Raw genomic sequence first — 121,896 nt, forward strand, 5'->3', positions numbered from 1 at the left:
TTCTGTGAATTAAATACTACATTTCTGTCAGAAATTTATGTGAAGGAGTAACTCATAGATATTTTCCTTACATTATGAAATGAAGAACTGTTAAATTAACCAATGTTGCATGTAATTAGACTACTAGAAGTTTCATATTGTATCTTGAAAGAATAAATATATTATCTGAGTTTTTATAGTGGTGCTATGTTAAAAAGTGCATGAACACCTAAAGGATATGAATTAACATATCTTCAAAAAACAATCCATGCAACTCTTATGAAGCTCAACTGCTCAACTCAGATAGAACATTTGGCAAAGATTTCAGAGGGACAATAAAGATGATTGAAGTTACAGATCAGATTTAAAAGAAAGAGCAACCAAATAAATTAGTTGTTCTCCATCTCCAAAGGAGGTGCCTGAAGTGGATACTGCAGTTTTCTATGAAGCTATGAGTAATGCTAAGTTCAGAATTACACTGGGTGGTGACAGCACCCTCTTCCCTAGTATAAAAAGAAAGGCATCAAATGAACTTAGTAGGATGCTGATTCAAAATAAACAAAATGAATTTTTTCTTCCCATGTTGCATATAGTTATACTGCCACATTCATTGACTTATGATGCTGTGGATGCTAAAAGCTTACAAGTGCTGGAAACATAAACCTGTTAAGGGCTGCTAAATACAACAATTCTGATTAAGGTTTAGCAGTGTCTCAATCACCAACTGCTGGAGACCAGATAACACACAAGGAAATATTTGCTATGTGCTTGCTCTGTCCTGACAGTCTTTTGTAAACATGTTGTCACTGTCAGAGACAGGATTTGAAGATCAGAGCTCAAACTCTGATCAGCACAGCAATTCTCAGGTTTTATGTTTGTTAGAGTCAGGGTTTTTACTAGCCCTATATGTATATGACTAACATCTGACACTGTAGGCCTTAGCTTTTGCCACTGAGGTGCTTCTGGTCTTTGATCCAGGCAAACACAGCTGAAAAATGCAACGACGGAGTACAACATTGTATCTCACAAAGCAATCCAGCAACTCAAAATAAACTAGGGATCTCTATAGGTCTTGAGTGATGCTCAGTGTGAGCTTGACAGAGGACACACAACTGACACTGAGGTTTCAAGTATCAGCACTTTATTATTCCCCAGTACAACCTTTTATAGTCTGTTTCTCACATAGTACCTGTGTGCCCTTTTATTCTTTTGTGATTGGCCAGTACACCTCAGCATTCTGTGCTTCTTTTCCTTCTATGCTGTTCACCTGCCTTACACAACTGCAGCTTATCAGGGGTGAGATTGCCTGCAGCACTGTCGCTATTCTTTTACAATCCATTCTCCCACATGAGCTCTTTCAGTGAGGTGTGATGAAGTGGCACCGTGAAGGGAGGGAGTTTGAATCTGCAAGGAGAAAGAATCTTCCTTGTAACTGACTGCATAGCTTAGAGGATCAAACATCTTCTGAGATGCATCATGTAATGGAGGCTGCAGCAGCCTATATATTGGAAAATCACTATTTCTAGCCTAGATTTTTGGTTACTAGGGAACTGCACCATTTTGTTCTCTTGGTCTCTTCAATGAGACCAAGCTCTTCAGCAGCTGTAATTCCTTGACTCTTTCTTAAATTCAGAAGTCAGTTTCCTGTTGTCCCTTTCACATGCCCGTAGAGACATAATGTATATTTCATGTCTTAATACACAAAGTTAAACAAGTCATCAGTATAGAGCCCTATCCTTGTTCTGTAGTTTACTGTCCTCCCAAATCTTCAGAGAGCTCTTTACAAAACACACTATATGTAAAACAGTTGTTTTTTTTAAAATTGACTACTCAGAAGGTTTTGTTTTTCCCTGTCTGTATGTTCAGAGGTACTTTAGAGAAGAAGTGTTAATATTGTCAGTTTAGTCAGGAGATCACTGGCTGCTTCCACAAGTTCCCAGTATGCTCAAGGCTTGCATTCCTCCTGTTCTGAAAAATCTGTTAGAGCCCTCAAATCGCCCCTGGCAAATGCCTGCATGTGAGCATTCAGCTCTAAGTGTTTCACTGCAAGACATCCCATTAAAGCTGCTCTGACCAAGAACCTCAGGACTCTGTATTCACATCTGAAGCCTCCCTGCTTAAGCATAGCCAAAGAAAGTAGCTGGTGTGAATCTGTGAGGCAGTGCCCTGCTCCCAGTGCAGAGTGACAGCCCCCAAGGGAAAAGCATGCATGGGACCTTAACATCGTTTTCAACACAGCAGGCTACGATTTTCTGTGCAGTATTTCCAAGGTTTTCCAGGATGTTTCATTAGAGAGAGCAATGCCTGAAAAGCACGTGCCATGTGCTGTGCTGTTCTTGTTTGACGTGTCTGACAAAGGCTGTGATAATTGCTGTAAGGAGATGGCTCTGACCTGCAGGAAGGCACACAGACATGTTCTAGGGAGTGACAGGTGGGAAGTGGTTCTCACTGCAGTCTTTTGTGGACAATGAGTAATACCTTACTAGCCTGAATTGCTCACTCTTCTGTTAAAACCTTGATTTCCAAAGGTAATTAAATTTTGCAGCTGCATAGTTTGTCGGCCCAGCCATCCTCCTCTATCCTGTTCCCTCTCCAGTACCTCTGCTGTTGAATTGCTCCACAGGAGAAAAGATTAGAAGAGTGGGCGTCTCAAGGACACGTGCTTCTAGAAAACCCACAGCCAGTAAAAGGAAAATCAGGTTTGTATCCCCCTTGCCAGCACACAGCCTGATCCCATCACAGGATCCGGCTGGGATGTCAGCATCCCCCTATGACTCAGTGGCATGACATGGTCCCTCCAGTCCAAGCACTATTTCCTCAGCCTTGGTGTGGCATGCCATGGGGAATAGGGGACTGGTGAGGGAGTACCAGGGGGGTGTCATTACTGGAACAGGAGCAAAAGCAGGGGAGCTCTGCTGCTCATCCAGAAAAATGGGAGTTTTCCCTGATGGAGCTTTTGCTCTGGCTGGCCACCACTGAGTACTGCTGCAACTGCTGTAGGCATCTCAGTGCCACCTAAGTGCTGGTTTAAATTCAGCCCTATTGAAATTTAAGATCTGAGCCCAAAGTGCTGCTTAGGAGAGAATAGAGCTGCCTCAGGAAAGATCACAGTGCAGAAGCCTATGGATCTGTATGGATGACAGCAGAACAGGGGGACCTGAGCCTCACAGCTGACACCTTCACAAAGCTACCAGTGACCAGGCACAATTCCAGCAGTGCTGTCCATTCAGACAGGGCTCAACAGGGTGCAGGCCGCATCATGGAGGGCTGGTGTGTTCATGGTGATGGCCAACAAAAAGGCTGAGAGAGGATGGGGTGTGGGTTCACAAAAACATTGAGGTGATGAACGGGGTGGCTGCTAGAACTGCTATTCACCAAACCCTACAATCCTGGAAGAGGATTTGTAAGTAATGGGAACTGAGTTTCTGGAATGTGCTATGCTGGGGGGAGTCAGGCTCCAAAAGGATTTGGACAAATTTGGACGTCTCCATAGACAGGCAGCAAATGAAGTAGGCAAGGATGTAGCTTCCATCATCCCTAATCCAAGGGTGGGTGCTGGGAGTAGAAGAGAATAAATACCCTGCAGAAGATGGGCTCTCCCAGGCTCATGTGCAGTGAAGCAGAAGGCAGGGCTAGAGGGGACCCTGGTCTGACTCTGACACCTTTCCTCTTCTTCTGCCCTACTGCAGAAGCTACACTCAGAAACACTCCGCAATTCTGCATAAATTCCTAGGTGGTGTTTCCCACATAACAAATTCAAGATTTCAGTGATTATGATACTTCTCAAGGCTTTCTTTGAGAGCAGTTTTCCCTCTCATCATGTCTTTTTAATTGTTATTTTTCCTATGGCTTTAACAATCCAGAAATTCCATTTCCTCTTGGAGGACACTCTATAATCCCCTCAGCCAAAAAGAAAAGAAGGGAGAAATGATTAATAGTTATTCCTTTGCCTCAACCTTGGGCAGAATCGTAATAAATGAGGAATAGCAAAGATCATATACATATCCTCAGTATTTGCAGAAGGCCAAATGTTAGCAAGCACTTTGCAACAAGAAAAAAAAGAAAAGTTTTGGTTCAATCTCATTTTCTGTGCTCCATCTTATTACAAATGTCATTTAATAAAGAATGATTTTCACTATGAATTTTATTTCCTTTGAAAAGAAAATTAAGAATCATTAGCAAGGAAAAAATGATTCAGTCTTTTGAGAGATCTAGTTATGTTGCAGAGCTCAGCTGCCAAATTACGATAAAAATCCCTGGGAGGTTCTTTCTGTGCTGTGTGGAGAAATAACCTGTAACAGTCAAGATGCTCAAATAGAATTTAAAACAAAGCCTTGGAAATATCTAACTAAAGATACAGCAAGTTCCTACTTGTATTACTGGATGCAGACTAGAAAATTTTAACAAGAAAAGTGAATAGTTACAGGAATGTTTGTCCTCTTCAGAAGCTTCCTAATCAAATTTGCTACTCATAATTCTTATGTAAATATTTTTAATGAAGTACCCAGTAGCTTTCAAGAGAGGTTGGTGGGATTCTTGGACTTGTCATGTACAGGAGCAGGAGCTGGACTTGATGATATTTGTGGGTCTCTTCAAATTCATGATATTCTGTGAGGGGCTTAAATGAGGATCTGGAGATTTGGTGTAGGAAATATCTTCCAGAACTGCCTTAGAGTTTTTTTCCTCAGTTCAGTGAACATTATTCTGAAGGCAGGGAAATCATGCAAGGCAAGCCCAGCTACAGTTCCTCTGACAGAGATAACAATATTTCATACTCATGTAGTCCACAGAGCAAGATGTTTGTGCATGAATCCATTCTAGAGTTTTATGATAAAAACTACCTTTGACTTAGCTATTTATTTATTACTTCCATTTCTATTTGCCAAATAAAACATCTTAATGATTTTGGCTTTTGTTTGTTTGTTTGTTTGTTTGTTTGTTTTTGGTTGAAGTGCTTCCTAAGTAAGTTGCTTTTCTATCAATTTTGGTTTTGGTCATAATTTCAATTTCCTGTCAGTGCACTAAATTAACACCATTTTTGTTATCTTTCCCCTTATTAACATCTTCCTCTGCTCCATGGACCTTGACAGTCAAGTTCTCTAGAACAATCTCATTAAGGAGGAGAATTGAGTTAAACTCATGGTTTCAACTGTGATTGCTGTTTGAAGTTTCTGTTTCTGACCCTGCTGATGGTAACTTGTCCACTTTTCTAGCTGTACTGTTAAGATTTCTCTGCTCCTACGCCTCTTGGGGTTTTCCTGGTGCAGATTTTTTTCTTGCAGATGGTTATCCCACTGGAGAGCCATCATCCAGTCTGAGCTTCTGCCTGACACCAGCATCAGAGCTTTGCACTGTCCTTAACATACTAACCCCATGTAGAAAGCTTGAGTTATGGCAGCATGGTAAGAAGAAATTTAGGGTGCAATTAATTTTTTACATTTTATTTCTTTGCAGTCAGTGGGGGGAAATGAGCACTTTTCTCTTACAACTCATATGACTGCTTCCACTGTCCCCTTTGGACTGACACAGACTGGCTCCCCAGCATGTCTCCCTCTCCACATTGCCTGCCCAGAGAAAAGAAGGTGACAGGCTCCATTTATCCATTGGCACTGTCAGGATTTGATCAGATAGGTCCCATCCTCATGGTCAAGCACTAGAAATCCATCATGATTCCAAGAAAACTGTTCCAGTGCTTTAGCACCTACTCTGTCTTGAAAAATTCTGACTTATTTCAGCTTTGGGCTTTCAGAACAGTCTTTTCCACTTGATCGATAAAATCTACTGTCAGGCACATTTTGCCTCATCTCCCTTGAAAGCATAGCCGGTGTTTAAAATCATAACCAAGTGTAACGTCCACTGTTTATGAGAAGTGACTGCAGCAATGCTTCATATGACATTTGTAACAAGAACTAGCTGGCTAAGCAGCAGCAGAGTCAGGACTCCTAGGTGTGGTCACAGTAGAGCAACCTGGATTTGAGTGCAGCCCCCACATGCAGATTTTCTTCTCCAAACTCATGCACCAAGTGCTTTTGATACAAAGCTCTGCTGCTGTCTCCATCCTGATTTGTAAATGAGGCAAGTGATAGTCATGGCAGAGAGGATTCAGGGAATTTTCAAACATCTGAAAAGACAGCGAGAGAGCAATTGTTTGTTTTGCGTGTCACAGAGTAGACAGGGTAGAGACATCCTTGTAATACCTGAGTTGTCTCTTGAAGGCCATTTCCTCCAGGAGCTGCTGCTTCACCTTACAGGGACAAGCTTCCCAACTTCCCAACTGCAGAGAGCCCTGGCTCCATTTGGAGCTACATCTTCATAAAAAAACCAGTCTGTCCTATTGTTGCAACAATTTTCCATCCCTCTTCCACCACCTCTAGCTCAGGGAAAATGATCACACTTAAATTTAGACAACTAAGGAAAGGCATTGTTCCTTTACTTTTTGATAAAAGCATCTAAAAACATTTTTGGTGTTATATAAAAGTGATAATCTGACACACTAAATCACAGGTAAAATGCAGCCAAACAAAAGGACATTTAATCCAATTAAATTCATAATGGAAACCATTATTTGGCAGCTAAACACTAACACTTTGCCAGCACTTTTCACTGCAGAGCTGCCAGTTACATCTGTGTCATTACATGGTTTGAAGGTGCAAAACTGTGGTACTTCTAAATGTTACAAAATGTGTTACTTTTGCTCATTTTGCTGGTAAAAAAATGAGCTTTACTTTCAAAATAAAACACTTCTTAAAACAGTTAAATAAATTAAGGTGAGAAAAATCTCATTCAGAATTAATATCAGGGTAATCATTGTCTACAAGTTTTTACAAATATCTTTTGTTATGTGTTTTCCCGGCCTCATAAATGATACCTGGCCTAATAAATGATAATTAGGTGGCAAATCTTTGCAACAAGTGAGCAACCTACAGGTACTTAGTGGGTAATTCCCCCAGGACAGACACATCTGGGGCTTCCCTCCTCTCTCCATATGTCTGAAGGGAAGCCACGTGTGACAGCTAAATCAAAGAGAGATGATTTCTCTTCTGACTGAGAACACCCAAAAGCACACAGGAAGCCCAAACAGGAGCAAACAGGTGCTGGTCCAGTGCTTTTGTACACACATGACATGGCTGTCATACAAAAAGGAAAATCTCAGTCTGTTGAGAGAGCAGCTTGTCAAACCCCCCAGGTGAGACAGTTATCTGGTATGTAATCAAGAGTGATTGCTAGGGATGAACCAAAGGCTTTGAAGGGGAGAACAAAGCAATGTGTATCTTGTCTGTGCCTGTCACTTCCCTTGACAGCCATGGCCTGTCTCCTCTGTATTGTTAGAAATTATGTCAAACCATTTATTTTTAACCTTATCTTTAAGCATCTGAGACAATATGAAAGGAGGAAAATAATAAATCCAGATGTGATTAATGTAAATATAATTTGATGAGTACCTTGTTATGTGAAAGACAGAATTCAGCCCATAAAAAGATTAATCAGGAAGATGATGTACAATAGGACAAACAAAAGACAAAAAGTGCTAATAAGAAAAATAAGAAAAAAAAATCCAACCCAAAACCCACTAAAATATTCCAATTAAGCTCCTAAGCTTCCACTTGTAGAATGTTCCCTTTTAGTTGAAACTAAATTTAATTTTGTTTACTGCTGTGGGATGACAAGTCTTTCTTCAGAGCTATGAATTCTTATTATCTAGATGTGAATCACTTCATTTCATTAACAAACAGAAGCAGATTGCTGCCATCTTTATTGTAGCCAAAATATTATTTTCAGTTACTGCAAATAACAGAGTCTGTTGACTTGCAGAGAAATGTGACATGCTCAGGATTTCTAAATTATAAATAGAAGAAAGAAAATATGGAGTGACATAACTAAATTCAGTGTTACTTTTCTAAACAAGACTCAGAGTTGTATTATTGTAAATAGGTAATGAGAGTTTCTGTTGAAAATTGAACCCACTAGCTTTTCAAATAAGCATAAATTAGTGCATTAATCACTGATTAACTTCATCTGAACAAGCTGTACAACCACCCAGAAGCACCAAAAATCCTCAGGGAGGTTTCTCCATGTTCCCCCATCACTCTTGGAATACCTGCCAGCGATTTATCCAGGTTGTGAAGGGCTCAGGCAACAACACTTCACTGCCTCACAGTAAAAACCTGTCCTGTTTTCACCTCCTCATCTAACTCCCCTTTCTCTTTGACCTTCACGTGGAAAGCTGCAGATCTGGGGGAAATCAAGCATTTCTCTTGGGTCTGAGATCCAGAGGACCACACCTGCTGGGTGCAGGAATCAGAGCAAACCCAGTAGGAAGACCAGCAGCACAGGGCTAAAATCCTTTTTAGTCACGAAATAGAAGCTGTCAGGATGTTATAAATGCAAAGGCAGATTTGGGTTAAATAAAAACAATTTATTATAAAACAATTTCTATAAAAAAATAAACAATGAGGGAAAACCACAATAAAACAAACAGCGCAGCGCTGGGTGGACAGGGGTCTATACCCAAAGGTATAGGTGTTCCCAAATCCACGCAGGAGGGTAAACTGTCCGGGGTTTTTATAGGGATTTTTAGCCTTGAGGCCAAATTCCAGGCAGGCACCATTCATCAACAGTCCTTGATTGTCGTATGAATTGATTTCCTGGCATTGGAGAATAGAGTCGAATGGACGTCCGGACCGAGTCTCCTCATATGTAAAGAAATTCTGAGTGGCTCTTGTGGTTCAGGCCATCCGGATGGGATGGCTGGATCCGGGTTGGAGCCGATGGATATTTCGGCTGGATTTTTCCTTTTGTTTACTTGATGGCTTCCCCCAACGGTAGCCCGCAAGGCGAGGTGTTCGGGTCCGGTGATGAATATCTCGTCGGTGCCTCTCCGTTTGTTTTGGCTTGATGTTTCGTGTCCTGCCTATTCTTCCCCGTTGATGGTCACCGAGCCTGTCCTTGTCAGTTTGAGGAGTTTTTTTTCCTGTCAGCTTGATGGGCCGCGTCCTGTCTATTCTTTTGTTGATGGGCGCCGGCTAGGATCGTTATCCTTTGAGTGGGAATTCGTGGCTAGATCTGGGAAGGGCTTGTGTGTCATACTGTACTTTATATTTTATATCATTATTGTTATATACATTTATTTAGATTTTTACGAATTTTTACAAGTTCGTTTCTCACAAGGAGAAAACAAAGACAGAGTTATCTGCACATTGGTCAGCAGGCCAGGACTTGGCAGGTCACTTCATGATAGTATAAGACAGTATCTGAAGGAACATCTACTGATTTCAGGATCAGCATCACCCACAAAGCCTCCATCACTTTGAATTTTGGGACTGCTTCAGGGAGAAATGAAATCATTGAATGTACTGGGAATGCATAATGCAAACAGCAGCTGCACACAGGCCATGGAGACTTTATTAAACACTAATGGAAATGGACAAACCAGGGAAAATACATCACAGTTTTTGGAAACAGAAAAAGTACTTAGATGCCTGACCGCTAGCAAAACACAAGACTTCTGCTGTTAATTTAAGTTTTTAGAGGAGCTCTTGGAACAGAGCAAACAGAACCTCCAGGTATTATTTTAACAATATAGTCAGTCTTAAAACCTTCTGAACAACAATCTTACACTAACCATAATATTGAATTGTGATGGGAAAAGGCAAAGGCAAAGTACAGCAAGACAAAATACAAGGCAAGGAAAGGACAGGGATTTGATGCATTGTGGTAAAAGTGCAATTATTCATCTCAGCCTGTGTGGAATTAGAAAGGAAAGAGAATAGTAAGATCTATATGCAGACAGCTGATACTCTGGGGGATGCATGCCTTTTGTGCCTTCTCAATGTGATTGTCCAACAGACATAACTAAAATTATCCCTGTGTCCTTTCTCTTAGCATAAATACATTTTTGTATCAAGTCACAGCTCCCTGACTCTGACTCAGTCCTGCTGAAATCAATCAGGTTACTCAGGGAGAAAACTTTCAATTTTTAGCAAATTCTCTCTACTTGAAAATGCATTGTATTTGGTTCAAGGGATGGGATGTAGTCTGGGCCAACTTTTATCTTCTGGAGATGAGTTTATTCATCCTAATGAAAAAAGATGAGTCACTTCTTCCCTCCCTGAGATGATAAGACACAGACTGTGATGAAAGTCACTTAGAATTTAGTTTCATAGCCACTAACAGTAGCATAATTAAATCTGGTTTTAGTAGGAGGGAGTAGACGAATGCACAGTAGATAAATTAGGGGCAGACAAGAAAAAAAATTTAAATAGAATATAAATTCATTTTTACTCTTTAAGGTATGTGTTATCATAAAAGCAAGTTGTTTTTCATTTAGTGTTTTGTCTTCCAAAGCAGAAAATAGCAGAGTTTGTTTCTGTACACCAATTTGTGTGCCCTGGCACATGATCAGGTAGGTATGTACAAAGTGAACAGTGCTCCAAATCTGCCCACTCTGCCCATGAGTCTGATAGCACACAGGATTTAAAGCAGAGCTTCACTTCCACTGAAGTCCTGCTATGGGAATTTTATTATTGTAGTTAACCTGTAAATACATTTTGTAACAAGCAGGCCTGTTATCTTCTTGGCTGAGAGTTTTTGGCAAGAGAAGCTGAATAACAACTTTATTTGCAGCAGAAAATGAATTCTGTTTTCCTACCCTATTCCACTGGACTTGTCACTGACAAGGTGCTGTGACTACATAAATTCTGCAGAAAATGTGCAGAAATTGCTTAATGACCTTTTTTTAACATTAAGTTCTCCCTCCCTTGGGGAAACTTGTTTTTTTTCCAGAAGGTTTATCTGGAAATAGTTCTACAAGGGTATCCTCCTATCACAGCACTACAGTATTCATAAACCAGTATCAGGAAGCTCTACTCCTTTTTGGTAACTTGGCCTGTTTTATTTTCTCTGTCCTTCAGAAGAGCTCAAGGAACTAGGAATGAATCTTGTGTATTTCTTACATCACCTGCTTTAGTGTGGGCCCATCCTTCTCGCTGAGAGCTGGAGAAACCTCTTGGATGGGAAGAAGGTGTTTTTGCAGGCAGTGCTTGGAGAGCATCTTACCAACACAGGAGAGCTCTTCAAGCCCTGTTGACACAGCCCCACCAGAAACACAACACAGCTTTGCATCCATTGCTTAGGTTTTTAACACCACTATGCTTTCAAATTAGAAAAGCTTTGATTTATTCCTGTCCCCAAATAGCCATCAACAGCTCAAGTGAGATGAACATGTGGCAGCCCACAATGGCTAAATCTTATTTGCTTTTTTTGCCACAGATAATTTCTGCTCATTCATCCAGAGATGAACATTTCATCAGCACCAGGAATTAAATTTTCACTTAGTTATTGCTCATACTCTACTTGAATTGGAAAAAAAAAACAAAACCCAAATTTCTTTCAAACAGAATTTTGGTGGACCTTTAAGGCAATGAAAGAAAGCAAGACTGAAGAAATGGTCCTTGCTTTGAGATACATGATATTGCCAAAAGGTTGAGAACCTTTGTTTCAGGAGCCCAGGTCCAGACCTGGCCTGTTTGGATATATGGGGTCCCCAGAAAAAGGTGCTGGGCCTGGCAGATAGAGCAGGGATCTGCTCTAATTCTGCTTGGCCTTCAGCAAAGCTGGCTAAACTGAGGTGACCTTTTGGTCATTTACAGCCATCTCTAAACTGACTGGCCCAAATTATCACCTATTTTGCACTTAATGGTTCTATCACCAATTGTCCCCCTTGATTTACACTTCTCTAAAATTCAATTCCACTTATCAACCATATCATCTACAGAAAAATAGTGTATTTTATGTGAAGAGTTCAAATTCAGTAGGCAGCTTCAGGACCATGTGGTAACCCATAAATGTGGCCTGGGAAGAGCCTTGGATTATTCATGGGAAGTAAAGATTTAGGAAATAACTTTTTTGGGATGGATGGATGGATGGATGGATGGATGGATGGATGGATGGATGGATGGATGAATGGACTGAAAGACAGATTTGGATGCAGGAAATGGTACAGAAATCTATGAGTTACTAGCTAGAAGTCCTGAGAGAAGCTCTATGGGAAAGTCCTGATTTTTATTCATTTATGCAGACAAGAGAAACTACTAGTTTTGTGAGGGAGAATTCCACTGTTAACTCCAGCCTCTGCAACAAAAGTGTTCATTGCACTCTTGGGAAGGGGAGGAAATTGAATTTAGCCTAACTGTAGTCTATAAATGCAGTGCATAGTCTTATTTAACAGCAGATCTTAACAGGCTAATGTATTGAATAACTCTAGGTGTAAAGGACACTGACCTATGGTTAAATCATATCTCACAGTCATGAAATTCATGAGGAAAGAGAAGGAAAAGGACTATAAAAAAATCAGTGAAGCAGCTGTGACACAAAGAGCAGAGTGAAAGGACATTGCTGCAGAGAGTGTTCATGAGGCACCAAGGCAGGCAACAATTCCTGCAAGTGCAGCTGAGAAACACCAGTGGGACTTGCATTGCCTGAACCAATCCAAGCACAGGCAGCTGTGGCCATGAGCACCCTGCCTGGGGGAGGAACTGGTAAAACAGAGCGAGGTCCACACATTACTGCTTCTTCTAGGACTGGGACACAGGACTGTTCATATGTTGGGTATCTGTACAGCACTTCCCTTGGGAGTGAAATGCATGGGTCTCAATTGCCAATCAGATTTTCTTAGGTTTTGCATTGCAATAGGCAGTCAAGTAGGGTAAAAAAAAACCTCAACCAACCAAAAATAACCCCAAAACCACCCAAAAAAAAAAACCAAACCCAAACAGAAAAGCAACATCATAGCTTAAAATTAAAAGCCAGAGCTAGTAAATTTAATTCAGACAAACTCTTCACTTGATCCAGACACTGCTTGGCTCTTCATCTCAGCTGTCACCTTTATTCTCCTTTCCTCTATTTCCACCAGCCTCTAGGCTCTTTTTCTTCTCCTATCTCTGCAAGGCATAAGGTATTTTTTCTATTTACCCCTTCTCTGTAACTGGTTTTACTGATTTAAAATTCATTAGTGTTTATAAGCAACCTGAATACCAGTTATCACTTATCTTTGAATCCTCTCTGTCTGAAGAGGAAATTCAAGTGACTTTTGTGCTTCTTGTTTGCAAACTCTAACTGACAGGCAACTGCACAAAATGAGTCAGACTTTTCTAGGTAGGCACTTCACTTCAGGAAGTGTCTGTGAGCAAGACCTAGGGCACTTGCAACTGCTTGGGTAAGGCGGCAGTAGGAGGAAAAGACTGAGCCTCACACCACGCTTAGCACATTCTATGGTAGCTCTTTGTCAAGGACATGAGATCCTTACATGCTCACCAGGGACTGCTGACAAGTACTTGACATTTTAAGTCAGTTGTAGGATCCTGCTGGACTCAAGAATTTAGCTTCTGGGTTTAGAGGTATACAGAATATGCACATGTCACCTGTGCAGATAAGAAGTATCACAGAGAAGAGAAAGAAAAAGGCAGAAAAATGAAGTGGGGACAGGAAAAGCAGAGGTAGAAACCTTTGGTAGATCCAGTGTGGGTGGAATAATGAGTAGTATTGGTTGAAAGAACAAATTAAAGTGAAAATACAAAGGTAAAAGAAGATATTTTCTCTAATGATAGTGATACGGGATTTTGGACTTTGAAAGTAATTTTTTTTCTGAAAAGGGATGGTCTTCAAATGAAACTGGCTGAATGGCCAGGCTCTCTTATAAGGGACTGGATGAACCACAGATTTATAGAAGAACATGCAAAGAGAAAGCTTCTCATATGAAATCTTGTCCAATATAATCAAATCATGGGGAGTGAAAAACATATGCTCTCTGTAGCTGTGCAATCATCCATTCTATTGTCTGAGGCCAAGAAGTTCTGTTATCTATAGGCCATTGGCAAGCACCTATGTAATTAACTACAACCATCATCCAACTGGGAATCCACTCTTTTAATTAACTCAGTGTGGTATTTCGCCCACATCTGTTTATGTCCAAAAGAGATTTTCATTTGTTGTTACTTGCTACAAAAATATTACTCTGTTGTAGGAAAATTATTGCACTTGAATGATTGTGCTCACTTCTAAGTGAGAAATACAAATTAGAGATAAAAATAAAGGCATCTGAGGATGTATAACAGTAAACATGATATTTTTCCTGATTAAAACAAACTGAGATTTGCCTCTTACTGTCTAACTCTAAACTCACAGGACCACTCATGCCTTAGAAGTATTCCTGAGAGTAGTAATTTTCACAAGCTCTTGCCAGATTTCTCTCAGTTGACAGCATGTTGAAAAGAGCTTTGTTAAGGAGATCAGTAAGTAAAGCCCAAGGCATTTATAGTGTGATGCATTTAAGCAGGTGAAAAATTCTGGTTATCTCCACCTGGGTTTGTTCAGCATATTGTTGTTTTCAGCTGTACACATATGGAAATGTGCAGAAGGGACTGGTTCTGTTCTTGTTTGGCCTTTCTGTTATTGCAGAATTAAGAAGCTGGAAGACAAATCTTGAATGTGACGAGGTGTGGATGGCTCGGGGCTGCGGGGCCAAGGAGGATTGAAATGCTAGAAATGCTGGAAAGTGACAGAAGCTGCTGGTGGGGAAGGTAAGTAAGTCCAAGGCTCAAGTCTTGCTCCTCCTGAGGTCAGGAAGACTGGATGGTACCTGTGACCTGTGGCAGGATCACCTCTGACTAATCACACTGACGTGCTCACAAACACCTACAGCCTTAGAAAAGCAGAAGTCAAAAAAAGAAGCGAGTATTTTATTACCAAATCCTAATTGTATTTTCTTCCACCAAAGCTTCAGCCGGCTTTCTTTTCCACCTTTTTATATTTAGCACTGTCTGGCAGAGCAGAGTATTTCTGCTGTCTCCAGAAACTTCACCTTAGGGACAGTTCCAAGGAATAACCTTATTTTATCTGTATTACATATTGGTTTAAGAGCATTTCTTAATTTTATTGATTAAAACATTAGGGTATCCAATTATTATTGGCAACACAAATCACTCTGTTATGTCAAACATACATCAGTATTTATTATCGTTACCAACACTTCTACACTTATTGTTACAATTTAACCTTGTATTCTTATTAATCAAAAAGAATTGCAGCAAACACCACAAGCAATTTAGCTCCACATTTCTTTGTTTTCCTTTCTCATTCATTTAAAAAAAAAAAATTATTCATCTTTTGGGTAACAAAACTGCATTTATATATATCCATTACATCTGAAGTCCTTTCTCCTATTTAAAGCAAACTTCTCAGAACTCTGTATTCCTGCAAGGAATTATTCAAATTAAGCTCTTCAAAATTAATTGTTGAAACAGAATTTCCAAAGTTGGAAAGCATCTTTGGGATTATACTGACAAGCACTGTCAATGCAAATTTCTTTTAATGTATGCCAATATCATGTTTGGTTGAAATTTTCTCATTCAGCTCATTCCCCTTCTTGTGTGTAAAGTCTAGTAATAAAATATATCCCTAAATCGGAATGATTTCTTAAGAAAGAAAGGAAAGGGGAAAGAGAGAAAGATAAAGAGGAGAAGGAGAAAGAGAGAGAAAAGGAGAGAAAGAGAATGGAGGGAGTACAGGAGAGATTTCTTGTAGTCAGGGGCCCAGAAGTGGACACTTTTTGATTTTGAGGGTTTGAGGTGTGGCCTGACCATTGCCGAGTGTGGGGGACAATCCCTGCCCTGTCCTGCTGGCCACACTATTGCTGATCCAGGCCAGGATGCCATTGGCCTCCTTGGCCACCTGGACACAGCTGGCTCGTGTTCAGCCACTCTCAACCAACACCCCCAGGTCCCTTTCCACAGGGCAGCTTTCCAGACACTATTCCAGAGGCCTGGAGCACTGCCTGCAGTGCAAGATCCAGCACCTGGCCTTGTTGAATCTCATGCAATTGGCCTCAGCCATCAATCCAGCCTGCCCAGATCCCTCTGTGGATCCTTCCTGCAGATCTTTCTGTCCAGCAGATCAACACTCCTTTCTGCCCTGCTTGGTCTCAGCTGCAAACTGCCTGAGGGTCACTCAACCCCCTGGCCCAGATCATTGATAAAGGTGTGAAACAGGACTGGCCCCAACACAGTGCCTTGGGAAACACCTCCTACACCGGGCCACCAGCTGCATGTAATTCCAGTCACCAGCACTCCTGGACCCGGCCATCAGCCAGCTTTTACCCAGGGAACAGTGCATCCAGCTAAGCCATGAGCAGACAGCTTCTACACGAAGCTGGAAAACCCCCAAACATTTAGAAGTTCCCTCTTGTACTGTTGGGCACTTCAGGGTTTTGAAAAGTTGCTTCATAGATCAAATTTCATCTTGTGATTATCTGAGACACAAAGAGTTTCATTACACAATTACTATCTGCTGTAATAGGTTTCAGCTTAGAGGATCCCATACTGTGCATTTAGCTTCCTGACTAAATTTCAGTAGGATGGTAATCCCAGTATCCTGTGCTGCATAGATAAGAGAGACTATCAAAGGATGGATATAATTAATTTCCAGGATCATATATTTTGCTTTCTTGTTTAATTATTACATAATTACTCTTTATTTTATGAATTTCAAATAGCAAATAATAGTATTGTGCCAGTACAAAGATAACAATGGCTTAGCAATTATTAATGTACACTATGTGGCTTACAAGAGAGAAAATTTATGAGTATTTAAATTTTTCCTATGTCTGTGTATAAAGATACTAGATCCTGGATAGCTCTGGATACTCTGAATCACACTCCAGCTGAAATACAAGAACTGATTACCATTCCCCTTACTTGGTATAACTGCTAAAAGTTAGGCCTTGTCTCTGCTTTTTCTTCTGCATTATCTCCTTGTTGCTTCCCAGCTATTCTTTTTAAATTTATATTTCTAAACTTTAATAAAATGCTCTGAAGTGGTTCTTACATAACTTCACATCTTAAAAAAAAAAAAAAAGGCAAAAAAGGCCATGAGTCATTGTGCCTGCAATTTAAATGCACCTTTTGAGTTTGAATGATAGTATTTCATATTGACATTTTAACAGAAGTGGAAACGAGTAAGGTAGTGAAGCATAAAACAGCAACATATCTAAACAAATTGATTTTTCCCCCTCCTAACAGAGCATCAGTCACACATGAAATGCATCCATGTGGAGCAGGAAGAGAGCAGAAGGAAATGCCAGTCATGCAGCATCCATTTCCAGATCTCTGTGAGGAAGGGGAGCCGTCCCAAGCTGCTGTGCTGCTGCTTTGCTCTCCTGAGACGATGCTGGGGCTGGGGAGAGGCAGGGCAGCAGCCACGAGAGGATGCAGCAACAAGAGGGCACCACAAGCCCAGCAGAACAAGCTGATAGCTTGGAAGAGCTTGTGCCCAATGTGATGTACTAGTTTTGCTTATCCAGATTGGAGCTTGCCTGGTCAGCTGGATCCTGGTGGGTAGGAAGGGCCTTGAGAGGACCCTTGCATCTGTGAGGCACAACAGGAAGCTCTGGCTGAGACAGTCAGGTAGAAATTTGTTCTTACAAAGCCTCCGTGTGGAAAACCACAAATTACCTTGTGAGCAGGTAGGAGCACAGGCTGTTTTATATCAATAAGGGAGGTATGTATTCTCTAAATTCTATCTATTCTCCTAAACACTGTTTTGCTCTAAGGAAGCTCTTCAGTCACCAATTACAACTTTTCTTGTAGCCAGAGAGAACAAAATTACCAAATGGGAACCTAAATCAGATTCACCAAGATAACCATGTTTTACCCCAGGGAACAGCACACTCCATCCAGCTCTCAGAGAGGCAGAATCAAGTAATGCTGTTCTCAGAAAAAAATGCAGTAGCTGAGGGGCCAAGAGCAGCGGGATACGCCAGAGAAGAGGAAGCATCAGAAACAATCACCTGGTGATTACAACAATTGGGTTTGAGGATATGAAGAAAACCTGCATTTGGGTTGTTTCCCGTGTAATTACAATTGCATTTTGGTGGCAGAAGATGGGTGAACCACAGTGTCCAGCATTGCCCTGCTGCACAGAGCCCCAGGGGCCACAGCTGTGACTACCAGTTCGCAGAGGAGATTAAAAGGGCTGCTTCCCAAGGGAAAGGAGACCCATCAGTTTTGCTCCTCCTGGCCAAACAGCCATAGCAGCATAAGGTTATTGGCTCAGATGGATGCCAAGGCTCAAATGGATGCCTGTGTAGGCCCCTCCTTTTTAGGGTATTGCTGGAGCCTCTGAGACTGACCAGCCAAAGTAATTGGGAAGAATGTATAACTCCTTTCATGCAAGGCAGGAGCAGGGCAGGTGTTGTGTTGGGAATCTCTGCAGCATGCTACTCTCTGTCACTTCTTACTGGATCTCCCTATTCCTAGTCCCAGTTTAAGTCTGAACACTGAACCATACATTTAAAATGCCTTTCCTCTTCCCCCCTCCCTCTTCAGCCAGCCTGTGAAAGAGCCACAGATGCAGTTTAAGTGCCTGTAATGTCATATTGCCAAGCCTCCAAACACTGCCAGATTTCTCAGCAGGAAGCCAAGATGTGACGTGGCATTTGGGATGATTAAGTTGCCTTTATGCACCACAAAGGGCACCAATGCCATTACGAACATGAGTGATGTGATGCATTTACAAGCCATTTTTTAAAGCAATATTCACGGAACAGAGTGCTAACAGAGCTACTTCAAAATCTGTGAAAATGAGTCCAAGTGAAAGTGTTGTGGGTGGATACAGTGTATGTCATCACTCAGAAGCTAAGCCCCTCTTAGGCCCATAAACAGCAGACAGGCTTAAGCAAAACAGTCATTTATCTTAGTTTTTACAGCCTTGGCACTTCATCTTAGCTGCTGATGTCCGATGTGTCTGCAGCCCTTTCTGGGAGAGATTAATACTCCTCGTTACATGCAAAGCATTACACTTTTCTTTCAGGATCTAATTATTTTGTTTAATTGTAAGTTATTTATGGAAGTTACTCTTAAAATAATAGATAAATATCATATAAAGTTCAGAGCGTAAGAATTACAGCTGGGGAAAGGAAAGCATGAAAGCAAGATTGTCATTCTGCAGATATGAAGAGCTCTTTTTTGGTGACATTGAACTGCAGGAAATGGATGGTTTTGAAGCTTTAAATGTGCTTCTAAACCACATTCAAGAGACACTGGTTTGCTCAGCAGTGCACCAAAGATACTCCCCAGCCTGCAGATGTGTTGATCTTGAACATCCCATTAATAAAGCCCTTTATGAATAAATCACAGAGAAAAAAATCGCAAGCTAGAAGCAGAATAAGCAAACTAATCTAGCTCATTCCAAACCCAAATTTATAGAAGACCTAAATAATGTAGTCTTCCTACACACTGATAATCAATTTAAATTTCCCTTGTAGTTTTCTTTTCTCTCTGGGATCATGGCATGTCATTTGTATGCAAGATAAAGGTTTCCCTCCCGAAGTGAAAAAGGCTATTTTCAGAGCTTTTTGTTTTAAATGAGAAAACACAAACTAAAAACTAAAAGTTTGCTAAAAGTCATCAACCATTAAGAATTTGTTAAAGAACCCACTTGGTAGTAATGTGACCATATCCAGTAAGAGGTTAATTAAGTAATTTTTGCTCTATGAACACCACTTGCTGCAGTGAAAGTAGAAAGGGTTAAAGCAATCTAGGAAGACAATCAATATTTCATTTCTTTGGAGCTAAGTAGCAGCAAAGATAAACACTTCTGATGAAGATGTTTGTTGGACCAGTGCTTTTCAGTTTTACAAGGACATCCTGATATATCTTCCCCAAATCCTATGGGAATGGTTAAATTTATTCTCGTCATTTTATAGGAAGCAGCATTGAAACACAGGCAGAAAGGCTGATATCTCAAATGTGCCTGCCTTAAATTAGGATTTAATCGATCTTTTGATATGTAAACAAAGGTCTGGATAGTGGTTTGCTGAAGCCATTTAAGTTTTCAGTGAGTAGTTAACTGGGTCAAAAATAATTTCAGATTGGTCATATGGCAAATGGGACATGAAAAATTCATAAACCTTTTATGAAAACAGGCAGAGGCTTTGTAGAAATTCTGGTGTTAGAATTCAGATGTTTCTTGTTTATATTTCCTATTTTGTATTTCTGGTATAGACAACACAATCAAATAATACTTCTACACATTCACTTTTATTCTAAATGCTACAGGAATTTGCAGCAAGCCCCAAACTGGTTTTGGAAGAGGATCAATAATGTTAATTGCGAATTATATTATATTTAATTAGAAATATTTATTTCTTCATTTTTTTTGCTATTCAACCAGTTCTAAATGATCCACGTTAAGGGAATTTCTGCAGAGAAAACTAGCAAATTATTTTTCAAGACACATTTGCAGAAAAGAGTGCTGTGTTATTTAAACCCTTGAATTCTGACTACAGGGTTCTGCTGCCTCATCTGGTAAATCTGATCCTATTTCTACCAAACAGTGGAATTTAATTACAAAGGCTTGTGAGTACATCATACGTAATGATATACTCACAGATGTTGAGTCCATAAACAGCTTTCTCTGAAAATTAGCAACACATAGCAATGCACTCAGGGAAAAATAGCAGCCTCACCCGTTTACTGATGTGTATATGGGTTTTTCTAAGGCAACAAAAGGCTTTTGATAGATTTTAAATAATTATAAAAAATTATTCAGGTATGTGTAAATAATAATAGGCTATAATTTCCGATTTTACACATCCAGTAGATCATATTTTCAAAGGGTTGTTGAGTACTTAGATGTATAACCTTCAGAAAAAATACTGAAAAGCTTGTAATTAAAATGCAGTATAATGAACTTTATGCATTTTTATACTATTTAACTGTACATAAACTCCCAATCTAGACAATCCTTTCTGAGATAGATAGATAGATAGATAGATAGATAGATAGATAGATAGATAGATAGACAGATAGATAGACTGATTTGAAGAAACAGTGCTCTAGTATAAAGGCAAATGATAAAACAGGGAAGTTCTCGTTCCTTAGCATTGTCATATACACATTGGAGTTTGGATAGACTCTTGGAATAGTTTAATTCTGTTGTTACAAGATACTTTAGGATCTGTATTTTGGAATAGTACCATTGTCTCAAGATAAAAATCCTTCCTCACATAAGGACAGAGGTAAAACTCTTCAATTTTAGTATCTCAAAGAAGCCTTTGCAAATAAGACCCCATAAAGTATGTTGTAAATGAAAATGTGCCCTTAAAGCCCAGGAAAGTGAGAGTTCATCTGAGACATTATGAACTCCACAAAATCACAATGGAATAGAGGAGATGAACAGAAAAATGATGTAATTTATGAACTAGCAAGAATTCTAAAACAAACAGAAACACTTTCCCCAAATCATGTAACATTAAACTGGAAAACCTAATGTTAGAGGTAACTGTGCAGGCAAAAAAATTCAGTGAATTAAAATTTATTCAGATGAAGAAAGAAAAAAATCTGTCATCAGTATTTCAGCATGAAGGTGCAGCTGGAACCTGTGCTTCAGGAGGATCATGAACTGCTGTGAAGCTGGGAGAGTATGTCAAGGATATGTTGTTCCATTCTTAAAATGTAGTGCATTTCTTCTGTTGTAGACCATTACACAAATAAGGCCAGCAGGACCACTGGTTTAACTCAACAGGGTGGCTCATTATTACTGTTCAGCAAGGTGCACCACTGCTCAACACAGTGACTCCAGCCCACAGACCAGTTATTTTGAGAAGTTCATTCCTGTTCTGTTTTCTTACTAGCAGTTTTGGAAGATTTACCTTCTCTGCTTTAAATTGCACTTGCAAAGGTATTTTTTTAGACAGCAGGGGTAAACAAATGGACATACAACAAATCATTGCAAGGAACAAGTCCGTCAGGGGCAGAAGGTCACATTATGATGTTGAGTATCCAGAGTGGCCACAGAAAGAGAATCCCTGGTGCAGCTCTAAAATCATCAGAAAGACCTCCAGAGCCCTCAGGATGGGCAAAGACAAGCCTTCATACACGGACCAGAGGGCTCCAAGGGCGCCCAGGCTGCAAGCTGAGGTGAATGACGCCCTGAGGGGATGGGGCAGGCTGGATACAAACACTCAGTTGTGTTTTGCGTCTGAGGTCAGTGGTTCTGCCACCACTCACTTGAGGGAGAAGACTGTGGAACCACTTATGCTGTTTCATATCAGGGGATAGATGTGGGTGCAGTACAATAACAATAGTAACAACAGCAGAAGACTGAAGCATTGCTTGTGGTTTGGTACAGCTCTCTGCCTCTCTTCCTGGCTGACAGCTGTGGCATGACACCTCCCACAGGAAAAGGTTGTGGTAAACCAGGAGCAAACAGCTGGAGAGTGGAGCTCAGTTGCATAGGACAGTGTAAGAGCCTGGTTCATACACTGTAATGCCTGAAGCAATACAGCTCTGCCTCAAACAGCTGAGATCTTTCTTGATAAACATCTACTTCTGTGTAATCTTCACCATGTTGAACCAAAGATACCTGCAGGGCATGCAAAGGAAAGTTTCCAAAGTAATAGCCAGATGTTCCAGATAACACTTGTCTAAAAATGGGCATTGTGAAGGACACAAAAGAAAAAGGGACAGCTGCCTCATTTATGAAATCAACTGAAGTCTGACTGCAAGAGCGGCTCATGCTCCAAAAACTGTCTGGGAAGAAAATATTTCAAGCAGATTCACTGCTGACTTAGGTCCGGGAAGAGCAATGGAAAGAAAGAAATTACTGTACATAGGTAGAAGGTACCTCAGAGATTATTTGGCAGATATTTCCTGTTTTTTCAGAGATTATTTGGCAGATATTTCCTGTTTTTTCAGAGATTATTTGGCAGATATTTCCTGTTTTTTCATGTCCAAAGTGTACCATGGTACAATGGGAATGGCTCTGGTGACTGACTGAAAAGACCTTGTGAAAGTTTCAGGTCCAACAACAGTAATCTCCCTTGGAAGTAAGTGATGGCAATTATCTTAACATTGCGAAATGCACAATACAAAGAAGCACTGACAAGAAAAATTGCAGTATTTGAAGTGTAAATTAGGCACTATACCAGCAGATGTGTAATAAGCCAGCCAAGAAATATCACAAGTAGATTTTCATGCTCATTGTTTCTGTCCATCTGCAGTGGCTTAAACACTTCCTGTATGTCAAAGAATGGAGGGGTGTCACTTGTTAATCTTCTTCTCCTGTTGCAAATCTCTATGGGTACCTACCTGTATCTACCAAAAAAATACTCACCTCTAGTAATGGGACCAGTCTTGGACTAGGAGGTCACCTTTTCCTTTTCATTTTCCTTTTCCATGACTTGCATAGATGGAGTTTGTAGCCTGTTCCTAGAGCTGAGGTAAATCTTTCCAAAAGGCTGTGGACCAGGTTCTGAACAGATAAACAAACTCACCAAAGACTGCACTGGTTTAATTTAGTTTTGCTGTCAGCCATTTCTAGGCAAAATTATTTGTTTCAAGGGAGGCGGTCTGTTTTTAGAGCTCTGAAAGAACCGAAATATGTTGCTCAGAAGCTACAAGGAGCAATCACTGCACAAAAACTAGGCTTGCAAAGTAGGGCAAGTTCTCAAGACACTTGAAAGGTATACTGCTGTTAAGGTTGATGTAAGTAATATTTACTAAATACACTTAAACCCAAATCAATATTTTTTCTTATGTCTCTTCTGTTCTCTCACACGTGTGAGATCATCTAATAAGCACAACTGTTTATTTGCTTGCACATGTACTTCTTTATATCTCTCTTGCTGTTTAAAAGTTAAAATTCTGTTAAAAGTTAAATTCTGAATTCCCTAGGTGCACTAATTCCCAAATAAGAGCAGGTACTAGGTACTTTGGGTGTCTGATCCAGATTGCTTTGTAAATGTAAATTGACTATGGGAAGATATTGCAGAGGTCTCTTTTTTTTCCTAATAATACATCTTAAATATCATGAACTCATGCCTGTATCTCACAGGTTAAAAGCCAGAACCTTTGAAATATCATCTCAGTTAGTAGCACTCAGTACCAGGCAAATCCCTATACAGTTTTTGACTTTAATACGGTATGGGAATTTATAATACCAGGGTGGCAGAATACGGTGCTCATAAACACCACAACAGAATTCTACTTAAACAGAATGACAGGAAAATTATAATGAAAATTTGCAACAAATAAATTCAAATATGGAATCATTGTTCTCATCTTATGAGCTCTAATTGCATGTTTACATGAGAAAATATGGACAAACAATATTGAAATACATTAGTGGACGTGGTTAAAACAACCTTTAGCTGAAGCTCTGGCCTAAAAAGCACTTTTTGATGCTGACTAGTCTGTGGCTATAAACAAGGAAGAAAGGCTGCCTTTTTATTAACCCAAATATATTTTTAAAACTGCATTTGAAATTATTAACAGCATTGAATTGCTGAGAAATGCATTAAAAATATTACTCTGGAGACAAATTTGTTGATTTTATATGAAAAAAATAATAATTTACTACATATTTTTAATAGGTCTGTGGGTATTTAAAATCTGATTTAAGTGTATCTTAATCTATTTCTTACTTCATTCTTGCAAAATTTTAATTAGAAATCTGAGAAATACACAGTTCCCTGAAAGTGCATTAAACTGAATTCAGACAAAAGAGCCCAGAAGGCAAACTGCCAGTTTCCAAGACTTCATCCAAAGCCAACCTAACATTTCACTTGATCTGTTCTCATTACGTTACCTTGCCTGGGCAAATACCATAGTTTATTCTCTCTTGGAGAAGATGTTCCAGGAACACAGGAAACAGTTCCTCAAGCAGGTCTGAGATCAGCATCTGCTGGCACCTTTCTGATGCTACTGATTGCACTGTGGTCAGGCAGTGACCATCCAGCTGCCTTCACATCAAGTATGAGGCTGGAAAGACCCAACATGTCTGGTTTTCACCCTTCTCTCTCCTTCCTGTCCTTTATGTAATTATCTCCTTATCTGATTCCAAATTATTATTGAATGTAGCAGGCTTGCCATTCCTGCAGAAGTGGTGTTGGCAGAGGGCTGTAGGACACACTTGGCAAACATAGCTAGAAATCTGACTGCTGTCCGTAGCAATATGTGGTTGTTAGACTTGTTTTGATTTATTGCTGACAACATAAAGATGTATTATGACTGTTATGTGCTGCAGAAGAATTTTTGACACAAGTTGTTTTGAAATGAACAGTGAAAATGCATCAATCTTTGCAGACTCAGGGCAAAATCATTATCATCTACTTTCAGTGTTTGAGACAAACTGATAACAGATCCTTGACAACCTTGTCCATTAAGCCTTCAACCTGCAAACAGTGATGTAACACACAAATAATTCAGTGGAAAATTGGGTGACTACTTCCATGTGCACAAGGACTCTCAGGATGGGCACCCAGAGGTGAAGAAAGGAAACAAATAGTATTAATTCACCTCTTCTTGCTCAGCACACCTCTCCAAGGCAGTCCTTCTTGCCTACTTCATGCCAAAAGCTTTTTGTATTTGCAAAACTAACAGGGGTCAGCAAATGCAGATATCCCCTTGCTGTACCTGTAGGTAAGTGCTGCAGTGTCAAGACTGCAGTGGGTAGCACCATTTTGCCGTCTTAACTTGTCCTTCCCTACTAGTCTCCCTTTCAAACTCTGTCCTTTACTCAAGACCACAAGCACTCGTAACCCATCTGTGGTTTCTCAGCTAAGCCACATTGTTGAAAGCAGTGCCAAGAGTTATTTGTGTTGTTGATCCCTAAAGAGGCATCAGTCCCATACCTTTCTCAACATAACTACAAACACCAAAACCCCTCCCTGTCCTAAGACAGCTTACAGTCAATGTAAGGTCGTGTGGGAAAACCTGATTACACTGAACTCTGAGTGTGGTGCTGGGCAGTGGTGGTCCTGTCACACAAACATCCTGATGCAGTGCTGGGCTTTAATTGCATGCATATCTTCTATCAGGCACTTTATGAAAAGTTTACACGGTTGTTTTGGTGTAACTAAGGTACTCAAGAGGTTCTGGTGTATGCATTTTGTTTTCTCAAAATGTTCTCACAGGCAAATAAAACAATCTGTTTGAAAGAAGCCTTCTTCCATTCTTTTATAGATCTTCCAGTTGGTAATATTTTCCTTGACTTATACCACGGAAAAGTAAAAACAGTTCTGAGTTGTTCCTGCAGCCCCTACCACACTATGTTTTTCAGTCTCAGTAATTAGTACCTCTGAGATATTTCATCTTTGTTTTTCAAGCTTAGTATTTTAGATACATTTTATTTCAAGAGTTGTGCTTTTGTTTATCAATAATGCATAATACACACAAAAGCACAAGAAAGCATATTTAAAGTATGTAAGTTGGGGGTAAAAAAATTTGACAGTTACTTTTTTGAAATAATTTGAATTTTGTTCTCCAAATCATCATGCTTTCATTGCTCATGAGTGACATACTGTAAAGACAGAAATATTTCTAAAGGCATCAGATGTAAGAGTGAGTCAAAATTTTGTAATGCTAAGGGTCAGTAAACTCATTATGGATGTACTGCTTAAACTCAGGAGAAAATATATTTTGTAGTGAGTCTTATCACGGGTTTCTAGTCAGTCAAGAAAGAATTGGATATGCTGAGTGGATAAAGACTTTAGAAAAAACTTCCAGTCAATTTTATTTGTAATTGGTGTAAAACTTCCTCTCACTTTAAATAAATCTGGGTAGAGCATTAGAATTTATGGCAAGGGAAATGCACATTTAGCATTGGTATCAGTCTGCTAGTGAAGAAGCTTAATTTTAAATTCCCTTAACCAGCAGAAAGGTGACTATGGTTTCAAAGATACACACCAAGGAAGGACTGAGCACAAGTTTGATAAGAACAACAGAAAAAATATCAGAGAACTTGAAATAAAATGAATGGCAAATTTATGCATAAATACACATAATTTTCCTCTGTGGATGTATTTACTCCATAGGATCTTCAGTTCTTTATATTATAATCCCGAGATTCTTTTTTTCAATGACTAAATTAATCTCTGAAACTATGAAAAGATATTAAGCTTTAGCTGTCAGGCATTAAAGCTTAGTGTGCTGAATACAAATCTTTCTCAATAAAGGAGTGAGGATAAAGAACCCACCTTATTTAATCAGCGACTTCATGTTTTAAAATATCATTAACATTCTGGACTCCACCTCAAGGTAATTAAAATGCGTGAAGACTTAGAGAGGAGGTCATTTGGAAAAACACCCATACAGGGGCATGAAGAAGGAGGCTGGCTGGAAAAGAGAAGCAAGACTTTTTAAGGAGGAAGACAAATGCCTGTTGACTCAGAGGCCCAAAAATACCCTCAGAGAGCCTTGATTGAGGAGACATATGATATCTACACGTTTTTATAAAGCATAATTTATTTGAGTTCTTTGTACATAAGCTCCTTGACACATCACCAGCACTTTGAGGGCAGTTTTCAGTAAAGTGTTTTTTATACAAACACTTCTGTTGAGCTCTCTTGTGCTTTGTTTAAACTTTAGCTGTGCTTAAGAAAGCTGTGCATCCAGTGCAGTCCACAAGCAGTTTGGTGTCAGGACCTTCTGAAAGGGAAGTTGGCTGGTAACCTGGCTGAAAACTGGAACAAGTTTGCTTCTGCATCAGGTAACACACATGCCTTCTTGCTTCCTTCAAATGCTGACCATTTTTCAAAATATTAGTTTTTAATACCTGGATCTCAAATTCAGTTTACTCAGGTCTACAATTTTCATTTTATGTCCCTCTGACTCTCGTCACTTGAAATCAATACTTAGATAAATGAGAAATTATTTTCCTGCAGGACTATTTCCCTGCAATTAGAATAATTAAAATTTCTTTGGCTAAAAAAAATTAAGTACCTTATGAGACAGAGGCAGATTTAGAAGGCACTTTTGACTCAAGGCTATGTGACATTGTGGGGCATCTGAAGGAACATGGACCAACATGGTCAGTACATGAAAAGGACAGTGGTGACAATCCTGCATAATCTTCTGTAGTTTTACTCCAAACTCAGCTTGTTTTTTCCAAAAAAGCATTTAAATTGTTTAAGTCCTCAGTATGAAAACAAAGGACAGCCTTGTGATTAAGACATTTGATTTGCATTTCAGTTTGAGTCCAGCTTCTGTCTTTTTCTGGCATCCTAGTGCCCTCTTTAATTGGCTTGCTACTCATTTTTCTCTTCCATAAAACAAAAACCTTTGTTTTGCCTATTTAGACTGGATGTCCTTGGGTTTGTTTATTTAGACTGGGTGTTTCCAAATAAATATGAAATGGAGGCTCATAGGATTTTTTGTTCTGAAAATTGCCACAGAATCTTAGCTGGTGAAAAGTGAGATTTCCTGTCCATCAGAGCCTCCACAGTTTTGGGTCTAATTTTTTCTTTTTCTTTTTAATCCCACCTATAAATTTTGTTATTCAAAGAGTTGAAGTAAACTAAATAATAGCATTAGGTTTAAGTGTTATGCTCTGAATTTGTTGCATGAGATCAGGGGAGAAAACACTTGAAATAAACTTTATTGGATTAATTCTGGTGTAGGAGAAGTTGCAGATTTGGGTAGTGGGATGCAGATTGCCAGGTAAAATGAAGTGCAGTGACAGAAAATGCTTCAAGTTACTGAAGAAAGTTGTTAGTATTAGAACTGGAAAAGGCAGGATGCTAGTGACTGAAGGACTACCCAAGCAGGGGGATGATTTATAGCTCACAGATTAGCCCCAAAGCATTCCTGAGAGGCAGAAATTTGTCCATGACACTATCACAGAGCTCCTAGGAAGAACACTTCTTCCATCCTCCCACAGGAGAGATGGATTCACAGACTCCTCAGAGCCCAGAGAGCTCATGAGTTACTGTGCATCACAGTGCAGATCTAAACTGTGGTGATGTTAAGGCTTCCTGAGTGCCAAAGAGAAATGTCATCTATTTGTAGCATATGTTAGCTATTTGTAGCTTATGTTCATTTCTGTTATAGGCAATGGCCACCCAAAACCACGTAATGGCAAATTTACACCACTTGGGAGTGTGTGTGATCCAAGGGCAGATCTGGGGATGATGATCACTAAGCTTAGCCCATCTGGGGCAGACGGTTGCTAAGCTGGGGTCTCAGAGGGAGATGCCTGCTTTGGTTAAACCTGCCTTTCAGAGAGCTGGCATCTGTCTACCCATGTTCTTCTGGACTATTTTTTTTTTTCCATTGTCAGCATTTCACAGTAAGGTATTCACTAAGCCTATATTTCCTGGATAAAATACAAAAATAAGATAAAAAGGTAAACTGCACCACCATCCCTGGTCTGCTTTCTCTCTTGGCACATCACAGGGACATATTGGCTTTCTGCTATTTTGTCACTGTCTGTACCTGAACTGTAAAACTGAAGTGGTTATAAAATATTGACTCCAGTACTAGACTAAGTGTGCAGTACAGATTTCATATCAGCACATACAGAAGCAATACATGGCCTTTCCCTTTCCCTTTCCCTTTCCCTTTCCCTTTCCCTTTCCCTTTCCCTTTCCCTTTCCCTTTCCCTTTCCCTTTCCCTTTCCCTTTCCCTTTCCCTTTCCCTTTCCCTTTCCCTTTCCCTTTCCCTTTCCCTTTCCCTTCCCTTCCCTTCTCCTCTGCTGCTGAAGGAGTTCACCTCTCAGAAGACTATCAGCTGTTCTACCCAAATGGGCAAAACTGAGCTGATGCTCCCCACTCTAGGACTTGTAGTCATGTGGACATGATCTTGTCTAATTAATAAATGCCAAATAATAACCCATGCAGCAACATGTCTTAGAGGACATGTGCTCAAAGCCAGTGGCTTCATGGCGTCACTGGTTTCATGCACCATAAAAACTCATACAAGCACTGTGCACAGATCTCCAGTCTCACCACATCCAGGCAGTTCCCCAGGTGTTGCATTGTTCTGTTCAGGGCACCTGCTTGCACACATCTGGAAATTGCTAGGCTGGTTCCTCTGGCTCAGCCCAGCAGTGCAGCACAGCTGTACTGCTTCTGGCACCAGCTAGCTCCCTGTTGAAGCAGTTCAAGTGCTTCTGCTTCGGTTGCCAGTGCTCCACTTTTCAAGTTTACCTCATCTGGTATTTGGAGAAGTATTTGCAGCTACTTTGTTTTCTGTTACTGTGATGTTAACCATGGTATAAAAAACATTTAGAATAGAATCAAAAATCATTGCTTTTTGGACAAGGATAATCTTAAGTATCTAAACCCTGTGAAATGTTTGCAGTGGTTATTTTATGTTCCTTCCTAAAGTCCTTCACAATTCTGTGCAAAAAAAGCCTTTTTGCTAGCACCTTCTGTTGCCAGTTCTACTGCAAGAAGGAACACGACCTTTACAAAAGATAAACAGAAGTGGAGCAAGAGCTGCCAAGCAATCCAACAGTGCTAATACCTCTCTATGAAAAGCAAACTGTAATGCTAATTTACAGAGTTGAAAAGGAGATGAATCCACACTTAGACTGTTCAAGTCTAGCAATTATTTTCAGATCTTAAAATGGAGCTTTCCCTTAAACCAAGCAGTCACCTCTTCTCCCTCACTGTGAGGAAGCCTTGGCTTGTTTTGCAGAAAATGGGTACTTTTAGAAAGTGAAGACTGAGTTTAGATCTCATACCCCTGCTTACTGGGACTAATATTTCATTTTAGCGGTGGCTTCACAACTGATTGAAGGCACTGGAAATGTGCCAGCCACTGTTGTTAATAATAGCATTATTGCATTTGATGAGAGACCAGTTCTGCACATCAGAGTATGCTGTAAAGGTACACAAGTTAATGGAAGCTGTCTTTGTGTCAAACAGTAGGAAACATTACTAGGAGTGTATCAGCTTTGGAATAAATTGTGTGGTTTCCTCTGGGTCCATTGCAGCTAAAAGATCTGCTCTCTAATGCCAGTGTTAAGAGTCTAATGCTTTTCTTTTCTAACATGAAAGTGGACAGTTATTTCAGTGGGGAGCATGATGAATTTCACTGTCTCTCTGGCTAATATAACTGTCTTACACTTCCAACATCCACACCACAGGACAACCAGAGGATTTAAATTGATTAGTGATTGTTTGTAAAGTTCCTTACAATTAAAAAAGCTAAATGCAAGCTATTAGTGCCTTCTTGTTATAATTTTGCTACCATTAATCATTATGCTTTTTAGGGGGAGGACAGCTGACAACCTCTGTAAAACCTGTATAATTTGTATTTCAGAATTTCAGAATTATTATCTAAACCTTTCCTGGAGTGAAATTTCCTGGACATTAAATACTGCCAAAACCAAATTGTTACGTTATTCATATTACTATTCCTTTTTGACCTGGTTGGTTAACAGAGGTTTGGAGTATTATTGGTTATTTCTTGTCAATAAAGCCATGGATGGTGGAGTCACATGCCCCAGAAGCAGTGTGTACACTGTTGCACACAAGGGCAGCCCTTGCACTAAGAGAAGGTGGCTATTTATTTGCTCACAGCTACAAACAGCTTTTACAAACTGCTGAGCCAAAGCTCAGCACAGATGATTCTTGGTGCACTTTTACTGTACAGTGCTGCCCATGCTGTTTCACAGTGGGTCCATTGTTTTTTTGATCTCTTTCCCCACTTTTCTGGTGTTTCTCTTTTTCTTCTCCTTATTGAGACACCAGGCTACAATCAGCCGCTTTTCTCCATCATACTATTGCCTCCTCCACACTGTTCCTGTCTGTTAGTTCAGGCCCATCCCTGGTTTTCACCTGTGCTCCATACTTGGCTTCTATTGCAGTAATGCTAGTTGGACAGGAGCAGAGACTGCTGAGAGGCAGAGAAAGCAGACAGACAGGTCTGTAAGTAGGACAGTAAGAAGACTCTTGGTAAGGACTCAAATGACACTGTCTGACTTTTATTATTGAAAGATACTGGACTAACAACACAAATATGTGACCAGCCCCCCTTTTCAAGAATGGAGCAGAAATTTGTTGATAGGTCTTTCTAATTTCTGGTTTTCTAAGTTCTCCATTTTTGTTTGTTTAAGGGTTTTGTTTTCATAAATTTAGTTTTCCCATTTGGTTTCCTCCCCTCCCCCCAGAGTTCTTTAGGGAAAAGATTCAAGCAGATCCACATCAAAGTTCTGGGTTGTCTCACCACAGGGGAGTATTTATAGTGTGGTCTGGGGACTAATTTTGCAAGAAATTTGTTTTCAGAAAAATTGAGCAGGCACAGCACAAGAGTTGGCCAGGATTTAATAACTTTTCACTGTAATTAACTTAATGTCTATGCTCAGTTGCCCTAGATGACTGACTCTGAAAGGACTTCCATGAAAGAAATTAAACCGCCCTTTCTGGCAAAGCAGGCTATAAACAGAAGCTGATGGAAAGGTAGGAGTGAGCTTTTGGTGTGGGAGAAAAATGGATGTTCTTGCCCTTTTTGCAGACTGCATCTGAAACCTTCCTCCTGTCACCCTGCCAGCTTGTCTGTCATCTGTCACTTTTCCAATTTGCCTGCCAGCAACACAGAAGGAAATTGCTTTGGATGGAAGTTATTGACTGTGTCTTGAGAAATCTGAATTCAATCCACAGCTCTTTTCTAGGATCTCAGAATGATGTCCTGATAATTTTAAAACTGCTTCTGTAAAGGCGTCTCAGGCTGCCCACTGCCAGCCCACTCACTGAAGGGAAAGAAAACATCACTTTTGTTGGTGCTTTAATCTGCTGTCATGTCAGAGAACACAGTTCATACTGTGCTTACACCTCCTAACAAATGCAGCAGAATCTAATATCCATAGGAGACTTCAGATGTTTCTGTATTGCAAATATCTATGTCACAAACCTATGGAAAGTATATATTTTCTCTCCATTTTACGTGTGGTCTGTGGATGGGAAATCTTTAATCTGGCAGTTTTGGCAGCATGGTCTAAGAGTATTGAAAAGGTTGGATGTGTGCCACCCCTCAGCCATGGAGGCAGCCTGTCCCATCTGTGCAGGAGGGTATCTCTTGTCCTGGGCTGTAGTCAACCCCAGAGGTGTAAACTGAGATTTAAAATTAAAAGAAATCAAAACTTATGAAAGCATTAGTAGTGTCTTAAAAAAAGCTACAGTAGGACTCAGAAAACCCTCACTACATTCATAGTCCTGAAACTAAAGCCATGTTTACCTAGGGTTGAGGAGCTCTGTGAGCCAGGGCACTTGTCCATGCAGGGGTGAGTTAAGGTGGTAGCAAGCATGAATTTGAATGATCATTTCAGCTTTTGCAGCAGTCAGGATAAAGCCTGACACCAACACATTTTGACTGGAAAGAGGTAGGTTTCTCTCTCTCTCTTAACTTTGTAAAATTAGAAAGAAGTCCTGTTGTTGAACTAGTAGGACAGATGGATACCAGTGTCAGTCTGCCTTGCAGATATTTTACTTGGTGTTACCCAATGGCATGAGATAGGCTCATGGCAATGCATGTCATTCCTGAACCTCTTGGAGACATGACATCTTTGAGGACTTCAGCTTTCCAGGTCTCTGCTGAAAGTATAACACAGCACAGACAAAACAGTCCAGGAGATTCCTGGACTGTCTGAAGGGTGATTTTCTGACACAGCAGGTGAGGGAACCAACCAGGGGAGGTGCCCTGCAGAGCTGCTGCTTGTGAACAGAGGACTGGTACTGGCAGTGTTGCCTTTTTCCCAACCTGGAAAGGAAACTTGAGATAATTTTAGGAGGGAAGTAAGATAAAAGGAGATTTTTATTTGAAGGCCTCTAGACGCAGTTATGGAAATATGTCCATAAAAGCTCATCCCCCCACTCCCCAGGGGTGAGGACATTTTTATAGGTTTTAAGAAATTATCATAATTTATAAAAAGCACCAATGAGGAGGACAAGTGGTGATGCAATTCCCCTCCAGGTCAAGCCCCTTCTCTGGAGCCCTCCCTTCAGCACTAGTTGTACCTTGTCCATGAAATGTATCTCGAAGGGCTGTTCTCAGCCTTGGTAGCCTGGAAGAACCAAGACAGCACCGAGCCTTGTACCCCCCAGGGCATGGAACTCTGGAATTTGTTTTGTCTTTCTGCTCAGGGAAAGGCCATGGAAATTTACTGGGAAAACTAGTCACTAATACAATAGACTACAAGACTACAAATATATGTGTGAAGAATACACAGAACATAGAAAAGAAAAAAAGGCAAAACCTAAACGGCACCAGTAGCAACCACAAAGCAGTAGAGCTTTAAGTTCTCAGAGAAGTAAGGAGTGGAGTAAGCAGAGCTGCCACATTGTAATTTCACAGTGCAGTTTGGCCTGTTTAGGAGGCTTGCTGACAGAATTCCTTGGGAAGGAGTCCTGAAGGGCAAAGGGGTCCAGGAAGGACGGACCTGCTTTAAGAAGGAAATCTTAAAGGTGTAGGAGCAGGCCATGCCCATGCGCCACCGGCAAGGCTTGGCAGCAGGGATTTATCACCAGGGACCTCTTTATGAGGGGCTTGTCCAAGGAAAACCTTGTGTGAGGCACATTTATGGACCCCCAGTAGCTCAGTTCTGCTCTGCCTCAGCACTGACCTGGCATGATTGGTGTGGGAGCAGCATGGAAAAGAGACCAAGTATATTTATTAATGTGATTGTTGGATAAAAATAACAGCAGCTTTCAAACTGAGTAAGAAGGCACTGAAAGGGCATTATTTGTACCTGTGAGCATGAAGAGAAGCATGAAAGGCTGAGACCCTCCACTTGTTAGAGTGGACCCTACCAACTCCAGCCAGCTCAGAAGGAAACACTAGATCCATACTCATCTTGAAGGTGAAGGTGAAGGAATGCTTAAAATTAGGTTAGAGGAGCATGTGTCCATGTGGGCTGCCCACACTCCTTAAGAGGGGCTGCAGCACTGCAGGCTGCCTGTGCTTGTGCCAGGCACACGTAGGGACGGGGCTGGCACATCACTTTCTACCATGCGTGGCAACACCTTGGCAGCCCTTGTGTGAGCATGAACCTCCCCTAAATGCCCTACATAATCAGCCTTGAAGCAGGCAGTGATTTAGCTCCTACTCAGTCCTTTTAAAGGATTTTCCCACCCTTAGGACATGTTCAGCATTTGAGATAGACTGGAATAGGTAGTTCCTTTGCTAACCTGTCTTAGTCCTAATGGAGAAAAACAGGTTAGCAAAGGGACTACCTATGGCTGGGCTACCTGCCCCTACTGGAGCAGGAGGTACAGACTGGTTCCACTTGGTCTGGGGACATCTGGAGTTGAGATGAGGGAACCTATAGCTTGTGGGACATTTATCAGAGAGAGACTGCCAGGATGAAAGGCAAGGATTCCCTGCACTTTTTATAGCATTTTCCATGTATTTTTTGTCTTTTTATTTGTTTTTTTAAAATTCTGTTTCCTAAAATTAACATCCGCAACAGATATTAAGGAAGGTCTCTCCTCTATCCCTCTGTTACATGACAACGTGCAATTGTTTCTCTGCGGTCAGCCGCCTACCAGCTCGGATACCATTGCAATTAAGCTTTTTCAGAGCTCGTGTGGCAGGAGAGCAGGGCGCGGTGGCACTGCCAGGGCTGGGTGGCCCTCTCCTGGCCACACCTGGCTTGTCACACACCCGGCCGCAGCCCCCACCCAGCCCCGGCCCTGCGCCCCGCCTGGCAGCAGCTCACAGAACACATGCGAAATAAAGCAAGAAGTTCAATCTCTTTGCTTTGGATTAAACAGGACGCCTTCGTGTTTTATGTAAAAGCGTTTTGTCTAGCGGCACGCTAAATACAATCTGCAAGGTGAGGCACTGTTTGTCACAGATCAGTTTATAGAAATATATACTATCACAAGCAGGTGAACATCACAAGCAGGATACAACTCGTGTAACTTTGGTCCTTCGGGAATTTTGACACCTGTTCCATGTTAGCATCCCTTATAGTCATTCAATTGGCCTCCTTCACATTGAGATACTTTCTAAAGGTGACTGCATCTCAGCACCAGAATACAGTCAGGTGACTTTACTCCTTCCTTGTGAAAGCCTGGTTGTCCTCTTTATTTTCCACAAAACAACTATTCTAGAGAACACTGCTTTAGTGTGGAAAATGGGGTAGGTAATAGCAGAAGTGGGCCCCAAATCTATTTAAGGGTAATAGATATTTTTTGCCAGTGTTAGAATTCTTTCCCTTCCCACCTTCCTCTCTCCCCTTTCTCCTCCTCCTGTCCTTCCACCATCTCACTGAGTCAGAACCATTCAGGCCTTGTAAGCTTTCTCTCTTTTCTGGAAGCATGGAAAATTCCTCCTGCTTTGATTTTAAATATTTAAGATGAAAATATTTGAAATACAGTACTCTGTCACCATATCTTTCATAAAGGCTGATGAGTTACATAGCAGAAAAAACAAATCAAAACACTCATCAATGATAAATTGCTGATGGAGTTTTCAGGTGACAGAAAAGATTGTGCAGTGCCAAACAATGGAAAGTGTAGATCACTATTTTGGTATAATCAAAATTAGTGATGAAATTCAGAGGTTTCTGTTTTTATAACACTACATGTAATGTGTGTGTAAGACACAGGAATTGTCACAGCATCAAGAACTGAGAAGCTGTGACTGTTCCCAGTGTATTTTTTTTAACTAGGTGCACTTATTCGGTGCAACCATAGAGTCAAAAGCACCAACGTGGCCCCAGAAGAATCAAATCACCAACTATAAGATGAAACCATTACCCCTTCCTTGGCTTGAGTAGGGGTGTATGTACAACTCCACACCCAGTCTTGCTGCCCCTGGCTCCATAGGGGACTGGAAAAAAAAGGAGCAGTTATTAAAAAGGAAAAAAAAAAAAAGAAAAATCAGAGAAGCAGAAAACGTGCTTTCCTGATGAAAAGCAGGTGTCAGTTCGTGTCTTTTCTACAATAGAGGGTTAAGGTTGTGAACAAAATTTCTAAGAACCTACATGAGAGCAAAACTTTAAGAGCTCTCAGACCTGTAGGATATAATGAGCTGCAAGGATTGGAAGGGGAAGTTAAAAACATTCATATTGAAATAAAAAGATAAATGACGTGCCTGGAAAAAAAGAGGAGCTATAAAGGTTTACAGAAACACCCTACCATGAGATTGTTAAAGGCTGGTTGATACCTAGGAGCAAGAAGCAGCCTTTCTTGAGCGTTTCAGAAATGTGTGATGCCAAGCTCTCACTAATTTGTCACTGACATTTTTACACTTGAAGTTAACTATGAATAGGCAGCATAAATGGATAGCTGATATAAACCTTTGTTAGCATTGCAATTGCTTGGAAAGCCTAGGACAAAAAAAGCTTTGGGAACACTAATGAGCTGAATGCATCACTCTTATTCTCAGCAAGGTGATTACTTCCCACAGAGTAGGCTCATGGTATGAAAAGATTGACAGTATAAACGGACCAGACTTGATCTTGATCAAGAGCCAAGCCCTTAATCCAGGTTTAAAAAACTCATGTATGTGCCCCCTGTGAAAGGCAGTTCCAGCCTGCCTTGGCAGCAGCCAGCACCACTCAGCTGCAGGGCTGCCCCAGGCCGTGCCATCACATCTCCAGCAGCAATGCTGCTGCAGCTCTTGGCTGTAACAGGGCACCCCTGAGAAGAACCACATCAGCTAACAGCATGTTACAATGACTCCACAGCACTCTGCAGCCTTGGAAAAACACTATCAGCCTGGCTGATGGCAGCTAGAGCCTGGCAGAGGAACAGACTTACATTTTCAAGTTAGAACAATATTCTGCTGTAAACATCTAGTAGTACTAAATTCTAATAGCCACTGCAGCAATGAAAAACAAATGATAAAACTTGAATATTTATCACAATGCTTTTCTTGAAAAATGTAGTAGTATCTGTGGAATTCTTTTGAGATTAGTACAGCTATTAGGGGTTCCTTTATACTTCTTCATATTTACCTTCAGGAGAGGGCCATGAAACTCCCGAGATAATGAGACCTTCCCAATACTGCCTCGTGTTCCTTACGTGTTGGTTTGCTCCAGATTGAATGAGTCTCACACAGGCAGAGCTATCCTACTGCTGACTTCAGACTCTTGCTGCTGGAGGAAAAGGCAATTCCTACACATCCTGAATTTTCTACTCAGTCCTGAATTCTCTACTCAGATCTGAAAGATCTCTAGTTGCTTCACAGACTGTCTTGCTTTTCCATGTCTCCCATCACCTATTCAGTAAAACAAAGCTCTGTTTCTCTCTGAGACAAAGACTGAAGAGAGCTGTCAAATGCCAAAACATAAGAAATCTTTGGATTGTGAGGACAAAGAAATAAGCTGCCAAAATATGCATTATAGGCAAAGAACCTGAGGTCCAAGAAGAATGAAAAAAAATAATTTAACTGCCACGGTAATAATTCTAGCCATTTCAAAATTACATTTAGGTGAACTCTAAAACAAAACTCCTCTTTGAAATAAAAAAATAAGTATTTTTTTTAAGGGTTCAAAAATGCTCATAGTGTTTCTACTTTTCATTTTTCCAATACTCTGAATGAGACTGTCAATTTGACTAGAACTTGAAAATAATTTCAGCCAAATATCAAATGTCCTTTTATTTTTTTCTTGGTTTTGGGGTCTTGGGTTATTTGGCAAATGATGTGGCTTTTTTTTTATCTTTAAAGCAGCACCTGAAATGGTTCTACCATGGTGAGACCTCATTACCTGCAAGTGTATGGGCAGGCAGTACTGTGCCTGATCCTTTGGAGAGGGAAGGCTAATACTTCCTTCATCTTCAGAAAGAGAGAAATGAATACTAATAAGCAGCTAGGACATCCTTTCCCTGACTCTCAGTTTTGTAACCCATTGGGATGTACACAAACTTAGCTGCTACAGAGAAAATAACTTTCCTACTTCACCCTAAGCAACTGTATTTGTTACAGGTAAATCTATCATACTCTGTATTTTTAGACATAGAGAGAATTACTTGGCTATTTCTAGCTCCAAAACACTGGATTAGACAGAGGGTTCAACTGGATACAACCCCTCTGCTATAGTCCCTAGTAATAACTTTGGCAAAACATGAATCCCACTGCTAGTGCTAACAAAGAGAACTGCCAATTATTTTTTCCTAACTAACATACATACACCTTTAATATCCCAGAGTCTGACTCCCTGTAGAATTTCACATCACTACCAAAAGAAGATTCAATAAAGTTTTTCAGACACAGCTGCCAGATCTATCGGTACTGTCAGAATACGGGTTTTTGAAATAAAATGCATTATGAAAACATCAGTTTTAGGATGACAGTACAGAAAAGATGAAGTGTAACAGGTACAAGTGGCTCCTGGGGAGATTCCAATTGCACACAAGATGAAAATTTTTCACAACACAAAGAGTCACTGAAATAATCTCCCCAGGAAAGTCATGGATTTCCCAACATTGGAAACTTAGGGTATTCACCTGGACAAGGTACCGGGCCATCTGGACTGGCTTTTGTTGCCAAGAAAGGCTGGACCAGATGATCCTTGAAGTCACTTCCAACCTGGAATTCTATGATTTTTCATGAGATACACTTACAACAGAATTATTTTGCTATCATTTCACATCCTTAAATACCAGCCTTGGGTCCGATTTACCTTATACAAGTTGGAATTAGCCACAGGGGTTGCATGGACCAAAACATTTGCAAGGCTTCCTAGATTAACCAATATGCCTTAAAATATCCTTAAGACAGACAAAATAGAGCATCCCCTTTGGTGGTGGATGAAACATTTGGTCTTAACTACCTTTAAATAATTTTAAGTGCTGAAAAGTTTGGTGATGCTGAGTAGGCCTAAGGCACTTAATTATCTAAACAAGATTCCAAGGGAATTCCAATAGTGTTTTCTGCCTCATTAGGATAGAAATGCAGTTCTTCTCCTATTTCAGCAAATGCCTCCTCAATAACCAATAAAATGTGCAAGCTGGAAGTTAAAGACTGGTTAAAGGTCCCTTGACATGATCCTACTGAAGTAAAAGAGTAAAACCAGCATATGCTGTGTACACAAAAGGGACATTTCAGCTTAGAAGTTATATTTTAAAGAAAACATACTGAAGGCCATGAAGAGTTCTGTATCTCCATGGAGGACAATTACGAAGTTTTGTTCAGCATCCATTTTTGTTTGGGATGTTCTTTCTATCCTTCAAAGGCAAAGGAGATGCTGTAAATCAAATGAATACAAAGCTTTTCTTGAGCAATAGATGAAGCACTTACTTTACTGCATATGCACATACCAGCTGTATGAATTTCTTCACCCAAGCATGCCATGCTTCATGGATTTTCATTCCACCTATTACTATTTACAATCATTTACAAGTCTTTATTGTGCCTGGTTACAAAAACTTACCAAGCACTTTTTACAAAAAGACTGTGGAACAATTAACAGAGTTTGTAAAGGAAAGTCTCTTCTGACTTTTCTTTTTTAATTTATTGAAAGTATCTAAGATTGTTCTCCAGAAACGGTGGACATCAGGGTCTTGAGTTCCCAGCCTCCAGACTGTAGGAGAGCTGGGTACCAGGGACAGTGTCTATTTATTGCCCTCTGCTGGTATCATCCCTAAATTTGATGTTTCAAACTGGACTTCTCTACCATTTGTCTCATTAATGTTTTGTAATTTGTTGTCAGTGCAAACAGTGTTCCAGATCATCATTGGTAGGATGAAATGCAGTGTGCTTAATTGTAAACAAATGAGGATTTTCACAAATGAAGTCCTGAAAACCCAAATCTCTCAGGCTGTTTCTTTAAAATGGTCTTCAAATATGAGAAAGAATATGAAGAGAAAGCAAGGGGGAACCTTATTGTTCTCTACAACTCCCTGAAAGGAGTTTGTAGCACGGTGGAAGTCAACCTCTTCTCCCATATACCAAGTGACGGTACTACAGGAAATGGCCTCAAGTTGCAGCAGAGGAGGTTTAAATTGGCTATTAGGGAAAATTCTTCACTGAAACAAATCATTGTCAAGCATCAGAACAGACTGCTCAGCAGAGTGGTGCAGTCACCATCTCTGAAGGTATTTAAAAGACATGAAGATGTGGCACTTAGGGGCATGGTTTAGTGGTGGAATGGGCAGTGCTGGGTTAATGATAAAACTTGATGGTCTTAACAACATTTTCCAAACTAAACTATTCTGAGTCTATGACAACATCTTCACAGAAATAGACTCCTAAGAAAGGGAATCATAATTTGAAGACACTGAAGAAACTCCTGCTGATTTTCTTTTTATAGAAAGCTTGAAGCAGTAAAATTGAAGTAAAGGTTTACTATTTTTAAGTATTCATTGCTTCACTACATCATGAAAAGAATGTTTTAGATAAGAAAAGAGAAAGACTTAGCAAATGAGCTGAAAATGTAACATTTGATTTATCATTTGTACAGATAATATTTCTGTTATTTTTTTACATCATATAACCAGTGATTAAGACATTTTGGAGAGAAACTATGTATTTTTCTTTTAATAACAAATGTTCTCAGCCACAGTAGTATCGGCCAACAGATGTGTTACTTCTCAATTGTTGGCAATATTAAAAAAAGATAATAATTTGTGGGGTATTTCTGTTTCTAAAACAAGAAGCCAGAAGAATTGGCTTAAATAATGATGGTTTCTGGGAAACTTTAGGGCATGTAGTCTACCTGGGTCCTCTCTGGTTTATGATCTAATAATCCAGTTGCACAGTTGAGATCCAGGTACCTCTTTTATGTATAGTTCCTGTCCTTCATCATTCATCTCCTTCATATATTCCTTTTTCTCCTCTTTCTCAGTTCACATCTTCATCTGTCCCTATCACTTCTCCACTTGGTACAGTCAAAGGCTTCAAGAATAAAAGACACCAGTTCTTTCTTAATGTATAAAACTAGCTTTAGACTGTCACCTGAAAAAATACTGGAAGTCCAAGATACTGTAGTGGTCAAAGCACACTCTTTGGAGACAGCAAGCCTGGATAAGATACCAAAAACAGTAGACTTTAAAGTAAATTTATTGCTTGTTTTAGAAATTTGTTCCACTGTTTTCACTTCCTTTCTCAACATCTCTGTCTACTCTCTTATTTGAATGCAATTTTATCATATGTTGTTATAGTACACCACTGAATCGTTCTCTCAAGAAACAAAGACTTCTTTAGTACCTAGCATTTTTCTCTTGTTAAAATAATCAGAGAAATCACATCACCCACAAACTTGCTTTTAGATAAGATAAACAGGTTGAAAGAGATAATCATTATACCTCTCATTATACTACATTTTTTCCAGACCATCTTTTTGCCCTTCTCTTCTGTCCTTCAACCTCTTTTGCTACATATTCTTGCTCCTAAACTTCTTTTGCTACTGTGTGAATTGAGCACAACTGCCCCTGTGATACCAGGCCAATTTCAGCTCTGAGAAGCAGTAAAACACTTGGGCTGGATAGATTTCAGAGGGTACAGCTGAGAAGTCTTCAGCATTTGCAAATTTATACCAGTTTAAATGTTGCAATTCCACAATTGTAGGTGATTTTTCAATGAAGGAAAAGATACGCCTCCACATCCAGGGTGAGTTCTCTGTTCTTGGAAAAGTCCAAGTTCCTGCTCCAAAGCAGGAAGATGCCTCCTGGCAGTGCTGAAAGCAATCACTTGTAAAACCGTTTTGATTGCTCAATAGAACAATCCATTATTTTCTAATTTCAGTACTGAAAATGGCCAGACCACTTTTCTTGAAACTTTTTCTCCTGGAGTCTCCAGCCTACCACTCCCCCAAAAATGCCAGTCCTGAACACCTGAACAGCCTGCAAACATTTAGCATGTACACTGAAGTAACATGTAAAGAGCAGCGGGGTAACAACATAATATCCATGCCAGTCCTAAAGCTGCATTAGACCCTGCTTTTTGCCCCATCCATTTCCCTTTTTCCAGAACTACCCTTCCACCAGACTTCTGTAGGTCTCCTTAAAAAAAACCAAACAACAACCCATCTTGTATTTTTTTAAATATGAGCCCCAGTTTGCATGATCTATCTGTGCAGGTGTTCTTCTGTCACTTACAAATACACAGTTCCCTTTGCTCCTTGCTTTTCACAAGTATCAGTATCTCTAAAACTGTACAGAGAAATTAAGTTCTGAAATACATCTGTTAGTATTTCAAAGGTATTTCTAAAAAGAAAATCTTGCAAAAAGCATTACGTATATTTACTACAAGAGTATATTTAAATGGTTCTTGCAACATCTTTATCCATCAATGAATATTGCACAGCACTGAATGAACAAGAAATTGCTGAGTGCAGTGGAAATTCTGTATTACTTTCTTTGTTGTTCTAAAGCTCCTCTTTTGCTTTGTAATGGAAGCAAGTTATTAAGGTCTGCAAGCAGCTGGTTCACTTTGTGCCACAGAGGAATATATCAGTCCTGACTGGCAAAGCAGAAGATGGACTGTGCTGGATAAGGAAGGCTGGAATTGAGCTAAGTCATGTTAAATTAATGGGTAAAGCTTTCAGAAATACCATTTTATACATGGAGCTCTGCTACTTTCACAAGTTGCCCAAAGCAAAACTCCTTAGCTGAATTATTCACCGAGGGCAGAGTGAACTTTTTTCTCTCCTGAGAATGGATTTCTAACTTCCATCAAAACTGCATAATCTTCAGCTATGGCACTATGGTGTATGAGGTTGGATTGATGCTCTGCAGCCACTGTGTTCCCTGGTAAATTTTGCCAGGACAATTCTGACAGCAATGAGGCCAACTGTATTTTCCAGCTCCTTGTTGATCTACCTTTTCTAGAAAACACCGGATTTGCACAGCATGTCATCAGTTTCTCACAGGCTGGTGCTGGACACAGCATCATTTCCTGCCCATTAATCCTTGTGAACCAAAAAAATTCAAACAGGATGCAGGTGCCAACCTCTCCCAGAGCATCAGTTAGCACTGAACACAAGTAATGTGGATACCCAGTGACACAGCTTGAGAAAGACTCAAGGCACCCAGCGTGTGCTGGATGTAAGCTCTAACCTGAATGAACAAGATCCATAACCCCACTTAAGTTTACCATAATGACACCTCTAGTATTCAAGAAGCCCCCAGGAACTCTGCTGGTTAGCTTGACTTCTTGGAAGTTCAATGGAGTGAAACTGGTCAAAAAGGCTCCGCTTCTCATGACAGCAGGATATCACCAACACAAGAATCTCTGGTACCTCCCCCAAGTTGGGGTTTGGCTCCTCAAGTGCCTTGCACAGAGCTCTGCAAGGTGCAAAACCAAGGTGCAAGACCTCACATGGGGCCATGATTAATGACAGGATTTGGCTGGGGAAGGTGCATACTTCGTTCTCCCAGAACCAGCAGGATTTGCCATCTGCAGGATTTGGCATTCCTGACTCCTTGCTCTTGTGAAGCTCCTGCCTGGGATCACCACACCCCCCCTTTCTCACAACTCTGCACCTTCAAGAAGCAGCTGCTCAGAAGTAGTTTTGCCAGCAGTAGCAGCACTTAAACAGATCTCCAGTGCTTCAGAGCCTGAGTCCTGTTCTGTGCAGCCACTGAAGCTGAGCTGGAATTGTCCAATCATAAAACATAAACAGAACTTTTAAAACCAGTAAAAGGTGAAGGGAGAAAAGGGACATGCTGGAAAAGCTGGATAGTTCCATTTGAGTTCTGAGTCTGTCATCCCAGTCACTAATTTGTCACCTGTACCCTTCGCAATGTGTTAGCATTGAGCCAGAGGTTGTGGATATAATCAGGTATCAGCATTGTGAAATAGCACTTTTTTTCATAACACAGGCTTTATAAAGTGCTGTAGCAACCCTGAAAATTATATGAGAAGCAGAAAGGCTCTTTAAGCAGGAAAGATCTGCTGGGTAATGGCTACAGCATCAGTGCATGTGCAGAGGAGCTGCCAGGATTGGGACATATCCCATTTAAAGCCTTTGTAGTTTGAGTATCTGAACCAGGGTAGGGGAGAGGAGGACGAGTCCCTCTGCGCAGCAGGGGAGATCTATAAATGATCACAGGCAGGTGGAATAGAAGAGCTCAGTAATGTTAAAATTGTGCTGAAGAATGGAAGAAAAGGTGAGAAGGACATCTTGCAGGCTGACAAGATGGGTAGGGAGAAGACTGCATGTTGAACAAAGAGAGAAAATCCAGTCCAACAAAGGACAGTCCTCGGTGTGGGGGGAGTCGAGTGCCAGGCCTTCAGGTTATCTGAGATGTGGGAGCAGTTCAAATCACTAAACATCACGGAGAACCTGCAGTTCATAGATTTCTATTTAATTTTCATGCTTTTTAATACTAATTTCTGTAATCAAATGTAATTCATAATACTTTTATGGCATACATTTCCTTTTTCTTCTGAAGTTTATCTCTTATCAAGGTGAAATCCCTCCTGACATAGATTAGTTAGTGACCAACCAGTAAGCTATGGCTTCAGGAACGCCACATGGTATAAAGGGAGTTAAAAAACAAAAAAAACCCGAACTTTCATTCTGTTTCTTAGGGGAAGAGCCACACATACAACTGCACGTGTATCTACAAAGGAGCGGAACTCTTAGAAGCTTTGATGACCTCTAGCTAAAGTTGCTGCTGTTTCTAGTAAGACTTCTACACAAATATCAGTTTATCAATAGGCCTTTATCTGCACAAAACCCTTCTAGAAAATCTTTTACTTGTGTCATTTTTCATATCATGCCAATCTTGTTTCCAGCTGTGCTGGCAAGATGCAGGTTTTCCCAGTTTTCAGAAAGTTGATGGGGAAATATTTCAGTCGTGATTTTCACATCAAACAGATTTAATAATCAAAAAATAATTTAAAAGAAAATAAGTAGCTTTAGTCAACTAGGCAAGTTCATCACTTTAACAAACACCTTTTTTTATCTCAGTTCATAATTTTTGAGTGTGGAATTGTCTATTGGGAGATAGGCTAAAATAACTGGATTTTATGCCTTCAAAAATTTCACTGAGTAACTCAAGAAGATGCCATGCAGAGAGTGTCCTTTGAGAAACTGTAATTATTTCCTGAGGTCTCTCTGTTAACCTTTAAAGCTTCATCCAGGGGTTTAGAAGCATACAGAAAAGCTCCAAGAAAAAATAGTTCAGACTCAGCAAGCTTCCCCCAACAGCAGCCTGTGAAAGAGCCTATCTCAGAATTCAATGATGATGAACAAGAGTTCATCAACCACAAATTATATCAATCCAAAGGCTGGCAGAGGTTCCACTTAATGTATTAAAATACTTCTGCCCTCATGAATGGATCATGTGACCAGGTCACAGGAGAATAATGAGGAATATAATTCCTACTCTTACTGAGCAACCTTTGCACAGCTATTGAGCTTCAAGTTGTCGATGGTGTTTGTATTTTTCCTAAATTAACTGACCTGACCTCAAGAACTTCTACTAACTGGACTAAATAAGAGAAGGGAGGCTGATGTGAAAAGGTGTCTTGGAAGTACATTACAGCTTCTTGTCAGGCTGACAGGAAAAAGCTGTTTCTGCAAAGTCCCAGCAACACTAAAGTGATGATTGCCCTTCCCCAGTATTGAGCCGTTCTTTCCTGTGTTCAGAGCAACATGCTACATTCTCAGTCCTGCCAAACAAGCTCAAGACAAAATATAACCCATGTTCTCAGCCTCAACCCAGGCTGTTTCCAGTCACAGCTCAGACCTTGGCTGGCAGAGACAGCAAGGGCTGGGGTGGGCAGGCAGGAGGCTGAGGGGGTGGCACTCTTCCATAAGGTTTTTGTATCAGTAAGTATTGTGGATCAATAGGAGCAGGTGTCTAGAGTGAAACATTTGTGCTGAGGACCTGGTGCCTATACTACACCTCTCCTGTATGGGCCGTGTTTCCAGCTCTAGCTCAGCTTTGTAAACTGAAAGCACATCTATGGCTGTGACACTTACTGCTCTCCTGAAGCAGATTCACTGCACTCCTGAAGCAGCATCAACCCCCCAGTTTTTCCAAGGAAACCCAGACCCTGCAACCCAAAAGTGCTTCGCCATCTCAGAAGTGGTGTCTGGGCTGGGATATTTGCTGTAACATCTCCCCCCCTGAGCTGAACTAATGCAGGTGCACCCTGCAGTGCAGCCATAGCCCTGTCCACTCTCAGCTGCTGCCAGCAGGATGAACATCCTCGCTGACAAGAATCTCTCAACCCAGCTGCAACACTCCTGATGATCCACATTAGTGGCCTCCTGGGTGTGGGTCCAGGGCCACCAGTGGCCAGTGGCCTGTAAGACTCCCTCAGCTGTACCAGCAGTAGAACAAAGTAGACACTGATCAATTTATAATTTTCACTACTGTTTTTCTCTTCCTGATTTTATCACATACCTTACAGAGGGCTCCTCACACCCTGCCCATCTTCCTTGGTCTAAAGTAGTCAGCTCTCCAACCAGATCTCCAAATGAGACACTGCTGCCTGTGGCAGCATCTGGCAGCAATGACAAGGAGTGGGCCAGGAAGGCTCCACAAATGAAGCCGTCCAAGGCAGCTTTTTCTCTTGCCCAAACATCCTACAGTGGGAACTCCACTTCTCCCATCTAGGCATTAGACAGGGTCCATAAACTGTGGGTGGATGAAAGGAGGATAAATCACTAATCTTTGTCCTCCGTCCTAAGTGCTTGAGTGAAAACTCACACTACCACAAACAGCAGGGGAAGAAGTACACCTTTATTTGTCCTGTTACTTTTAGGCAATAACCTATTCACATCATTCACTTCCAAGACTGGAGAAAGAGAAAGGATACAGAAAAAGAGAGGGCATATTCAGGGACTGGATTTCACAACTGCAGGTTCCATAAAAAGCCTGAAGATAGATGTATGGCAAAGTTAATTAGCCTTTTCTTATTTTTTTTTTTCAATTGGACAGATAAATGACAACCAGAGAAACTGAAATGCCTTTTGTTTTTGCGAAAATGCACTGAAGAACAGAGGGATTCTCTTTTCACTGCCATGTGTTGGATGCTGTGCAACTCCTATGATACAGCTATTTGGGAGCTTCTGCAGCATTACCAAGCAAATTTACTGAGATTGTCATTTTTACAATGGATAAGCAAAGAATGCATTTAAATTATGAGTCTGACATGAATATAGTATCTAAGTATATTTAAAATTGGAAAAGTAGTCTGAGACTTTCTTTATCTCAGTTTTAGTTCATGTCTTATTGCAAGAAATAAACTCTGATGTTGAATTATTTAATGTCCTAATGGTGTTACTTGCCATTAATTGATGAATACAGATAATATTTTATTGATAGATAAAAATATCTTATGTTTGTTCAGGAGTGGTAGAAAGTTATAATTAAATAAACACAAAATATCCAAATAAAAGTAAGATAAATTAATATTAACTGAAAGATAAAATTATGTTTATATTAGTAGAAGAATTATCTCCTATTGACTAAGTTCTGCCAATAATATATTAGTACTGTCTTCATATTTTGCACTGCAAAATTAACTTGCCACTTTTGCAGTAATTCTTTACGAATGATGTATTAAGGTATGTCAGAGTTTCTAAGTAATCAAAAATATTTCACAATAGCAATGATTAAGTGCAAGAAGCTAAAGAAATTTCCAGCTACAGGATGACTTTACAAGAGCCGGTTTTGGTCACTGAATCTAGAGTGTTGGAGCCTGTTAAATATTAATAAACAAGTGCTATGAAAGGATTAGCTTGGACTGTGAGCAAGTACAGTGAGAGACAAGCCCTTTATGCTGGGTCTGAGTAGAACTGACAGTGCTTGATATATTTCCAAGGTGAAAGCAGGGAAGTGGAGCCTATTTCATATCTGAAATGGTCAGATATTTTATCAGAACATAAAATAAGTGGGAATAACATTAAATTTTTCAGTTTGTAAGCAGTGTCCCACATTTGGCAGTTTTAACACTGTAGATAAACATTACTGAATAATTCTTTTAAAACACACTTTAAAAAGAAAATTACTTAACAAAAAATCTGAAAACTAGTTTGTGATGGCTTTTTTACCCAAGAAATCTAACTAGTGGGAACAAGAAGTCTGTTCTAGCATGTGGGAGGATGATAATAGCTTCATGAGTTTTCAATTAATTGTTAACTGTTTTGATCTTTCCAAGAGTGTCACTTCAGACAGAGTTACTGAGATTCTACAGTGGTGTCTTGTTAGTATCATCAATTCTGTTCAAGTTGCAAAATAATCCTGAACAGCTTCTACAAACTAAACTGTAAGCAGGGAAGCAGGGCTGGGTCTGGTACAAACTTTGTGACTATACACACAAAGGTTATTTTGCCACAGGAATCTCCCCTGAGAGGTGTGGTGGGTGTCTGGTTACAAGAGGCTGGGGGTTCTCCAGGCTTCTGTGTGCAGAATACTTAATCTGTGGCACCCTGATTAAGTATTTTTCTCCATTTCTGGACTGCTAAAAGCTTCTTAGGTCACTTAATATTGCAATTTTTCATACATAATAGAATCACAGAATGGTTTGGGCTGGAAGGGACCTTTAAATGTCATCTAATCCAACCCTCCTGCCCTTGATAGGGACAACTTTCACTAGATTAGGTTGCTCCGAGCTCCATCCAGCCTGGCCTTGAACACTTCCAGGGGATGGGGCATCCACAGCTCTTCTGGGCAGCTTGTTCTAGTGCCTTACTAACCCTCACAGTTAAGAATTTCTTTCTAATATCAATGTGTAAGTGTGAACTCATAATCAGTGATAGCATATTGGGATTCAAGAGAGAAGAAATGCAAACTTCAGCAGAAACATCTGAAGGGCTTAACCTGTTAAGAGACCACCAGGGACCAAGGCCTGCACTCACAGCTCCCCATGACCAGCCAAGGAAGGACTGAAGATGTCACGGTGTGAGAAGAACTCCAGGCCTGGTCTGAGAACAACCACCCTGCAAGGTAGGTCTGTCTTTGGAGAGACTTTGCACCCATTCCGTTGGAGATCCATCCATGTGTGTCAGCTGAGGTAATAGACTGCTTCTCACGAAAAGCAGTGAGCTGGGAAAGGGCTTGGTGATGGTTCTAACACAGAAAAGTCAACATAAAAAGAAATGTCAGGCCAGGGCTGGAAGTCAGTATTGGTTCAATGCGGTGCCGGATTTTTCCCCAGCCAGCTCCCAGCACTGGGCCGAGCGTGGGCTGCTCCCGGAAAGCAGGGCAGCTTAGGGCTTGTGCTCTACAGCACAGGCTGTCCAGCATTGAGGGCAGGAACAAGGATGAGGGAGAGGTCTTCCATGTGGCTGCCAAAAAGGATTTATTCTCTTGCAGGTTCCAGGGATGAAAGACAAAAGACACAAAGGTACAGCAACTTATATAAAGGGAGGAGGAAGGGGCATGTACGAATAATAAACAAATAGGGAAGACCTAGGGGAGGAACACAAGGTGGGGTTACATAATACATAAACCAATGGAGAACACAAGGGGAAGAGAGTGGGACACATGGACCAATGGGGCTCAGAGGAACAGGGGAATTCCAAAGGGGGCAGTCCAGGCAGGGGGTTGGCACAAGGGAGGATTGACAGCTTAATGGGAGAGGGAACAGGGAACATTCGGAAGCAAGGGGCAGGTATCAGGGTGGGTTGGCAACTGGGGTAGGAGGGCACAAATGGAACCAAAGTATTAACATGGGGGGTGGGGGGTACAGCTTAAAAATAAAGAAGCCAATTGAATCAAATATAATGAACAAAAATGCACTGCAACATTGGTAGCAATTTTAAGACTGCTGCTAGAATAGTGTGTTGCCAAGGAGGATGTTGGAGTGGGGAGATTCAAAGAAAGAACACAAAAAAAGATCCAGAATGTGGAAGGGATTCTTAGAACTGAGTTATTCAGCTTGTTTGAGAAAGGGTAAGAGATCTTACAATCTTTTTAGATAAATACCTACACATGAAAAAGTGCTGGTTTGGGAGTTACTATTACAGGCATGAATTAATGGGAAAAAGGGAGGAGGAAAACTTTAATAGGGTTGCAATCTGCTACCAGTGCCGTCTGGGGCTGCCCATTTCCTTTTTTTAGTGATAAGGAGCAACACCCGCACATTTCCCCTTCTTCCCTGGGAAGAAGGCACAGCTCCTCCAGCCTGGCTCTTCCACTCTGCAGAGAGCAGGTCACCAGGATTCAGTAGCTAGAAGCTGAACTCTGCCAGATAAACTCAGACTTGAAATAGGACAGAATTTCCCTGAAATAAGGTAATTAACAGCTGGAATGATTTGTCAGGGGACAAACAGAAGAACAGGCTTCTAAAATGAAATTAAGTGTCTTTTGAAAGAGACTGTAATCCAGTTGGAGAGAACAGCTTTATGCTGTTATGTTTATGCAGAAGACCAGAGTGAAAAAATACAGGGGTTCATTTCACCTCTATAGTATATGGAAAATACTCCTGATGTTTATAGAAACTTCAGTTCCTGATCATGCTGACTTGGCAGTAATGTGTTCCCAAGCAGACTCAAGGCAGGATGCTGTGCTGCTCTATTTGCTACTTGTCAAATTTGACAGTTTTAGGGAGGAGGGGAATGGATCACTTTGAAAAAACTAAGAATGCATTTTCTTCACTTCCCTTTTTTAATACCAATCAGTGTAGCAGCTAGTTAAAAAAAAAAAAAAAAAAAGCAGAAAAGAAAAAAGCAACATCCAGTACAGAATTTCATGCTTGTTTGGTAAAATTTTCAAAATAAATCTGTGGATGTAGAGAAATTCTACAGAAATTCTACAGAAGAAAGAGGTCAGTCTCAATAACCCAGCTCTGTCAGTTTGCATTTCCTTTGGTTCCAATCCCTTTCCGTGGTGTGTCTGAGCAAAGCCCAGAGTGCCAATGGCTGTGCCTTGGCTGACAGGGATGAGGATGCACCCAGAAAAAATGGAACTGCCATAAGTGTTCTCCACTTTTTTCTCTGATCCTGATGACTGCTGGCGATGAAATGGTGCTGTAGCATGTCTGCTTTACACATACACTGGCCAAGCTTTAATGTGCATTCAGAGCAAGCTGTTTTCCTTGGTCATGCCAGCTGCAATGCAGAGTAAAAGGAAAGGCAAACAGGCACTTAAATGGGCTTTGAAGCCCTCATTGTGATGCAGTGAGAATAAAAGCCTCTTTGCTGCCAAAAAAAAAAAAAAAAAAAAAATTTGCAGCAGTATAGAGGCTTTTTCTTCATTGTATCCTCAGCTTACACTCACACTTTTACTTATGTTCCTCCACAAATTGACACCAGTTGAGATATGGCAGCATATGTTGTCTGGTACTATTACATAGCTGGCCTGGGAGAGCATCCCACTCCTCCACTTTCCTAACTCACCTTGATCACCCACCTTCCTGGGTGGATATGGAGGTGGATATGACATGGAAGTGGCAAGACCTTCCTGCATTCCTCTGCTCAGTTGGGGCATGAGGCCAGATGCTGATTGGGTCAGAGGCACTAGTGGGAGCTGGATGCAGGTTCCATTTTGCACAGGTGGGTTTTGGTCACAGCAGTGCCAAAGGCTGTCCCGGCAGCTGTCTCGGCGAGGCATTTCCATCCCTGAGCCTTTGCCTTTCTCCCCTCATCCTGCAAGCTCCTCAGATGTGGTGGTCTTTTCCTGTGCAATGCACAGAATTACACCAAATAACAAATAAACAGTCTACAACAGTCCATGTTGCTCTATTCCTTCCCTGGCTGCACATACAGCTTCTTTACTACTTGGTGTTTGTCCACCTAGTCAATCCAAGCAGGTTCCTGAGCACAGGACCACAGATGTTTACCCTACCCTGCTCCGGCTCCCGCTGTGGCTGAGCGAGCACGCCCCAGAGCTGCTTCCAGGCACAGTCTGGCAGTGAAGGCAGCAGGGTTGCCCTGGCTAGCAGGCTGTGTGCCTACAGCCACCTCCGTCTGCCAGCCAGGTGGCAAACTGGAACGAACATGGGCTGTCCCACAGCAGACAGTCCTGACTCACAGGGAAGTTTCTGGGCATGCTTCATTTCTGAGTAGAGACGTGTCCAGCCAGGGTCAGCATGCCCCTGAGTCATTTAGCCCCAACTCAGGCAGTGTCTGTCTGCAGACTGTGTGCAGCTGCACCCTGAGAGCAGGTCCAAAAGGTGTAAATTGTGTTTTAGAACCAAGTTGGACTGAACTTGTAGCCCAAAAGGAGTGGGAGGTAAAGCAGCATCATATCCATGTTATTGCTTTCATTCCTCAGCTGTTCCAGAAACTGGAGTTGTTTCTGACATAATTAGGGCTCTACTGCTCTGCTTGCAGAGCTAGTGGTACAGTCCTTGTAAAGAAACCTTGATAGCAATTATCCTCTATTGCTAGAAGATTTCTGCAATCATACCATTGGCTTTTCTTTCATTTACTGAAGAAGATGGAATAAGAAAGTGGATCTTTATATTGCACAAAATATATCAGAACACTGGGAGTAGCAGCTCAAAAGCAATAGATTTTAACTTTATGGGCAACATTTGAATAACTAACTGGACAAAAATCTGTATTTGAGTAAGTATCCCCAAAGTCTATAAAATTTATACTCCAGGCATATTTTGCTTTTTGGTATTCTTATTACTCAGCTTTGCACTTGAGGTTGAGAAGTTAGGTGGAAAATATGAGTTTGTCCCAACTGCTATTTATATCATTCTAAATTATGGAAAACATAAGTTTCCTCTTGAATAATACTTGCACCACCTTTTTTCCAAGCAGTTGCACAAAATCATTACACTTCCCAAAATTAACATGTTTGCTCGACTTTGGAAAAAAAGAATTTGCCCATATCACCAGCATTTTGTTTCAATAACTAAAAAATTATTATCTCCAAATGTCAGATTCTACTTGATGATTAATAGCAGGCAATTTTACCTCGAAACTGTCCAGCTTTTATTGTAAAAGCCTGTAGGTCTTAGTGAAGGACTTGAGTTCATAATGAAATCTAAAAATGCAGGTTTAGTTATTTTGCATTCTCAAGCTGTCAAGACAGTTGAACTAGTTTGTTGGAAAAGCAAGCTTAGGTTTGGGAGGTGAAAATCCAACCACAAGATGGCATCTCGTTCTCACAGAAACACCCAGCAATGGGCAGGAATATTGCTGAAAACAAAATGAAGCAGTCATAGGCTTTTCAGTAAAACAAAATCATTTTAGACAGGACATTTGCTTATAGTGCTGCCCAGAATAGAGAGACTGAAGTAAAATGTGGAGCAACGAGCATATCTTCTCACCCCACCCAAACTGTGGTTGTGAGCTAATGTTTTTAATTGCTGCAATTAAAATAGAAAAGTCTGAATCCACAAAGAACATAATGCAGGCACTTTGGGGCTATTAAAGGGAAAGTGGATTACTAAAAGTGGTTTGAGAACCTTTTGAGTGTGAGTTACTCCAAAAGACAGTCTGAGTCTGATGTTCTTAACAGGAAAATACTTAGTCACTCTCATGGATGAGACAACCCTTTCCTATAATTCTTCATTTCCAGGACATGCATAATATCTGTTGCATATGTCCAGTTGTCTAAGAGTGATAAGACATAAAAAAAGCTATGGGCTCAGCTGAGAATTACTTTAGTAGTGTTACCACAGGGAAAATGTGACTGGGTCTGGAATTGATATAGTATGAAAGCTAAATTTAAAAATACACACATTTTAGCTGACAATGCAGTTTAAAACAGAAGGCTCTAGAACAGAAATGTCTTTTATTTCTTAAGTGTCCTGTTAAGTAGAACCTTTGCAGTCTCCAAGCACTGCATTAATTAAGGACATGAGTGTGGGTCCTTTCTGGCCTCAGACATTTGTTTTTCCCTGAGTAATACTACATGCCTCTGCACCAGAAGCAATACCCCAGGAACCCCAGTGCCTTGGGGAAAGTGTCTCCAAGAGCAGAGGGAAAGAAAAGAAATGGTTCCCTCCAGAACCTCTGCTTCATGGCAGCAGCAGCAGCAGCATATTCAGCACCACCTGGTTTCAGATAAACAGGAGCTGTGGGATGAGGGGAATGCTAGGGAAGAAGTAGTTGCCTGCTTATCCAGAAGCTGCCCAAAATCTCCGTCTTGGCCTAGGTCATGCCTCTGTGTGCTGGTGATGGATGAGGTTGCAGGCAGTCCCAAAAGCAGGGGAGTGGAGCCAAGTGGACAGAAAGCCAGTGAGCTGAAAGGTGGATAGAGTGGCCTGTGATATCACCAAAAACAGCAGCCTATTTGGGCAAGAGAGTGTCTCTTAAATCATGGTCCTTCCAAAGGCTGTTCTTCAAAGGGTGCACATATATGAGATCTTGCTGAGGCATGCTGCCCTACTTGCTGCTGCTGTTCTGCTTGCTCTGAAGTGAAATATCTTGTAAATGTCCTGTAAATCATAATCTAAGACAATACTGCATCTGGCTGAAACTGCAGTGAGAGTTTCAAGTCAGGCTGCTGTCATCTGTATTGGATTGACAGCTTCTCCTCACAAAATTTTACACGGGCCCTCTAATGACCAAGAGAGGTCATGAATCCCCCTCAATGGCTCATCAGGCAGAAAGTTCCCCAGTAAAATACTGAGGCTTCAGCTCATCTGCTCAACCGTGAATATTGACTGCTGAAGCACCTTTGTCCTACTGGAGACTTTCACTAATGCATTGGACAAGTATCCTGCTGCAATTAGCATCTGAAATCTAAGAAACAAAAGCACAGCTCTCTTCAGCTGTGGCTTGGAGTAAGCCTTATCAAAGTTATGCCTTATCCCAAGCTCTGCCCCTTTTGTAGCTGTGTAAGAGATAAAAAAATAAGTGAATAATTGTGTATTATTCCCATGTTTATTAATGGGAGGAAACATTTTCCAAAGCTTTGTCTGTTCTTGAATAGAAAGAAACATGCAATAAAAAAAAATAAAAATAATTATGACAAGAGTTCAGGAAATATCAGGGAAAATATAATTGAAATTGTCCTTTTCCCCCACATTGAATTCTGTGTCATTTTTATCCAGCCTGTTTAAAAATGGATCTGTTCTGTTTGCAGTGGGAAAACAATAGCGTAGACAATTTACTCAGAACAATCACTTATTTGAGATCTGTTATAGTCAGAGAGCTCCAACAAAACCCGTGTCATCACAGAAGCTCATGAATGCTATTACACATCTGCACACACAGAATGTGACATTCCTGACACTCCACTGCCATCTGAATAGATGAAAAAATACTTTAGGACACACTTCAGAGCTGAGAGCATCTTGCAAGAGCTTCCACAATTTAAAACACTGAATCAAAGGGGTTTTATTAATTATGAAAATTGTACTCAGAATTATTAATATTTTTGTTTCTAATACTGTGGCTTAATTTCAGCTTTCTCCCCAACATTGCTTTCACCCAGGAGACCTATGTCTCATTTTGTGCTGCACCAATCCCCTGATACTTGGAGAAAAGCCCACACTGAATGCCACTGTGCTGACAGAGCTTCCCAGAACTGAATCTTGCTCAGGTAGACATGAGTGCTTTGCCTTCATACCATGAGTCTGAGCTTCCCAAGCCAGAGAGGAAGCAAAAATGAGCCAGATTTGAGATCTTTGCACACGGTCTTGTTAGCAGCTCCTCCATTTACCAACACTTGAGAGCTGGGACTTCACAATAAAACTGTTAGCCCTGAAGATTACCTCTGCTTCCACCTCTGTTACAGAATCTGGGAGCACACTCCTGGTGGGCTGTTCTGGTGCCTGAACTAGAGCAAGCACCAATGTCGCCGCTGAAGATGAATAGATCATGCGGACACATGTCGAGGTGTGGTGAAAGGAAGAAGCGAGTTTATTTTTCCTCCCAGGATTTATAGGCTCCTGACCACGGCCAGGGATTGGATGGTCAGGATAACACTTTCCCACTGCACTGGCCATGAGAGATGTCCATCACAAGACGTGTAACAGAAAGAATGTACACATATCTATGTTTACAGTTACTGTCCTCATAAAACTATGTTAGCAAGCTCAGAAGCTGAGTTGTGTCTCTCCTCCACTCTGGTTCCCACAGACGGAATGTTGTGATGAGAGCTGCAATGTATCTGTAGGTAAATACAGGTGCAACTTCAACTTAAATAGCTTACATGGAATGTTTTCCCAGAGGTTCAATAATATGAGCTCATGTTCTAAAAGACATGTCACATACGTAGAATATAATACATTAATACATGCAAGCTTCTCAGATTCCAAAATGAGTGGATCTTTGCTAAGGTTAATAATAATAACTCAAAGAGATAGATTAAATAACAAATGCAACATGTACTTCCCTGACTTAGGAGGTCTTCAAGTTTAAGCTGGATCATCTAGGATATTCACACAAGTCCCATAGCTACCCTTCTGACCATTATGCTTCTTTTGCCACTGAACATCAGCCTTCCTGACATGGAGAGCTCTGTGGTTAACAGATCTTCCCTTTCTATGCAATGCACAGTACAACCTTGGTAATTCTGCCTTTGTAACTCCACATTTCATATTAGTATCACATCAGTACTGTTACAGATTATAATGAAAATCTCAGAAGCCACAGACCAAACCACCTTTTCTGCCCATGGCAGTAGCCTGTCAGTATATACTTATTTAATGGGACTTCAGCTTCTCACCTAAAAAGCCAACCTCCAGATACATTTTCCCTTATAGATGTTTTATCCCGACATTTCTTCCTAGGGAAAGCTTGTATTTTCTCCTCCTTTATGCATCTATCATTTGTGGTACAAGACTTGTGAAGGTTTTAATATTTGTTCTGTTTTAACATGGTCCATAAGCACATTATTGTGACACAGAATGTGTTTCAGTTCCAAATGCGTACAGCCTGGGGACAAATCAGGGGCACAGATGTATCTCAGAAATACCCCAGAGACTGGCAACATTTACTATGTGGTTTGTAAGAAAATTTTCTACTTACAGTAAATCCTTCCTAACTTGGCTGCAAAATTTATTAGAAGAATGGGATTTAGGAGATGGTACAAATGCTATTGTTATGATCAAAGAACATCTTTGAGCCTTAAGGTGCCTGAGGATTGCTCTGGTTCCACAATGGAACCAGTGGATCTAATCAATTAGTAAAATCAGTAACATCTCTTCAAAAGGATGTAAGGAACCCTTATCAAATGACTATTGGTAGCATCAGACTGTACTACAGATCAATTTGCCTATATTCTTCTCTCTTCCCTAAGCAACAGGGAGAGGTTGCACTACACTGCCTGATGCCTTGAGAGGCTACCTGGAACAGAGGCTAGACAGTGTTAAAGGAATAAAGGAGGCATTTATTAAAAAGGCCTTCAAAGGATACACCTTGGGCAGTCCAAGAGCCTGGCTGTGGCTAGACCCAAGATGGACCCAAGATGGACTCAAGCTGGATTCTGAGTCATGAGTTTTCACACTTTTATTAGTTTTTGTTAATTTACATTATTACATTATGAACATTACATCATGTTCATTATTAGGGTTAATTGCCCAATTACAGCTTCAGGTTATGAAGTCCCATCCTCCCAGATTGCTCTCCTCAATTTGCTGCTGTTTGTATTTTTTGGGCCGGAAGCTGCAACAGCGTCCTTGGTTCTCAGACTGGAAAAGGATTGTTTTGTCTAACTACCCTGTGAAGAGAACTTGCTAACACCTGTGAAGTTCAGAGTTATATACTAATGCAGTACAGAATCTGGAAGATATGAAACCTATAACTTAAGACATCAGCCAATAACAGAAATATTAAACCAATGCTGAGACTGCTTTTCCACATCCACAGTATACAGTTAAGGCGATAAAATGATGTCAAAAGACTACTTTAGATGAAAAAGAGAGAGCTTCTCTCTGTTTCACTTCCAGCTGCCACTCCTGTGGCAATTTCAATCCAAGGTGCAGGTGTTGCACCAAAGTGGTGGTGAGAATGTCCTGTATGATTCCCAAGGGATGGAAGCATGGACAGCTAACTCTGTGCAGACTTCTGCACTCACAAAACCAGTCTGGGTCCACTGAACACCACTGGATACAAAAGGAAGAAGGAGACCATGAAGCCCAGTGCTTTCATATCTGAAAGCAAAGTATGAGGACATTGCACTGAAACCCTAATTTAACCTGTAAACATCCAGATTGTATTTGCACAGCGCCTAACACGCTACATTTTGGAAGGTCTAGGGACCAGAAAATAACACTATTTTTTTTTCTAGGAAAGATTTAAATAAGCATTCTAGAACTACTTTAGCAAATTTATTTATTTATTTATTTACTTGGCATTAATGTGCTGGGTAGCTTCCTTGACTAAATAAAAATGACCTAATAAAAACATCCAAATGCTTCAGATGACCCTGTGGGCCTTAAAAGAGGATTATCATCTGACCATATTATTTAAGCATTTTTCAGGCACAATTAAGAAAACAGTAATTGGAAAAGTATTGCATTTGGGACAGATAACATTTATATGGTATTTGGGCTGATGGGAGACTTAAAAGTGCTGTTTGTTACGCTACAGAAAGTTATGAAACAAATGATCTGGCTCTAACATAAACTGTTAAACTGAAAACATGCCAGAGGGAGACAGCTGCCAGTACATTAAAAAGTCATTTTCTCAGAAAACAAAGACTTAAACCAATCATTTTATAAACATATTTCTTTGCCCAACCAGATTTTGGTAATTCTAATGGTTTGCCTACTGCATGGAGAAATAAAATAAGCTTTTGCTTATATGATTTGTCAGGAATTTCCAATTCAGAAGAACAGATGGTGCTAAAAAATTGAACAAGGATAACAGAATTATCAGGCTTTCAACTACAAAATCCATTCTTTCTACACATGTTTAAAATGGAAGCAATGCATATCACAAACCTCTGACCACAGCCAATCCACAGTTTGCATTTACATGACAACAGTTCCCAGTGCTGAGGATCAAAGTTTGGAGTAATTTTCCCCAGATTTGTGACAAAGATTTTGGATTATAAATTAAAGACATGGCTAATCTTGCCATTGATGCAAATTTGGGCATCCCTATTAAATTGCTGAATGTAGGGATTTACACAGCATAAAGACTCAAAGCCATACTTTCCAAACAATCTATGTCATATTTCATACTGACCCAGGTGATTGCCTGGACAAGTCTTAGGGAAGTTGGGCATCCAGACAAAGGTCAAAGCACTGTCTTTTCCTCAAAGTAATTTTTTACTTTCATAGCATCACCCAGACAATTATTCATGGATTCCCCACTCCACTTCTGATATTATGTCTGTGACCCTCAGCCAGCTAGGGAAACCAGAGATCCCAAATTACTCTGTCCTTCTGCATCTGCATATTCAATAGTCAAGAAAGTAAAGGTAGGACTCAAGTGTAAAAAATTGAATTCCCAGCTCTCATTTCAGAAAGTAAAATAAAATAAAATAAAATAAAATAAAATAAAATAAAACACCAAGGTGACCCATTACACAGACTGCTGTGAGTCCCAAGAATCACGAGTACTGAGGGGACAAGAAATCTCAAGTTCAGTAATTCAAGCCATGGAATTAATGAGGAGAGAATGGGGTGGCTCTACAACCCTGTTAATGTCCATAATTTGCTAGGTAACATGTTTTCATTTACTTTGTCTTTCACATTTGTTCAGTGGGTCACATTTTGACAGAACTATTGTCACTTATGTTACCAGTTACTTTTCTAAAAGGTACAGTTCCTACCATTGTTCCATAGAAATTATTTTTTTCTTCTTTTTCTTGCTTGTTATTCTTCCCTTTCTCCCTTCCCTTCTAGTTTTCTTCCCCTTCTTCCATCCTTTTCTTCATTTCTTCTATCCTTCCTCCCCTCTTTTCCCTTTCCTTTCCTTCTTCCTGTAACTAAAATCTTAGCCTACTGTGGAAAGAAAAATGAAAAATTGCCTGTATGGATTATAAAGACCTAGAACTCAAACCATAAGGTAAACCTCTTTTGTATTTATTTCTAAATTCCATAAATTGTGTCCAGGTTTCTGTGGGCTTTGAAAACATGGAACTGATAACAAGGTCACCACTTGGATTTAAATCCAGGGCTCTCTTTACAGCACAGTACTGAGAGTGCCAGGTGGCAGCCATGCACATTAACATTATTATGTTAAAGCAATAATAATGATCACCACTCGGCATTCCTCTCTCTCCAGAAGTGGCAACACTAATGAAAATGTAATCTGATGTATTTTAAATATGTCATTACCAGGTACTTCTAAGACATGTCTAACAGCACTGGCTGCATCCACCAGCAGCAAGGCCCACAGCTTCTGCTTCCCAAGAGATGGCAAGGCACTGGCTCCACTCTGCAGCAAAGGGAGAAAAGGGCAACCACGTAAGTCTGCCTGCATGGTGTCTGGTAAATCTTCCTTTTTCTGATATGGACATGTTTGGCTCTGCCTGGTTTTGGAGGCATCTGCCCTGTGTGGTTGGGAGATCGTCTGTGCTCCCATCCAGGAACCAAGAGTGTCCCAAATCCCAAAATTCACCCTGAACCTCAAAGCCCACCCTGAGCCCCAGCCAGGCACAGCCCCTTAGCACAGCGGCATCCCTGGCATCCCCCCCCCCCGGCCAGCTGCTGCTCATCCCAGCTGAGCAGGATGATTCAGCACTCGGTGGAAGGTAAGTGGAGATGCTGCCAAAGTTTCCAAAGCACTGATGTCTACACTGGAGAGTTATTCAGGGCGCCCAGCCAGTTTTCAGCCTGCACACATCCATCATCTCCTCCTCAGTCTGGCAATTTCAGTCTGGAGCTGCTTTAAGACCTAAAACTAATGCAGTGCCTGTCTGTTTCTAGGACTGGGTAGATCTGCAGTGAGGGTTCAGACAAGCCAGTGTCAGTAGTCCTGCATCCCTGACCCACAGCCCTGTCATTCCCAGGCATGCCACGTCTCCCATGGGTGGCACAATGGCAGGTCCTGGCACACATAAAGCTACTGGCTCAACGCTCCAGTACACACGAATGCGTACAGCAATAACGAGTCAATGGGAGCATCAGTCACGCTGTGACATGGAAATGTTCCCACGTTGGGCTAATGTGCAAGCTTGGAGCTCCTCAGCTCTGAGGGGGGACCTCAGCAAAGTGTACTGTGGACAAGCATCGTATCTAAACATGCACAGCGTGGTCTTATGTGAAACTTGCTGTGGAATGTGGCAAGTAACACAGAAAGAATATTTTAAAGCACATCACTCCTAATTTAAGAGATTTTCTTACGAAAGTTGTTTTGAGCGCACATATAAATGGAAGATAGAAAAGGAAAAAAAACCCTTTTATTCTCAGCATCTTAGTAATTTAAACCTAATCAATTAAATCAGCATAAACTACAACCTTTTAGTTTGTATGATATTGCACATTGTCACTGTAGATAGAATTTCCCCAGGAAGAACAAATGAGTGCAAATGTACAGTCAATAACACTTTCTCAGACACTGATGTGCACTCACACCACACCAAGTCTGAGGCCTGGGTTTCTGAGGCCATCAGACAGTGAAATGATGGTGGTACACTCTACTCTGAGCCACCTGCAGTGACATTCTCCTTAACCAGCAACTACCCTTTTCCTTACAACTTGCTAGCAAAGAAACATGAAAGTATACTTCACAATAAATGTTTACAAATGAAGCATTCCTGTTTCCATTTTTAAATCACTGTTTACTTATAATGTCCACCCTTTTTATGGTGATAAAATTGATGTTTTCTTCTATCTACACTGGCATCACTAGTAGTTTCATCCAGCTGCCTATGAAGAGATAATCTTTATTCTTGAATTTGAACAAATTAAATATCTAAGAGAGAGCAGTCCAGCTCTCCGTTTCATTAGGAGGTATACCAAACTGTATATTCTATATGACAATTCTAAATGCATTATTTTTAGGTGTAAGGCCTTCTTTGGGGGAAATTAAGCTGAGACACTCATTTCTATCTCTTTTCTTCAGACAGTATTTTTTAACCAAAATATGTCACAGACACCCATTTGAGTAGCCACCTTCATCAGTCAGCCATCACCCCATCCAAGCCGCCTCGGCTGTTGTATGAAAAGGAGGGTAATGTGGGGAAAGAGCAGACTACCTTAGTTCATCTACTAAATGTGCTGTCTTAAAAAGAAAGTGGTGAGGTAAATTATACCTAACTAGCACCTAAGGTAGTGTCGGCATATGTAGTCTCTAAAAGCTGTAATAACCCAGGTGCACTGTGTACATAGGAGAGTGAGAAATCTTCTGAAAACTTGTGCACAGAAGTACCTGTCAAAGCAGGCATCTGTGATGGGGAGACCACTGATCTCTAGTTTTGGACAACCATGCTGCTTTCCTGGTTTTGCACTATTTCCTTTTTCAGCTACTTAGCTGTGATGAATTGTAATGGGAGCCATTCTGGGTAATGCAAGTGAGAGTGGGCTGGAGCAGGCGAGCTGCTACATAAATTGGGCTGTTTGTTACAGCTTTTAAGTTGCTTAAACAGCCACACTGATGAAATGTTGGTAACCATCTGCTACAAACATTTGTAAATAAATATAAACCTAAATATTTACTGGCTTGTTGCTCTGTTTCAGGCATGGGTCTCTTGTCTGAGGAACCTTTTTAAATTTACCTGTACTTTATGTACAGGCCTAATTTTTTCAGACTGTTTAGCTACCTTGGGGTAATTTCACTACACTGTTCTTTGATACCACTCCATGCAAATTACTCATGACTGAATGGAGAGGGAAGATGCATAATTCTGAAGACAATTATGATGATGATTGATATTATTTATCAGTGTCAAAGCAAACTGTAAAACTTTGAATTCTTTCTTCATGAAAGGCTGGTTAGAGATATTAATTTTAAGCTTTCTTTAAATCAATATATTCTGTAAATCTGAGCAAGTGGGACAAACTTGATCTCCTTACAGAAGGAAGAGATTTTAAAGCATTTAGGAGCCCTATCCAAAGCTCAGCTGTGTTTGGCTCTATAGAAATAAGAGACAGAATTTTGAAAGTCTGAATCTTTAGTTTTGTATTTACATCAGGGTTGATTGTGTTATACACAACACTCCTCATTTCAATGCATCCTATTCAATGCTTCCTCTCTGGCTTGTGATCAGATAATATCTCTTTTGTTTCCATAACAGATGCTTAATGGGAAAAATATTATTATGAAAACTGTACTAGAAATCAGCTACTGGATACTTCTTCAAGCATGTACCACAATAAATGTTATTTGTCAAGTGCCACTATCATTTAGCACCAGATTGCCCCATGGAAAAAAATGCTGCTCACTCTCAGATCCACTTTCCTTTCTGACACCTTTGTCTCTGCAACAAAAACTGCCTCCAAGCTGAGAGTGCTCTAAGAAAAACCCACAATTTGGGGAGAGTCTTCAAAATATTATGAAGAAATGAAAGGACTTGAAAGCTAGATTTTTCTGTTAGTGTATTACTTTCTGGCAAGGGGTAGTTGAGGTTTACAACACACTTTTACAACTCCTCCAACACACCAAGGACTGTGCCTGTTTTAGACATCCTTTGTCTTTTATTGATGATCTATATTGAGTTATCTCTTATGTGAACAAGACTTCTAAACCGACTGGTGAGATGTAATGTAATATAAATGTCTTTTAATTTTTTTTAAAAAAAAGTTCAATTATTCCTTTTCCACTAGACAACTAGATCAAATATGAGCATAGCTGTATTATTTTGCACAAACCAGTGATCTTTTAATTTCCTTTCTTACTTCCACATGATTGCAATGCTTCTGAAAGCTGCCAGGATGCATTAAAATCATTCATGAATTTGTAATAACGGTCTTGGGTACCACTAGGCAAGTATTTTGCAATAGAAAGGATACATTGCCAAAGGATTCATCCTTGTTAATAGCATACTCTGTACTTGTGAAACACTGGCCTTTCAGACTTAAGCAAATAATTGAATGTCCTTTTGGCTCTGTTCCACTAATAACCCTCTGGAATAGCACAGAATCCTAAAGTCAGAGAGTAAATGGGGTCGCATCTTGCTGGGACAGTCTTCTAAGTGTATTTGATATCCTGCTGTATTAAATAAATCCTCATTAAATAAAAAGTGAGGCTCGGACTTAAACAAAGTGTTCAGGGAGATAGGAGAGGCTACTTGTTTCTTTTACAGTGATGTGAAAAAAATATTAAGATTTGCATTAATGGAGTAAGAGTGGAAGTGTCTCTGTCTGTGTGTGAAAATACCAGAAGAAGCAGTTGGATGTGTTAAAAAGTTATGTGGACAGAGAGGAAGAACAAACATGACCTAAAGATAGGGTACCAAACAAGACAAAGAATGAGTCCAGGGCCAAAAATATACACTTTCATGAAATTAATTGATTTGTGAAGAGTGAAACAAAACAGTGAGGCAAAGTACGGCGAAGTACTCCAAACACTACTCCTTCCTAGAGATATAAAAAGCAAGTTCAAAATCAGTTCACTTGCCAACCAAGAAGCCCAGAGGCACAATGAGGAATAACAGAGAGCATCCTTATTCTCTGTGTGATCACACACATGATCTTGGCCAGACCAATTAAAAACACACATTTTGGTATTTCCCAGTATGTGGGTGTGAAAGCATAAAAAGAAAGAATCAACAGTTTACAGAGATTTTGTTTATAAAATCAGTCCCATTCCATGAGACACTGTGCTGATCTTTATCACACTCTTTCCAGATGCACTCTAGTTCTTCAAAATCTGTCAGAACCTTGAGTTCCCAGGTAAATGATGCACATATCCCCCTGGCGAGATGTTTGCTGTCACTGCTGTTCTGCAGCTTTGTGGAAGGCTGAGGGTTGCACTGCAAGGATTGGCTTCACAAAGCCATGGCAATAGAGGTAGTCTAGGCAGCTTGAATGAGAATTCACATGGCTAAAATTGTCACAAGTGGACACAGCCAGCACAATATCTACACATCATTTAAATTCCCCTTGAGCCTTGACTGTCCCAGTTTCATCATCTTAAAGCACTTCAGCCAAAGAAGAGAATGGCAGTAAATTAAGACCGTACAGATTGTGTGATCCCTTTATGGTAGTGGCAGAACATGCAGTATATTTTCTTTAAAACAACAGAGGAAGTTATACTGAGTCTGCCAGAATGATTTGAAATAAAAGCTTAGTGTAATACTGTAGAATCAGTGTGGAAGTTTGGGAGATTTATGAATTTGATTATAACATGAAAAATTCTGGTTTCAGGTTGCCATCTCAGAGTCAGAGTAGTTTCCAAGTTTTCATGAAAAGTTTATACATGCTTAAAATTAAGACACTTGCTGTGGAAGTCCATATCGCCTGGCTACACAAAGCAATGTGCCAATCCAGGAAAGTCAGAAGTTGGAAATTGGATTATCTTCTTGGTGCAAAAAGCAGTACCTCTTAAGGTATGTTAGATCAGTCTCCACACACAGATAAAGAGGCCTTACAGGATCACCAGTTGGGCCTGTCTCAAAGCAAGTACAGAAGTGGATATAGAGGACTTCAGTGGATTTAGGATGACCAAACTATGTACCAGAAAACCTGTTGCAGTGTCTTCCTCTGAATGTGTCTGACATCCTAGGTGTTCAATCCAAAGTCATGCCCTGGTATATTAAAAATATTTCTTCATCCTGGGAAATATTGAGTAGTTCTGCACAAGCCTGTCCAGATACTGCTTCATATGAGGGGATGGATACAGCAAGCACATTAACCTGCAGCATCAGCCACTTCAGCAACAGCAGTGGCAGCAACTGCTTTCTTAGGACTGCCAAAGAATGAACAAGATATACGTGAGATGCGGTACTGAACAACTCTTTAAAGTATTGATGCAGTCTTAGAAATCCCAGTCTCCTCTCCTTTCCTCTCTCCATTCCTCCCAGCAACTTCCTTATGAGGCTTAAAATTCAGATTTCCTCACACACTTCCTTCAGAAACTGTTCAGGTCCTTGCTCCACTATGGCAGAGTTTGTAGCAGTGGAGCAGGAAGCATTAGCAGTCATAACAACCTCTTCATAAATGTCTGCAGTGCAGTTATTTTCTTCATTTGAGGCCTCTGATTACTACTCCAACAAAAACATGGACAAACAAAGGATAAGAACATGACTCAAGTAAGAGAAAAATCTGCTGCTCACTAGCCCAACACAGCCAATGCTGCCAGATGGTTTGTGAATGTCCTATTCAAATGGCTCCTGTGTCCTGCACCAGGCTGAGGCTAATAAATATGGTAGCTAAGAGGAAGCCCTCATTGACTGGCATTTACCATACTCCTTTGCCTCATTTCTACATATCTAGACAGTTTCAAAAGCATGGTTTTATTTCCCAAAGCAAAGGTCACGTGTAAGGCATGGTTTAGACTGTAATTCTCATAACCAGGCTGCACGCTTCAGCTTCAAACTATTCCTTCAGCTCTGAAAATTCAGCTTCAGGGATAAACCTCCATGATGATCATTTTGGAGCTGTGCTTATCACACATGTAACCTGACATCTGTGTTCCTGAGAACCATATGTGTCTGTTGAAAACCAACTGTGCTTAAAAGAAGGCATGCAAACCTGTAACCCCCATGAAGAAAAGACAGAAGAGTAAGGACACCAGCCATGATCTGATGATTTAACAGCACCTAGCAATCAGGCTACTAGATTGCACTTAATAGTCTATTATTTCATCAAGAGGGATCACTCCATGTAAAAAAAAAAAAAAAAAGAAAAAGAAAAAAAGGAGCACAGCAATGAAAACTGTTGTGGTCTCATTTCTACTTCCATTGGTTCCACTGGGATTAGTGCTCTGCATGAATCGTAATGGGACACTGATAGCTTGGCCAATGCTCAGACAGCACATCAGGGAAGGGAATTGCATATACTAACGTAACATCCTGTTTGAAGGCTTAAGAGGCAAAAATCCAGCACTAATCACTTCCAAGGGTAGTAACTCAGTTCTTATTGCCTTCATAATGACTCCATAGTTATTCAGTCAATGGAAATGTAGCCTGATATTGGGCATCAAGAAGATAAATTAAAAGTAAAATGAGTCTTACGCATCAATGCCCTACTTCAGCAGAGGACTGCAAAAACACAGCATGTACTCTAAAAGTATGTTGCCCTCTTTTGTAGGGTGCTGAGATGGCTGAAAAGGAGGCAGGAGCAAACCCTTCCTTTACTAAATACTGTGTGAAGAAAAGAAAAGCTGTTAAAATTTTGTAAGCAAATTTTCCATTGTAATTAATGAATAGTTCATGTTATAAAGTTCATGTTATAAAGTTCATGTTACCCATCATTTTGGCTGAGAGTGAAAACACAACAGAATCATTTTATGAGCTTCAGATTTGGCAATAACAACATGCATGAAGTGCCAAATGCCAGGAGGTTGGCCTTATTAATTTATGTATAAGACCCACTATTCTAGTCAAAACAACTATAGTCTAATTAACTAAAAGCAAACAAACAAACCCACTGAAATTGACATAAACCATACCAGTCAAATCCAAGCAAATTTGATCTTGTTTGATGTAACCTTCCTTCCTGATTCTCTCTCCAGCTCCAGGCACTTCTCTTCTGTATCTCAAGTCATGCTGGAAATAACTTACAAAGCAAAATCCTGGCTAAGGACCCCAAATGTCTTCTGGTCAATGAACATATCCCCCAAAGACTTGCCTTACATCTAAAATGGAATATAAAGGATTCTACAACTATACAAAGGATTCTACAATTATAGCAGCTAACAAAAAATCCATCCAAAATAAATCAGGGGATTATCATCAAGCTGGATATAAAACAATGAACAAAAGCTAATGAACAGAAGACTCACTGTGTCAAGTCTAAAATTAGACTGCATTGACATCTGCACTGTCACGGGTTTGTGGAATACTCAAAGACATATTATTGTTGTAATCATCATATATATCTTTATCAATTTGATAATTAGCACTAGTTCAGTACATTGCTAGTTCAATGGGTAAGTGACAGGATAATTTCATACAGAAACAAATGATGGATTTGGTATTAAGAGGGACAATTAGTGCAAATTGTAACACTGAAAAAAAGTGAACAGCAAGTCTTCTGAAGCTCCTGAAAGAAGTGGTACAAACAGAAGGGACAGCATTACTTCTGTCATTGTCCCCTGACACAGGTGCTCAGTCCTGAAGCCAACTCCCCCAGTCACCTGTACAGCCAAAACCAGCCTTTGTTGGCAATACAAGATGTGGCAAAATGCCAGCACAGGAAAAGAGGTGGGAACATGGAGGTGGGAATGGAAGGAGAGAGTTCAGATGATCTGAAACTCATGACATGGAATCACACCTTAAACTGCTTAAAATAAGCAGGGTCATTTTGAGAGAAATTAGTTTAGGAATGATCGTATGAGTGGCAATCCCAGCAGAGATGAGGAGGCAGGACAGACTCTGGAAGACAGAAAGCTTCTGCCAAGTTGGACCTGGCTACAGTTTCCACCAGTGCTTCCACCATGTAGCACTGGTCTCACATGCCTTATCAGAGCACCTGGAACTGCATACAGCAGAGTGATTCTGCCCAGGAGACGTAATGAAAAAACTCCCGGTTACAGTCTGAAGAAATCCAGCCAAGTAAAAGAGAGAAGGGAGAAAAGTAGTGGAACAATTGCCCTTGTATCACTGTATGAAATTATAAACTGTAAATGAGCAGTAAAATCTGGCAAAAAACCACAAACCAAAACAAACAAACAAAGAAACCAACCAGGATTGAAAAAGAAAAAAAATAAATCTGAAGCTGAAGCTTTGAGACATTATGCCATCAAAACACAGACATTTCTTGAACCATCTGGGTGGGTAGATTTCAATCAACTATGTATTTGCAAAATGTGTGGTTTGATCCATATGCAGAAATATTGCACTGAGCTGGGAAGTGACAAATCATAACACAGGTCTGGTGTAACTCCTTCAGAAATTCATTCTGGAGCTCCTGTTACCATAACGATGCTAATAAACTGGAAGTTGCACAAATGAAGAGAAATAAAAGTTGGTTGCTGGCTCAAATTATGATTTAGGAGGTCTCAAAGCCCCTGATGTGTACATGCACTCAGAGAATCACCAAATACATGATGCTGAATTCAATGAGAAAAGTGCTGATTAGGAAAGAGATTGTTTATGAAAGTTTTCTGGAAAACAAGGAATTTTAGACCATGGAATAACCTCACAGGAAAGAAGCAGAACTGCAAAGCTTGGCAACTGCTGAGGACAAAGTAACACCCTGGTGTAAGAGCAGACTCTCTGAGGTAACAGATCCAAGCACAACTCTTCCTGTGCTTGATGAAAGGCAGGTTAACATAAGAACGGGACAGCAACGAACATTGAATGTGACAGGAACAAGCCCCTACAACAGCAGCTCTCATTTTCTACATGACCTCTAATACTGCAATTGCCTGATCCATTCAGCTTGGTTGCACAAACGCCTCCTTGTCCCCATGACACTTCATTCTTACAATTACAACCTCTTCTATAAAATCAGGAATATATCTGCAGTTTTCCTCAAGTACAATTTATATAGCATTCCTTGAAATGCCAGAAAATTGGCTTTTCTTTCAGACCATGCACATTTTTTCACAAAAGCATCTCCAGCCCCAGTTTCTGCTGCCATAACCGTTTCGTAGTCAGAAGAATGGGCGCTAATTTAAAGTGTCAATAATAGAAAGTAATAAAAGCGTGACACATCCTGAGGCGCTGTGAGCTGCTCCTGACGGAGAGCCGCTTTGGGAGCACGACCCTCTCCCGGGTTCTGCCGGTCACTGTCTCACCATTATCGGATCAGCCCGGTCAGCTTTGCTGTTCATTTACTGCTGGGGGGTGGTGGTGAGCAGCGACGATGCTGAGAGCTTTAGGTGTTTGAAACACTTTTTTTACAATTAGGTTCTCCGACTACGGCTTGCAGAAACACCGCTCTGCTTCTTTCAACTAACTAATGTGTTTTCAGCCCATCTCCATTAGAATTTTAATACCAAACCAATCCACAACAAAACCAAAACCAGCCAACCAACCAAACCCCCAATCCGATCTGTTTCAGCACGCAGTCTCTGTAGATGCACATGAATGATAATTTTAAAACCAAGCATTAATGTAACACAACGCCGCTAAGTCCGCGTCGGCGGCTGGTCCTGCCAATCTAATTGCAGCTCGTAATCAGGGTGACTTTAAGGGAAAAACTCCCCATTGTAGGGACAATCCCCTCACAGGGGTCGGTCTCTTTAGAAGGACAATCCCTTCACAGACTCAATCCCCTCAGAAGGATAATTCCCTTATAGGCTGGGTCCCCTCAGAAGGACAATTCCCTCACAGGCTGGGTCCCCTCAGAAGGACAATTCCCTCACAGGCTGGGTCCCCTCAGAAGGACAATTCCCTCACAGGCTGGGTCCCCTCAGAAGGACAATTTTCCCACAGGCTGGGTTCCCTCACAGGCAGCCCAGCCGCTCCCGCCCGGCGCGCACCCCCTCAGCGCCCACCCCCTCAGCCTGCGCCCCCTCAGCCTCCGCCCCCCTCCCTCCCCGCCCCCTTGGCGCGCACGTGCTGGAAGCAAACACCGCGCGGCGCATGCGCGGCTCGGCCGCCCCTCCCTTACTCCCTCCCGGCTCGGAGCTGGCGGGGTCGGGGGAGGAGCCTCAGTCTCCGGGCGCCTGATTGACTGATGTCATTTCCCCGGCTCCGTGCCGCCCCAGCCCATTGGCTACTCACGGACCGCTATCTGCACCGCGCCGTCTGGTTGGCTGTTACCGCGCAAGCCATTGCCCTATCGCAATTCGGGCCACGCGGATTAGGGCCTCTAAACCCCGCCTCTTGCTCCAGCCCCTCCTGCCGCCATCACCAGCTCCGCCTTCCCCGCCCTTTCCTGCCTCCCATTGGTCCAGAACCGCTTCGCTCCTCCCTGTCTCCCGCGCGCTGAGCTCTCCGATTGGGTGACGGCCGAGCTGGCTCGTGTCCCCCCTCCGCGGCAGCTGATAAAGTTTTGTTCGGAGGCGCTCAGGCCCCGCCCTCTCCAGCCCGGCCCCGCCCCTTCTCGGTCCCGGCCCCGCCCCTGACCTGCCCGAGGGGGGCGGCCGTTGAGGCGCGCGCGCGCTCGCGGCGGCGGCATCTCCCGTCCCCTCCCGACCCCTCCCTCAGTCCCGCTCGGCGGCAGCGGCGGCAGCACCGTTGGTGCCGGTCTGGGCAGCGGTGCCTTCTTCTCCGCCTCAGCTCCGCTATCTCCCGGGCACGGTGAGCACAGCCGCGCGGAGCCGGGCTCGTCTCTCGAGCCGCCCGCTCCGCGAGGGGGGAGCCGGGGCGGTGCTGGGGCCGGTGGGGAGGCGAGGCGGGATGTTGGGCGGCTGCGGGGCTCTGTCCGCGCCCTGGCACCGCGGAGTCGCTGCGGGCGCGGCCGCCGCTCGTCGCGGCTGGCGCTGGTCACGCTTGTCACCCGGGACCAGGCTGGGCTTTCGCATCGTATTTCATGTCTGTCATATTGCCTGGGAAACTTCCTCAGCCCTATACAACTTCGAGCGAAAAGGCAAAAGAAAAAAGCCCAAGCCGTTTCATTTAATGTTACAGCTGCTGGAAAACACAGCCCGGCAAGTTCCTCTTAAAATATAATTGCAACATCACTCCTTTAGAGGAAGCGAGACCTGGAACATAGGACCGCAGGGAAAGCACTTCATCTCGCCTTTTGTGTAACGTGGGAAAAGACTGGGCTTTTCTGTGCCGTAGGACTCTCCGCTGGGAGGTCTGATGCCTTTTAAAGTATTCCGAGGCTTTTCAGAAAGATTTTAAGTGCAAATTGCTCCTGTAAGGCTCTAATTCGCTGAATTGGAAATGAGGTTGGGTATTGGAAGAGTCTGCTGTGCTGATTTTCTGTCATTTTGGGTAGAAAACGCAAATAAACCATACTGGTGCTGGACGTGGCTGGTCTGAAATTGGGGTATATTCGCTCGCTAGCCGATGGTTCTGACACCGCTTTCTGAAACTTGTGTGCGCTTTCTTCTGCCTTTGGCTTGACTGACCTTGCTCAGCAGAATCCTTTGTATCACTGCTACTTCCAAATCTTGTGTAACATCTGCCAGTGCTATAGAAATACATAATGTAGTATAGGTTTTGGATGTCCGTCTTGCTTCCTATTTGTTTTTTCTCAGAGATCTTTTCGAAACTCGGAGACTGAGATTAATGCTTTTCTTTTTTCCCCTCCTTTCAATTCAACAGATGCAGTTTATGTTGCTTTTTAGTCGCCAGGGGAAACTGAGACTCCAGAAGTGGTATGTCCCATTATCTGACAAAGAAAAGAAGAAAATCACAAGGGAACTTGTTCAAACAGTATTAGCCCGCAAACCGAAAATGTGCAGCTTTCTGGAATGGAGAGACCTGAAGATTGTCTACAAAAGGTGGTTCTGTCTCACTAACCTCGTAATTACCATACATTACAAACCGTGTATTAAGTAGCAAGAAAATAATGAAGGTTGTTTTTGTTTTGTTGTTGTTTTTTTTTTCCCTTCCCTCTGCTGGTTACAGAGAAGACTGACTTTTCCCTTGAATCTAATTTGATAACCAAGCAGGAGTTATTCATGTGTGGAAAATCACTCATGCATTTAGAAATGTACTGAAGAAATGAGCTTTCCTCTTATTTTCATAAGGAGTGGCAGTACTTCTTGGTACTCTGTTTAGGTTCACACAGTACATACATGCTTCATATTGGTACACATTTCAGATTTAGTAAGTGATAAAAATTTTATAAATATTTACCTCAAGCAGTGGCTTCAAAAATCACCTGAAAATGTAACTTGCTTTTAAAGGCTCATAGAAATAAGGAAGTAATTTTTTGAAGTATTTGGTGATTTTTTGTTGTTGTTGTTTTTTGTTTGGTTGTTTTTTGTTTGTTTTGTGTTTTTGATTTTTTTTCCTGTAAGTACCAAAAGGGATTTTTCATAATTGAAAACATCATGACCAGCTTTCTTTCGGTGGAAGTAATGTATAATTTTCTTCACAATAATTTCATTTTCCAGTTGTTTCCTAACCTTTCTAGGAGTATTTGGCAAGCATTTTTTAGCTTTGTGCTGATCTTTAGAATGTATCACAGTGTAGTGGTGTGACCATAATTCTTCTCCAGAAATAACAGTAATCCTCCTCCTGATGTGGTAGGCTGCATCTCTTCCAGCTAAAGGTGGTGATAGAAAAGGCTTGAGTTATCTCTCTTCCCTAGTTAGTTGTAAACCTGAGAAGGTTGATGCATTCCTGTTTTCTCATGGAGATGGTAGATAGTTTGTGCCCCACAGTAAATATTTTTTGTATTCCCTGTAGATAGGACAGAAAGGACTGGACGAGAAATGAGGAGTTTGTAACTCTTTTCCAGGATAACAAATGGGTAGTATTAAATATGTTTAGATGTTTTAAGTGCTGCTCTCATATATACATTGGTTTGTGTAAAGACATGCATGTGAGTATTGCTGGTCTGCCTAATGCATGTAGTTCTTCAGCGTGAGGAGGAAAGAGGAGGCACAATGCATGAGGCTGTGCTGATAGCATACAGAGTTTCTTCTGCCTCTCGATTTCCTAACAAAACTCCTTGAATGTGTATGTGGACAAGTTTGCTCAAACACTTGCTGTGCTTCCTTCTGTATTAATGCCTGCAAGTACCTTTTCAGCTGGGCATTCATGGGACACTAAATCAGAAAAATGAGGCATTAGTAGGCCAGTATGTTTCCTTCCTTACCCAGGCTTGAACGGCAGTAGCTGCTCTGGGGATGATTCCATACAGCTGCTTTCCCTCCCTGTTTGTTGCTGTTAACAACTACTTGCCATGTCCTTTTGTGTCTAGGGAGCTGGTGGAAATTTGGGTGGGATTGTGAATTGCTGAACGTTGTGGTGCTGTTGCATTTCAGTGGTGTGTTGTGGGTCCTGTGGTCAAGGAGAATGAAGAAATTTGCTGGGAGATGTCTACCTTGGGCTAAAAATGGTCTAAATACTGCAGTCTGTCTGCTGGACTGCTGGTGTGCACAGCTGACTGCAGTAGCTTATTTCACTCTCTGCAGACCAGTCTGGCACAGAGAGCCTACGAAACTGCTAAAGATGAGCTTGTATCAAGCTAATGAACATCTCAACTTTTTTTTGTCTGAAGCATCACCAGAAGGACTAGGTATTAGAGGTGATAGTTTAAACGTCTGTATCTGGTAACACTGATAGCTCTTAGGTCTGTAGGACTTGTTCCCATCATTGCACCATAATCAAGGATGATGAGCACCAACTACTATGGTTTCTTTGTAAAGGGTGACTTTTTGTAGCTGAAAGGCTAGTGTCTAAAAGAGAAATACACCAGAAGGAACTCTGTGGCTTGTGAAATTGCAAAAGGTGCTCCCAATTCCTCTTAAGCATCTGTAGAGGATCTCTGCTAAGATTTGTTCTTGTCTGATCTATTGCAGAGAAGGATCTGAACCTGCTGGTGCAAATATTTTTTAATATAAGTTATAAAATATGTGCCTATTGTTGAGTCTTAAATTATTGGAATTTAAGTGCTGTTTTTTGTTTTTGCTGTTTTTGTGTTTGTTGTTCACATGTAGGAGAACTGAACCTCAATATTATGAATATGAAATATTATGAATATGAAAGATATTGCAGCTCAAAGAATGATTGACAGTATCAGAAGTATATTCAGTATATTCAGGGGTCTCATCATACCTTTTTGCAGGAACAGAATGAACTCAAATGCAGAAGTTGGCAAGACAGTACGTTTAGCTCCCTTATGATACTTAACAGTTATTAACAATGTTGGACTATTTTGATTAGCCTCCTTAACTCTGTAGCATTTAATCTTTATAGGATGTTTCCTGAATCTTCAAGGAAATAGATCTTAAAATTAATCTAAATGTAGTTGATGTTGCTTTTATTTTCCTCTGGTTTCATACATGCAGCATTTATAATGGTTGCAACATAGGCTCAGTCATTGCCTTGTAAAGTTTTTTTCTTTCAGCACTACAAAACACAGACGGAAAGGTTCCCAGCTTTTGTCATGGTGCATGAATTGGCTTATATGTATTCTGTAGCTGTTTTGGAAGATAAACTTCTGGTGTCTATCAGCCTGAAAAACTAAAAAGAGAATGTGAGCTTCTAACTTCAAGAAGAATAGAGATTTGAAGTGACTTGCTGGGAAAATAAAAAATTAAATATGGGAAGCCAACAACAATTGTACTTTATGAAAATAGAGGGGGAGTCATCTGCAGACAGCTGATTAGAAACTTAAACACAGCTTATGTGTTTGCTCTTCACATTTTGTCATTTAAAAAGTAACAGTGGTTTTGGAGCATATAGGGTGGAAGTTCATGCAGCTTTCCCCCTGTGGCAGAAAAAATGTGTTAAATGTTAAAATTTATAATTTTGCTAAAGATGGAACTTAGGATGTGATTTTTTTTTTTCTTTGAAGACTTCTTCTCTATTTTGTGTTCTGGCAATATGAGTTATTTTCATTGTGTAGTATATTGCAGTCAAAATCAGAACTTGGAGAAGAACTTACTTTATATAGATTTTATTTTGTTAGCATTTAGCTAACTGCATTCATGGGACTTAGTTATTGTTAGTTACTTATTTGATTAAGGAATTAATTTGTGGCTTTGCTTTTATGTGTCAGTGTGGAACTGTATTTGGAATGTGATATTATGAAACTACCATAGCTTTTGCTGCTCTTGATGTGGCAGTTATCTTTTGCGTTTGCACAACATAAGCATAATCTGAGGTTATGTTAAAGACTTACAACAGAACAAGTTTTAAAACTTTCTACCCTCCCTCCACTGAAAGAAGCAGTGGAAGAGCCCATTGTGCAGGTATTGTGCCTCTTAAAGTATTGTGAACTGAAGGTACAGCCATGTGGCCAGTGGCCCAGCTTGGCATCATCCCTCTTTTTCCTTACGTATAACTTAGCAGCCAGTTGTACCTCTTAAAAAGTATTACTGTGGTGTTGATTAGGTAGCTTTGTAAAACTGGCTGAATACAATGATTACAGTGAATTAGATACTTGGGCTTGATAATTTTAATTAGATCAGATTTTTGTACAGGGTTCTAGCTTGTGTGGCATTAGGAGGACCTCAGTATGAAGAAGCAAGAGCTTTTTCTTTGAGAATTAGCAGTATCAAATTCTTGTTCATTTTGAAACTGCTGGGGGCTATAGGCTTGCTGAAATTAGAAACTGGAAAAGTGCTTCACTTTAGTAGACTCTGTCCTGGAGCCTCAGAAGTTCATCTTTTATTAAAGAAATGTGTAACGTTGTGGGACAAGAAAAAAACCTTTTGCCAGACACAGCTTATTGGTGATTCCAATTTCCGTTGGGTCAGGTATCAGCAAACCACAGATTCTTGGGCTCATTAAGCACTTGTCTGCCTTCTTGTTATTTAGTTCAGTTCTGCTTGCAACAAACTTTGTAAGCTTTAAACTTCCGCAGTTTAGGATCTACATGCACAGTGACTTAGGTGCTGGCAGACTCACGGCTTGTTTGCAGGCCTACCTGCTGACAAACTTCCAGGGATGACTTCAAGCACGTGTTCTCTCATCTAGGAGAGCACCACTGTACTGGTAGGGTTTGCAAGTTGTGCTCTGCCCACAGTGACCTGATCTCTCCAGCAGAATTACTGAACCTGGCTGGAAGAGTAGAAGAGAACTACAGAAACATTGCCTTCCTGTTTTGAGCCTTCCCACTGCTGAGTTACTGCAGCTCTTGAGGAGAAGATGCATGGATTTGTTTCCTATCAAAAAAAAATCCAGAGGCCATCTGTCTGAAGGCAGGAATTTGCATAAGTATTTATACCCGCTGTGTTACCTTTTTGTTCTTTAATCCTATAATACATTTTCAGGTGATTTTGTCCAAACAGTTTTTAGTCTCTCTGGTTTTGGTCCCCTTTCTGATAACTGGAGGATATTTATTATAAAATATTTTTCTAAATGAGGGTAAGCAGTTGAGTCTGAAGATTATTTTAATAATATTTAGTGAGATAAAAAATATCCGGACAGCAACAGGAATAAAAAAGGCAGAATGTTTCTTATAGACTGCACTTTATTTACTTTTGGGTATGTACCTTTCTATCAGGGTTTGCCTTTACATTGGGTGCATCTGAAAGGTTTGTCAGGCTCATTAGGAAGAAGCTGTTTCCACAGAGCAGAAATCTTTTTGAGCCTGAGTAATCTACTTGTCTTTGTGTGGATACTGTTCATGTAAACTTCTACACTTGGCAAAACTTCCAGTGTCTGTTGTGCATTATAAGTGAACACTTCTTTTCTGAAGCCCTTCCTGCAGGGGAAAAAAAATTAAAATAATGCCTTTGAGATTTTGGATCTGAAACATTCTTTGTAGTATGCTTATGCCCTTTGGTATGACTTGTTTATACTCTTCTGCCATTTGCCATTTAGGCTTATTAAATCTTCATTTGTTTTCTTTTGTTGAGTAGTGATCCATTAGTCATGGTTGCTACTTAAAAAATAAATACCCAAATATTCTCTGCATATAATAATAGATACCCAGGCCTCTGTTTGGTACCACTGAGTGGTTTTTGTTTCTTGGTCTTATTTCTCTAGAACTGCAGTTGGCAGAGCTTGAATGTGCAGTCTGCTCACTAGCTGCCAAATATGATCTGTTGAAAGTATGTTATGTTATCTTTTAAATGAGGACACTGAGAGCAGACCATTTTCTCAGAAAGTATTTTATATTGGTCTCCCTCTTTCCCGTCCCCCCTTCCTTTTCCATAAGATAGTTTGTGCATCAAGAGAGACTCTTAAGTACTAGGGGAGCAGAGAGGGACTGTCCCATGTGGGTAGAATTTGAGTCAAATTTGATTTGATAAGGTCTGCTGGTACACGGTTCAACTTGTGTTTAAGCATTGTAAGGAAACAGTATAACTGCACTTCATCATAATCAGTGCTGCTCATCTGAAGGTGATGAAAGGCTTTGTTTAGATGGATTTGGCCTGAGTGCTGGTGATTAGTGTAAATGTCAAATAATGTGTCAATGCTCTTTTTTGCTACAATGAAATATGATAGTGTGGAGCTTGACTTACAAGTTCTCAGTAGGTATGAAAGCGCGTTCTTTTCTTTATAATATTTCTTTCCAATACTTGTAAAAATAGTTTAGGCTCCTAATACCGATTCAATATTGCAAGCTACTACAATGACTGTAAATGTCCTTGAAAAATTAGTGAGGCATAAACAGAGCAATGTAAAATCAAAAGAACTGTGCTCAGATAGGACTTCTGATGAGCTGATGAATCCCCATGGTGAATAGATGAGAGGGAATGAAGGTGTCCTTCAGTAGATGTGTCTTCCTCTCTTCTGCCATCATGTTTTGTGGTAGGATAGGCAGCAATATTTTAGAGTAGTTTAAAGATTTTTGTATAAAAGCTATTCCGATTAATCTTTCATGTTGAAGCAGTAGCAATTTGATTTGGAGTAGAGTGGGAGAAGGGGGGACGTTTTTAGATCATAAATGGTACTGGATAGGTGTCTAGGAGACAAATTTCAACACAGCTGAAAATACAGCAAGGATTTTTCACAACTTCTAGCCAAAAAGTCTGACAAGTCCCAGCTGATAAAATCTGTGTAATGTTTAAAAGATTCATGGATTTCTCTCTATGGGAAACAACTATGTACCTTAGGCATTCACATCTGAATGACTTCTTTTTCAGTAGGGCTGGCTACTCAGGAGTGCTTAATGTGGCCAGTTGTCTCCTCTAAAGAGGCAAACAAAAGCTGTTTCTGGTTCATGTAAATTAGCAGTTACAACAGGTGGTACTTGAAATCTGATTTGTGCCATGTGAGACTGAAAGGCATATGGTTTTGACATGTTTGAAAAGACTAAATGAGGTTTTCAGCTTTCATTCCTGCTTTGTTTTTTTTTTTTTTAATCAGCTCTCTTTAAACATGACTTGAACAAATGTATGATAGAGCACAGTAGAATTGGATGGTCTTTTTGTTAAAGTGGAACTTGATCATATCTGAAGTGACAACTTTCCTGTCTTCCAAGATGGAAGTGGATTGCTATAAACCAACTGTTTGATAGCCTCTCATCAGTCTGATGCCGGGACAGTTAGTAGGGATTGAGTTGTTGACTTAGTGGTAATTGGGGTAGATGATATTGGTGTTGGAGTTCTTTGCATTTTTTTAATTCTCTATAAAGACTAAACTTGAATTCCTAATTCAGTTTATCTTTTTTGAGGCATTTTCTGTGGTTGTTAATATCTATTTATAGCTTACATGATGAAAGTTTAACACTGGATCAGTTGATTAATATACTGGTGTATGGATGTTACAGAGAGAAGAGAAAGTATCTCACCTCAGAACTCTCCCATTATGCCACAAAATAAAATAGATTTAGTTTTCCAACTGCCTCTTTGGCTGTTTCAGTTCTGTCAGCTTGTACATGTGTGTCTCTTCTGGTCTTTCAGCCATTCTTTGGTAGGACTTGGTTGGTTGTGATTTGGATTACCAATATGCTGAACTTGAGTATGAAGGACTGCTGAGAACATGCTACTGCTCAAGTGCGTTCATTTTGCTTATGCTTGTATGCTAACATCAGTATTATTTTGTTATTACAGATATGCAAGCCTCTATTTCTGCTGTGCTATTGAAGATCAGGACAATGAACTAATAACTCTGGAAATAATTCATCGCTATGTAGAACTTCTTGACAAGTATTTTGGCAGTGTGAGTTAGTTTCTCTGTACTTTGTAGTTTTGTTTTATGCCCACAGCACTTTTACAGGAACATAACCAACTAGTAATTGAAAAGGTGCATTTAATATATTTCGTGTGGCTTGCTTGGCCAAACTAAACTGATGGTTGCCTCTATTAAAATACAATATTTAATTCTTGATTTGGAGAAGAATTGTTATCAATCTGGTGTTAATTACCCGTATTTGTTTCATTTCATAGTAATCTTACTTGGGGTCAGATAAAACCTTACTCTTAGCGAGAAGCTTTTCTTCTCCCTGGCACTGCTCTAGTGTGAGCACTTCTTACAGAAGCACTTCTTACTTGCTTCCAGAGGAGGCAATTGGTTGTGAAGTGGCAGGAATGGTAAGGAAAGAGACATCTGCTTACAGCAAACACAAACATCTGTAGTAATGTACATGAGCTCTCCTAGAAAAACTGGTTCTCGTTCTGCCTTTCTTCGTAGTTCTTCTGACTATGAAATACACAGACTGAATGAGAAATTTGAGATTATTTGTTTTCATATCTTTCTGTAAGATTGCATACTGCAGGCAACAAGATAACTTTTATAGGGAATATTCTCTTGCATCTTGAATAGCTGTCTTACAGACTGCTGTGATTTGAAGCCTTTTTAACAGTGAAAGCTTTTTTCAGAGGTTGCTGTAGCTGTTTTTAACTCAAGCAAAAAAATATAATTTTTTTTTTTTTTCCAAGGTGTGATTTTATTGTTGTCCCAGTCCTTACAAGCTTTAGGCTTGATTTGGTAAAGTTTGGTTAAGCTGTGAGCAAGTGAAATTTTGTGAGAAGATATACATCAAGTGAGAGTATCCTCCCACTTTGCAATAATGCTTGATGTTCTTTTTAGGTATGTGAACTTGATATCATCTTCAATTTTGAAAAAGCCTACTTCATTCTGGATGAGTTCCTTTTAGGAGGGGAAGTTCAGGAGACTTCCAAGAAAAATGTTCTTAAAGCCATCGAACAAGCAGATCTTTTGCAGGAGGTAAGCAAATACAACTTCTCTGGCCAAAGTGTCAGCATGGTAGGCTGTGACTCAAAAACCTCCTGTTCCTCTAAGCTTCTAGGAGGTATTTTTTAGCATGCTTAGTATGTAGTTTTAGCTAGTCATCCTAAGTGTGAAATAGGATGGTGTTAGCTGCTGTTTTTGTTTGGTTTGGCATGTATATGTTGTAACCTATTGTGACTTTGTGTTCTGCTAGTAAATGCAAGTGGCTGTTTTGTGTTTATACTTGGATAATTGTAGGTCAAGATAATTTAACTTAGTGTTGTTCATGTCTTTCATTCCTTCTTTTTATTTATTAACCATTAGTTTTTTTGTCATACCTGATGCATGTTCACTTCTTTACTGTTTCATTGCTGAAATCCAGAAGCTAGACTCTCTTCTTTGAGACTCGTTCAGGTATAGTTCTAATTAGTTCTTAGACCTGCTTTTCTGCTATAGGCTGCTTACTGTGGAACATTTCCAAGCTGACAAAGCAGTAATAGTAGTGCCATAGAAACATAGAGAATAAAGTATAAGAACATTTTTTTTTTTTTTTACTTTGAATGCTTTTGTTAATTTGCTGTTATTGTTGAAGAACGGCAGATTGCATGTCTACCATTTTTTTAAAAAACATTTGATGTGAAGGGGTTCAATGGTATAGAAAAACTTCATGTCATTTCTCCATATTTCTCCATCCTATGCTGGTTATTTTGGGTTTATTTGATTTTGTTTGGTTTTTCTTCTTACTGAAATGTACACTGTTAAGGTCCTTGAATATCTAAATGGGAATAAAAAATTCTGGTGTACTGGGGGAATCATCAGTCCTGTGTGTAAGTCAGTGGAACATATGGTTTAACATGGATGGTTCACCTTTTTTTTTTTTTAAAGTGTACTGATGTTTACTGCCTAGATTCTATATAGATCCAAGCTGCTCTCTTTTCCCCCCTGTGTGAATCATCAATTTGTTATTTTCTCCTATGAATTAATTTTTAAATTCTCTTACAAGCCTTCTGTGCTCCACTTGATAGTCTTTTGTTGGATATAATATTAGTAGGATGGGGAAACACGTGGTGTTCTTTACCCTGGTTGCTGTTTTTGTAATCCTTTCAGAGTACAGGCAGATCCACTGCACATTAAAGTTCTTATCATGAACAAGGTCAGCCATTACACACAGATTTGCTACCCTATTTTTCTAGGAAGGAAATACATACACTTATTTACTTCTTGTGTTCTGGTTCAATTCAAGTTGTCCTTTACTCTTTGTAGAAATTACCTTAACCAAAGTCCTGTTGCAGTTTACAAAGACAGGAGAAAAATAATGTTTATTCTCTTAAAATCTTTTGCGCTTTATATGAAAACAGATATAACAGATTAGTTATATATTCCAATTTGTCTCCTGCAAATATAGTCAATTGTGCATAAAGCAGAATAACTGTATTCTTATTGTTACTGTTTTTGAATTTTATTTTCACTATTTTCTAGGGCTGTTCTAAAGAAATAATGTGTTTTATTCCTAGGAATTGATTACTATTTTTCTTTCTAAGCTACGAACATTCTCTTTTTACAGAGAATATAATTTCACATTAATATATCTTCAAGTTAAAAATCTTACACAAAGGGAAATACCACTTTTTCAATGTGAGACTTTTCCCTAGCCCTGATTGTTTTACTCTGATTATTCTTTCCCCGTCTTTAGGAAATTTTCAGTTGTCAGTGTTTATTAAATAATTGTGATTAACTTGAAATGTATCAGTTTATCACTGCACCACTGGAGTCCTATGGCAGGCTTTTATGTTTTTCATTCTTAGTTATATTGACATGAGTGTTGGTTAGGTATAAAGGTACTCCCTAAATAAGCATTTTAGTTTATAAACCCTTGAAAAGTCTGGGTTCATATTTAAATTGAGCTTCTAATAAATTTGGACTCTTTTCTTTGGAAGTTGGGTTTTGTATCAACTTTTACTATGTAAATGCTGGGTTTGAGGAAGAGAGTTGTTAAAATAAGTTTCTGACATATGGATAATTTTTGTTACTTAGAGTTAATATCTGCTTCCCAGAATACTTCAAAACTACCAGACTGAAACATAGTGTGATTCCAAATGCAAAACATATTTCTATCCGGGTTGTGGTGTGTTTGTTTTTGACCATGTCAGATTTTAATTATGGGCAACAAAGTGATTATTTTTATTTGTCCCTGAATATTCAAACTGCCAAACTTGTATATATGTACATATATACACACACACACATACGTAGCTGAATACACAATATTATTAATGGAATACAACGTTATACAGCATTACTAATTAATAATGCTACATGCATTTCTGTATGAACTGCCTTAAAGATGAGGAACTGTACAGAACACTTCTACAAAAGAAAATCATAACAGATACATTGACTGTTTGTGTAATGTTAAGAGGAAATACTCTAAGGCACAAATTGCTGAGTAGTGAATTAGTTCTTAATAGCCTTGCATACTTGTATTTTCTGTGGAAGTTTTCCAGGATGTACTTCTGTGTCTGAGCACCTACTTCAGTTTGTCGTAAAACTCTTGCTGCTATGAGGTCCCTTTACTAACTGCTAGTTTGTGGGATTGAAACACACTAACTTGTTAACCCCTCCCACTTTCACATTCCTGTTAGTTCTTCAGGAATGTACTTAGTTCAAGTATTCATTCCCTATCCCCTCCCCCATATTTATTACCACCTGATAGCTTATCAACAGTCAGTCAGCAATGTAGTGGTACCCACATGAGAGGTAGTAAAAGGTAATTAACTCCAGTGCTTCCATTCTTCCTTGTCACTCTATTGTAGAAATTCTTCTGTTCAAAAGAATGCTGTTACATGTCGCTGATCATTTTATATCTTGTTTGCTAGAGAGATTTTAACACTGAACTAGTGAATACAAAGGCGTGCACTGCTGACAAGGAGGTTCTAAGCAAGAACAACTCAATTACACTGAAAGAAATTGGTCGATGCCATGTGTTGTTGCATGAATTAAATATATACATATGATGTGTGGAACAGCTAAAAGATAAGCTTGTGCATCATTTTGTGACACTTGAGTTTTTTAAGGCATGGAACTACCAATGATAGATGTTCTATACGAAAGAGAGGATTTGATTTATTTCTTTCAAAAGTCTAATTGCCCTGGATTTTTTTTTTATGGCTTGAGTAATTCAGTAAGGTGCTTGGGAGTTTACTATTCTAAAATGCTAAAATCAAGGTGTTAATAATTCTAATACTTAAACTGAGCAGTCACATACATATTTTAAAGCAAATCTGTACAGACTTGCTGATCTTTGTTTGAAGTAGGAAAAATTTCCTAAACATTGGCTATGAGTAAAAATGGTTTTTGTTGATTATCCTATGTAAATTTTAGAAAAGTATTTTGGAAATTAGTCTCATTTTGTCCACCACTATTTTTTTGTAGGGTTTTTATGGATTTTTTTAGTATTTGATTGCAGAACATCTAAATACTTAAAAATATATGTATTTTTAAGAGGTATCTAAATGAAAAGGCCAGTGAGTCTTTCTGCAAATCTCACTTGCTTGTTTGGGTCACTACTTAAGTAATGATCAAAAACCTAAAAACTATGTGAACCTTTTTTTTTCTTAGGTTCTTGCAGTTTGGCCTCAGGCAGTATTTACTAGTCCTTCCACATGAAGAATAAGAGATAAGCTATCAATTAACCTTCTTTTCTTCACTATTTCAAGCCCTTGCCTCATCCTGTATCCAGCGGGGTGCCGACAGTGTTCATGTTGGCTGATTTGCCTTAGATGCTAAGGGCTGCTGCACAGATTTAAGCTTTTGGTTTTAGAACGAGCATCTTTGGAAATTAAACTCTGCTGAATTTCCTCTATATGCCATGAGAATTTTCTTAATGAAGATGAAATGTGCTTATTGGAAACCATAGGTTTGAAGGTATGCATAATAATAGGTATTGGGTTCCTGAGATAGGCCAAAACTCCTTCATTTTGTCATTAGCACTGGCAAAAGAAAATTCTTTTTAAGCCTCAAGTGGGTGGGAGTATAAGGGATTTTGTCTGGTTTAGGAAACAGCCTTTGTAAGCAGCTCTTTATTACCATTTGCCTGAGAAACTTACCACAATGAATGCAATTAATTCAGTCTTCACTTAATATTCTTTCTTAAATATGGACTGTCGAAATAGACTGCCTTCCTAAGCTGGCAGTGGCGTTATTTGCCTTGGCTGTACCTGTGGTCCCCTGAATGTGAAAAAAGAATGAATAATGGAATCTTTATTATGGAGATCCAACTGCCTTGAATGCCATCTGCTCTTCACATATAACTTCTATTTCAGTTTCAGGTGGTCAGCTTTGTTGGTCAGTTGGTCACTGCAATTTTAAGACATGTATCTGCTCGATTTCAGGCACAGATAATGATCATTTTAGAAGATATATGTATGGGGACCTATGAGAGTTACTGTGCATGAGAAATGATAGATTGTTAGTTCATTATCTAGGGATTAGGAAATAGCTATGATTTTTATGGATTTGGAATCCCTCTCAACTCACAGAAGAACAAGCTGTAGTGTTTTAGTAGCTGATGCTTTTGTAAAATCCGTTTCAGAAGTCAGTCTCTGGAGATGTATTTATAGAAGAAAGGGCTTCTAGTGCTATTAGAGTGTTTGCCACTCTCTATGATACTCAAAAAGTCACAACAAATGCAGTCCCAGGTGACTGGGAAAGAGGGAAGCTTTGTACCCATTTTTAAAAAGGGTAGAAAGGAGGACTCTGGAAACCACCAACCTGTCATCCTGACTGCTGTCTATACCTGGAAAGATCATGGAATAGATCCTCCTAGGAGCTGTGCTAGGGCATGTAGGGCACCCCTTCTATGGGTTGGCCTTCTGTAATGGAGCAGCTTCATCAGTTGGCCAGGGGAGGGCTACAGATGTTGTTTATCTGGGCACAGTTCCCCATAACATTGTTCCCTTTAAATTCAGGAGGGGTGGATTTGATGGGTGGACAGTTATAGCCAAAAGATAGTGATCAATGGCTTGGTGTCCTGATGAATTTCAGTGGTGTTCCTTAGGGGTCTGTAATGGGACCAGTGCTGTTTAATGCCTTGGCTAATGACATAGAGGAATTGAGTGTACCCTCAATAAATTTGCAGGAGACACCAAGCTGAATGGTGCAGTTGACACACGTGAAGGATGGGATACCATCCAGAGGTACCTGGACAAACCTGGAGAAATGGGCCCGTAGGAATGTCACAAAGTTCCACAAGATCAAGTACAAGATACTGCACCTGGGTCAAGGCAATCCCTGGTATCTGTATAGGCTGGAGGGTGAACAGGTCAAGAGCAGCTGAGAGGGGGTGCTGGTGGATGAGAGGCTGGACATGACCTGGCAATGTGTGTTTGCAGCCCAGAAAGCCAGTTCTACCCAGGGCTGCATCTGTAAGTGTCCCAGCAGGTCGAGGGAGGGGATTCTGCCCTTCTACCCTGCTCTGGTGAGACCCCACCTGGGGTGCTGCATGCAGCTCTTAGGAACAAACCTCTAAATACTGTGAATTTATTGCAGCAGACAGCTCTGTAAACCTTGATATTTCTGTATTTTTAATAGATACTTTTAAACTGTCCTTCTTGCACTGTGGGTTAGGCTTTCCTGTAAATACTTAGAAAATCATACTCTCATATTTAAAGCAATAGGAAGTATTCCAGAAAATGAATAGTAGAACCTGCATTACTTTTTCCCAGGTAGTAATGGGGGAAGAGGAGGTTAACACTTCCAGATTTAAGTATCTTCTTGAAAAAGTGGGATTGAGTATCCAGGAAGTTAGTATATCATGCTTTGACCTCTTCCCATGCTCAGTTGGGGGTATTTTTGGTTGTTGTTTAAGTGTGTGTGCATCTAAGATGTAACTAATTCTATTACATCAAAAAAATCAAAATTAGAAGATCAACAAGTTGAGGAAGGAGTCTTTCATAAAAGTTTTAAATATACATTCATTAAGCTTTGCAAATTGAAACATCAGAAAGTTTCAATTAAAAATAAGATAAATTAGCATTAGCAGTCCTTGCTGTCTTGTAACTATTCAGTACCCTCTCTGATGTGAATTCCAGTACTGATCAGTTTGCAAACTGTGAACTTGATCATTTATTGATAGAAGCCTTTTATTGATCATTTATTGATATAATACTGTTGAGGGTATACTAACAGTACACTGAACTCTTTGTAGATTATAATTTTAATACAGGTGTATTTATTCTGGGCATTGAACTGATAGAGTCTTTTCCAGAGACACTCTCCTGTCCTCAGCAATAGAAGCAATGTGTCAGGGTGGTGCAATGAAAATTTTAGCACTGCTGCTTGTACCATAGCTGTTTCCAGGAGTTCTGTCATGTGCTGCTGGTCAATTAACATACTAAATGAACAGTTGGGGAAGTCTGCTTTAGAGTAAGGAGTATCTTATTTTCAAAATCAGGTGCTCTTTCTGAGCACTCACATTAATCTACCTTTTAATAGAACAAGTTCATTGAATGCAGCAGAATATTGAAAAGAGCAGTGTTAATGTTTGGAGCTTGAGACTGTGAGGAGAAAATTCCATTTTTACTCTGTTGTCTGAGAAGATATGTCATGTTGCAGTGCTACTACCCTTTCCTAGAATTTTCACTTCCTGTGAGATGGTCTTAGAGTGCCAGAGAATATTAGGTGAAAAGGATTCGAAAGTCCCCAGGAGGCATCCTGTTGTGTTTAGCTTTAGATTCTCATTTCTTTGTGGTCTTTTCTCTGTGTTGTACAGATGTTGAGGCATATTGCTGGTATGTGTTTTATTTTTAAGGGAAAAGGTGTATTTTTTTTTTCCATGCTGTCTAGCAACAGTAGTAGTTCTGATGATGGATATCAAGATACAATAAAAATGTGTATATTAAATTTTAGGATAATAATTTGATATTAAAAGGCAAAAAGAAAAAGTCAGAGAAGACCTGTTGTTCACAACTCTTTGAGAATTCTAAGTATGTTTGATTAATAGATGAATTGATTAAAGTGAAAATGTTGAACTTTTTGCACGACATAAAAGTGACTATTCAGCAAGTAACAATGGTGACTTAAATATGAATTTTATGAGTTAAATTGTTTAAATTACTTCAAGAATGATAGGTTGAATAAAACTTTTCTTCCTGAAACAAGTCTTATTTTAATATTAATGTTAATAATAATACTGTGTGGCAGTTAATTACTGAATGAAATATATGTAAATTTGGTATCATCCTATCCTATTACACTCTGAATCTGTTCCAATAATGTACTGCTTTTAAGTCTCTTTAAAAAAGTAAAACCTTTGAATTAATATTCCTTCATGTACAACTGAAGCTTTCTAAAGAACTCTGTACAACCTCCTTTAAGGTACCAGTATCCTTTACCTGCTTAAGAAATGAAAAATAAACTTCAGAGGTTTTTTAGGGCACCTACATGAAGTCTTTGAACAGATGTTTTCTTCTGATGCATTTCTATTTGCTTTCTTAACAGTGGACTTTTAGGAAAATGTATTAAAATTGTATTAACCTAAACAAGAACAATAGCTGAAACAAATTTAAGTGAAATAACTGAATTTACTTTTGTATATTGTTTAGAATATTTTTAAGTCTTATTTTAAATGTAAATGATCTGTACATAATTGGGTGGATGTTGGGCTTTTATTTGCGCATTTTTTTAAATTTAGTAGTTGATACTACATTTTCACTGCTGCTTGATTTTGTTTGTAGAGCCAGAATGAAGACTGGGGAGGTTTGTCTGAGGATATCTTATGATTAAGAGCAGTCTAAGGCATTAGCCCTTTTGACCCCATCTAAATGATTGGTAACTACCAAGTTTACCATTTTGGTGGCATGGATTAAATGGGTGCTATGCAAAGAGCGCTGCACGTGTAATTAAGTCCTTGCAAGGGTAAACAGAAAATGGGTGATGGGCTTAACTTTCTGCAACACTTGCATGATGGTCTTTGAAGAGTGCTTTGAGTGTTTCCTTTTATTTTCTTTTTATGTACTAACCGCATCAACTTGAAATGTCTGACTTCTACTGGCTTTCTTTGGTGTTGATAATTAAGTGAGATAATGCAAGTAAGAGAAATGGATACCAAAGCTAATAACTAAACAGATGTTTGGCTTTGTTTACTTACAATCAGCCCATATAAACATGTATTTATTGGAAAATGAGCTGTTTACATCTGCTATGCAAAGAAAATGGGCCCTAAAAAGACTGGGCGCTGCTGCAATTGACTGTATATCAAAATGCCGGATGCTGCATGACAGAACAAAGCTTATTTGCATATATAGTGCATTGCAACATATTTTTGTCCAAAGCATAAGTGGAATACGTTGTGGCAGTCCTTCTAATAAAGGTAAGATTTTAATTTGCATAAAGCAAGTTTAAAACATACATGAAAATGATTTGCTGCAGAAAACTTACTTGGTATAATGATAAACAAGTAGTTCAGTAAACAATTTGCTTTTGTAATGTGGAACTGTGATAATAGAACTAATTTGATATGCAGGATATATCAGGATTTATATATATAAATATCAGGATTTAGTTTCCAGATAAAAGAAAACAATGGTAGCAGGCAAAAATACTTATAACATGTTCAAAACTAAATTCACATTTGGTGTATGGGTATTTTTACCACTTAGGAGTTTCCTAGGATATGATACAGCCATTGATCTGTGTTGGGAAGAGGGGAGCAGCCAATAATCTGCTTGCATATTAGACCTGAAGAATTAGGGCAGCCAACAAGTCATTTGTTGAAAACAATTATTTATGAGATTGGACATACTCTAAAACAACTGTAAGAAAAACCTAAGTTCTCATTTCCCCCCCACTTTTATTGCTTTTTCTATGCTCTTCATGATAACAAGTTCACATACAAAGTGTGATTCTCATGGTGAAGTTAGAATTGAAACTGTGCTTGTAAAACGTCTCTTGCAATTAGAACTTGAAAAAGCTACCTGTATTGTTTGGGACCTGTGCTACGAACAGAGCTTAGGAGTCCTAATCTTTTTTTGTTGTTGTTTGTCTCAGATGGCTACAAAGATCAATTCTGGCACGTACAAGCTCAGGCAATTCTGTATGACTCAAATTTATTTGCCTGCAGTGTGTCCCTGGGTGAATTCTGTCTATGGGCATAGTTTAGTTGAAAAAATGTGCTTTGTCCCCATAAAATTAAACACAGTGGCATTATCTAATGCCCATGGAATGCTACTTCTTGCCATGTACTGTTCCCTGGAAGGGGTGAAGGAATAGTTGCTGTGTTCAGGCCCTAATTTACAAGGTTGTCATGGTTCCTCAGAATATGGAGAAATAGAAATGGCATCTGCTGAGTTCAGTGTAGAGAGACAGATAGATGGTTGTACATTGTAAGAGATGGCGAATAGTTTGCCTGCGGTAAGGAGCTGCAGCTTGTAAATAGGAATGAAGATCATCAGGGTTAAAGAAAGATCTCCTGAGGTAAAGGAGGCTGCCTTCGGGCAAGGGGAGGAGTTTGACGCATAGCTTTGGTGTTCGGATTAACCTGATGTTTAATTGGTTATACAACTTCAAATTAATTTAATCCTTGTTACTCTTAAAGGCATAACCAAGCCCAGAATGAGTAGAACTTGTTGTTTTGTTGGCTGTTTTAGAGAGATTTTCTTGTAAACTAGGGTATTGAGGGCTATATGTTCCATGTGGCAGTTATAATAAGCCACATACTCAGAATTAGTTGGTTCCATAGACAATGGGGTGAAATTTGTGGTAAGCCTTGCATAATATTTAAAAACCAGGTGAAATCTTTATATGCATTCAAATTGTGCTGTGTAGAAATTCTCCTTTCTACTGAGAGCATTTTACAGTGGTAAAGTCATGGTCTTGAGTAAGGACGCAGTTTGCTCATCACCCAAACTCATGCTGACAGTGACTCTTGTTGAGGAAGCCAGATCTGTTCCTACTGCCACCTTTGTGTTGTGTCCATCCACTTGCCCTGTGGTTCTGGGGCTCCTAGCTTTTTATCCAAAACTTAAGCTTATGCAAGGCTAGCATGAGGGAAATGCCAGGAGAAAGAAAGCAGAGACATTGAGAAGGGAAGTAAAAAGCAGCTGCTTTTAGCAAGTCAGGACTTTGGCTAAAGCTGATGGTGCTGCTTTTTATTACATCCTATTTTCGTTTTTTTTAAATCACTGTATCTAAGTGCCTTAAAAAGCCAGTGTTTGGCACATCTTGTCCTGATTCACTGTGTGCTGTGAACCCCCAAGTCACCTTGCCTAGGTAGGTTCTAATTTACTTGTCATATGCTGCGCCCCTGCTGTTGGCCTGAGTCATAGGAGTGTAGCAAGGAGCTTCAGCAGCAGCATTGACTTTTGGAGTTTCCAGCTGTCCTTTTTGTCCTTCCTTCCTCTGTGCCAGAAAAACTATTTATACAACCATTCTAGAACTGGATTTTAGATCCATTTTAAATGATCCAATTCAAATTTCTCATTTTAAAAAACATATAGTCAGCAGCTTTTCTTTTCCGTGTTTGCAACTTGTGCCTGCAAACCTTTGTCTAAACAATTGTAAGAACGCAAAGTGCTGCAGGACCAGCAAAGAAGAGGGATGCTTAAATGCCATTACCATGGAAGCTGAATAATATTGGACGTGACATGGTTTGTTGCAGCAGTTTATTTTGGTCATCCCTTCAAAGATAACAGCCCTGCAGTTTAAGAAATGCTTCCTTAAGCAAAGGGGAGTAAGCGATGCAAACCTCTATCTGCAGTGCTGGAAGAAAACCTTAATGAATCCTTATGTGCCTAGTTGGGCAGTTTGCCAAACATACAGACACTGTCGGATTATCTGACGGAGAAGTCAGTGAATTTTAATAATTTCGTCTCTAACATCACCATACAAAGCATTCAGCCGTAATATGTGCTTAAAGCATTTGTGTTTTTGTGGTGGTGAGGTGGAGCCTCTGGTGGATTCTTAGAACCATTCTTACTGCTAAAGGCTGGGCTCTCGATTGTTCCTGGCTCGCTGCGTAGCAACTGATTGGCACATGTGAAGCAGAGCCTCCCAGAGCGATTATCACCTCTGAGCTGGCAGATCAGAGCAGCAGCTAAGAGGCAGGAAGCACCTACCATTATCGGGTTATAGTGCACAAAGCTTCAAGTGATCTTTGTACTGCTTTTGGGAGAGAGGCAGACAGGCCACTGCTGCTGTACTCTTCTGCTCTGGTCTGTTGAAGTGATGTTTTAGACTTGAAGTCTCTGCATATGCTCAGATGTTCTGCTGAATTAACATTTGTAGGACAACTTGCTGTTTCATACTCTAGTTGAGAATTCTGTAGACTGGTTTGCACTGATCTTGAAAATTTTATGTTTGTTTTCTCTATATAGAAACCTGCAGACAAGACCTTGACCAGGAGTTGCCATTGATGAAACATGCTTCTTTTTATTTGATTCCTTGTGTTTTTTGGGGGTTTTGTTCTTTTTTTGTAAGAGCATTATAGCTAATACTTAGAAGATACTTGAGACCTCGAAAGTGTTTCTGTGTTCTCTGAGAAAATACTTGGCTCTTCTTTGAAAGTACAAATAGAATTTTTAATAAAAATGCCCTAGTTGGAAATACTAAGGCCAGGCTAGATGGGCCCTGAGCAACCTGGCCTATTGAAAGGTGTCTCTGCCCATGGCACAAGGGTTGGAACTAAATGATTTAAAATACCCCTTCCAACCCAAACCTGTCTATGTAACCGAAGTTTCTGAACAGTTAGGTAACCAAAGGTTCGGAAACAGTTTCCTGTTTTGAAAGCCTTGAAGAGGCAAGTGAACAGCAGCAATTTCCTAAAGCAGCTGTTCATTAGAAATATTTCCTAATAACGATTCAGAAGTAGAGTGTAAAAGTAATTGCTTTTGAAGCATTGCTAAGGAAGTGCTTGTTAAATGTGAATCTCTACCAACTGCAAAAAATTAATCTTTCTGAACAGAAACCCTCTTCCTCTGCTCTTGATTTCCCCATAGCCTGCTTCTGTAAAATTCTTCCCAAACTTTCTTACACTCCATGGACCCACATCTTCTGTTTTGTTTGAGCTAGTGTTTTGTTAGATGCTGAGTGAGGAAAAAAGCCAGGCCTTTATCAAAAGGTGGCAGTTGCAGTTTTTGTGTGCAGTTTAACATGGCTTGACTTCCCAGGCTTTGTGCTGGTTTTGATGGGAAAGAAGTTAAAATTTGATAACCTAAACAAACCTTCCCTGAAAAAGACGTTGTTCTAAGTATTGGTGAAGTCTGTGTCACTGCCATGGGATGTCACCAGTAAAATGGCAGCCCTGCAACACACTGAACTTGAGACAGTTTGGCATAGACATAAATAATTTCTCTTTGTTGCCTGAGGAAATAACAGAGTTTTCTTGTCCATTACAGACATAGAATACCTTAAATTGCAGCAAGAAAATAATTCAGGGTAGATGTTAGGGAAATTTTCCAGTGCAGATGATAATGTAGCATTTAAGTAAGATTGCCTGGGGCACAATGTAAAGGCATCACTGGATGCCTGTAATAGATGAAATATTTCTCAGGAAAGTTGGAGGTATGCTGTTTGGGGGACTGGATTAAATAAAGTCCCTTCTAATTTTATTTTGGTTATGATTTTTAATTAGTTTGGGTCATGACAGAGTTGGCTGAGAAAATGTCATTTGGGTTGGACTGGCTAAATAGTTCTGTTTACTCAGATCAACTCTACCATTTTTCTAATTTAAAAAATCTCCAATGACTCAGGCTGACAATTTCAGAAAGTATTATTAGCTTTCTAAAATGAGTTGTAAACACAGATGTCGTTTTGTAAAAGATTAATTCTATTAACTTTAAAATATTGCAATTCCACAATATGCAGCTTGTGTTAAAGAGCTATTACTTTTCTGGCAATGCTAGGATCTAAGACCTGTATTAAAGTCAGATAAACAGTTTATATCCAAAGTTTTAAGCAATGATTTTTCAGAGGTGGTATTTCATGTTAGTTTGTCCTTACATTGTGCTGTAAGGATGCCGTTGCCTCTTCCCTAGCTTCTAGATTTACTAATTTATAAACTCATTAGATCTAGATTATTTTAGACAACATCTGAGCCTGTGAAGCATGTCCTTGAGGTCTGCACATTCCCACCAAAGGAAGGCAAGATATTGATACTGATTATGCAGTTTGTCTACAGTTCCTTCCCCATATTGTCTTCTCTGGTATTCAGACCAGCAGGTCAGCTGCTGTGGAGACAGTGTAGTGGGGAACACAAAAAAAAAAGTCAGTCGTAGTTGAAACTTGTGAGTTGCTGTAGTTCTGTGATGGCAAACAGAGAAACAAAAAACAAATGTTTTTTTGTCAGAACTTCATTTTCCTTTCAGTTGTTTGTCAGACTGCCCACAGTGCCAGGCCTTCTGTGTGGCATGGTCCTGGATGTCCTTGGTGGGATACAGAGGCCTCACTGGAACACCACTGTTTTCCTTCTCAATATTGCTGTGTTGTCACTTTGTATCTTCATTACTGTTGTCTTGCATTTAATCCTTTAGTTTCATCTCTACAAGGTCAGTTTATTGCTAGTCTAGTTGCAGGTGATGTTCACATGTTCTGTAAACTAAAATGCTACCAGGAGTGAAATAACCACTTTCTTCCTATTGTTATCTGACAATCTGTCTTGCTTTATCAGTAAACCATAAATTTCTGTGAAGATGGGGCACTAATCCCACAAGAGTAATGTGAGTCAGTCATCTAATTTTGTGTACCATGATTTCAACATCAAAGACAGTGAATTCTTCAAGGTGTAAACCATTGAAAATACAAACAGGGTGGGGAGTACCCCAGGGCTGTGTGGGACTCTGCAAGCTGGGAAAGCAGATGAAATGAGCACTTCCATGGCCTTATTCGTTGATGTCTGCAGTTCTGTAGAAGGGGTCAGTGTTTCCAGGCCAAAGAGAGTGCTTAAGAATTTGTACACACAATCCTTGAATACAACAGTGGGTTGCAATCAGCTTTGTAAGACTGCCAGAAAACTCTTCTTTCTGACCAGAGAGCTAATGTAAAATTAAGGAGAAATCTGTTAGGAGATTTGACAGGCATTTCAGTCAAGACACAAACTTTGATTGCTCCACATTTCCAATGGTGAACACTGGAACACATGAGTTTTTTTCAAGGAAGAGGGGAATCATGTGTATGCATGTATCTCCCAGGTAAAAACTGGGTACTTTAGACTATTACAATATGCCTGTTCTTCAGTTGTCTTCATGAACAGTCAGCAGTGTAAGTAGAGCAGAAGTTTTGCCTAGGGACCTTTCTAGGAATATTTGTCTGTGGAGGCTCCAGGAATTCTAAAATTAGTACTTTCTTCTTTTTAGTCAAAACTCCTACTCCCTAATAACATACACTATTACCATGCAATGCCTTTTCCAGTTAGGAATATGCCTTAGCATTTTGTTTTTAATGTGGACTGCTGCTTTTTACTTATGCCATGCGAGAGCTGTTAAGTGTTGAAATTTGTAATTCTTTATTATATACCAAATTCTTTTGAGTTTCAAAATTATAGCATGCATCATATAACGTATTTGTAACTGTCACAGAGTTATAGGTGCTATTATTTTGTGAACTACTGGATTTATAGTTAGCTTGGTCAGAATAATTTAAACTACTGTGACATGATCTTCAGATTACAAGATTACTGATACTGAAAAACAGTATAAAAACTGTACAGCTTCTAGAATATTCTGTGCTTTTCTTTTGTAATTTGAGAACAAAATTTGAAACCATGCTAGCTTGGACATGCAAATAAACTGAGATGGCACAGAGGAGACAGTTTTAGAAGTCCATGGGAACTCTCTCAGTTCTGTTTTAAAACTCCTGTTATTCTTGGAAGTGAGATACTGAAATAGATTGAAGATTGTAATTGGTACAGGATCAAAGACGGAAACTGACATGCAGAGAGTTGAGTTTTGTGTGTTTTCATCCCAGAAAAAGTTTAATTGGCATATATGGGGCTGATGCTCCTAAATTTGTTACTCCATTGTTAAAATTGAGTGTTGCTTTCTTTCTAGCTTATCTTTCAGCAAATTGAATACTAATGTTCATGCCAGTCATACAAGTGTATTGAGTTCGGCAGCATAATCCAAAAGCAAAAAATCTTTCCCTGCTTTTAGAGGCTTAGGCTCAGAGGCCTCAATTTTTCTAAACAGACCCTCTTTTTTACAAAATATAATTTTTGTCACCAGTAATGCCACCGTTGTACTACCCTGGCATGGTGCATTCACAGCCATGTTCTGGAGGCCTGGTACCTCTAAATGTGTGTTTTATTAGAGCAGATGTGGTGGGTGGTGTCAGATGCCACTTAGCCCAGTGCCTGTCTCTGACAGAAGCCAACAGTCAATGCCTGATGCAGAGACAAAGAACAGATAGGGTGGTCCATCCCTGGAGCTTCAAACTTCTTTTGGCTACAAAGAAGCCCTTAGCTTATGTAATAAAGTGTTTATGGTGTAAAGTTGTTCTGTCTGGTGTTGGACACAACATGCAAGTATGGGTGGGTAAAATGATGATTCTTCCCACTACCCTCACCCCCTGGAAATCTAGTGTAGTCAAAAAAATACAATATTGTATTTCTGTATCAAATGTCCTTTTAATGTCAGAGATACACTAGCAAGATAATATTTTTGTTTTCTTGCATATCTGTCCACCTTTCTATTATGTATAAGAATGTGTACATTTCTTTTGTAGCCACGTCATGAATACTTTAATGTACCAGTGTACTAAATGGCTTCATTCATCATGCATGCAGAATTTCAGAGGAGATAGACCTGTGACTTACTCATGACAGAACATTATCATCAGCTTGCTGAATCCAGTCATCCTGAATCTAATAGAATGCCACAACCATTCTCTGCTGTTGTACTTTCCTCTTCCCCCTCTGTTTTACAGTGTTGTCTCTTCACATGTCTCATTTCAACAAAACTTGTGCTTGTTGTGGCATATGGTTTAACTTTTTTATTGTGTGTAAGCTTGAAGTCTTATGCTTGAAAGTTCTGTAGCATTTTCTGAGCTAAACATCTATATACTGCAACACCTATAGTATAACACTGGCACCCACGTTTATCTTTTAAATAGGTTGTGGTGGTATTTAAACATACACATAAAGTCTGTAGGTGAAGTTAAGACCTACAGAGAAAGTAGTGAAGTATCATGTGAAATGTGTATACACACAAGTACTGAATGATGCTGAATGAAATTCTACCTAGACCATGCATCTTAATTAAAGGTGCAAATAACACTATCCCTTTCTGAAGACCGGCACAATAGTGTGACTGACCTTACAAAAAGGAGGGAGGCAGAATTGATTATGTCAAAAAGAATGATGTGTAAATCTGAAGTTAAAACACTTGTATTTAAATGTGCAGAATGCTCTTATGAGTAATTTCACAGTTACTGCCACTGAAAGAGAGAACAATATCATTGCTTTCCAAATGAATTATGGAATCATAGAATCATTAAGGTTGGAAAAGACCTCTAAGCTTATTGAGTCCAACCATTAATGGCTAGGATTGGAAAGTCCATTAACAGTATACTTGCAATGTGCCTTCTTAAACTGGCATTTCCAGTTTAAAATGCAGGCTGCCTTGTGTATTGGAGCACTGATTCTGAAAATTGTTTCCATGAATTATCAAGGAGGTGGTTCCTGAAAAGAACCACAAACAAGCCAGCTCCATGTACTATATGTGGTAATGCACTACCTTCCAAATGTTAAACTGACATAAAAATGGGAGATTTAGGGTGTTAGACAAAAGATCTGGATTGGATTTGCAGCATTCTGAAATCTTAGAAAACAAGAACATAGGAGTGGTTTTCCATTTCCAAGTTTGCCTTTTTTCTGTAAGCCATTAACAATGTGTTTGGATGTCTGGTTAATGCTGCTTTAGCCTGCATTATTTCATGCCTGTTGGCTTAAAATGCTGTGCATTGAGCTGTAATGAGATGCTGTTTTTCTTGTTATCTGTATACAGCTGCTTGCTTCTAAATGACTAGGTAATGAATTAGCTTTTCTGGCATGTTTGAAATAAAGTATTGCATGCACTTTTGTCTCATGTGAATGAATTTTTTTCCTCATCAGTGTTCTGATATTTCAAATTTGTGTTGTTTGCCTTGGGTGATTCTGAGCTGCAGGTAGTGTGTGACACTGCAGAATTCCATAAGAATTGAATTAAATGTTTGACACTCTAGTAAAACAAATAATGTGAACGAAATATAATTAATTCTATTTGTTTCTTAAAAGTAATAATTATTGAAGTTATTCCTCTAGCAAAATACATTAGCCTCTAAGGTGTTCCTTGAGATCATATTGTTGATGAGCACATAAGAAGGCACATCTGTCTCAAGGTTGCTGCTTCAGTAATTAAAAAATTAAAAAAAAAAATTAAAATATGTCTGAGTTCTATGGGTGATGTATCTGTGGACAAGTAGCTAATGTCCTTGAAACAGGTTGCTTTTAATGTAAATCAGTGACCTTGATTTACTTGAAGAAACTTAGTGTTTAAGTATATGCCTGCTGAAAATAATCTCAGACTTTGAATTGGCAGTGAAAACAGAAATAGTAAACTGCTCTAGAAACAGTGGCAGCACCGCTCTGTATTTCTTCATAGCTATAAAGAACTTTATTTTCAGGTCCTGTTGCACTCTTGAGTAACTCTTAAGTACCTGCTGCTGTCTAATAAATTTAAAATTTAAAAGTGAATTTATTTCAAATGTTTTGAAGAACCTGAAATGCTTGAGAAGTTGTATTATTGTAGAATGCTCTTGAGTTCTGGTGCCATAGTGAGTTAACAGTATAGGATTTCTTGAGTAAAATGCTTTGGTGGATACGGGAGGGGTGTGTCTTCTAAAATGAAGGCAACAAAGTAATCTGGGAATATAGAAAAAAAGTTATATTAAAAATGCTACACAGCCATTTCTTCATTCAGGTGCCTCCTTTTGGGGATTTGTTAAAATACTTGTGTAAATCTTTAATCCTGCCATCCTGTCTGGCTTTGTCAAGGTCACTGCAGTTCTAGGAATATTTAAATACTGCATCAGTGGAGGGAAAAAAAACAAGCCAACACTATGTCTTTAATACACCAAGTATCTTGTTTTCATATTTAACTTACCTTTTTATTGCAATTTTTATTTGCTGCTGGATTTTAGAAGCCATCTGAAAATGCTGAGATGGCCTGTTCCGAGCTCTGAATGACTTTTGAATGAAGTTGCTTAAAGTATCATAGCCTGTTCCTTCGCTGCTGAATCACCTGAATGATGATAGTAAACTTGATCACTTTGTGCCACATAGTCAAGGTTGATAGAATGTTTTGATGTTATTTGCAAGGTTTGAGGTATTTAATTTTGTGTTTTACCGACATTATTTTTCTAATAAATATTTGCAAAGCAGTTGAAAAAGAATTTGTTGGCTGCTTTAACTGTTATCTGCCTTTTTTTTCTGCTGCATGACATGTCTTGTTTTAGGATGCTAAAGTAAGTTTATTCATACTCTTGATATTAAAGCTTTTGTTTCGATATGGACACAGTATCCCTCCCCTTTTATTTAGGAAGGCATTATTAATAGTTATGGAAAGGCTCACCCTAATGTTTCTAATTTAAACCATTTCTTTTCAGATGTTATGGAAGTAATGAATACAAAACTGATGATAATGCTTTGGAATTTGGTATTGAACAACTTTCCCTGAATCTAAGGGAAGCTTTCTAAGATTAGAATTAACCTAAAACGTTATGCCTGTTGTAGAATAATAAAATTCCTGTCCTAAATAATCCTCCCTCTTTGAAAGGAATCAATTTGACACCAGGCATACCAAGGTACCATGACCTGGTTTTATGCATTAAGCATGTTATCACTGTATAAAAAAACAAAACAAACCAGAACTCTTTTATAAGGATTTTAAGGGATACTGTATCTTAGTTGCATCAGTAGTTTCATTCACCCATTTATTTGTTACTCCCAAACAGATTTTTGAGACCCTTGAGACAATTGACCACAAAATTGGCTGACTCCATTGCAAGATCCTTCCCCATCCCTCCCCAGTTCGTACCTCTGTTACTCAGTTCTGATTTGTACCCTGCTGCTACATCTGAATTGTTTTATTTTTATTATGCTTAAAGGCAATAAAATCTACCAGCTATTCCTGTGAACCATGGCAATCCAATTAACAGCTCTGTGATAAGTGCAGCTAATACCATGTTTGCAAACTGCAGTGCTTCCATGTTTTCGTGTCTTTTCAGCTTTCTTTCAATTCAGCATCTTCCATACTAACTCATGTACAGCGCCGCTCAGTAGAAACTGTTCATTTACTACTGTCTCACATTTTCCCTCCATAGGAAGCAGAGACCCCACGTAGTGTACTTGAAGAAATTGGATTGACATAAATCTTCTCTTCAGCTGATGCCATCTCAGTGTTTCATACTGTAAATGTTCACTGCCTTCATTGTAATGTTTAGCTAATGGTGTAAGATGCTGTTTGTCAGTATTACTGTTTTGCTAAGCTGCTTCATTCAGGCCTACAAGAAAAATACTTTTTTTTTGAAAAGGGAACAAGAAACCTAAGTTCAAAATTTATAAATAAAAGGAAATTAGATTTGAATTGACTCAATGCTTCCCTTCACTGCATTTATAGGAAAATTGCATTTGACTTCGATAAGTCTACTTTTTTTTATAAGCAAACTTGACTTCAGGAAATAAATATATTGCTATGACATCAGCATAGCCTACCTAAATGAAAAGAAACTACATGGACAACTCCAAATATGAAATGTTACGGTGTACAAATTGTGTTTATGCAACCAAAGAATTTGTTCATCTACATTTTAGTCACCACTTGTGATAATTCTGCTTATTTCAGTTATTGCATAAAAATTGGAAATATCTGTTTACTACTGAATTTGTCATTATACCAAAGAATCCTGCCAGGATCTGCATATCAATCTGGTAAAAAACTGTTAAGGTGATAACTGCTTTTCTAAGAAAACTGATCAACTCACTAAACATGAAGGTGTATTTTAGTGTAGCTACCTTGAGCAAAACTGTGCAAGTTATTATACTCCAAAGGGAATGCATGGAGGAGAAAAGGAAAACCAGCCCAGACTGAATAAGGAAACTGTTTTTAGGTCAGATATTAGCTTGACCATGAACACAAGAAAGGAGGTCAGCTTTCTAACTGAATAGAGAGATGCATAATGAAAATGGAATACTTTCAAGGATGGGAAAGAAAAAGCTTTATACAAGGGACCTTTTATTGTTGTCTTTCAAAGTCTACCAATTAATGTGTACTTATTGGTGTTTTATAGTTACGCTTTATTGGGTGTGTAGGTACCTTTAGGACACAGTAAGTGTCAAAGTCATTTAACTGCTTTTCTTGATCAACACGTTAAACATTTGACACATCCCTTACAATACTCCTGCATGATGTACAATTGAACCAACTAATTTGCAGTGAGAGCCCTTAAACATTAGATTTGTATAGTATATTCACTACAAATCATGTAAACTGATATCCAGTAATATTTTGACAGTGAGCACTCTCAGTAATTATGAACTGAACCTGTTTCACTTGCAGAAATGTGATCCATGTGTGGTTTTTGAGGAGACAGTGGGAGTTTACACCTGGGAGTAGCCAAGTTCTGTGGCCTGTCCCCATGGAGAGGGTTTGTCCCCTCCCTCTCCACCCAGACACCTTCCCCTAGGAGTTTTGGCTTGTTCACCTGAGTAGTGCCATGTTTTCACAAAGCTTAGCTCCGGCAGTGCTGCTGGCAGCAGCACTTCTGTGGCCAGCTGCAGAGGGGGTTCAGTAGTATCCAGCCAAAAGGAAAGTGCAGCGTTGCCACTTCTGAGGTCCCTGATCCACACCCCAGCATCAGTCCTTGAGGCAACAGAGCGGCCAGCTGGGGCTGGGCTGTGTGTGCCGCTCCTGTGGCAGTAGCTGGGTGGTGCCTGTGAACTCAAGCCATTAGAACTTGTCCACGGAAGCCCATTCTAGGACTTAGACCCAGATTCCAGATGACCAGAGACAGTTTCTGTCCCAGGGCGTTTCTCCAGAGCACAGCAGGCAAGGATAGATGAGGGTAGAGGGGTAGCAAAAGGACCCTGTGTGTGAGATTGAAGTGGTAAAATGGATTTAAGTCAAAGCAAAAGCAATTTTATATGTATTAAACATGTTTTTAAAGTTTACACTGTCACTTGTATGTGCTTGGCTGGATTAAGCTTTGTTGTGATTGTGACAAACTGTTTGACTTCTGTCTGTCACATTGGTTTAGTTGTAATAAATGTCCATTTTTACACCATTGCTGTGTCTATATGTAATTAGTGCCTGTATTCACAGAGGAAAGAAGAGGCTACTCAGTGCTGGCTTAAAAAAAGGGAAATTTTATTACAGTGCTTAACCTGTTCTTGAGCACTTCATTAAAAAATGTTGAGGATACTGTGTCCAAGTTGTTATTTACATCCATTTAAATTGCAGAGAAAGCAATAAATTAGCAAGTTTTTGGAAAGCTTGCCACATAAACATAAAATTTATTTAAGTGGATGTTAAATTGATGGGGTAGTACCCTTCATTTGAAAATTAAACCACATGTTGACATTTCTGGATAATACAGACTGAATATTCAGTTCTTTTCGCAGAATTCTGAGCAAGTCAGTGCAATGTTTACCATCCTGGTCTCAACCAAAAATATGTCAGATGAATCTGTTCTCCACCTTTCTAAAAGAACTGAACTGCTTGATATTATCAGCAAAAGCATGAGGAAAAACGAACATCTTCAGGCATTGAAATTAATTTGAAATTAAATTCTGGTTTTTGAATTTCCCATATTGTGGGGAGGGGTTGGGGGGGGGCTAAAGAATAAGTAGGAATTTCTGGATTGTTCAGGCAAGTTGATTGTTGTCTTGGGTGTCTTCAACTTCGCTGATTTAAAAGTCTTTAACTCGAAGAGGCCTTCCTAAAGATCTGCAGTTCCTCTTGGGGTAAGGCCACAATGATGGTCACCCTGTGGCTGCCTCTGTCAAGTTCCCACATACCATGGGTTAGGTTTGTCCAGTTTGCTTTGCAGTCTGTCCCATGGCTCAACAAAGTGCTACCTGTCCATGTCACACCAGTTTTGGTTTTTAGCCACAGATACTGAGTTCACCTGATACATCAGTGCTGAGCAGGAGTATATGTGGAATAACTGGGGTTTATTTTAATTACATGCTTACAGTGAAAGCAAAATGAGCTGCACTCTTTGGAGGATATAAGAAAGTAAATTAAGCTTTTAGGTTATTAACTGTCATAAACTTTCATCTTTTACTTTTTGTAAGAAGTGCTAATCCAGGACAGGAAGCAATATCATCTTTTAGCAGGCTCTTGCATGTCTTTAGAAAAAAAACCAAGTTATTTAGTGCACAGGAATGTCACTTGTAAACTGGAGGGCAGTTTCCAATACACTGAACGTACTAATGCAAAACTGGATGTAAAACGGCCATGCTGCCATCACAGGGCATAAAAGTGGGAGAAGAGTCACCTGGGGTGCACTTTGGACAATGTGCCCTATACACAAGGGCTGGGGCCAGAGAGGGAAAGCCTTGTTGGGCGTCCATAAGAAATGCCTTGCATTCAACACAAACATGTGCCACCCTTGTCAACCCCTGCTGGGGGTTTGCAGGGAATGAAATCCCACAGAAGTGGCTGCCAGCTACAGCTGCAAGGGGGCAAGCCCAGTTCCCTGATGCCTTAATTCTGCTGGGCAGCAACAGTGCCTATGCCTACAGGGGTTCCCACTGCCTTGCCACTCTTCCCCTTGTGCTGCTGAACAAGACAGTGCTGCTGCCTGCCTGGGCTGTTCCTCCTCCACTGAAGGGCAGAAGCAGCCCCTGCTCCCCATCCTGACTGGAGTGGGGTGACTGGCAGGCCCTGGCTCTGCCACCCTGAACCTCTGTGAAAATGCCGGAATTACTCCAAAGCACCTCCGTGATCCCTGCAGAATTCACAACTGAGTAAATGGATTTTGAAAGCTGCTGCTTTTAAGTAGTCATTAAAACAAAACTTGGTTCATATTAATCCACTTTATAAGGTCCTCTTCTGTGGAATATGCAGAATAACATACAATGGGAATAGGCTGTTCCTTACAAATTTAAATCCTTTCTGTGTTCTTCTGGGGCTTTTTCCCTTTGGGAAAGAAAATAATTAAGCTTAACATTAAAAAACTTCTAGTCTGTTTTTCTCTCCAGAATAAAATAGCGCACTCAGATAATAGTAAGGAAACACAAAACCATGCATATAACACTACTTAAGGTTATGAAGCAGAGAAGCAATACTGAAAAATACGAACTCCAAAGTTAGAAAACTGGTGGAATCCCAGATTTCATGCTAACAAATGCATAACCTAAATGTCAGATCTACAGCACTCAAATTCTGTGTAATAAACCGATGGTGTGTGAAAGTGAAGGGCAATCACATCTACCAGTCCTACACTGCACAGGTACAGCCAGCACGTTTGGGTCCAGACCTCAAGAGAAACTGAAGTTTCAGCCATTGTAGAAGCAGAACTAAAGTATATTTAAATTTTTACATGCATTTTTGAACAAGTTTGGTTTTTTGGTTTGTTTTTTTTTGTTTTTTTTTTTTTTTTAATACAGCCACTCAGCTTCCCAAATCCTGTTGCAAAACTGTGGAGAGACAGGGAGCCTAATTACCCATGGAATTCTCACATGGTTGTTAGTGGGCACTTAGTTTCTAATCTCATGGAGGCCTGGTTTGCTTGTTTCACCTGACTGGTCACAAGTTCCTACCACCCCCTCCACCACTTTTACTTGAGCTGGAAAGCCGATTTTGCTGGGATAATGCTCTATGACATCTGGCCGTGTGACTTGGGGTGCACAGTGTCTGCACAGGCACAAGCCAGCTCTCCCCCTAGAGAGCTGTGGGAAGCAGGGTAGCCCCAGGGAATGGAGGATGGAACCAGCCTGCTGGTGGTGAACTGAACCAGAGTTTGCCACATGCAGTGCAAGTGACCCAGCGAGACAATTGAGCATCTATAAAAAAACAGAAACCTCAGGGAAAATTTGTCTCCAAGGTGTGGTGAGAAAAAGGTGCATTATAAGAAACTGGCAGTAACAAATTTCTCAAATGGAATTAAAAACTTAGTGCTGTCTATCCTTTGAAATATGCCTTTTAAAAAAGTTATTTCAAAAGTTATGCTAATTAATTACGATTCCTACATCTGTTAATAACTAAAACATTTAATCAAATTAACTAAGCTACAGCTCTGCCTACAGTTATGACAATATATAGTGAAAATCGGGTTTGAACTGAACGCCACTTTTGTTGTATTACTCCATATTGGACAAGTCACACATGAAGAAAGAAGGAAAAACATATCATCAGCATGCTAGGTGCACTATGCATTTAGAAAAGCAAAAATATACATAGATACTGTCCAGAAGCAATGTTCACTCGATCTTAACTATCCTGGGGAAAAACATTCTTGCTGTGAGGAATGCTGTTGGTAAAGTTCAGATTCTAAGGGAGTTTATGTTACATTGCTGGGAGTTGTAACAAATTCCTATTTGGGAGCACTTCATGCCTGCTTCAGGCTTCTAACCCATGGGGTCTGATGGGTTCTCGAAAGGCAGGAGCCCAGTTCTTTGGAGAGGCTAAAGACAGGGAGGTATCTCTACAGACAGACCATTAGGGCACCTCACCTTTGGTGCCACAAGCTCTCTCCAAGTGTCTGAGGACACTGAGGTGCCCAAGTTAAAACCCAAAGATAAGCCAAGTAAAATACAGTACATCTAACAGCACAAATCTTTTAAATAAAAGTGAAAAAATACTGGTAAGGATTTATCTAACTGCAGGTACTTCGCTAATGTAGCTGTCATTTCAAGGTTTTTGTCCCAATACTTTCATTTTTATGTACCCTACACTCTTCACCCTGGCCATAGGAAAGCAAGGGAGTAGGGTGCCTTAAGCTATTTGTAAAATAAACTTAAAAAGGCTCTAAGTCAAGTCCTCCTCTCCCAAAACCATGAAGTATTCTTTCATGTATAAACCCTTCAGTTTCTTCATCTACTCTGCAGCCATCTTGATTGAGCCTTCCAATCACATCTTTGGTTCCCAGATGGACACTTTCCACCTCTCCTGCACAAGTCAGGCAGCTTGTTTTCACCTACAAATGGTGTGCAACCAAGAGGTATGCCAAGTATTTCTAACCTCACTCAAGGATTACAGTTTCATGGTCTCCACTGTTTCTTGGGGATTAAGATACTGAATAAACTGATTGTTTCTCTGTGTACTTTCTACTTGGTTTTAGTCTACTGCAATCCCTACAAGCAGTCAGCTCAGCAGCTCAGTCAGGGCAGAGAAAAATCCAACACTCATGACCAAAAAGCTCCTACTGGGCAAGTATTGTACAATCAAACAGTGATGTCTTTGAGATTCCTTTTCTCCAATTCATAAAACAATTATATTTTTTTTGTCTAGAAAGCAGTATCCAATAAACAGATGAAAAATACAAATGGCAGTCATCTACACAGCCCTGGATCTGCAGTGTGCCAGGGTGTGAATTTACTGCAGACTGGCTGTTCTGTACTAACTCCTTACAGGAACAGTAAACACTTAACATACACGTAACAGAAATAAGCACATACCAAAGAGGCTTCACTTCTCTATTTATACTCAGTGTGCATCCAGGTGTTGCAGCAGTTCAGAGAGACAAGTAGCTAGAGTACTTGACATTCACACCTTCTATAGGACTTAAAACTTTAATTTTCTCAAGCTTCGCACACAGTAAACTATGTTCCTTTATTAGGAAGAAACATTTTAATGTGCAAGAACACTTTATTTGAAATTCAAATATATCTGGTGCCCTATTGGGAAGATTTCTTTGTCAGCTCTATTTTTATCAATTAGTGATTTCTGAAAGTAATTCTCACTTTGTTTTGGGAGTTTCACTATTTTTTCCTCTGCTGCTTGATCTCTTTTTACCCCTGCTCCTGGATCGAGAGGAACTCCTGCTCCTGCTCCTGCTGCGTGTCCGACTGTGACTCCTGCTGCGACTGCGGCCTCTCCTCTTCCTGCCCCTGCTGTGCGACCTCCTCCTCTCTCGACTTCTCGACCTCCCCGACCGGCGCCGCCTCTTGTTTTTGCGGCGATTCTTTTTTCTCTCAGATTCTCCATTTCTGCGGTAGGAATGGTCAGGGCTCGGGCTGCCCCTTCTCCTGGACCGGCTGTAATAGTCATCACGATGGCTCGATCTGTTTCTCCTCTCAGAGTTTTTAGACAACTGATGAGTCCGTTCAGGAGAAATCCGTATGTCTCTATTGGCCTCCCAAAACTCATTGTTTGGATTTTTGAATACATGAAGAAAGTTGCAGTGCTTCCCTCTTGGACACTTCTGTCTTTCAAATAAGCCTGCAACAGATTAGGGTTTGCTTTTTTATGAACCAGACCTGTTCAATCTCTTTCTTCATTATGTACCAATTGGAAGAAATGTAATAAACTGAATTTTGCTTCTCCAAACAGAAGAACATGCATCTGACCACCTATCAATTTAACTCACACAATATTAATTTTCATTGTGTACTTTTCTTAGAATTAGCCTTTTAACAGCTATGAAGATTTGGTTTTAGCTTAGAACAAACTTAACTTTTCATTTAATTTCATTAAATTTTATTTACCTTAATGTAAGAAGGTAAATCTAGATAAGTCACAGGTTATATTTACTCCTCAGACCTGTTGATAGTCCAGAAACTGCTGTTGCTTCTCAGTAGATAAATTAGTACTTCCTGGACTTTCACCTTAAGATTATTATTTCCAAAGCTAGAATCCAAACCTTTTTTCTAGGCCGTGGTAAATCCACTAGAACAATTCAGACACTTACGTGACATGGTGTAATACTCCCTTTCTTTCCTGGATCTACACAAGCAAGTTAGCACATTTGTCTTCCAAACAGAAATGAATACAACATTAGGAAGATCTGAAAGCAACAGCCTAATCCCTCTTTTTCACTTCCATGAGTAAATAAGTACTCTTTCACATATTTTCTTTCCCAAGACTCACCACATATGGCAGTTTTCCACCTCGTCACAGGACAGAATTCACAATGAAGCTGTCTGCCTGCATACCATCGTCCACTGAACAGAGCCAGAGCTGCCTGACAGTCCTTCTCCCTTTAAAAAGTAAAAGTAACAGATGGCATTACCATCACATAATTATTTCAGACAATCTTTACCAATTTTGGGCTCCCACTACAGTATGAAAATGAACTGCATGGATGATACAAACACTTCTTATTTATTACTCAGCTCCAGAGTTTGGTTCTAACACTTGGTAAGACTGTGAGTACTTACGACTGGTACTGGACGTACACATTTCCTCGCAGGTGAGGCTCATAGTTGCAACTGACCTGAGGGGATGGAAACATGAAGTTAGGGCAGTGGGAGGTTTATGCTGTACAGCAGCTCACACATTCTGAAATGGGCAATTCTTATTTATGACAGTTCATCCATATCAACCTAGAGATGACGTTTTCCTGAACACTTAGTGTTAACCAAAAAAAAAAAAAAAAAAAGAAAGAAAAAAGGAAAAAAAAGAAAAAATAAAGAAAGCCTTTCTGGCTTATGTTTAACTGTTTCCAGCATTATGCTTTGATTAACTCTGGGACCTTGGCTTCACCTAGTCCACAAAAAAGCTTGTACTCCATTGTCTTGCACTTGTGTGGGCCAGCCCTACTGTGCAACAGCCAAATCCTGCTCTGACAATTAGTAGTATCCTCAAGTGGAAATGTGGGATTCATTACAGTAAGAGACTCTAGAGCAATGCATCTTCACTGCATCCCTGTGAAATGGGACTGAGAAGCTGAAGATGCCATTTTTCACTGTACAGTTCTGAAAAACCTTTTTTTGTAACAATTTAGCATTCAAAGTATATCTAAAGCTCTCAAAAATACACAAATTACCTTTGAAAATTGAAATGCTGCTAGTTACAAATAATTCTGAGACAGGGAGGTCCAAGCAGGTGGAACCCAGTTCTCCAGGGCAAACTGTGGTTCCAGCCTCTGTTGCTTGCAGGCCTCTTCCAAAATCCACAGCAAACGAGGTTTAGCGGCTCCTCTCATCCCTGAACCCTGACTGACCCTCGGGGAACACCTCTTTCTATGCTGGAGCAGCAAAGGGCCACAATAACAAGCACTTGCATAATTAAGTATTTCAGGATAAGGAGTCAAACTAGAGATAAACATTATCAATACAAGAACAAGTGAGAATGATTTTACCATAGACATTTTTGGGTAGGAAAAGAACCATAGTGTTTTAGGGTAGTGTTTTTTATCAGGATCTTCCAGGTTCTGGAGCAGCTTCCCAGAAAAAAAACCAGCCAGAATAAAACCTTGGGCTACACTGGAAGTCAGCTGAAAGAGAGGTGTGTATAATCTGATTCTAAATGGTCAGAGTCTCAGCTCACTCACAGTTAAGATCCCTGCAAGCCAGCATGTCATTCTGAAGAATCTCTAATGTAGAGAAAATGTGCATGAGAATCATCTTGCTGTTGCACAATTGCCTCAGAAGCCAAGGAATGCCACACTAACAGTCACAGGGACCCAAGCAGGTGCAGCTTAGCATACCTGCACAGAAGGACAGTACAAAGCCAAGGACCTGATGCTGCTGATAAGGCTTTTCAATCCATGCTCCATAGGGAATCGGCATCCTGTCTTCTAGTAGAGGACAACCAGCTGTTATTCCATGAGTCAAAATATGGAGGGGATGCTCCACTCCTCCAAACAAGTGAAGGTTTCTTACCTATAAAGCTCATTATACAACTACTGGAAACTCACTCTTTCTACTTTCCTCTTGCTTGAAATGCTAATGCCATCTCAGTCCTGAGGCAGCTGTCAGTAGATGAACACAAAAGAAGGCACTATGTGCCTCCTGGTGACTGCAGGAAACCACTCAGGAATGGCAAGTGGAAAGGGAAACTGCAATAGATTCTGATACAAGGAGATTGCACATCCAAGCTGCGTCTTTTGGGGCAACATGGGACTGTTAATACGCATCAGTCATCTCTGAGGTCTCCATTTACAGATCCCTCTTTATCCCCATAAGAAGTAACAATATAAATGGGAAAAAATCAGTACAAAACACTGAGCAAACCAAATGCACAAAAAAGATGGATGATGAATCTCAAGACCATTTATGTAACTTATATTTCTATAATTCTTCCTACTGAAATACCTGCTGTATTTTCAGTTCATTGTAATCTGATTTTATTTTATTCAGCCAGTCCTGAAATTACATTGTTTAGGTGTACACTCCAAATACATTTCATACCCCCACTATTTCATTCCTCAGGCCCAAATACAGTAGCTCAGATATTTTTATATTGTCTGCCAGTCTTAATAGATCCTCTAAGGCTTAGCACAGGATAAGAAAATAAAGGACTGTGAGATAAGTGGACTGTTGAGGAGTGTGCAATATAGAAGTACAAGCTTTGTAACACTTCAGGGGAATGGGAGGAAAGATTCACCCAGAGTAAGATGGTGCTCTGTAAGAACAGTGACAAGTTTCCAGGTGACATGAGAGATGCACAGTTTGTTGTAAGGACACTGCATAGTTCCCTACTGTACACAGGGTTTACCTGGGGCATGCTGACCAGATTTCTCTTAAGGCTCATAAACTGCACTTAGATGCATACCTTGAATTGGACCACCTTCCCCACATTCTGAAATTCCGGGAGCACATCCTCATAGAACTCCAGGAACTGCTGGTAGGTCTCCTCATCACTGTACTCCAGACTGGCATCTGTGTCATAGTCGTCTCTCCGGCACTGCTCCATGCCAAAAGTGATGAACATCCCTCGCACGAGCAGTGTCTTGCTAGATGTGGGATAGTTATGCTTGCGAGAACATCTGGACAGGTGTAGTGAAGAAACAAAAGTGGAAAGATTGGCACTTTCAGCAGAAGATACACTTGTTGAAGCTTCAAATATCTGTCATTTTCAGTTACATTTATTATAAAAGAAATTCCATTAGAGGAAGATTTCAATTACTAAAGCAAATCTTTCGGAGTGAGTTTGTACATAACCTTAAGACTTCCTTAATGCCATTAACAACACATTCTTGCTTAAGAAAGCAGAACTACAAAAACTATAGATACCAGTGTCACAATGAGGGCTGAATTTCTTTTAGGCTACTAGGGTTAATGTGTTCCCATTTTCTGAAGGGCTTAAAATATTGTCAGGAGTCTTTCTATAACAAGATTTTAAAGCAAGTCCTTGCTCTTCTTTTTGCAAACTACTGAAGTTGTTCTTACCATATGGGGGTAGAAAGCAGGAATAAGGGAAAAATAGCACATTTACACCTGCACCTGTATGCATAGAAGACTGGTATTTTTGCACTTCTAACCAAAAAACCCAACAAACCCAACAAAACCAAACAAAAAAAAGCAAACCAAAAATGAACAAAACCCCCAAAACCCTAAAAAAAAAAAAAGACACCAAAAAAACCCCAAACAAAATAAAGAATTCTTCTAAATCAGTTCAATCTTAATCTGCATCTTCTTGGCAGCCATAAAAGTATTAGACCTCCCTCGCCATCCATCATATTCAGGCTACCTTGCTAATGCTGAAATACAATTCTCCCCTAGACACCTTTAGATTCAGTAAGAACACAGATGTTCTCCATGTTTATTTCACTGTGCTTTATGATTCCCATTCAATATGTCCCCAAGCAACTGGGTCATGCACTCTCCAACACATTCCTCCTTTTCATGACATGATGAGAAAAACATCCAGACTAGTCTAGTCTCTTTATGTCACTGGACAGCACAGATGAACTGCAAGGGAGGTCAGGTCTCAAAATGGACAATTACAACCCAGACTTCAGCTAGGAAGTTTTTCTACACCCAGTCAGTCAGAAATGGACCCTCACCTTCTGGTTGACCCCTTAGACTTCAAAATGCAAACAACAACAACAACAACCAAATAAAAACAAACAAACAAAAAATCCAATCTCCAAACCCAAAACTAAACCAGGAGACCATTAATTTGATGATTATTGGTTTTTTACATTTTAGAAACTGCCTCCTTTTGCTGTTCAATTTCAATAATAGAACACAAAATATTAAACACACCTAATATTATCTGTACACAAAAATTATATATTCACATGATAGAAAAAAAGGAACCCCAAGGAAAATGAATGACCCAAGAATCCCATATTACTGCAAAATGTTAGGGTTTGAATTACTGGTGAAATTGGTAAACTCAGTTAGTTTTAGCTTCTGTAGGACATAATGAGCTTTGACAAGATTCAACAGTTATTTGTTGATAACACTGGCTTTTAATTTTTCACATCTTCCAACCCATACTTCCGGTCCTACCCTAGCTGTACCAGTCCTTCAACTTGCAGACAGCACCAGACATTAAAATGACCAGATTATGAAGGAAGCAGGTATGTGAGGAAAAAAAAGGAAGATGAAAGAGAGGTAGCTGAGATCAACAGGGATGAAAGAGGAAGGGCAGAATATGATGTTTCTCAGTACTTATTTTCTAAGGGTTATTCATAGTTCAGATGCAAAGTTTGAAGCAAAACTGAATTTTATGCAATCCATAAATAATCCATGGAGGTTATCTCTATTAAAGACCACTGAAACAAAAAAAACCTGCAAAGATACAAAGACCAAGACAACTGAAAAAAAGTGCTGTCTGCAGTGACATATGCTGGTGAAATTTTTATTATGAAATTCATCCCGTATTTCAGAATAGAAAAAAAAAGATGTGAACTTGAAGCTTCCATATAGTTGAATTATCTTATAATTATCCACAATATACATCACAGTGGAACAAATTACTCCCGGGATAAAGAAAACTACAATAGCTAAACCACACATGTTTCAGTGATACAAGTTAGAAAATAACCTCTTAAGTTTTTGCTGAGGGTTCATGTAATAAATATAAGAGTCCTTCCCTGCTAAGCTGTTGTTTCTCCTTTGAACAAAAAAAAATAAATTAAAAAAAAAATAAAAAAAAAAAAAATCAGGCACTTTCAAGCCAGAAGCTGTATTTGGGACACCATTGTTCCTGTTCACCAATAAACATGTAGTCCATAAATTCATTTATACTTCTGGCTTCCTCTATGTCCTCTGGGAACAAATTTGCCATTTGTTTCATGTAAGAAAGTATTTTCTTTTCCAAAGCTGGTAAATGTTCTGAGACACCTGACTAAACTGCAAATAATCATTCCCACCCTACTTCTGAGTTTGCTGTTCATCTACCACAGTCTTCTTCCATCCCCCCTCTTTGAAAGCAGTCTGGACTTGTCAGTCACTGTACAGAGGTGTTGCTCATCTCTCATTATCCTGATAAGCTTCTCTGTTCTTGCCTTTTACAACACTTACCTCCTTAGATAAGGGTACCCTGCCAGTGTAGCAGAACCACAACTGAAAGTATCCCACATTTAAATAGTGAGAACTCTGGAAGCTACCTGACAACTTTCCCAAATGTGCAGATTTACCTTAATTTACTTTAGTCCGCTGGGGATTTGAACATGTGCAAATCAGAAAATATAAAAAACTAGCATCTGACATATCAGACCTGTACTATTAACAGACCATATACATTCTGTCAGACTATATCTGTGCATTAGTCTAAGCTAAGGAGAACTCAAGTCTGACCAATGTAACCAGAATGCAACACCAATAACATGCCATAACAATATATAGCTCAATTCCAGCCAGGAAATGCTCTGCTCTCAATCCACATCCAGATACACAGAACTATTTTATGCAGCAATTTTTCCTTAGTTTGCTTATGACCTAATTAAGTTGTCTCCTTTTTATCTCCCCAGCACACTTCTACCCTGGTAAAAATTCAATGGATTACCTGTCTCCAAATCGGCAGGAACCTGTTTTAATATAAAATGGGCAATTCGCTCTATCCTTCTCTGTTCCCAGATTCTCTGGGGGCTCTGGGTTATGCCAACTCACACCATTCTCCAGCTGTGGAAGAAACATTAAAATAGACAAAAGTTAGAAAATAGTAAAGAAACAGAGTGTCAGAAATAAAATTTAACAACTGAATTCACATGCAGTTATAAACATTATGTTTCTACAAGGCAAGCTGAGCCTATTTAAAGCATTCTTTTTCAAAGCTGCCCTGTGCCTTGGATCTCACTTTATACACCTGTGTCATGGTTTAACCCCAGCCAGCAGCCAAGCCCCACAGAGCCATTTGCTCACAGCCCCACCAAGTGGGATCAGGAAGAAAATGGACGGGTAAAAGATATAAAAGTCATGCATTGAAATAAAGACAGTTTAAGGAAAGCAAAGGCCAGGCACACAAGCAAAGCAAACCCAGGAATTAATCCACTGCTTCCCATGGGCAGGCAGGTGTTCAGCCATCTCCAGGAAAGCAAGGCCCCACCACATATAACAGGGACTTGGGAAGACAAACCCCATCTCTCCAAATGTCCTCCCTTTCCTCATTCTTCCCACACTTTATATACTGAGCATGATGTCAGATGGTCTGGAACATCTCTTTGGTCAGCTGGGATCACCTGTCCTGGCTGTGTCCCAACCAACCATGCACCCTCTCCCTCTTCACCAGTGTGGCAGCATGAGAAGCAGAAAAAGCCTTGGCAGGAAAGGCCTTGGGTCTGTGTAGGCTGTGCTCACCAATAACAAAAATGTCTCTACATTTTTAACCCTATTTTAAATGTAAATCCAAAATGAAGCCCCATACTAGCCACCGTGAAAAAAATTAACCCTACCCCAGCCAAAACCACAAAATCTGGCAGAGAGAAAGCTAGGACTATTTACTTATTTTTCTCTGCAACAGCCCAAAGCTCAGTAAGCTCATCATTATCACTGTTACGTGCATCTAAAAAAGGCTAAAATAAAAGTAACCTGCCAAAGGACCAAAGAATTTAAAAAAACATTAAATTCATAGATAGCACTGGAAGTAAAAGTGTCTGTACTAATTATCTTGGGTCATTAAGATTTTTATAATTCAAAACCAGGTTGCAAGCTTTGAATGACTACAACCAAGACACATATTTAAAAATGAATTTTCATTCTAACCAAACAGTCTGTAAAGCTGCCTGGCCTGAGTTCTCATTTTAAATCAACTGAAAATTCTTTTTATTCACAAGCAGCATTTGACCCAGCTACCAATTCTGTTCATGACTTGCAGACATAATTTTCTATCACCAGAACAGCCCTGTTATGTCAGCAGTAACTGAACCCTGAACTGATACTCTAATGCAGTCTCTAACATACCACATTTCTGACTGTTCCTTTGCAGGCACAACTGCTAATGCATCTTGAGCTCTGGGCAGGCAGCAGTTCAGAGCAGTTTCCTACCCATCTTCTGAAACAGATTCCCTACCCAAAGAATTGTTTAAACATTATTTGGAACCAAATTAACTCAAATGTAGCTTATGGCAGTCAATAAACAATGGATAACCAGGTTAAAACTTATTTTTCAGATTCATGCAGTGGTTTAATCAGAGCAAGAATCTTCACAAGTTCAACCATGTGACAGGGATAAAAAGCTAAATTATTCTTTAAGGCAATCTCTTAAGATTCAAATGAAAACTGCAGTTTTCTTTTCTACACACTGCCAGCTTGAGATCCATGCTCTTCCAGGCATCCAAGCAGTCAAGGTTTTCCCCCACTTTTCCTTAAGGATCTGTGCCCTCCTCTACCACTGAATCCTCTTATTTAGAGCCTGACATCCGCTTTAAAAGATAGGTTTATCTTGCCACCCAGGACTGACAGATTTATTTAGAATTACAATTCACAAATAAGCCATCATGTATAGTGTTTTAACAGCACACAGCAGTATTTCCAGGTTCATTTTGACTCAGACCTCCGGAACAGTCATCAGCATGCACAACTGCACTGCCACCAACCAGCCAGAAATATGCTTAATTATGTTCCACCCAGTAAATAATTGTTTACAGCTCATGCAAGCCACTATATATTAAATTTATTCAGGCCATTAGGTTCTCGAGAGCAGATGGACAGCATGCTAGAAGGCAAACACTTGATGGAAATTAAATTACTTTTCAGTTCTTTTTTCAGAAAGTCTCTGAGCATACCTGGCTTTCAGCTTGATCCAGCATCCTCTGCACAGCTGCCTATAAATGGTGCAAACACAGGACTAGTAAAAACCTTGAGGACACGCAAAACATCTGGTTTCTTTAGTTAAGAACCTAATTTATAATGCTCAGTGATTATGCATAATGAAAGTGTGATGGAGTTTGCTTTAAAAACAGGAGATTTACTTTTGGCTCTGTAGCAGTTCAGGTACTACAAAGCTGTTAAAGGATACATCAGACAAGACCTTCACGTAGATGGTTTTCTAAACTAAATGATAGACAACATGAAAGTTTAATTTTCTTTTTTAAAACTATCATTGAACTATCAATGCTTAAATCTATCTCCTGCTCTAGTACACTGCCTGGTTACAGGTAAGTCCATAATTGTTTAACTGCATGAAATATTTTAACTTGCACATTTTATGGAAAAGACAGAAAAATGCAATGATTAGTGAGCCTATGTTAAGGCAAGACATGTAAATGGTAAGAAACTTAAACATCATAAGTTAACCATATCTTGCCTTCCAAATACAGGAAAGCAATGAGGATATTCTTTCCCTTCCTTTTTCCAAGTGGGCTGAGCAAAACAATACCACTCTCCAAAACTGGCTGCACACTACTTCTAATAAATTGTTCTATGAACTTCCTAGAAAAAAAGACATTTAAACATATCAATACTAGAAAATATGCTAGGACTGGTTTAATTTGGAAGAGAAATAATTAAATTTACAAAGAACAAATAAAAATTAAAAAATTCAATTCAAGATGAGGACCCCAGACAGCATCTGGTAGTGATCACCAAGGATATCAGATAGTATCCACCCTAATAAAGAAAAATGAAGCAGAACAAACAAACAAAACTCCCCAAACCACACAAACAAGAAAAAAATTTAAAAAAATAAAAAGACAAAACTACTCCTTCAGTGTCTCCAAAAAAGCTTCAAACCACCTGCACCCATCAAACCAGAAAATCTACTTCTTAATTTTAGGGAGGAAGATTAGTTTTTCACTTGTATCACTGTTAGAATATGAATAAACTGCTGTTTCAAGACACAGGCAAAACAAATGAAACAACCTTCTGTTGCTAAAATGGGTGGCTCTGCTCCTAGCTTGGCAATCAGTTTCCCTTTGGGTGCTTGTCATTGCCCTCTATGAGCCAATTTAACTCACTACCCCCATAAATAATAACCCAGAAAAACGCAAGACAAAGAATCCAATAACCAAACAAAAAAGAAAGCTGCTTCCATCTAGTTCAGGGACACCAGTTATCCCACTGAGGCCTTGGGCAAACCCAGACACAAGGACAGAGGGGAGGAATAAAATCCTGCTGTTATCATGATTAAACTCTCTCCAAACTGTATCTCAACCCTAAATAAAGGACACGAGCAGAGTTTTCTCTGCCGACTCTGCAAAGAGAGAAATGGACACCTGAACACCAGAGGAAGTAATACAAGGAAATACAACAGGAAATACACTAACTGCTGTTCTTCGGCATCCCTCATTCAAGTGTTACATCATCAGTGGCACAACCAGCTGTTAACTACAGAGAATCAGAACTGTCTGCTCATGGCTCTTCTCCTGCTGTGCCTATCAGACAACTGCAAGACATTTTCCAGTGAAATGACTGGAAACTTTGTGATTATGGAGAATCTAATATGACCAGATCCTAGAAAGCTGCGGTCACCCTTTAGTGGCAGTAAGAGGCCAGTCCTCACACTGGATTATTTTATAGGACATCTTATTTCCAGGGCACTGAACTTCTAAAACTTAAGAAGAATGTATCATTAACAGAAATGTTATCAATGACTTGCATCTTCAATATAACTTTTTATTCCACCCAAGGAGCTCTGAAAAAAGATACGTCCTGTTGGATGAGTCAGGTAAAGAAGAGCTGTAACACATCTTTTGATTAAGAACTGTGTTAAGGAACAGCAGCAATGTACTTCCATATTCCATATCCTCTTTGGACATTTTCTTCAGGACTTACTGTGTTCAACTGGGACATTAAGGAAGGATTATCTTTAATACATGATGCAGAAAGTGCACTTATCAGAATCTGCATTGGCACAGTACCTTTGTATTTACTTGACGTAAACAATTACATACTGTGAACAACCAGATGCATTAACAAGAGTTACACTTCAGTGTATGGACCCCCTGGATACTCTTTAAGACTGAATAATGGTTTAGGAACTTAGACAGAATGGGTTAATTAATGCATTTGCCAATTATAACAAAATGCCTCTTCAACGTGTGTAACTGTTGCATCTGATCATGTCACAGGATATATAACATGTATATCCTCCCACCACCAGGAATCACCTCTCTCTCTCTCTTCTCTTGTTGCTTCTGCTGTGCCACTTCTCTCTCTTTTCTTTGCTGCTCTTCCCATTCTTCTTTGATCTTCCTCTTTATAATGAAAGAATGAATTAAGGAACAATACTTTACAATCAAAGTCAAAACTACCATGTTGCATTACAACTCCTTCACCATTAAGTTTTCATCCAGTCACAAGCAACTAAATCTCCGACAAAAACCCTTTTAAGAGTTGTTGTTTTCTTCTCTTTTCAATTTTGCTTCTTTATACAAAAGAGTGGAGAGTCTATGCTTTCAAACACATGAGCATTATGAAACATGAGTCCATCACAAAATAATAAAAGTCATTACACTAAGTCTACCTTGTTGCCAAGCACAACTGTAAAGTTTTACATCTTTGTACCTCTTCTTCTTCTTGACGCTTTCTTGCAGCCTCTTCTTTTTCTTTCTTTAGCTTGAACTCTTCTTGGGCCTTTTCCTCTCTCAGCAACCACTGCTCATGTAGTTTTTGTCTACCGAAGAAACCAGACACCACTTACACCACCAACTTAAGGACTACCCACAACTGAAGCAACTGTCATAAATACAATTCAATTTTTTTACTACCGTAATAACTGTAGCTTATCTTATCTTATTTAAAACAGAAAATTCCATAGGAATCATTCAGGCTTTAGAAGAAAGGATTGTATAGCCTGACATATTAAATAAAGATTGTGTTTCACAGAACATATTCAAACTTTTCAAAGTACTAAAACGGAATTGATTATGAAAGTGTTTATTTCATATATGCAATTTTCTACATTTCTCACCTTTCTGCCTCAAGTTTTTTTTCTTCTTCTTCTTCCTCCTCTTCTTCCACTTCTTCCTCTTCCTCCTCAGACACAGATTCATCTTTTTCTGCAGCTTCTGAGAAAATACACAATTCAATGCATCTACATAACTGCATGCTACAGCCAACACAGGTACACAAAATGGTATCTTTAAGCAAAAAATAAAGACAAATCACTTCTAGTTCCACTGACAGTACCAAATACTTCAGTTACCTGAATCCCTTAGCTTGGCAAGTGCCTGCCGCTTTTTTTTCCTCTTCTCCTTCTTCAGAATAGCTCTGTACTTTTGATGGCTGAAGATGAGAAAACATTTTTTATGTTAAAGCTAAACGTGTACCATACCTGCAGTTAATTTCCTTCACCAATACGAAATTCCACAAACTGCAAAATTAACAGGCATTTATATGAAACAGTAACTCAACAGCAGCATCTGATGTGACAATGAAATCCGTAAATCTGTGGCTGTGCCTTTCAGACTTGCACATGGGCAGTAACACGAAGACACCACAGAGGGGGGTCTCATCTTTTTTGAGCTCTGCAGTATTTGACATCATCACCAACTCCATGAAATCTCCTTCAGCTCCTGAAACTTGCTCACTAGATAAGAGAGGAAAACTTGGGGATCTCCTACCCTACAATTTTGGTACACCTTTCAGCACATTCTAGTCTTTCTTTTACAGGACATGAAATTTCACATCCTTTCTATTCTCCTTTGATATTCTCCACAGGCAGCAGTCTCAATGCACAGCTAACAAAACACACTCCACAGCCCTCACAGACAATGTTCAGCACTGCTCTTCTGCTACAGAAGCTTGGCCAGACTCTTCCTTGCTTGTCTGTCAGCTTTGAACAGCTGCCTACAAGCAGCACCATGTTTTCACTATGGTTAAAATGCCTCTAATGTCTAAAAGCCTTTTCACATCAAGCTCTTTTCTGTCAAGTTTCATTCTACCTTTCCTCTTCTTAAGCAGGTCATAATGGAGAAATAGGAAGGAAGGATTATCTTCAGCTCTAGTCATTGTGCCACACCAAATGCTGATGGGAGATGGAAACCTTCCCCTTTTGGAGCGTGTAATTTTAAAAGATTCCACAAGTGTAACTCAGCCAGCCAAAACTTCATCCACATCTCCAATCCTGTTCAGGATTGCTCACATCCTCACCACCTGCACACCTGCGTGTGCCAAGGTGACACCACGGTGTTTGACCCGGCAGCAGCGCCTGCCCGCACAGACCAATGTCCCCACCTGGGCCCTCTGCCTCTGACCCGCCCAGCCTGGCCGCTTCACCTCGTGTCCCTGCCTGAAATGGATCGTATCCCTCAGCAGGTACCTGGGGCTCACAAGTGAGAAGCTCCTTCCCAGTTCTCTGGAAACTTCCCTTTCTTGAAACCCAAAGAAGGAAGGAAGGAAGGAAGGAAGGAAGGGACGGAGGAACTTCCCTTAGTCCCAGGCCAGCACACGAGGAGCTGGGCACACATCTGGCACGCAAGGAGCAGCGGCGCCCAAGCCGCTCCAGAGCTGGGGTCCGCCTCTCCCTGCAGCCTCACGACACCGGAGCGAGGCCTTGGCAAACACCACGACCGGGGAATCCCGTTGTGAGCATGGCTGCCCTGGCCCACAGCCTCCGCGCCGGTGCTGGACGGACTCAGCCCGGGCACGCACACGCCGCTGCCTCCGCTGCTCCTCACATCAGCCAGCGCCGCCGCTTTCCCGGGCTCGGGCGGGCGGCCACGGCGGCCCCGCTCCCGCGGTTCCGGCCGGGGGCGGGACCGGCAGCGCCCCCCGCCCGCGGCTCCGCCGCCTCCGGGCCCGCTTGCTGCCCCCAGCGCGGCGGCGCTCCCGTCCCGCGAACCACGGAGCCCAGTTCCCCCCGTCCCGCCGGGCCACGGCCGCGCGGAGCTGCGCCCCTGCCGGGCCCGGCCACGGGGCGGCCTCAGCCGCGGCCGTCGTGCGCTCTGGAAGTCCCGGCCAGGACGGGGCCGAGACTCTCCGCAGGGACCACCCGCGGACCCTCCCCCTTGCCCCGGGGCGTCCCGGTCCCGGCCCGGCCGCGGCCTCACCTCGGCTTCCCCAGGGGGGGCTCGGGCGCTAACATGGGCGCCGCCATCTTGCTGTGCAGACGGGACGTCACGTGACTCCGCGGCGGAAGGGCGCGCAATCGGTTCCGGCGGGCGCGCGCGGGCTCGGGCGCGCGCTGTGGTGCGGTGGCTGAGGGGCGGCTGGGCCCGTGCGGCACCGAGCGCATGGAAAGGCAGCACCTGGGAGCCCCAGTTACCAAAATCTCCAAAAGACCACGAGCGAGGGAGTGCACAGAACATTCCGTAATCACAGAATCACAGATTGGGTCAGGTTGGAAGGGATCACGGTAGTCCACATCTGCTCCTACCTCCTTGCTCAAACACGGCCATCAAAGGGCGCAGGGCTGTTTCCAGACGGTTCCTGAATATCTCC

The 121,896-nt window shown here is 40.2% G+C and overlaps 2 protein-coding genes across 8 annotated transcripts; one reads left to right on the top strand and one right to left on the bottom strand.

Annotated features, from left to right (window-relative positions):
- Positions 1-71,594: 71,594 nt before the first annotated feature.
- Positions 71,595-102,518, top strand: AP1S2 (adaptor related protein complex 1 subunit sigma 2). 6 transcript variants are annotated; one of them, XM_005516659.3, is made up of 6 exons: positions 71,595-71,759; positions 72,735-72,913; positions 80,093-80,201; positions 81,072-81,209; positions 88,946-89,039; positions 100,560-102,518. In XM_005516659.3, exons 2-5 carry the CDS (start codon positions 72,735-72,737, stop codon positions 88,988-88,990), a joined length of 471 nt encoding a protein of 156 aa, XP_005516716.1. In that variant the 5' UTR covers positions 71,595-71,759; the 3' UTR covers positions 88,991-89,039; positions 100,560-102,518. The 6 variants fall into 6 exon arrangements, with proteins under 6 accessions (XP_005516716.1, XP_014104441.1, XP_087907885.1 ...); XM_014248966.2 differs by lacking the exon at positions 100,560-102,518 and adding an exon at positions 96,924-99,629; XM_088051759.1 differs by lacking the exon at positions 100,560-102,518 and adding an exon at positions 99,378-99,629.
- A 62-nt stretch (positions 102,519-102,580) lies between these two features.
- On the bottom strand, positions 102,581-121,570 carry ZRSR2 (zinc finger CCCH-type, RNA binding motif and serine/arginine rich 2). Of its 2 annotated transcripts, none has more exons than XM_088051758.1 (11): positions 121,506-121,570; positions 119,660-119,739; positions 119,426-119,519; positions 119,020-119,128; positions 118,623-118,709; positions 116,301-116,339; positions 114,083-114,198; positions 110,897-111,110; positions 108,559-108,614; positions 108,269-108,378; positions 102,581-107,620 (listed from the first exon to the last, which is right to left on the bottom strand). In XM_088051758.1, the coding sequence occupies exons 1-11, from the start codon at positions 121,550-121,552 to the stop codon at positions 107,139-107,141; spliced, it is 1,434 nt and encodes a 477-aa protein (XP_087907884.1). In that variant the 5' UTR covers positions 121,553-121,570; the 3' UTR covers positions 102,581-107,138. The 2 variants fall into 2 exon arrangements, with proteins under 2 accessions (XP_087907884.1, XP_014104418.2); XM_014248943.2 differs by having other exon boundaries at positions 119,426-119,522.
- Between the last annotated feature and the right edge of the window lie 326 nt (positions 121,571-121,896).

Source organism: Pseudopodoces humilis, chromosome 2 (genome assembly GCF_049639895.1).
Source record: "Pseudopodoces humilis isolate 2021_Gansu_Grassland_sample_001 chromosome 2, ASM4963989v1, whole genome shotgun sequence".
Lineage (NCBI taxonomy): Eukaryota > Metazoa > Chordata > Aves > Passeriformes > Paridae > Pseudopodoces > Pseudopodoces humilis.

What these genes read in the sequence shown, in the direction of transcription:
- AP1S2 (XM_005516658.3), top strand. Translation starts at nt 72,735, where the DNA reads ATGCAGTTTATGTTGCTTTTTAGTCGCCAGGGGAAACTGAGACTCCAG. An exon ending in CTGAAGATTGTCTACAAAAG is followed by an intron (nt 72,914 to 80,092) that starts GTGGTTCTGTCT and finishes TTGTTATTACAG; the next exon opens with ATATGCAAGCCTCTATTTCT. An exon ending in TTGACAAGTATTTTGGCAGT is followed by an intron (nt 80,202 to 81,071) that starts GTGAGTTAGTTT and finishes TGTTCTTTTTAG; the next exon opens with GTATGTGAACTTGATATCAT.
- ZRSR2 (XM_014248943.2), bottom strand. Translation starts at nt 121,552, where the DNA reads ATGGCGGCGCCCATGTTAGCGCCCGAGCCCCCCCTGGGGAAGCCGAG. An exon ending in TGCCAAGCTAAGGGATTCAG is followed by an intron (nt 119,523 to 119,659) that starts GTAACTGAAGTA and finishes GTATTTTCTCAG; the next exon opens with AAGCTGCAGAAAAAGATGAA. An exon ending in TGGATCAAGCTGAAAGCCAG is followed by an intron (nt 114,199 to 116,300) that starts GTATGCTCAGAG and finishes TTTCTTCCACAG; the next exon opens with CTGGAGAATGGTGTGAGTTG.